Source organism: Ambystoma mexicanum, chromosome 2p (assembly GCF_040938575.1).
Source record: "Ambystoma mexicanum isolate Mex_15411 chromosome 2p, UKY_AmexF1_1, whole genome shotgun sequence".
Lineage (NCBI taxonomy): Eukaryota > Metazoa > Chordata > Amphibia > Caudata > Ambystomatidae > Ambystoma > Ambystoma mexicanum.
In genome coordinates this window covers 1,412,605,129-1,412,749,307 of record NC_090923.1, presented here as the reverse complement: position 1 = coordinate 1,412,749,307, position 144,179 = coordinate 1,412,605,129, and the positions used below count along the sequence as shown (strand labels likewise).

Below are 144,179 nucleotides of genomic sequence, written 5' to 3'. Positions count from 1 at the left end.
AGTCTTTGCTTTATGGATGAAATGATGCAGTGATATAATGCTAGATCTCGACATCAAGCTGGAGATCTTACAAACAAATCCAGAACACACAAAAAATATGCTATGGAGACGTGATTGGTGCTCAAAAAAGAAAACATTGAATAATGAAACATGTTCCACATGAGAAAAGAGCATTTAACGAAATTCAAAATTTCTGGAAACTATTTCCGGACCCACATCGAAGAAAATTGTATATACAATTTTGTTTAAATCTGTTTAAAACAAGGGAAAAAGAAATATATGGGCAGGTCTAAACAATGTGAGGGACCAATACAGACTTTGCAAAGCTACAGAGGAAACCTTAAAACATTTAACGTTGTTCTGCCCTTTACTCAGGCGAGAAAGAACAAAACATCTGAGAAGATTCATTGAAAAACTTTCAACATTAACCGCACTAGACTCGTGGCAATTAATGTTCAACGGGACCGACAGGGCATTGACGATTACATTAACTTTTTTTCTTGAAGAAATAGTGCTACAATTTCGTTCTGTAAATGAGGAATTGTAAAAGGTTGTTTTTTCCTTCTGGTTTTTTAACTCACACATACCAAATGTTGTGAGTTGTTCAAAGATGGACCAGGACATGTCCTCGCATTATTGTTAGTGGTTATGCTTAGTTTTCTTTGGTTATATTTTTTTCCTCATTTATAGGTTGCCAGCTCGGTCTTCTTAGAAGAGCTTTTGAATTAATGTTGACATCATTAGTATGGATGATCTGTTTTTTTAAAGGTTTGTAATAAATCATATATAAAATTTTAAAAAATAAAAAAGATGGACATCAGAAATGTCTTTATTGTCTTTACCAAGATCATAATCGAGATTCCTGCTCAATTTGTCAGCCTTTCTCGAATAAGACTCTGAAAGATAGGAGTAGGAAAATTTTGGATTAGCTCGATGAAGGTACTATGACCTTGGGCTCTGTTTTAGTGAGGAACTGTGCTTCACTGCATTCTAGCAAGCCAACAGGGAAGGTCCCCTCTGCTAAAAGGAAGAGATCCCACGAGGAGTGGTGCTGTGGGAAAAGGGTGAAGAAAGATGTTGCAATAAGTGCCTGACACACCTACTCCTACTACTGCTGCCTCCTCGTCGCACAAACCATCTACCTCATCAACGCATTTCTCGACAACAACCCCATCTGGGAAGTCCTCAATGAGGGGTGTGTGACTTCTAAACCTCAATGGTAACTCTGCCGACGATGGAAAAAACTTTTGTCCACAAAGCTCAAACCATCGACCACTCATTCAGCGACTTCCTCGTTGACAACTATGAGTGTGAAACTCTTCTCCAGGCCTCCTTCATCAAGGAACTTGTCCACAACCTCATTGCTGACTACCACATCAAAACCTTCGGCGACCATTCCGTCGATGAGGCCATTGCTTCACTGACTGCCTCATCTATGTGCCTCTCAGCATCACGTCTGCAATGGCTCCTGTTGTTGCTCAGGTCACCTAAAAGGCCTAAACAGCCCTAGTTCACACTGCAGTCTTATGTCCTGTCCACTTTGTCAGTACCTTCCAATGTTTGTCCTAAGGAGATCCTGGAACATACCATTGATACGCACTTTCACAGCCCGGAAGGGATGTTTTCTGAGGAGTTACCTGGATTGCCTCCAGCACAGGCCTTCCCTCTGCCAGTGCTTCCTATACCAGTACTACTTCTGACTGACCTGCTAGGCCCCTCACAACTACAATCTGAGGTGTATTAACTGTCCATGGACATTTTATGCACTCTACAAACTATAGTTCTAGAGCTGCAAACAAGGGTCCCCACCATTCCTCCTCCAGCGGACCCAATACCTGCTATGCCATCACAGCCTTTGCCTCCACATTGACATCAGCACCTACCTCCACCAGAAGGATGACAGCCTAAAGATGTCTCCTTGGACACTTATTCCCACAAGGATATACATCTGAATACAGCCTCTACTAGCTACTCCTGTATGGAGGAGTTTGATGATCTTGTGCCGACTGATGGAGATTCGGAGGAGCTTCCAGCAAGATAGTTGCATACGGATGAAATTGGAGCGTTGCATTCTATCATGACTAAAGTGGCAAAGATGTTCGACCTCCTCCCGACAGAGCAAAGGAAGGAGTGTTTCCTTTATGTGAGGGGTCAGAGATGAGAGGCAGACACAAGGTTATGGTTTTTTCAAAATCAGACATTTGTGTCCAAGCATTCTAAGCTGACCCTCACACTAAAACAAAACATCAAAGGATGCAAGGAAATGTCTTTGAGTTGATGTAAGCACAAAGCGTTCACAATCAATACAAGGATGGCAAAACAACTTCCAAGGAAAGATCCTTGGGTCCAGCAGGTGGTTCCCTTCCCCTGGACTTTTAGGTAGGATGCCAAAGGTGTCTCTTTATCCAGCTGTTATTTTTGTGTATTAATACTGGACTCACAAAGTTCTTGTTCAAATAAGGAATGCCATAACAGTCTTTCTTTAACTTGGTTAAAAGATTAATTCCAAGGCAGTCTCTCTTCACCTTGATCAAGCAATAATTTCCTCAACCACTTTTCTTTAACTTGTTGAAAAAATAAATTCCAAGTCAGTCTTTCTTTAGGTCTTTTGGTAAACTTTGCGATTGCCTGGTATACTCGCCTGCCAGGAATCCTTCTATGGGCTTTTCAGATCGCTTGGCATACGCCCCTGCCAAGAATCCTTAAATGGGCTTTTCAGATCACCTGGTATACTCCCCTGCCAGGTATCTTCCCACAGTGTCTGAATTTCTATACAAAATATACAACTTCAGATGTCTGGTACTTCTTTTTTTTCCAATAAGTTTTTATTAACCGTTTGTAACTTATACAACAAAAAGCAGTAAAAGGAAGAAAATAAACAAAAGAACCCCCTAGGTCCCTTTACCCCACCCCTCCCCTCCCCCACCGTCACCCCCTTCCCACCCAGATTCTACAGGTTCACTGAGCGACCAAGGTCAACAAATAGGAGAAGAAAAATGGCAAGCATACTTTAATTTGAGAGGTCCGATTCGTCCTGAGGGCGGACTATGCCCAATAGTTCCATCACCTTGGGGCACCAGGCCCGGCGGGCTCCCGCCTTTAAGAAGGACAACAGGGCGGCCCATTCCGAGTAAAACCGCATATGCACGCCTTGAATCACATAGGTGAGCCACTCCATTGCCACCAATGCCCACAATTTCGCCACCCACTCATGCTCTTGAGGAGGGTCCTTTGAATTCCACTTCCTGGCCAGGACCAATGCAGCCGACATCATCATTATCGCATATAGTTTGCGGTCCGCTTTGGTGGACAGGGTGGCAAGCATCCCATTGAGGCCCACTAAGTCCCGCACCCTACCTCCATCCTGCAAAGGACCCAACACCTGAGTTATCGCCTGCTGAACTAAAGTCCAAAAAGCATCAAGTTTCGGGCATTCCCACCAAATGCGGGCCCAGGATCCCACTTCGCCACACTCCCTCCAACAAAGCGCTGGAAGCGTGGAGTACATCTTGTTTAACTTGAGCGGGGTACGGTGCCATCTCAGTAAAAGCTTCAGCCAAATCTCCTGGATTTGAATAGACCTGGCGAGTTTCGGAATTTGGGACCACAGCCTAAGCCACTCCTGTTCCCCTATGACAGCCCCTAGATCAGTCTCCCACTTATTCATGCAGGACCTGGAGTGTAGTGCCTCTTCCCGTTTTATGAGTTTGTAGATGGACGAAACCACCGCCCTGTCCCCGAGTTGGTGTCCAGATACTTTTCAAATTGGGTAAGAGAGCGTGAACCCGTCTGTTTTACGGACGGGTGGGAGATCCAGTGCCTGAACTGGAGGTATGAAAATCTCTGCTTCTCCCCCACGCCAAAATCTTTCTTACATTGCTCGAAGCTTTTCACCTCCCCCTCCACGAGCAAGTCCCGCAGCATCCTACATCCCCCAGAAAACCATGGATCAAAGCTTGGCGCCGAAGTGGCCGCCGGAGTGAATTGCGGGTTACCATGCAGGGGAGAAAATGGGGAAGGTAAGGTAGTGATCTGGGCTCTACGGACTGCCTGGTGCCATGCATCCCCAGTCGCCGATGTTATTGCGCTACAGTACATTCTGTATGGCCTATCTCGCTTCGGCAACCACAGAACGCCTTCCAGATCTGTGCCCACCACCGCTCTGTCCATTGGTCTCCACACCTTGCCACTGTTGTTCCTGTGCCAGTCCCTAATTACCCTCAGATGCGCTGCTAAATAGTGCACTCGGAAATCCGGCTGCCCCACTCCCCCCCTCTCCGGCAAAGCTTCCATAATGGGAGCCGCCACCCTCGGGCGCTTTCCATTCCAAACGAACCGGTTAGTTATTTTTTGCAGAGCCCTGAAAAAGGATGCAGGAACATGTATCGGTAGGGCGACGAAGTGATACAAGAGCAGGGGCAGAATTGACATCTTTAATGCGTTGACTCTACCCAACCACGAGATCTCAAGGGGGCCCCAGTCAACCAAATTAGATTTCACCTTCTGAAGGAGCGGAGGATAGTTTGCTACGTACAATCGGTCCACATTCTTGGTCAGGTATACCCCCAAGTACTTCAGTGAGGATTCCACCCATCTGTATTTGTACAACTTCCTGAGGTCCAGAGTTTCAGAGGGCGTCAGGGTCAGGGGGAGAACCTCAGACTTGTGGGCGTTGAACTTTAGGCCTGATGTCTGGTACTTCTGTTTGGCAGGAGTTCCTTTGTGAGCGTCTCAGATCCCCTGCCAGGTATCTTCCTACAATGTCCAAACTTGATACAACTTGAAGTGCCTGGTACATCTGCTTGCCAGGACTTTCTTTGGGAGCTTCTCAGATCCCCTGTTATACTCCCCTGTCTGGTATCATTCCACAATGTCCAAACATTATATAGCTTCAAGTGCCTGGTACTTCAGCTTGCCAGTAATTCTTTTGGTTTACTGTTCTTTTATCTAAATTACAGTAGCCTTATTTCTTGAGGTGCTTAACATATTTGCCAATGGTAATGTATGCTTTAGACTTCCCACACATCAGCATCTTATGCACAAGTACTGGTTTGTGGTTTGCTGTTGCACTTTGTCTGGCCGGGATTCAAATATTCTGCTTGCCAGATATTTGAAACAGCATTGGACTTTATCTGAATTCAACCACTTTTGTACCTTGTCCATATTTGCAACCTCGTTACATTCAGTCATTTGTTTTCCTGAATGTCGCTACGCCTGGGGGTCCGCAACAACCATGGGCAGGCTCACTGGTCTTTCACTGCATAACGGGCCTTTGCACCAAAGCCTCTTGCCTGTATCGATGTCCCACATGGTGCAGACATTCCCCCAGCATGCTCTGCAGTTCCACGTTCACTCGCTAGCTTCCTCCTGCGGCCTGGACCGGAGAACACTGCTTCCCAGCAGGAACGCACATCCAAGAGCTCCGCTGTGGCTCCCAGTTCTTCTGCTGTCACACAGGTGTGCCTGCTACGACTCACTTCCTCTCTAACCATGCTGGTAAGTGAGCCTCCTGTTCTCGAGCCGCTGCCAGGCTTTGGACATCCTCTCTCAGGCTTCTTTCTCCTGCACGTTTCGGTCTCTAATTGCCTCTGCCATTTTTATATATCCTGCGGCTCAGCACAACAATTAGCCTGCACATTAGGCTTCAGGCCTCTCTTGATCATAGCCTCCTTCCTCCTCTTCCTCATCTGAGTACTTGTGGTTTTATGAGAATTGAATTCCATGGCTGTTCTTAGGTTTCTTGGATGTTGTTCAAAAGTCTTACACAAAGCCATATCAAAAACAGAAGGTCTTATACATGAATTGTGAGTGGCTGAGTCATAGGTAGGAGGTTGACTACAGGGAATCAGAGAAAAGGATTTATGACATTCATTATAAGAGGGCACTGTTAAGTGACAACAAGCCATTAAAGACTTGGGTATTATAGGGTCTTCATCCGAGAAGAAAGGGAAATACTGCGTCCCACCGAATGGAGTCGCCACCTCCCCCCGGTAGTGGTCTCCTGCCATGTGATCATTCTGCATATCGCAGACCCCCAGGTCCCTATCAGATAGCGGCTGCCATCCCCTGGTCACATGGGAGGAGGTCATCGGAGGGGCATCAGTGATAACTTTACCGGATTCATCTCATTTACCAATGGCGAGAACAATCTCGGAAGCAGTGGTGTCCATTCCAATTTCGGATGGCATCTGGTAGGACAGGCTTGTTGCCATGAAGAATGTTTTTAGGACTCCACCGAAGAAGGACCTATTCGATAAAAAGTACACTGAAAGATGCCGCTAAATGCATGCACACTTAAGCTAGCCTCGATCCGTTGTCTAGACAGCCGATAGAAAGAGATTGGCTAAAACATAATTGCCAGGTGCAGTCCTTCTAGACAAAAAAGGCAGGCAACTTGATACTTTATGCAAGAATATCATTTCCACAGCGGTAACTACAATCAAGGCCGCCAACCCGCTGTTACTCACCGGAATGGGGAGTGTGTAAAACAGACCGGACCTCTTGTGCTGGAGAGTTGCTTGAAGGAGCTCGGGTTGGAGCCTCCACCCGAGCCTCCTCTCTATGAGGGAATGAACTCTTTAAACTGATATGACCACTTTCTGAACTATACAGACAAGGGGACCGATCAATCAAAAGAGCGGGGAGAACACACCGCCACGGACCCAGCTGTAAAGAAAAGACAAGAGATGAATATTCTGTCGGATTCAACCCTGGCTTTCCCCAAGACTATTACCCTCAAATAGAGTACCTGAGTGAGTTCCCCTTAAGCCATAAAAAAAGAGCTGGAGCAGCCTATAAAGCAGAAGAGGCTTTAGATACTAGCTAAATGTGAAACTTATAAAAGCTAAATGTGAAACTGCCCAATATTGGTAATCAAGGAAATATACTTTACCACTGGTGGAAGTAAGAGTAATGTAAAGAATCCTGGGCAACAACGAAAGTATAAAATAAAAAAAAAGGAAGGTTAGTAGGGTAGCTATCCCCGGACAGAACGAGGGTCGCACTGGTTTCGGGATGGTGCACCACAGCAAAGCGTTCCAAAATGCACTTTAGAAATGAAGCAATGTTATCCAAAGATGAGGTAACAGTTCGATCAAGACAGGATTCCAAATAAAGAATTGTTCTTACCAGTGTTATTCCCCAGGAGAAAGAAGTACTTTAATGAAGGATTTCAAGAGTCTGTGGTCAAAAGTGATGTTGTTCAAACAGGAAGTAAATCACAATCCAGGAGTCCAGGAGCAGGCAAAAGGTCTGGTACACGGGCGGTCAGCAAACACAACAAAATAACAATCCAGGAGTCCAGGAGCAGGCAAAAGGTCTGGTACACGGGCGGTCAGCAAACACAACAAAATCACAATCCAGGAGTCCAGGAGCAAGCAAAAGGTCTGGTACACAGACGGTCAGCAAACAAAACCAAAGAAGAATCAAGAAGTAGGAGTCTGTGTGCAGGCAAGGTCGGTACACGGAAAAAACAGGAGACTTCCGGAATTAAGGTACAGAAGGAGCACTTCAGAAAGTGCCGGTTGTAACTATAAACAGAAGCAGCGTTCTGAAAACCGCTGTGGTTTAAATACAACAAGGAGGCGTGACATATTCGAAAATGAGGCTCCCGTATTAACGCCGGGAACTACAATCCTTGACAGGTTTTCTGGGAAATGTAGTTTGTTGCAGCTATTCTCCACGGCAGCTGCCAGCGTGAGAAGAAAGGTGCATGACAGCGCCGCAGCCCCTTATGAAGAGCAACCACTTTCTTGTCCCTGTTTCTGGCATTACATGGAGCTCCCCAACTGTCCTTATTAACACGGGAGACTGAAGAGGCACGGGGCAGATCCCGGGGAGTGTGATGCGTCGAAGGTCGAGGTGTAACAGCATCCACCCCCAAAGGCGGCGCAGACCCCCTCCGAGCATGGAAACGGCGTAAGAGTGGAGGAGAATGTATGTTGCACAATGGCTCCCAGGATCTGTCTTCGGGACCATACCCTTTCCAATCAACCAAATAAAAGGGGCGCCCCCTGCGGAGACGAATGTCCAGAATCTACGCCAATTCATACTCATCACCCCCGTCCACCTGAACCGGAGGGGGGCGATCGGGCAGCCGAACAGAGGGCGGACAAGGTTTCAAAAGACAGACATGAAACACCGGATGCTGTTTCCAAGAGGTAGGTAAAGAAAGGCGTACAGCCACCGGTTTTATAATCTCTGTGATGGAAAAAGGACCCACGAATTTAGGCAACAACAAGTATTTGCCAGGTATTCTTAAATTGCGGGTGGACAACCAAACTTTCATGGCCACTTTATAGTCAGGTGCTGGTTTTCTGTGACGATCAGCATTCTTTTTTTCTCTTGTTTGGGCTTGAAGCAGATGTGAACGAACCGTTCTACGGATCGTCACCAGTTCCCTCACACAGTCCTGAGCCGCTGGCTTGTCGATGGGAAGTGTCGGATCTAGAGGCCAAGACCGTGGATGACAACCATAAAGAGCAAAAAACGGTGAGACCCCTGAGGCAGTATGCATAGAATTATTATAAGCGAAGTCTGCAGAGGGAAGCATCATCAACCATGATTCTTGAAAGCGGAGGCAGAGACACCGAAGGAATTGCTCAAGAGTGGCATTAACCCTCTCGGTTTGCCCGTCAGTCTGAGGATGATAAGCAGAACTGAACCGGTCGTCAATACCCAAGGAAGCAGTCAAGGCCCTCCAGAAACGTGAGGTAAACTGAGAGCCACGGTCCGAAATCATGATAGCAGGCAACCCAAAGAATCGGAAAACGTTCTTAAGAAAAAGGGAAGCCAAGACAGGAGCAGAAGGCAGACCTGAACAAGGAATGAACAATGTCATCTTGGTGAAGTAGTCAATGACCACCCATATGGTATCAAAGCCTTTCACAGGAGGTAAATCCACAATAAAGTCCATAGAAACCATGTACCATGGTTTGTGGGGAACAGAAAGAGGCCGTAACAAACCCACAGGTTTAGAACGGGAGACTTTGCATTGAGAAAATACTGAACAGGATGCCAAATAGTCAATCACATCCCTTGACATAGTGGGTCACCAAGACCATCGGCGTAAAGCCTCCAGCGTCTTTTGTTGACCCGGATGAGCCGCAAATAGAGAGTCATGTGACCAAGCCGGAGCACGTAAGCGTGCCTGTCCTGGAGGCACAAACAAGCGTCCCTGAATGTAGGGCAGGCCTTGAACCACATCAAGATTAAGAGTGTCACATTCTTCTTTATGTGTGGAGACCCAATCTGAAATCAAGGTTCGCAGAGTAGGTTGAGGGGTGCAGGCACAGACAACGTTACAAGGTAACAAAAGAGGTTTGTCAGAGACATTGTTGCTAGAATGAAGGGCAATGCGTGACAAAGCATCTGCACAAGAATTCAATCGGGCCGGCCGATATGTGATTATGAAATAAAACTGGGAAAAAAAAGATGCCAACGAGCCTGTCGGGCAGTAAGGCATTTCATTCATTTAAATGCCAAAAGACTCTGATGATCTGAAAAGACTGTGACCTGATGTCGAGCCCCCAAAAGATGATGCCGCCATTCGGAGAAACCGTCTTTTATGGCTAGGAGTTCTCGTTCCGTGATTGGATAGTTGCGCTCATAAGGTGTCAATTTCCTTGAGAAGAACGCGACTGGATGGATCTCTCCTGAATCAGGACATTTCTGGGAAAGAACTGCCCCGATAGCCGACCCAGAAGCGTCGGCCTCAACCAAAAATGGGAGTAAAGGATAAGGATGCTGTAACACTGGAGCAGAAGTGAATGCTGCCTTAAGGGCATCAAAAGCTCGTTGTGCCTCCTAGTTCCATTGATAGGATTTCTTAGAACTGGTCAATGCCGTCAGCCGCGCAGAGATAGAGGAAAAAGAACGGATGAAGCGCCTATAGAAGTTCGAGAACCCCAAAAATGATTGCAAGGCTTTAATCGATGTAGGGACGGGCCAATCCAAAATAGCCTTAACCTTGGAGCGACTCATTCTTATACCCCGACTAGTCAGATCATAACCAAGAAATTCCACCCCAGTGGAGTTGAAAACACACTTTTCAGCCTTGACAAATAGGTCTGGTACAGGGGCGGTCAGCAAACACAACAAAATTACAATCCAGGAGTCCAGGAGCAGGCAAAAGGTCTGGTACAGGGGCGGTCAGCAAACACAACAAAATCACAATCCAGGAGTCCAGGAGCAGGCAAAAGGTCTGGTACACAGACGGTCAGCAAACAAAACCAAAGAAGAATCAAGAAGTAGGAGTCCGTGTGCAGGCAAGGTCGGTACACGGAAAAACAGGAGACTTCCGGAATTAAGGTACTTCAGAAAGTGCCGGTTGTAACTATAAACAGAAGCAGCATTCTGAAAACCGCTGTGGTTTAAATACAACAAGGAGGCGTGAAATATTCAAAAATGAGGCTCCCGTATTAACGCCGGGAACTACAATCGTTGACAGGTTTTCTGGGAAATGTAGTTTGTTGCAGTTATTCTCCACGGCAGCTGCCAGCGTGAGAAGAAAGGTGCATGACAGCGCCGCAGCCCCTTATGAAGAGCAACCACTTTCTTGTCCCTGTTTCTGGCATTACATGGAGCTCCCCAACTGTCCTTATTAACACGGGAGACTGAAGAGGCACGGGGCAGACCCCGGGGAGTGTGATGCGTCGAAGGTCGAGGTCTAACACCCGCTCACTATTCTGGCACAATATGACAGAACTGTGGTCCAAAATCAGTCCCATTCTGAATGTCTCCAAGGCCACAAAAAAATGGATGCTTTTGCACTGCTTAAGGAGGGCGAATCCACCTCTGACCGTGCCCTCTTGGTTGCTGTTGATAATGCTAGCACAGAATTCCACCAAATGGCTAACGGCGCAGGCCTGCAATGCCAAGATTGGCTGAAGGCCACCAATTCTAGACCTGATGTTGGGCAATGGCCATCAATATACCTTTTGACAGCAAAGATCTTTTGGGCAAAAAGGTTGAGGATACTCTGCAAGCCATTAAAACGGACACCGACTCCACACGGTCCTTAGGCACTCTGAAACTAAAAGGGTCACCGCTTCTCAAAATCCAACATACTACCACTTATCGTACCGCTCCCAGTGGTACAGATGGACTCGATTGCAACCTTAGAGTGGTGCCTACAGGTACCACAGTTCTACTCAACCTAAAGGTTAGTTCAACGAGCAGGCTTGACTCCTACCTAGCAATGCCCTTCCATTTAAGCACCCCAGTGGAAGGGTGCCTGACTTCATTCCAACATCGATGGAAACAAATAACATCAGACAAATCAGTGATTTTGATAGTAAACTAGTGGTACGCTGTCTACAACCCCCCCACCCCCACTAACAAACAGAACATCTTCTTGCACTCCAGTAATTAGGACTATTGCTCCTTTCTAAAAGATCTGTATAGCGATCCCTCATTCCCAGTGGAATCAGGGCGTTTACTCAAAGTATTTACGTGTGCAAAAAAAGTCAGGTGGGTAGAGACACATCCTTGACCTACAATACCTCAACAGATTCCACTGATATTAGTCCTTTCAAATAGTCATGCTACAGAAAATTCCCAGCCAGCTTGCAAAAGGGGACTTTCTATTATCCCTTCACACAGAAGATGGCAAGTTACCACCGTCATCGCCGATTCCTCTACTTCGTGGTTCGTGGTGACAGGCCACCACTTTTAATGAAAGGCCCTCACCTTTGACCACAAGTATGCCCCAAGGGTGTTTAAAAAATGTCTTGCCCCAGCCTCGCACACCTCAGGAAGCCAGGGATCCACGTCTATACCTATTTGATCGACTGGCTGACCAGATCAACATCCCTCGAACAAGGCCTACAACACACAAGGGCCACGGAAACTTGTCTAGCATTGTTAGGCTTCCTTCTTAACTACGAGAAGTCATCTTTGATGCCATCTCATCAAATGCTGTCCAGAGGAGCAAACTAAACACCACAACTTCACTATCTGCTATCCAGTCAGCTGAAGACTCAGCTCAATCCACTCAAAAGTGCAAGCGTTGGCTGGTAATGGTTTCCTCGATACAAGCACTCAAGTCCCTTTTAGGCATGCTGTCCTCATGCATCCCATTCATCAAAAATTGCACGCTCCACATATGCACCTTGCAAGAATTACTGGATGCTTCCTAGGATCGGGTCTCTGGACATGAGGATGACAAACACTCCCTCACCAATCCCTTTGTCATCGCACTGCGTTGGTGGAAGGACATTGCCAACCTTATCAGTGGAGCTTCTTTCGTAGTTCTAGACCCTCAAGTTACTGTTATAACAGACGCATTATGCAGGGTTGGGGAGCCAACATCTCCACACCAGAGGCCTCTGGTCAACAGAGGAAACTTTCTGAGCCCTCGTGTCTGTCCTGCCCCATTTGCAAGGAAAGATATTAACAACGTTCATGGACAACACAAAAACAATGTCCTACATTCAAAAGCAAGGGGGCACCAGACTCTCCTCCGAGGTGCAGTCGCTGTGGAAATGGGTTTTAGCCCAAGGAATGTTTTTGTCCCCTTTTCAGCTTCCAGCATGCACAACTCTGTGGCTGTTACCCTCAGCAGGGAACTCTGCTCCTACCACAAATGGGAGCTCCTCCAGGGCGAAGTGGAAGTCCTCTTCTGAGCATGGTTGAAGCCAGAGGTGGACCTGTTCACCACAAAGGACAACTTTAAATGCGACTCAGATCGCTAGCAGGTTCCCTCAACCAGTCACCCTGGGAGACACGTTCACGTTGTCGTGGAACAGTAAGTTCCTATATGCCTTCCTGATATTTCCACTCATAATAAGAGTCATCAACACAGCCAACCAATAGCCATGCAAGCTAATCCGAGTGGTGCCAGCATGGCTGAGTCGGTTCTGGTTCTTGGAGCTTCTAGCTCCATCATTTTCTCCACCCATCAAGCTTCCACCGTTGCACAACCTGTTTCCCAGGAACAAGGGCAAAGTTCTCCACCACGGCTCATACTCGCTCACCCTTGTGCCTGGCTGCTGTGTCCCGAGAATTTGATTGGATCGACTTGCCCTAGGGCTGCAGGGATGTCCTCTCCAAGGCAATGGATTCTTCTATCATCTCCTGCTACAACAAGAAATGGAAAAGGTTCTCAGTTTAGTGTTCCAGCCATGGAGTGAATGCCCTCAATTCCCAGCCGCAGCAGATCCTGCGATACTTGCACTCCTTGGCTAGAAGTAGCATTGTTCATTCTTCCATCAAAGTTCACTTGCCTGCCATTTCCTGATTTACCTGCATATTTGTAGCTCCTTTGCTGTGCTCACATAGGCTAATGAAGAATTCATGAAGAGACTTTTGTACTTTTCCTACTGTATGCAAGCATGCCCCCTCTTGAGAACTGAATGCTGCTGTGTTCAGATTGATAGGCGTCCCAATCGAGCAGATGCATAGGTCCAGTATCAAGTTTGTCTCATGATAAACAGCGTTTCTAGTGGCTACCACCTCAGCCAGGAAAGTAAGTGTGATTCAAGCAGTCTTTGCATCCAGATTACTTTATTTTTCACAAAGACAAAGTCCTCTTCCAGACCAATCCTACCCTTATGCCCAAGGTTCCATCCTCTTTTCACCTCAACAAGCCCTTGGTCCTGCTTGTATCCTTCAGCTATCTAAAGACACCCAATGAATGCTCTCTCCACCCCCATGATGTAATGCGGGCGCTCAAGTACTATGGTGATTGACCTTTTTCAAAAATAGTTGCTGCTATTTATTGCCTTTGGGCCTGTTGCTACTTGCAGGGACCTTTCTAAGGCTTCCATTTTCAGATGGTTCTCTGCTTGTATCTTCCTGTCATCAGCTTGCTAACAGGCTCCTTCTGTGTGACCCCGGGCACATTCTACAAGAGCAGTCTCCTCTACCGCCGCTCTTCTGACAGAAGTGATGCTATTAGAAATATGTAGGGTGACCACATGGATGGCTACACACACCTTCACTTAATTCTACTGCATTGAAAGGGATTCTGCAGAGGAGTCCAGGCTTTCACAAGCTGTTCTTTGAAACCTGTTTGCCTAAGGTGAGCCATCACCCTCCTCCCTGCTTGCATATAAATGCATGTCCATGCATTTTGTACTGCTTTATAATATATTCCTACAACATGTGAATCGATGAAAGATCCAATGCTAGAGAAGAAATATGTTACTTACCTGTAACTCCTGTTCTCCAGCATTTGTATTTTTCATACATTCAAATACGATTCTCCTACCTGCTCTGCATGTGGCTCATCATTGCACTTTTACAATGCTATACGAATATGAAGATGGCCTCCAGGGTTGGAGCTAAGAGAGGCACTGCCTATTGGCTAGAGGGTAAATGACCCAAAACAACAATAAGAGAGCATTAAAAGGGTATCCAGTTTCTGGGATTTCATTAATTTAATTTTTCTTTTTTTAATTGTGAATTGGTTTTTAAATAAAACCGGACACAATCACAAGTTATACAGATCAGCAATTAATTTACATCGGCCCTCATTACGACCCAGGCGCTAATGGTTTAACGGCGCCGTTAAACCATTAGCGCCTGATTACAAGGTCCCTTTGCGGGACCCGTACTTAACGGCTGGTATAGACCAGCCGTTAAAGTGGGTGCCGCAAAGGACCTTGGCGATAATTACGGCAACCGCTATTAGCGGTGCCGTAATTATCGCCTTCCCCATTCCCATTATGCCCTATGGGGCAAAATGGGAGTGGGGAAGGGCAAATGGTGAATGGGGAATTACCGCCCCCGCCAACCTTGTGATGGGGCGGTAATTCCGCCATCCACCATGACGGAGACCGGCTATTAGCACCATTGTCCAACGCCAGGGTCGTAATGAGGGCCATCATGTTAAATGGTGGACTCTTCAATACAAACAGATGTCTAAATTTCAAAATCTTAATACATAACATAGTGAACATTTCTAAAATATAAAATAGTTCATATAGTCCTTTTAAAAACCCAGAAAGTGTGATAAATTGCTAAAATAGTCCTTAGCAATGTTGCACGGGAATATATAAATGTATTTCGATAGCGTAGTCCTCCTCCAGGAATACAAGCACAGACAGTTGATCTCCAGTCACCCTCATACACATTTTTCTTAGTATAGGTAGGACTGTTGATCCATTCCTCCAAATTACAACCTGGAACCCTCAGTGTCTTCTCTATGGACTGTGGGTATGTTGTTAAGGAGGGGATCGATTTATCTTCTAAAGACTTCTTAGAATCAAAAAAGAAAGAGTTCTCTGGTGGATTGATTATTTTAGCACACAAAGTCAACTTCTTCCATAGTACAATTGTTTCCAGTGAGACTAATCATAGCTCGTACCTCAAGACACAATTAGGTAAGAATTTAGCTACACCTAAGGTTTTGCCATAAAGTGCCTTCAAAAGAGTTAAGAAATGGGCAGAGGTCAAGCAAGACTACTTCCAAGCCGTAACTTAGGGCCGGCACAATTTTCATAGGATAACATTTTAAAAGGAGCAACAAAGAGAAGTTACACAAGTTAAGATACATTCTTTCCGATTGGGTGGACAAAGGGCGCATCCTTGCCTGTATCAAATAAATAACAGTTCATCTGCAAAAGCAAGTCAATGCAGTCATTGTAACGATTTTTTTCGGGAAACAATTTACAGTGTACCATAATGTATCAATGTCTGCCATACATGCATTAGAAAGCATAGTTGCAATGATGCATACTTGTCTCACACCTATACATGTGCTAATGGCGCTGCATAGAGAACCTTCTCTGTTTAGTCTAATGTTTTAAGGTGTAATAAGGCTCAATAAGCCATCAGGAATAACCCAGTTGTATAATTTTGACCAGAGTCTCTCTCTGTTGACACAGTCAAATGCATTGGACATATCCATGCTAGCTATATAAAGAGCTTTTCCTTGGCTGTCTTGTACAGAAGCTTGTAAGTGTGCTAGGATAGCTCCATTTAGCGATATGCTGATCATCTTATGGATCCCTATTTGGAATTCAGTAAATACATTTGATTATTCAGTAAACATTTAATTTCTGTACCCTGAGTTCCAATTCTTTCAGTAAAAGGGATGCAAAAACCTTACTCCATGCATCCAGTGGGGCAGTTGGGTGGAAATTAGCTGGATTTTGTCTGTCGCCTTTTTTATCTATAGAATTATGTAAGACAAATGCCAAGAGACGTGCATCTTTCAGAAAGATCTCATCAAAAAGTTTGCCCAAGATTTCTGTCCATATATCAGGATTACATTTGATAGTTATTGGGGCCAGGTGACCTGTTCGCAGTGTCTTAAAAGCCTTCATTATGGCAATCACTTCTGTCAGTCAGTCAAGGAGAAGCCTCCATTCCATCTTTTTAATTAAGCAATAGAACCCGAGCAAAGCGAGGGCCTTACCGAAGGCCCCGGGGCATTACCAGAGTCGGTAATGCCCCCGCCGCGAGGGTTCCATTGCTATTAGTATCCCGGCCTGCAAAATTTGTGTGACCAGGGCACTAAAAGTAATTTTTTCTGTCCCGAAACGCTGCAGCGTTTTGGGACAGAAAAAAAACGACCAAGAAAATGGCCGCCGCCAACTCCGTTTTCCCTTTCCATGGCGGTCATCGGGAGCGGACGCGCTGGGAACACTTGTGTTCCCAGCGCGTCCGCTCCCGAAAAAGGATAAAAAAAAGGTAAGTGGGGCTGGGAGGGCGGGAGTGGGATGGGGGAGGAAGAAAAAAAAAAAAAAAGTACCTGCGTCCCCGGCGGGGAACAAGGGAAGCCCCCAGCCGTGTGGAGGCGCAGAGCGGGGATGGCCCCGCTCCGAGTCTCCACACGGCTGGAGGCTTCCCTCGTCCCCCGCCGGGGACGCAGGATCAAGAAGGTAAGTGGGGGGGCGGGTTGGATGGGGATTTAGAAAGAAAAAAAATGACTTACCCGAGTCCCCGGCGGGGGGCGAAGGCAGCCTCTCAGCCGCGGGGAGGCTCGGAGCAGGGATGGCCCCGCTTCGAGCCTCCAGACAGCTGGAGGCTTCCCTCGCCCCCCACCGGGGACGCAGGATCAAGAAGGTAAGTTGGGAGGGAAAAATAAAAAAAAATAAAAGACTTACCCGAGTCCCCGGCGGGGGCGAAGGCAGCCTCTCAGCCGCGTGGAGGCTCGGAGCGGGGATGGCCCCGCTTCAAGCCTCCTCATTGGCTGAGGGGCTGCCACGAGCAGTGCTGAGAAAAATGGTACATTAATCGTAGCTGTATATGCGCGTTTGTTGTCCGCGCAGACTTTTTATGGATTTGTTTTAGTGCGTGGTGACGCTTCCGCCAGCTTTCGCGTGACGTACGTGGTTCCAGATTTGCACATCTTACTCCGCACGCAGGAGAGCCCTGTTCAAGTCCATTAATATGGGTTTTTAGCGCGCGTATGGGTGTTGCGAGGATTTCACTGTGGTACTTCCCTTGTTACGCCCACATTTTTGCTTGTTGTTCCCCATTCCACGTGTTCCACCCGCTTATTACGTGACTGCGCAGTACCAAATGCCCCTTCGCTACGAGTCTCGCGCAAGCCGTTCGTAGTGTCGCAGTGATGTGTTGGATCCGCATGGATTCCTTATAAGTCCCCGGTAAGCCCCACGCATTGTGTTCCATGAATACACAAACTGGCACTTGCACGTGTTTTCGCGCACAAGTCCCCCTTTTTCGGCACTAATAATTCCATGAATCGGGTCCATAGTGTAATCTTGTGCAAAAGCCCCTTATCTCCAGGGGATTGCCATTCTTCCCTCTTTCAAAGCACAACGAGCCTACAAGCAGTCTGTAAATGACCTGTAGACACTACATTTAGCTGAGGGTGGACACATACATATATATATATTTATATATATGCACCCCCATGTTGTTTTCATGGGACCCGTGCCGCTCGAGGCCTACCAACCATTCAGCAGACATATACAAATGAAGTGAATACCCCTGAAAACAGGCATGTCCTAAAATGTATAAAACCCTGCCCTCTCGGATCCCCTGTGACAAGGCCGAATCGAAGCTCCCAGAGATTAATTTCAACCATTGCTAACAAGCAAGAAGTGTTTGCTTTTGCGGCAAAGATTTCAGAAGTATGGGGCTGCGGGGGAGGCTGTGAAGAGGGCAGTTTGAGCCAAAGCCTGCCTTGCTCTGCGATGGTCAGCGCCAGTCCAAAGCATGAAAAAAAAACATGTAATCTATCTTTAGCTGGCTATTTGTGGCCTCTGATGCAATACAGTGACTCAGGAAGCCAGATATTTCATAATCTATGATATAATGTGCATTTTGCTGCATCAGCAGCAGGATGCCTGGTGTTTGCTGAAAAGAAGGGATTGTATATTTAAAAAACAAATCAGTCAATTTCACAGTGGGGCCTGTGGATGTGCAGGGCGTGCGTTTCCTGTGAGCTGAGCTGCAATCCCAGACATATAGAACCCAGAAATAACATCTGTGGGGTTTGTCATTATGTCCTGCTATTTATAGCTTCTGATACAGTGACTCAGGAAGCCAGCTATTTTATAATCTATGTTGCCACTTGTGCATTTTTGCAGAGTAAGCAGCAGGGATCCTGGTGTTTGCTGATAATTGTATAGGCCTCGTGCTTCCTGGCAGCCCATCCATAGACCAAGACATCTGGACCCCTTAGTTAATATCTGTGGGGGTGCCAGTCTTTACCCCTTACAAGTGGTGGGGCTGTCTGTGACCCACGTGGATTCTGTACCCCGTGCAGGGAGCTGCATTTTTGAAAATTACAACCATGGAAGGCTTTGGCATTTGGACTCTCCTGCTGGGTGACTGAATGGAGTTGTTTCCAGGCCTGCAGGAAACCCGTTGAGTTAATTGGATCACTGGCGGGGCCTCAGCACTCAGGCACCATGCAGAGTAGTGGGGCACTGTTGCGCGGCTTAGAAAATGGCTGCTGCCTGAGAGGTTCCGGGAACGGATTCTATATCCTGACAAATATCCGACATACTGGTGTCCCAGCTCGACCCGCGGAGCTCATATTCGAAATTATGATCACTTTGGGGCTACATTAAGCCCAAATTTGGCAGCGTCGGCACACAGGGAGGAGCAGCGCGGTCCTCGGTGGCCACAGCCCTGTGGACACACTTGGAGTGAAGCGGGGGAGGGGTGCCCGTGTGAAGTGCTGCCAAGCTGGTCAAGCAGACCTGAACAACAGTGGCCCCCATGCTGCGCTGCAGCGATATATGAAGGCGAAGAAGTGTATACCCTGCCGAGACTGAGACGGAGGAATATCCTACGTATGCGACCCTGCTGTCTGCCCCCCTGGCTGATGTGATACTGAGCGAGTGGCTCCTGTCACCACGCTGGATCAGCGTCTGGAGGGGCTCCACCTGAACTCCTTCTCCAAGCCCTGTTGGGGATACTAGCCTGCGGCCTGATCCTCCCCTGCAGCGCGGAAGGGATGCGGTGCCTGATTCGGAGTAACGCACCCCGCCTGTGGAGACCTGAGACCCACGGAGGCAGCGGCGGAGTGGATTTCGGCCTCCGATCCCCCCCTCTGAGGGCTGAACTGGGGAGAGGGCTAAGTGGCTGGAGGAATCGAGGACAGGAACGGGCGGAATGAACATTGTCCTTCCCCTGTCTTCCCTGCCTGGAGATGCCACTGATTGTTGCGGCTGGGCCCGGTAGAGGGGGGGCCCGCTGCCGGCTCCCCCGGCCTTCCCGAGTAGTGAGACCAGCTGCGGCTGCCCACGAGACCTGCATTCGGTGGCTGCCCGGAACTCGAAAGTTGCTGCTATCGGCCACCCGCAGCGGGGTGAGAGTGGTGAGTGGCAGACCTGACATACGTATTAGAGCCCCCACTCCTCGTCTAGCAATTGCATTGGGACGGCTGTTCCGGGGTTGGATTGGGATATTGAGGCAACTTTAAGAAAGGCAGCGGCTGGAGCTTCAGTTTTTGCCACAGGGACACTGTGGTTTGCTGCTTGGATTCTTGTCGGTGGTGGCTGCCCGGGGGCGGGCACCACTCTGACATAGGGGCCAGCGGTGGAGAGGGAATACCTACGGGGTTAACAATGGACTCCGCCATTACATCCTAGAGTACAGACATCGGCCCCTTGGGCTCTGGGGGACACTGTTGCCTCCTGCCGCCACTTGGAACCTGGACATTCTACTCTGATCGGGCCCCACGCCCAGGTGAGATGGCCCATCTTGATTGCAGATAGAGCACCCATTGGAGGAGATTAACCCATGGTAAACTACTAAGCAATCCCAGGGTGTGGCCCCAGGGGCATATACTGTTCGAGATCTTGGTAAGCGCAGAGTCAAGAAGCTGCTTTGGCAACATCACAGGGAAGGACAATATGCAGGTACTGCGGACCCTGGAAAGTGAGGGTCCGAAGGGACATACGAGCACCTGAACTCACATGGACCCAAGCTCTTGGCAGGTGGCAGTTCCCGGAGCTCGTTGCACAAGTGCTGTGCGTTGGCTCCCTTCTCTCTGCTGAGACAACGTTGACCCTTCGTGGGAGGCAAACAGAAACTTTGCCGTGGAGTACCACACCAAAGGCGGCATTACTATGGTAAATACCAAGCGCAAGCCAGGATGGATAAATTGGCTCGCTCGGAACAGGCCCGCTCAACACCGACACCCTCTGAAAGCCAACCCCAGTCCCAATTAGATGGGCAGCCCTAAATCAAACATTGCTGGCCCTAAAGAGTAGCACCGACAACCTAGGGTCAAAGATTAACGCTTTAACATGTAAAGTGGACATATCGGCGGTACAAATAGATAAATTGTGTGGGCGTATGTCTGAGGCAGAGCAGCAGATTGGGGATAGCGGGGACAAGGTGGCCATTCTTCAGCGAGAAATGGCTGAAATGAAACAGACAGTGAAGAAGGTCCTGGCCAAGAATGAGGATCTGGAGGGACGCTCCAGACCAAATAACGTCCGGATACTTGGCGTCCCTGAATAGACTGCCATTGACAATATGGAGATGTTTGTCGAAACATTATTAATGAAAATATGGGGCAATCCGCCGCTTACAGCAATGTTTATGGTTGAGAGAGCACACCGGTCCCTGACCCCTCGACTGCCCCCGGGAGCTCCGGAACGCCCGATAATAGCTAGGATCTTTAATTACAGAGATCGAGACGTTATCCTTAGGGCTGCCAGGGAGAAAGGGGAGCTACGCTGGGGCCCCACCGTAATCCGACTATTCCCCCGATTTCAGCCCAGGAGTACAAGATCAACAAAAATCATTCCAGGCAGATAAAGCAACCCTGCGGAAAAAAGGAGTTAAATACGCAATGCTATTTCCTACCAAGCACTGAGTCCAGCATAATGGATCCACAGCCTTCTTCACCACCCCTGAAGCTGCAGAGAGGTTTGCAATGAACCTACCTGATCCTGGCGGATCACCCGGGCCCCCCTCACGCAGTCCTTGAAAATCCATGATGCCAGGATGACCCCCCAAAGTGTTTTCTTCTTGATTACCTAAATCTGGCTTCAGACCCTATGGAGCAGGGCCCAGTGGCGATGCTTTGGAGGCCGTAACCATGTGGAGCACGTTAGCCGCCGCTAGCGCCCCACTAACCGCAGCCACTGCGGATTGTTTAGGTTGACTATGGTTTTTGTTAAGGGAAGGGGGACGGGGAGGGAGCCGGTAAGTTCTTGTTTCTGGCGTGGGAGGGAATAGGGAGGGGGCAGGCCGATATGCTGGCCTAAATGTTATACTAGTTTGGGGAGTAAGACTCCAATTTTATCTAAGAAGTTCACTGTGATCAGTATGACTTTGCCGTATCAAAGTGATAAAGAGCCCAAGATGTATGTCCACTTTGCGGGGGGAAATGTGAGGTTTAATTTACGCCGGTTAGATGGCCCCGACCATAGTAAGAAGTAACTCTGGGACAAACGTGTCCGTGCTGTCCTGGAATATTAGAGGGATAACCAACCAAAAGAAGACGCGACTCACATCTAACTATTGTAGAAATCATGGGGTGAATATACTATGCCTACAAGAGACTCATTTAGACAAGGACACCGCCCTCCCCCCCCCCCCGGGCTGGCTGGATGGGGCACCCATAGATATGGCTCCTCCTAAACTTCCCATTCCCGAGGGGTTGCTACATACATTCATAGATCATTACAATACAGACTACACTAACAAATCCGAGGCGAGGAGGGGAGGTACTTAATACTGGTGGGTGAGATACCGGGAATCAGGCTCCTGATAATAAATGTTTATGTGCCAAATACAGATTTCCCAGGGTTCCTTTATCAATGCGCAAGTCACCTATATAGGTTCTCCGTGTATGAAACAATATGGGCTGGAGATTTCAACCTGGCCCTTACACTAGACTTGGATAGAGATTTGACAACACAATTGACCCTTCCACAAGCAACTAAAGCATGGTCTAGCATCTCACAGACACATGACCTGCACGATATATGGCGTACCCTACATCCTAGTGGTAAGAAGTATACGTTTTTCTCAGGGGTGCATGGGAGCTCGTCTAGGATAGATTATGTGATGTCCTCAACTTCTATTCTCAGAGCGGTAACAGAGGAGATTATTTTACCCCGGACTCTGTCTGACCACTCACCAGTACTGGTCAGATTCAGATCCACAACTTGTCCATCCAACCAATTTCGCTGGCGCTTCAGGGCTGCCGCCCTGGAGACGTAGCATTCCGGACAGAGATAGAAAAGGACATAGATACGTTTTTTCAAACCAATGAAGGGTCAGTCCCAGACCCGGGCACGATCTGGGAGGCCTTTAAAGTATATATATGCGGATGCTGTATATCTAAGGAAGGGGGGGGTGTTTAGGACCATCAGGAGATCCATGAGAAAGCTTGAGGACGTTATAAGAGAGGGGGAAAAGCAGCAGAGCACTCAGGACACACCCAAGCTCTGCCGGGAGCTGAGAGCCGTTAGGGAGAAACTTTGTGAACTAGCAAATGAGGAGTATAGATATTTAGGGGACCCAATACTAGCGGCCAAGTACGGAGAGGGCGATAGACCAAGTAAGACACTGGCCTGGGCTATTAGAAGGCAGCGCACCCCCACCAGCATAGCTGAGATTGAAGGTCGAAATGGGACTCGCATTCGAGACCTTAGAGGGATAAATGAAGAACTCCGGGAATTCTATGATCGCTGTATACATCGCGGCCCACACCCGGACATGATGCATTGCTGCGATATCTAGATGAAATAGCCCTGGGATGGCTGGACCCGGAACAGGGGAGCGCCCTTAATGATCCTATTACAGAAGAGGAGATCTGCAAGGCCATAAAATCACTCCCCAACGGGAAGGCTCCCGGCCTGGACGGAATCACCGCTGAATTTTACAAGGCATATGCGGATCTGGTCACCCCTCATCTCCTCGCTATGTATTTATTTATTTATTACATTTGTATAGCTCGCAGGCAGCCCAGGGGCATTGTGGCGCTGTTACTTGTAAGGAGACTTAGTTACAATGAGTACAGGTTGTGCCTTGGGTTACAGTGAGGCAGGATCCTGTGTTAAGCGGTATCAAACAACATAATAAATCATACATGGTAGTCATGAACTTGAGCTTGAACAGATGGGGTTGGTTAGGTGAAAAGCGTGGTTTTCATGGCTTGCAGGTTCAGCTCGCAGAGAGGTGGGAAGGGTGTTACAATGTATGGCAGCAAGGTAGGGGAAGCTGGCGCCACCTGCTCTAGCTCTTTTTTCCCTAGGTACGGAGAGCATATTGGCATATGGTGTCCTGGTGGGTCTTGTGGAGGAGACCGGGTTGATTCTCTGGGATAGGTATGCTGGGGCAGAGAGGTGGACGCATTTGTGGGTGATGCTTAGCGCTTTGACTATAATCCTTTCCTTTATGGGGAGCCAGTGGGACGCTTTTATGGCCGCAGTGATGTGCTCTCTCTTGGCAATGCCTTGTGCAGCCTGCAGGGCGCTATTCTGGATTACTTGCAGCTTCTCAAGGTTTTTGTTGGAGGTCCCTAGGAAAAGAACATTACAGTAGTCTAGTCGGGAACCAGTTATGGCTCTGGCTATGTTGGTGCATGTGTCTTTTGACAGAAAAGGCCTGATTGAGTTGAGAAGTTTTGCATGGTAAGCAGCAGAGGAGGCAATAGCGTTTACTTGTCTAGTCATAGATAAGTTGGAGTCTAGATAGACGCCTAGCGTTTTTACCGTGTCCAGTACTGGGATTCTGATAGAGTCAATGGTAAAGTGGCTAAACTGGGCGTCGAGTTTCTTGAGGGTGTCAGGGGATCCTACGAGTAGGAGCTCAGTTTTGTCGGAGTTAAGGCAAAGGCCATTGATAGCCATCCACATTTGGATTGTGTTGTATATGTTGTTGAGAGTCGCGCAGCCAGTGTCATAGTCACCTGTTAGTGTGAGAAGGATCCGAGTGTCGTCGGCGTAGTTGGTGTAAGAGATGCCCATGGCGTCAAGGATAAGGAAGAGGGGGCGGGTGAAGATGTTATAAAGGGTTGGCGAGAGGCAAGACCCTTGGGGCACACCACATAGCATGATGGCGGGTGACGCAGTGGCTAGGTCAGAGAAGACCTGCATGGTCCTGCCTTGGAGGAAGGAGATGATCCATGTGGTGGCTTCCTGGGAGAAGTTGCCTGTGGAGGTGAGGTGATGGCAGAGGATGTTGTGATCTACAAGATCAAACGCTGCAGAGAGATCGAGGAGAAGGAACAGGACAGGTTTGCATTGATCCCGTGCGTCATCCATTTGGTTTTTGAGGATGAGTAGGGCGGTCTCTATCCCGTGCCTAGGGCGAAAGCCGGATTGTCTCAGTCCTAGGAGGTTGGCGCCCTGGCCAATGGCACCCTCCCAGAGTCTACTAGGTCTGCATTAATTACCATCCTGCTGAAGCCCGGAAAGGACCCCTTGCGACTCTCATCCTATAGGCTGCTTTCACTTATCAATACTGATAACAAGATATTGGCCAAGATACTCACGGAGCGCATACTCCCTCATATGTCGGCCCAAGTCCTCCCAGACCAGGCTGGGTTCGTTCCTGGGCGCTCCACTCAGAATAACCTAAGGCGCCTGTTCACCCTTATGCATAATGTTAACCCGAACATACCAATGGTAGTAGCAGCCTTGGACGCCAAAAAGGCGTTCGACTCTGTCGAGTGGCCCTTCCTTTTTGAAGTACTCCAGCTCTCCGGCCTAGGGCTGACATACATCAGATGGGTCAAACTATTATATTCAGCTCCAAGGGCGGCAATATACACAAACAGCTCCATCTCCACACATATATACCCCACGCAAGGCACAAGAAAGGGATGCCCCTTTTCCCCTGTCCTGTTTGCTCTCGTAATGGAACCCCTAGCGTGCCATATTCGAGAGTTACACGCGCAGAAAGGGATCTTTGCACACACGCACCTCTCTATTATATCCTTATACGCTGACGATATTCTCCTTTACGCTAAACACCCCCACCAAAACCTACCCCCTTTAATGCAAGAAGTGACCAGGTTCGGGGACCTATCAGGGCTCAGGATAATTTGGGAGAAATCTGAGGTCCTCCCACTAACTCCTGCAGTACAAAGAGTTGATGTGGGAAATGAATTCCGCTGGTGCCCGGAGGGCATACGCTACCTGGGTATTATGGTGTCTACTGACCGGGATAAGGTATATAAAGACAATTATGACACAATGTTAGAAAGCCTAGAACTGAAAGTAGGGACGTGGATAAGGCTCCCTTTCTCCCAGGCCGCCCGGATGGCACTTGCAAAAAGGATATTACTTCCTAAACTCCTGTACATATATAATAATGTCCCCCTACTGGGTACTGGACCCGCATTAGGAAATTGATGACGAGACTGGTATGGGCGGGCAAACAACCCAGGATCGCATATGACACTCTTGCACGGCCATATGAAATGGGTGGCCTGGAGTATCCCGACATGTATCTCTATTACCTAGCTGCCCAAGCGCAATACATATCTGGATGGAACTTTCCCAACCCAGAGTCCTTGCACGCCCTGCTAGCTAAGGCCATTAATTACCCAAATACTCTAATGGGTATGTTTTTGGGTGAGAGAGACACTGTCCCGAAGGGCGAGATCCAACCAGTGGAGATAACGTGTAGAGCCTGGGAAAGAATAAACCAAGCACTGCAAACCACCTCCTACTTTGTACCAGAACTGCCAGTGTTTAATGTGGTAGGACTCCCACTCACACACGAGAGGTCCTTCAGAGAGCTGTTTCGAACGCTCGGAATACAAACCCTGGGGGATCTGGTATAGGAGGGTCGGCTTGTGCAATGGGATGAACTAAGTGCCAGGGGTGAGACTGATGCAGTTACACTACTTCATTATTACAGATTGCAGAGTATACTAAGGGCCAAATGGCCTGACTTTCCACCAGCCCCGCCCCTCCAACCGGCTCAGTGCTGTATAGTTCGTCCCACATCCACTGGAAAGCTGGTCTCCACCATCTATAAACTTGTGAGGAGCTGGCGAGTGGTACGGAAGCAAACGTACAGGACTGCATGGGAGGCATCTCTGGGGAAAACACTAAGTGAAGACCAATGGAAGGCCATCTGCCTTCAAACCCGATATATCTCCCTGAACTGCCGACAGAGGGTGCTTCGCTATAAATATATCCATCAGGTCTACTACACTCCGCTCACTCTCAGCAGGTTCTTCCCTGGCAGGCCATCTACATGTAAAAGATGTGGTACAAACCAAGCAGACTATTATCATGTGAGCTGGAGCTGCCCCAATATTAGAACCTTCTGGGGAAATATAGAGGAGGCCATGTCTGAGATGTTGCCGCCGGCGCGAACATACGCACCAGAACTGTGGCTTTTAACACTGATTGAAGGGAGTACCCGCACTGAAAAAATGTTACTGGGCATGGCCTCCATGATAGCAAGATACCTAGTGGCCAGAGCATGGGGGAAGGCAAATCCCCCCACTTTTACTAAGTGGTTGGACTGCATGGTCCTATGCGAGCGAAGGGAAGCTATGTTTGCCTCAACACTCCCAAGTACAAGCCGACCGTTTGATTATTGGCCTCCATTCAGACAGTATCAAATTGACAGGGCACAAGTAGTGCAATCCCCTGAATCGTCTCCTAAGTAGCTACAGTGGAAGAGGGCTATGTGAACAACTGCCCGCTATGTGGATGTTACGAAAGTTTGAAGTGGTTGCATATTTGTGAACTGGACAGTGAAAGCTAACTATGATTGTAAAGTTGTGAGTCAATTGTTGGGGAGGTGGGTGGGGGGGACGTGTTGGGAATTGTATACCCGGTTGGCTACTTGTTTACTATAAAAATAATAAAGTTAAAAAAAAAGACACCATGCAGAGTACTGCCCCCCTTATTGCAAATCATCGCTGTGATTATGAACCGGATTGACAGCTGCAAACCTTGCTAGCAAAAATTCAAAAGATGAGCTAACATCATGAATAGCAAAGTGCTGGGGGGTTGTTACAAGATTCTCCATATCTATTGGGGTTTCACACAACTTCTTTTTACGGCATGTCTTAAGCATTACAGGTACAGCCGGAGGTAAATAGATTTGTCAGGCTTGCATGACTATGCGTTTAGGGGCTTATAGTTTACCATTCAGGATGCAAAAATGAAAACCACCAGGATGTTCTTCTAGCTTAACACATTGCTATAAGGTTTTACATGTTATGACAATCAGCCTCATTACGAGTTAGGTGGTAAGTAGTAAAACTGGCGGTAACTGGCACAGTAGAGAGGCATTCCTCTTCTGGCACTGATGGACGAAGGAGGCAGAAGTGCTGGTTGCTGAGCAAACTGAGTCTGGTGCTTGCAAGCTAACTGTCTGCTGTGCTAAGGCTAAAATTGAGACTGTCTCTCTCCTTGGTTGACAATCCTTAGAAAAACTGCAGTCTCGAGAATCATTATCTGGGTTGACCCTGTGCGAGGCATTAACCGATATCAGTAACCCAGTGATCGGGAATATTCTTGAAAGCTATGTGACTGCACAGGGTGAGTTACCAGAATCATTGTAGTCTAAGCCTAAAGGACTGAGTTACCGCCAATTTTACCACTATGCCAAATTACGAGTTTTGGTTTTAAGTGGAGGATTTACCTCCAGCAAAATCCTGGAGGTAAATCTTCCCACTGAACGCACCAAAAAATTGGCAGAATTGGCAGAATTACTGCAGCGGTAATTCCGCCATGGTAATTCCACCGAAAAAGACCCATTGGGTCCAATGGACCCAAAATAAATGGGGAATTACACCATCACCACCACTTGTAATCAGGTGGAAATTCCACCTGAACATGTGGCAGTAACGGTAATTCCTCAGGGCTATTTATTGGAGGATTTACCTCAGAATTTCTGCCTAGCTCGTAATGAGGCCCATTGTTTTGTGTTTTGTCAGTAAACTCTAAAAGACAGTCGGCCTCATTACAAGTTTGGCGGTAGCCTTGCCAGTAAAACGGGCAGACTGCCGCCAAACTTGCGAATTTTTCCGGCGCCCCGGAATGGGCCATTACCAGGGTATTACAACCCCAGCAGACCCGGTGTTGGCCCATTCCTGGGCGCCAGAAAATATTCTTCCCCATTCCCATTGAGCTCCATAGGGCTCAATGGGAATGGGGAAGCCGGATGCACCGGCACCATTCGTGAATGGTGCCGGTGCATCCGACATGCTCTTCTCGCGGGTGCTGGTCGATACCGGCAAGCTTACCGGTACCGTAGTTCCTAGACCGGCACATTTTTAACTAGGCCCAGTATTATTGTGGGCCTTGAAATCCAAAACTTAGATATTAAAGCTTGGAAAGTATAAGGTCAAATATGCGGACGTGTTAAAATTCCGGCAGCACAGTGTACCCAAAGTGTATGATCCTGGTCAATTATTTAACCCCACTCTCATTTAAGTGTAAAACAAAATTGGCTTCTTATTTCAAATAGTGTGAACATATTTGGAAAATGCATGCCTTCCAAGCCTATAACTTTGCACTCCGATTGGTGTGAAAGCACCATGAAGCAAAACACAGAAAACAGATTCAAAGTTTAAACAAACTTGTTTTATTTAACTTAAATGTTAGGATGGATGAAGGCCTAGCTTGTCCGAAGCTAAGGTGGGATTTCCCTACCAAAATACACTAAGGAAAGTCCAAGTCAAAGAGTTCAACTTAAAAGTATGTCTCTGTCCAAACCTATACTTGCCCTCACAACTAAAGCTAAAAAATGTGTTGGGATGACAGCAATAGAGGAAACAGTGTTCCAAATAAAGTTCTGATCTTCTTCCAGCTCCTGGCTTACTTTCAGCTCCCCCCTAAAGCAGTTGCACAAAGTCTCAGGGTTCCCTTCTCCAAGTTCAAGACAGTTTCACATAGTCTTAGGGTTCCCTTCCTCAAGTTCAAAATAAAAGGTTCAAAGTTCAGAAAAACAGTTCTCAGAGGATTGGAATCCTCTCCAACCCTCTTACCGTAGGTCATTTTCCCTGGTTCACCAACCCACATCTGTTACAACACAAGTCTTTCATTGACTTACTCCTTTTGTTATTGGCACTCTTGATGTCTCCTTTTATTTGCTTTTCATGCAGGGCACTCGGTCTAGGCAATGTTGTCGGACCACACGGTCCACCCATTACAAGTCACGCAATCAATACCTCTTTCTTGGCTCTTGTTCTTTAATACTGCTTCTATGCAGGGGTTCCCTCTGTCTAGACGCAGTTGACAGGCCACACGGTTCACCCATTACAGGTCACGCAACCAATACCCCTTCTGCATCTGCTTTTAGCAACAATTGTGCACTGCTTTCCCTTGACAGTGAAAAGTATTTCTTGTATCAGAATTATTTTATTCGAACACCTTATCATAACTGGCTTGGTCACCATTCACTTGGTTACACTTTTGATACTTCTCTGGCTCCTGCCAATACATGTTTCCTCCTAACCTGTGTTCCTTAACCACTTGGTTTATGCCAATACTTATTTCTCTTCTCACACCCTTTTTGGGATTTTGCTTACTTTGCCAACACTTGTATTTCATTAAATTCACTCTGTGGTATTTGCCACTTGCCCAACGTTGCTTCCAATTGCACAATGTTTATTCCACTCAAAAGATGTTCATTAATTGCTTTATATCTGTACAGAATTCAGAAATGCTTATTCAATCATACTTCCATGTTGCTTTCATTCTGCACGGTATTCAATAATGCTTTCAATTTGTTCGTTATTCAAAACTTCTCTGTTTCACTGTTGAACCCACTTTCAATTCAGTAGAACATTATAAGCACTTGCTTTGAAATTCCAAAGTGCTTATGACCGTTTCCAAAACGTTCGGCTTTCAAGAAAGGTTTGTTGCAGGTTTTCAGAGCACCCCGCTAGGAGTGTTTTTTCTCATCTGGACTCACCGACTTCAGGCGGCAGCTCCTGTCAGCTTAGTTCCTTCCTTCGCTGTGCCTTTCCCACTTCCACAGTCTCCACTCCTCTCTCGCAGAGGTCAGGGAGAGTGCGGCTCGCTCTCCCTCAGGTCCGCGATGACCAGAGTTCCTCAGCAACTCACAGCTCCTGCTTGCGCCCAACATGGAGGGTGCATAGGACTTCCCGACCTTCTCTGGGCGTGCGGCCCCAGAGTCTCTGGTCCTTGCCTGACACAACTTCTCACACTTGCATCTCCCACTCTTTTCTCTCCGGTTTACCAGCTTACAGCCCCAGCCAGCTCCACACTCCAGTCTGCTGTAGGTCCCATTCCATGGTGAACAGCCCACATTTTAATATTTGTTCGGCTTACTAAGTGACCACAGGTGGTGGTCATTTAGTCCAATTGCCTGACCATAGTTAAAGGGACATGCCTGATGTTTACAATACTCTGCTGGCCTCTTCTTCGTCTCAGTACTAGAGCAGTGAAATGGCTTGCTAGTGTTCACCACTCTTAGTTACCTCTTTTTCGTCCCAGTACGATAGTGAATCCAATGATGGAAAATGTGGGGAGATGTGTTACAATAGCCCATAAAGGCCGGGCTAGGGTTGGGCTGGTCTTCATAAGGGAAACAAGATACCATGCTTCACTATTAACCCTCCTCCTTTTTGCATTCTTTCTGTGGTTGCTAGGTTGATCATTTTGTCTGCTATTACCCTGGCTAGAAGGAAAGGGGTAACGACAACCTACAAGCACACCTGGGATTATGGGTTCATCACAGAATGAGAAGGGGGAGTACCGTGTCTCCCCCCCTAAGGTCATCCTCTCCACAATCCCCAAGGGCCCTCTGTCCAGGTGATCCTCCCTCGCTTCTCAACCCCCAGGGGCAGGATATAAAAGTGATGGCCTTTCCCTGGCCACCTGAGAAGAGGACCCATGGGTAGTATATGTGAGTAGCCCTCAGGTTTCTCACATAGGGAGACATATATCTACATTTTTAGAGCAAACTGTAATCCATGCAGGGTCCAAAACCTCCCAAAATCAAGGAGTAAGATCCTGCATCGCAAACACACACACATTCACACAAGCATACAAGCACACAAACACACACACATATGTTTGCACGCGCACACACACATACAATGTTTCAACACATGCACAACAAACTCTTATTCCCTCCATGCTTCTTCTAACTCTTGTGGTGTTAATTACTGTAAAATATTTTATGTGTGCAAATATTTAACGTGGCAGCTGCTTTTGGGTGGTGAGATTTAGTGAAGAAACTCTGAAAGATAAATGTGACCTATGGTAGGCTTATCACCACTAAAAACGCTGTGTGAATCAGGCCCAAGAAATACATTATCACAGGGCCAAGTGCTGGGGTGTTACACTGAACTTAAGATTCTGACGCTTACTTTGCAATATGTTGTGTATTGCTGCAGATGGACAATTGTGTTTGTACACTATGCCAAGCACCACTTTGATATTCAATCGGTATTCTCTCAAGTTCTAATTACCAAAGTTTTCTACTGGATCTGGTTGTATTTTGATGCCTTCTAAAGTTCTGTGTATAACATTGTGGTTGCTTCTTGTAATGTTTTATCTAGAGTCTAATGTGGTCTATTGGGCTCATTCCATATTTTCAAGCATGCATTACAATTTACATTATTTGTTCTGTGTGAGCAAAGTGGTTAAAAGCGTATGCCGGTTTCGGCCTATTTATTTGCGTGCAAGGGAAGCTCAGAGTGTAAGGACTCATCTTTTACATGTGGAAGAGGGTGCTTGGTGCTAATGCACAGAGTGCTTTATCTGTTAACTGTGAGCTAGAAGTGAGATACCGTGTGATAGCGATTTAAATTCCAGTTTTAAATTCCACCGTGTCTCTCACAATACTGACACGACCCCGTGCTCATTGGCAAGCACAGCTACATTAGCACACTGACCAAGAGAACTCTATTTTGTTTTAAATGTAATCTCTTTATTGAACAGTTTAGGCAAAGCACAAAACACAGACACAGAATTGCAGTACGACCAGAATCGCTAATGCAGAGCATCATATGACTTATCAATATCTGCAAAGTATATCAACTTGTGGCAATATATTAGCCAACAAAAAAAACACACAAGAAACCCCTGTCACATCCCCCCGTGCATAGATCAACAAATGCATCAATGTAATAGCAAGCTGGGTGGTAGCAAGGCTATTATCGCTCCCCAGCTGTCCGCTCCATCAACCATGTACTCCACCCACCAATGTATTCAATGTTCCAATGCCCAGTTCACAGGCCACTGCCAAACCACATACGCATGTACCCAGGAGCCACAGCACCTGCATGCTTACAGAAATAATTCCAATAAGTCCATAAACGTATTGATGCTGGGCTAAGACATCTGGCCTCATTACACGGTAGGCGGTAAGGGATTACTGGCACTGGTAAGGGCATTGGTGCCGGTAATCCCTTACCGCCCTACTACGAGGTCCCTTAGCAGGTCCCTTCCTTAACGCCTGGTTTTACCAGGCGTTATGGAAGGGACCTGTTAAGGGACTTCAGAGCTAATAGCGGGCCCGTTATTAGCTCCATCCCCATTCCCATTGAGCCCTATGGGGGCTCAAATGGGAATGGGGAATGGTTCCCGGAATGGGGACTTACCGGGTCCTCCAAGGTCGGAATGACCCGATAAGTCCCTATTCCGGGAACACGGACCCCGAATGCGGTAAGGGGGTAGCCACGGCGCTAATAGCGCCATGGTTGCTGCCTACCATGTAATGAGGCCCATCATCTTTCTGATACAGAACAGGTCCGCATCGTAGGTCTTAGCTACTACGGCAAACCATTTCCGTGTCTCCAGTGCTTTCCTACGACATGCACCCCATCAAGCTTGCCTTGTGTACAGAAAATAATATCACATGTACGAATTGTCCCACCATTCGGTCCTCGTGTCATTCCTCACTATTAAGACACAGAAGCCCTGCAAGTGGGGTCACAGGGACAGTGCAACCTTGTACTTTAGACACAGCGACACAGTAAAAGTCCCCAGAAAGGTTGTATACCTGGGAAGGTCCAAATGATGTGGCCGGCAGAGCCAACAGCCTGCATTGTCTCCAGCAGAGAGAGACTGGGCTTAGCACATACCATATCATTTGGAGGGTGTGTAGTAAGCCCTATTAATGATCTTGTACTGCATCTCCCTGTGATTCAGACTACAGGACACACATTATATGTCATCAAAAGTATTGTATATGTCTTTAGCACAGAGCTGTTACCCAGGACCTCAGCCCAAATCGCTGCCCGTGTCACAGGCCTTGCAAGACTGGTCGGCGCACAAAAGTCATAAAATGTTTGGAATTTGGGAAAGCTGTCTACATCGCACCCAAATTTTGCCTTGCATTGCGATGGATTCCTAACCCTAGCATCCACACTGATGTGGCGGTATATAATGGATTGTATAGAGATACGTTAACCGGTCCCGGGAGATGAGCCCCAGGATCCCACCAAGAGAACTCTGTTTGACCCTGGACAGATTGACCGGCGATAGAGGTGGCTCTCTAGAAAATTAGAATAGCCATATATGTTGAGACTTTCTTTCACACATGCCATAGTGGCGGATATCAAAGGGGCTTTATTATTTATTATTATCGCTCACTTTCATTTTATAATAATAAGGAATGCGGAAGGGAACTGGAGCTTTGTGAGGGTTTTCAGTACAAAACATTCCGGCATGCTGAAACACATCAGTGTTTTTAAACAAAATCACAGTATAACGGCCACCTTTTAATTTATCACCTTAAATTTGATTCTGTCATCCTAATGTAGACGTCTCTCAAAACGCTCATTAATCATAGTCTGATTCTGATTGTATTTGACACCTGGGATTGATATGTATGAAAGATGCAGGGTTTTGTGAACTCCCAATTTTGGAAGGCAATGCACAGGGGGATTTGAGTATTCGTCAAAGATCACACATTTTGATTACGCTGTGTAGCCGGGATTCTTTCACACAAACTGATTAAAATGTCAAATTAAAAAGAAATTCATTAAATGTGTTTAGCACAGGCCCATGGAAAATCTGTTACTGTTCGAAAAATAAAACTCCTTTAAAAATGTATATGAATATCACAATGCGGTTATTGGCACTGTGTAAAAGATGTCATATTCTGATTCTATATTTTCTTTGTATTTTTTAGACCTACCATGTACTCTAACAGTGAGATTACGCAACCGGCAGATACTCTGGAGGTGGAATGTGCCACCCGTCAGAGTTCTCTGCATCTGAATCAACACACTCGTCTGTTTTGGGGGGGGCGAAAAGTGCCAACTGTTTTGGGGTGCTAACAAGACCCAAGGACGGTGGGCGTCTGACGCAGCTTTAGAATGGCTTTTGGGGCGCTTCAACAAGGGCGAACATATGGGGCACCCCGACGATGGAGTGGTTCCTCGACAACCAGTACCATTGGAATGGGTGTGGCTTTTGGATGCCACAACTATCTGCGAGCATGATGAACCGCAATGGAGCCCATTGTTTTGTCATCACAAAGGGTCACCGCTGCTACAAGGTGCCAATCCTGAAGTTGACCCCCCCTAGCCGGCGCTACAGGATGTGATGGTGGACTCTACCATTTTTTTTATTGTGGAACATTGTTTTGCGAAATCCTCGGCTGGGGCTGCCATTTGCAGATGATTCATTACAGCAATTAAAGGTATGTCATTTGTGATAAACAATGAATGGGGGGTGGGGGGGTTATGCAGCCTTTCAAAGCATATTGTTGAAGCAAATATACAAAGCTGTCACATGTTTTTATTTGCTGCTTCTAGGTAAGATAAAGAGGACCATGCATTTTAATTGTAGGGTCCCAACTAGCGCTTAATTGCTGAATAAAGAAGCACTTGCACAGCTGCGTTTGCTTTAGTAGCCCCAGAAGGATGAAAGGCTGAGTCTGCGGTGAGTTAAACCCACTGTGTAGTTCTCCAATAGATATCAGTATATGGTGCGTTAACCCAGAAGTATTTGGCATTATGGATCCCAGGCTACAACATGTATTAGCATGTGTGTTGGCAGGGCCTTCCAGCTGCAGCAAAAGTAATTTTGTCAGAAAACTTCTAGAATAGGCCTACACCCAATGAGCCACATCCCCAATAATATTGTTTGGTTGTATACAACCTTGCAACAACAGTTTAAGCACCTTTGTTTTGTAGAAAGTATGCCGGACAGTCTCAATGATGATCGTTTACTACTGCCGAGCATGGTGTATATTATAATCGTGGATGATTTGATGAGGGGGGGCCAGAGCGCCAAACTAGAAAAAGTCTTTACTCTATATTCCTATTACCGCAATCAAAGCATTTGTAATATCAAGAAGAACCTGTTCCACAAGGATAAGAGTAAACAGGTCTATAATGCTAAACGCTAGCTATAGAGTGTTATTTACAACCCCCACGATGAACAACAATTAGCAGTGATAGTTTGACAGATATATCTGTCTAAAACGTGTTTCTTCATGAAGGCTTTAGAAGACGCGACCCGTAAATCCTATGGATACCTGTTTGTGGATTTAAAAACAACAGCTCTAGAGTAATATATATTGCAAACCAACATATTCCCACCAGCCTACCCACCGTTTACACTCCTAAACAAACATCTAAAAACACCCTTAACCGCAATACAGCATCAGTAGCGGGGCATGCTTTCACCATGCCGACACGCATATGGAGGGAGATTGTGCTGCTCAAAAAGCTTGTATACACCACCCCTAAACAACACATGGGGCCTCATTACGACCCTGGCGGAACGGGTTAAACGGCGCCGTAAAAGGCTGCAGCGCCGTTCAACCCGTTCCGCCACATTACGAAAAAACCAGGCGTACATACCGGGTCCCGCGAGGGGAAGAGGGAGCAAACAATGGGCCATCTCATAATGGCCCGTTGTTTACTCCCTCTCCCATTCCCATTCAGCCCTATAGGGGCTGAAATGGGAATGGGGATGAACCGTGTCCGTGTCCTCGAGTGAGGAATTACCGGGCCATCCGAACTCGGAATGGTCAGGTAAGTCCTCATTCCGAGGACACGGACACGGATGCGGTTTTGCCGGCAGCCATGCCGCCAATAGCGGCATGGCTACCGGCATACCTCGTAATGAGGCCCATGGCCATTCTAGCCATGGCCTCTGACGAACTGTTGGCCGCTATTTCGGAGATTGCCCAGAACACTTCAAAGAGACAAGCCACTCTAACGCACCATCACGTAAGTGTGTTGAAAAAGAAAAAGGGTCAAGAAATTAGTCAATAAGCGAATATCGCTATGGCCTAAAACAAAAAGTGGTCTTCCAGGCCGGTAGATTCATAGGATCTCTCATAGGCATAGCCCTACCACTAATCACCAGATTGCTCGAGGTTAGTGATGGAGCACACTCTAAAAATGTATTTGGTGGACACGTGCCAATTAGAAAGTCTGGTGGCCCCCACACCACCTGCGGATTGGGGTATACGGAAGGTTGCTACCACAAGTATCGACTTGGAAATTAAGGATATTTTAAACAGAACTGATTTAGCCGTACATGATAAACAGCCTCATATGTGGAAATTCTGCATAAATACTTAAATCGCGGCAAGCACAGCGATGCAGAAAGGAAACGAACCTTATACATGTTGCCGAGGAATCTACTGCTGTGAAGGCTCTGGCCGCGGTCGACCTGGATGTGGCGGATGTGGTGAATTCACTTAGCCAATGCTAGAAACCTAATGCGGGACCATTGCTACATAAAATGGGACTTGAATAAGATGAGGCGGGTGGACCGATAGGGGGAGTTTATCTACAGAAGCAGGGTTGTAAGGGGCTCAAACCTGCACAACCTCATATGTGGAGTCCACAACCCACTTCTAAAATAAATGCCCCCAGCGAGTTGGAATGAGTTTATGCAAGCTAATTTAAATATCCCGACATACGTTGTGGGTAACGTCGTTCAACGCTGCCTTCTGGACTGACTAAAAACTGGTGCCACGGCTACCCCGAAATAACACAGCCCTCTAGATACAGCTGGAGCAATCACTCCTATAAACAGATCCCATTCGCCCAGCACCGCTGCAGAGCGCAATGTACTGTGATTTGAGGAATCTTTACCCACTCCCTCACAACTCTATGATGCCCCCGGAACCGGAGATACGTCCCTTCTCATTGGTTATCTGAGAGCTGGGTGGCTGATGTGAGGGGTCAGAAATGAGAGACGGACACAAAGTTGCAGTTTTCTCAACATTTGCCATCTTTATTGAAATTAGATGGGGGTGGGATAAATGCTTGTCTGTCCCTATCCTAACGAGAATGTTCCTACCCACCACAAAGAACCACACTTACTAAGTCAAATTCCAAGGGTATTAATAACCTTAGTTATCAGAATGGCTGGTTTTGTTTCCTCTTCAGGTTGCTCAAGGCCTAATCGGCTGAGAACTTCAGTGCTAGGGACAGCCCTTTCCTCTCTCAACTTCCCGTGCCTGGGTCCCACCTTCCAGCCCCAGACTTCCCTACCAATTGGTAACACCCATCTGTTCTTCTAACTATCATTTTAGGTATTTTCCCTAAGACGCTGGCTATCTGTCTCCCTAGGGAACGCCTATTTCCCCACTCTTATCATTGGTTAATCTCTCCAGGAATAGAGAATTGTGCCTTCTTCTACCCAGCGTCATGCTCACACCTTTGACAGCGGCTCGCGCCTGACCCTTTACTATTCTGAACCTTCTAATTGTTCTCCTCCCACCACGTCACTGTCCCTCCAATCTAGCACTCCACTTATCAACCTCCACTCTTTCTTAAATCTTACTTCTTCTTCCCACTCCAGTTCTTACTGCCACTTATATCTCCAACTACTCCTCTACCGCTGTTCCTTTTTCTCCCTCCTTCCTCTCACTCACTCACTCTATTTCTCCACCTCTTTCTCTAATACTAACTGCTATTTTACTATATACCAATCTCCACTCCTATTCTCCCACTCACTGTTGTTCCTCCTGCTACTAATACGACTACTATTCCCACTCTGCTACTATCACTACCTCTCTCTACTAGCTTCCCAGTTACTTATGGCTATGATGCCCTGCACACCTCTCTTATTACCTCCCACCTCTCTATCACTAATGTCCTACACTGGCTACTCCCACCACCTACCAACTCTACTTACAAGCACTACTACCTCAGCTATTACTACTACCCCTACTCCACTAATCCTACTCTACTCCTGCTGCTTACACTCCTCTCTCACTCTCACACAAACACTCTACAGACCTCCTCCTTAACAATAGCCTCCACACTCCACTTGCTCTCGCATCCTCTGGTCTATTGGACATCCTCCTCCGCCGGCCCTCACCCAACTGCAGTCCACACCAAACAACTCCCAAGCTCCCTCTTCTATATCCCTCCCCCTCTCTGGATTTGCCACTTAACATACTAATGCCTTTCTTTGCTTTCAAGGGGTGTAACAGAGGAGGGCTTTAGGAGATACATAAGGGTGTTAAGCCCCGCCCCCTTTTTCCACCCAATTTTGCTGTATTAGGGAGTTTCTCTTGGTGAGCTGGCTCTTCTTCTTTTCTGGTTTGTGATTTTTCTTGCAAGGTCCTGCCATGGTACCGTACTGCAGGTAAGGAGATGGTGGAAGGAGGCCTGTCTACATATTCTCTGGCACCCAGGGTTGTTGAGGTTGGGCTCCCTCCCAACCCTGACAGAGCTGGATCAACAGTCCTGTGACACTAGCAAACTAAAACTTAAAGAAAAGTAACCTTCCGTCCAAGTGTGTCTGACCCTCACACTAACATATACAAGCAAAGTGGAAAAGGTAAATGTATCTGTTTTCAGTTCAACCAAAATGTGCAAAAGTTAAAACGTGTAATTCCCAAAAAGCAATCCTTAGGACCAGGGTTTAATTACCTTCCCCTGAATCAATTCAGGAAAACATTTGAGAGAGATGTGTATCAACAGTGTTCAATTCAGTCCAATGGAAAATGTCTTTTCATCCTACACGTCTTTCAAATTGGCAAAATAAATGTCTCTTTCCCAAAACACTTTGTCCAAAACTAAAGCAACTGTTTCTTCCACAAAGTATTCTTCCCAAGATGAAAAAAGTATCATTTAGACAGATGTACAACCATCCTTTCCATGGAATACTTTTGTCAGGACAGCACAGCAAATCTCTCCTTCACAATAGTTTGTCAGGATGATAAAGGAAATATTTTCCTTCCACAACACTCTTTATCACAACTAAGGGCCTCATTCACAGAAGCATTTTATAATAGCGCAATCCCATTGAAAAATGTTCCGTGAATCAGGCCCTAAGTTTCCTTCTTTAAAACAACTATTCCTTTCCTGGTTTACTCGCCTGCCAGGATTAAGTTCTCCTTCATATAAATTGTTATTTTCCTGGCTTACCCGACTCCAGGATTAACTTCTACTTCATACATCTATCAATGTTTTCTCTGCTTGTGGCAATGTTTGTTCCAAGTTTCTCCATCATTATCTCACATAAGGAGAATTGTATGATATCTGCCTGTTTTTTGCTTATGGCGATGTGGGAGCCAAGCCTCCCCAAACTGATATCTCACGGGCAGAGAAGTGTGCCCTCTTTGCCCCATTATCTCTTCTTTATAGTCTCTTGGCTGGTGTCAAGATGGGTTACAGGTTTGCCCAAACTGATACTTCAAGTAAGAATTGTGCCCTTTTTGCCCTTTCATCTCTTCTTTATAGTCTCTTTGCTGGTGGCAATGCGGGTAACAGGTACCACCAAACTGCTATCCCACATGAGGAGAATTGCACCTTCTTTGCCCTTCTTTCCTACTTGGTCAGAATTCAAAACTGTCTTTTGATTGTGAGTGTTCTTTCCAGAGTGCTGCGGGTTACCTCTCTCTTCAGGCCAACTCACTGGCTTCCATCAGTGTCTCAGTGTAGTCCCTCAGTGCTGCAGTGCAGTATCGATGTGGACAGGACCTCGGCAAACTGTCAGACCCTTGTCGGTCTGACAACACCATTGACAGCGCTCCTGCAGCTGCTGTAGTCTGTGCTGCACTTCCACGGAGCTCACCAGGCTCTGGCGTGTCACCTGATACTCGGGCACCTCTCCCGTTCAGCTGGGCTTCTTTTCCTACTTCTGCCATCCTGCACGATTCCGCTTCCCGCTACGCATACTCTGCAGCACCACGCGACTTTGCCTCCAGCGTCGGTTTGAGCTGTCACTTCTACTTCCGCATCCCCTGCTTCTCCTGGCACTTCTGCTGCCTCTCCTGCTGCTTTCTTTGCTGCTTCCCTTGCTGCTTTCCTCACCTGTGCGAGATTTCCACATTTAAATGTCCCGCCTGGGAAATTGACATTGGAACACGATACTGCACGGTCTTCTTGGCAGCACGATTGATCAAGAGTTAATCTCTTTGCTCCTCTTCCTCATCCCAACACCATAGGCTTTATGGGTCTTGAAGTCCATAATGGTTTGTTTCAACTGTTTGTTGAAATAAAGGTTATCTGAAACAGGAAATGTTATGTGGATGGTATGTGCAGTGATATTGGGGTTAGGACTTTTACCCAAGACGGAACCGTTAAAATCAGGAGACATCATATGTGACCCATAGATTCCTTAGGTGGAAGACTTATTCTGTTTAGGTGGTTTCTCATACACTGGGAGGAATTACACAGTAACGGCATGCCATCAAGTATTTGGGGATTATAAGATCTTCATCCTCACAAAAACAGGAACCCTGTGTCTCTCCTAAGGGATTCACCGCCTCTCCCTAATAGCCATCTCCTCCCATGTGATCTTCCCTCATAATGCCACCCCTAGGGTCAGGATCGGGTAGCTGCTGCCTTCCCCCGGCCAAATGGGAGGAGACTCTAGGCTGGGGATCAGAGATGACTCCATAGGATTTATCACACTGTATAGTGCGAGTTATCCGCTGTGCGAGTTATCCACTATCAGTGTATATGTTTTCTTTGTGCATTTAATTGCTTTTACACTTATAACTGGTTTCCTTCCTGTATTGAACTGCTTGTTTACCTATAACCTTTTTCCTTTATGTATTGAATATTTTTTTTCAAATAAATATATGTTTTCAATTCATAAAACAGACTGGTTCTTTATTAAGTTGACCTATTTGATATGTACAATAACACACAAGGCTTGTTGATTTTTAAAGTTATTTTATTGATACATGTACCACTAGATAGATAACTCACATTTACATTTTTGACACACTGTAAACATTTTGCGAGATCTCTGCGAGATCTATATACCTTAGGGACCATCTTGTGAACAAATCTGGTCACCATTTCATGGTTTTGCTTACGATTGTTCAAATACATTTCCAAAACAGCTGATACAGATATCCATTCTGACATTTGACTGATAATGAATATACAGTGTTAATGGCTTTAGAGTCTTGGCCCGGCGCAGTCGTGTAATGTAAATACTTTGCGTGGCTGACTTCTTTCCTCTGCAACTGACCCTCTCAGGTCCAACTTGGGTCCTTCCTCTCCGCTATCTTTTTCTCTACCTGTGGGGCACTCCTGGCCCACCGCATCACCACTCTCTGCCCCAACGTTCAGTGTTATGCGGATGAGACACAGCTCATTTTCAGGCTATCCTCGGCCTCCTCCTCTACTTCCCTCCCCTCTGACTGTCTGTCTACTATCCAGGAGTGGTGTGCCACCAATTACCTCTGCCTTAATGCCAGTAAGACTGAGATTCTCCTCATTGGCACACCCACTCCCTCCTTTTCTGTAGCTCTCTGGCCGGCCTCTCTTGCCCCCTTCCTGCTCCCACCTGTGTAGCTAAAAACCTTGGGGTCATCTTCGACTCTACACTCTCCTTCTTTCCTCACATCTCTGACGTCTCTAAGAAGTCGCACTACCAACTGCACCTCCTCAGAGGTATTCTTCCTTTCCTCTCCTTCCCCCAGAAGCTCACTGTCTCCAGAGCTCTGGTTCTCTCTAGGCTGGACTACTGCAACAGCCTCTTTCTAAATCTACCTGCTTCTACTCTCCACCCTCTGCAACTTATCCAGAACAGGACTGCGAGACTTGTCCTTGGCCTCAAGCCCAGGGATCGTATCTCTCCAGGACTGAAATCCCTACACTGGCTCCCTGTGGCTGCGAGGATTAAGTTCAAACCCCTCTGCATTGTCCACAAGGCCTTCTGGGGCCTGGGGCCTCAATACCTTCAACTCTCCCTTCCTAAATATCTTCCTTCTCGAGCTCTTCGCTCATCTGCCTCAAACCCCCTCAGGGTCAGTTGCTTCTCCAAGCAACGAGTTGGTGGTAGATCTCTTTCTTCGGCTGGGGCCTCCCTCTGGAACAGCCTCCCTGCCTCCCTGAAACTTAAGGAGAATCATCTTCAGTTCCGGAAGCACCTCAAAACCTTTCTCTTTGCTTCTGCTTTTTCTCCTCCTCTCCCTTGCTGATTTCCTGGCTGACACTGACTTTGCACTGGTTGCTTGGCCGCCCTCTGATCTCGGGCCCAGGTCCCTTCCCCCGCCAGTTGCACTCCTACACTGCCCTCCTGACAACCCCGCACTTGGAGACTGTTTCTGTATCCCTACAGCCCCACTACCAGCACTTGACACCTGTTGTCTGCATTTACCCTTGCACTTGCCACCTGCTGGCCGTACTTTACCTATTGTTATTTTTTCTTATCCCTTGTACTGCATTGTCCTCTTCCCCTTCCCACCCTGCACTTCTCCCCCCTCCCCTTTCCATGCACTTGCGCGATCTGAATGACAACTGGCCTAGTAGGATTGCTGTCTGTCTTCACTCTGTTCCCCTCCCTTGCCTAGTCGCGCCTTGAAACACCTGTGTGTAGGCGCGTTATAAATGCCATATCATATCATATCAATACTTTTCACATAAACCGTTAATACTATGGCATATATGGGGTGTTGCAGGAAGTGTTCCAAGCTGTCAAACACTGCTAGTGTGTCCCCCTCCAACCACAAAGCTATTCAGCGTGTTCCACCAAGTGCCTGTGGATCAGTGTTCACCACCAGGCTAACCGGGTGATTCCAGGGTAGGCGCTTGGGGCATGTATCGCTAAGGCATACAGACCTTGAAATGTTTTTTGAGCATGTGTTTGCTTACGCAGAAATCCTTTTATCTGTAGAGTATGCATTAAATATCAAAGAGTATGTTTCTCAACGTGCTGATCTCGAGAACGCTATCATTCAAACTTCAGCACAGCGCAAAGGTTCCTGCTACTCAAGACTTTTAAATAACCTGCCAATGTGTTGCCTTTGTCTTAGATTGGCCAGTAGGGCATAGCCAAGGGCATACTCGCTGTGTGTGATTGAAACCGGCGCATCAGGCATGTGGTTCCCTGTGATAGCCACCAGGCCCATGTATTCCCTGATTATGTTCAGAACTCCAAAGATAGGCGCGTATGCTTTGGCAGGGATCAGGACACCGTCCGTATGCAGCGCTACACAGTTCATGTAACAGTCTTAGAAGTCGAAGGGATTACGATCATATACACCACTGATCAATACTGTTTCAACAATTCCCATGATGATTATTTTTGGGAGCTGCCCCAGGAACAGGTTGTCTTGACTGGTGCCCCGGCTGCAGTAGGAATGCTGAAGACTTTAAGAGCGACTTTCTCCACCGGACACTTTACGTTAGATATTTGCAAAGCCTCTGTGTGCGCAAGTTTAATGTTCGGAGAACACTCACATGTTTAAAGAATAAACTCGCCGATATGATGACATGCTTGTATTGTACGGCGTCCCCACTCTTGAGGCAGAAAGCATCCGTGTTTCTGGATAGTTTCACTTTAAGGTTGATGCTGTTGATTAATAGTTTATCCTGGAGGAAAAGGTCTGCATTCAGACGGCCCAGTAAATCAAATACTCTACTAGTCCCAGCATGACAGGCTCTCTTCGTGAACCCTGTGGTTGAGTGGTGGTATCAAAATGCCCCAATGCCCTGCTTTGTCATGGTAAAAGAGGCCTGTTGAGAGCTGCCTATCCAGGGTATTGTGGCCATGATTTAATAGGCTCTCTATATAGGCCCTGTAGGCATCTCACAGGCAGGGGAAAGTCTTATCTGCACACATGGACCTGCCGATACACTTCGGAATTAAAATGTGTTTGTTGGGGCAATCCTCGCTGCCCATGCAGGCAACTTCCTGGTGCCTGGGCCCACACGCCTCCCACCTCCCTCCTCGTATGCATCCCACCTCCCTTCTGATTGGGACTCTGCCCCCATTGTTTTTTTCACGGCTGTAGGCCGCTGCACTACCGCACCAGAAGCCACCTCAGACAGCGCAGAGGCAGGGGTAAGTCTTTCTTGCATACAGAGACTCGCCAATCCATTCTGGATTTTAAATGTGCTAATAGCGCACATCCGAGCTTGTTGGGGTGATCCTCGCTGCCCCTACATGCAGCTTCCTGGAGCCTGGGCCCGCCCGCTTCCCACCCCGCCCACCATCCGTTTGATTAGACCTCTGTCCTCATTGCATATTTTGCAGCTCTAGGCCGCTGCACCACTGTGCCAGAAGCCACCTGACGCGGTGCAGAGGCAAGGGTAAGTCTTTCTTGCACACAGAGACTCGCCGATCCATTTTGGATTTTGGATTTTAAATGTGTTAATAGTGCTTGGGAAGCCTGCCATCGTCAACCAGCAGTGACTGATAAGGTAAGTATGGTCTAGTTGGAAAGTACAGCAATTATTGTATTCTAGTAAAGCGCTACCACTCTTATTACCTTACATAGCACAGCACACCCATGTTTTAGCCAGTTAGCAAGTCATTTTCCAATCACTGCTGTGTCTCAAATTTGGGTGTTCTCAATGTGTTGCTCTGCCTCAAGTTTAGGTGTCTTCTAATCACTGCTGTGTCTCAAAGTTAGGCTTTTTCTACTTATTGGTGTCTCTCAAATGTAGGTGTTCCCTCACACCACTTAGGTTTCTCAATTTTAGGTGTTTCTCCATTGACTGATGTGTCTCAAATTTAGGCATTTTCTATTTATTGCTATATCTCAAATGTAGGCATTCTCTCCTACTGCTCAGGTCTCAAATTTGGGTGGCTCTCCATTTTCTGCGGTGTCTCGGATTGGGCGTTTTCTAGTAATGGCTGTCACTAATTTGGTGTTTTCTCCTGCTGCTCAGCTATATCAAATTTGGGTGGCTCTCCATTTGCTGCTGTGTCTCAAGTTTAGGCATTTTCTAGTGTTGCTGTAGCTCAGGTTTGGGCCTTTTCTGTTTATTGCTGTGTCATGGGTTTGGCCATTTTCTCCCCCTGCTCAGGCATCTCAAATTTGGGTGGCTCTCCATTTGCTGCTTTGTCTCAAATTTAGGCGTTTTCTAGTTATTGCTGTGTCTTACATTTGGGCGTTTTCTCCCACTGCTCAGATATCTCAAGTTTGGTTGGCTCTCCATTTGCTTCTGTGTCCAACGTTAGACATTTTCTAGTTATTACTGTGTCTTACATTTCTCTCCCACTGCTTAGCCATCTCAAATGCAGGTGTTTCTCCACGGGTGTAGCCCATCTGTGTTAGTGTGCCATGTCTTGCTCTTGGCCTATTTGTGTTAGTGGGATTTATCTTGCACTGAGCCCGGCTGTGTGAGTGAGCAGTATATCTCTTTTTGTGTAGGGGGGCCAATCTTTCACTTGGCCCATTATGTCAGTGAGCCAAATTTTGCATTTGGCCAGTCTGTGTTAGAGAGCAATATCTTGCATGGATAGACCGCAGGGCACAGGGACACATCATCCCTAAGGAACCCATGGGGGTGATAAGTGATGCACACCAGAATTAACAACAGGGTAAGGATGGGACAGTAAGTCAGAACAGCGGGGGTAGAAAAGGGTAATGTCACCAACTAACCCTACAAAAAACCTCCCTTCTCCATACACCTTCTCAAACTCTGAACTAAACACAACCATACCACTACAGGCTATAGCACAACAAACCGCACACACCTCACAGCACCACAACAACAAAAGACACCACACATACCCTCGCCTAACAGCACATGGCAGCTACCAACTGAAAAACACACCTACGCTCAGTGAACAGTGTCAAACGAACTTAAGCTGCCAACAGCACATCACAGCTTTCTTGCTCTTTTCTCTCACTCAATCCCACTAACTTACCCACCTCCACCTGCTTGAACATGGTGGCTATGGGATATGCGATTGTGGCCACATGTGCAGTAGCCACGATGTCGGTCCCATCTGCCTTTGTTATTTCGCAGGTCAAATGCAGCAGCGTATCGTTCAAATTCAGATACAAGTCTGTCGAGTCTGATACAAAGAATTCTATGGGGTGAAGCAGTGATAGAGCCGCCAGCGGCGAGACATCCATGAAAAAAGTGTTATCCATGCTAGTATGTGTCGGGGGTATGGTGAAGAGATCGAGATACGATTTCACACACTCCCGAGAGGCTCTGTGTAAGAAAGCCATTGTTCTTTAAAAGATATCAGCGCCCTTTTGTATCGTATAGGGATAGCGTGCTTCTTCTTACTCGGTTCTCTGTATCAGGCCCTCAATCTGCTTTTCTTGGTGGGTTTAGGGGGGCCGCGCAAACGGGAGGCTGACCTCTTCATCATAACACTCCTATGTGTTCTATAAATGAAGCCTGGCCTGTCCTGGCCCTCCTTTTTCTGTTTGGCGTGACGCAAGACACTCGGAAACTGCCATTTTTACACTCCCCATGACGTCTTTTGCAATATTGGTGTCCACTGTTTTCATGTGCGGTTTAGCTAATTCAAAGCTGCTGCGTAGGAAAGGCACTGCACATCTGAACAAACTTCTAAAGATACCTCTGAGCCCCACTCCACACATGATCGCTGTAGCCGGCCTGGTTCAGGTAATATTCCATTTAGGCCCTGGGGTCTCCATAGTTCTTCACCAGAGCCATTATAACGTAGTTTGATTAGTCTTTCAGTCAGAGAGGTCTGAAGTGCAGCCGCAGCCAGATTTCCCCATATTTAAATGATACAAACTGGCCTTGATCATCTCTTATCTGTATGTTGACGGTGGCAAAATGGTTTACACACAGAGGGATGTAGTCGGGTTTGTTGTATTGAATGTTCACAATATCGTTGTTGTTTCCTCTCATCTCCATGGTTCCAAGTATCAGGCGTAGCTTTCCCGCACTCTTTCATACACCATGAACTTGCTGTAAAGCAGTAAGCTGTAAATAAAAACTTTAATAACGGCTTGGGTATTGTCGCTTGGTTCGTCTTCACTTCTAATGTGTTAAACAGTTCCCAGTATGTTAAGCAGTCTCCCTTTGATGAAAACCTGACCGACCCATCAGGGCCCTGCAAAAAAACATTCAGCTGGTACGGGTCTAGCTGTAACGTCATATAACAATATTCTGGTATGATTGATGCGGTGTGTTGATGACTCTGACAAGTTCCCGTGTATTTGGGTAATACCCCTCTGTGAACCAGCCTGGTGAGAGAATCAGCAGGTTTGTTCATTTTATGATAAACGTGGCTTCTCCTTTGCCTAAGGTATCCCAAGAATGGACATACTGAACTTCAGTGAGCGCCACAGTCCACTGACCCTCCAAATTTACGGGTTCGGCCAACTTCACAGTGAAGTTGGATATTTTGTTCCCGGCGAATATCTCAGTTGAAGCGTTGCTGGGGAGTATAATGTAAAAAGGTGAAGACTCCATGCCACTCCTGTTATACACCCATGGGCTCTAAAGATCCAGTGTCCACTGTGATGAATCCTATGGAGTCATCACTGATCCCCAGCCTAAGATCTCCTCCCAAGTGCCGCTACCTGATCCTAACCCTGGGGGTGGTATTATGAGGGAGGATCTCTTGGGAGGTGACAGCTGTCGTGAGATGTGGTGACCCCATCGGGAGAGATGCAGTGGTCTTCCCTTCCATGTGAGGAAGATCCTATAATTCCTAAATTCCAGATAGCATGTTGTCATTATGAATTCTTGCAGTGGTAAAACCCTTAAACCCCCTCTTGCCAAACAACCTAGACAGGATACCATTCATACTTCATATATACATAACACATGTATAACATCTCATGTTTCTGATGGTTTTGCTTTAACCAAAATTCCAAAGCAATGCCAACTTTAAAGAGCAAAATAATCACATGGACTCCAACTCCCATAAAACCTCAAGTACTGGGATGAGGAAGAGGAAGAAGGAGTTAATGTGGATCAAAAGAAACATGAAGCAAAAAGTGCAGACTATTTGTTGTAATGGGAACCAGCTGTGTGGTACATTTAAAAATGGTGTGTCTTTTCAAATCAACAGTGATAGTGAAAGGAAAGATGTAAGCGAGAGATGCAGAGCGTGCGAAGAAGGGCGCAACACTGGGGAGAGAAGACCGTGCTAAAGGAGGCAGGCGCTTCCTACCGGGAAGGTGACAAAACCGGGAGCAGCAGGGCAAGCACCGCAGGAAGACCTCTGGGGAGCCGGCAGCAGTGGAAAGGCCGTTGGATTTGCGGATTCAGTGAAGAGCAGCAGTTCAACTGTCAGGTGAAGGAGAAGCTGACGGGAGTACCGCGAGGGAGTCTGCAGAGCGAGAAATGCTTTCCTGAAGCAAGGACTTTGCTGCAGCTGCACGCTATGGGTCAGACATGCCAGCAAACACTGGTGAGTCTACCCAGACGCATTGGGAGCACCGGGGCATACCGACAGGCGTACAAACGATTGAATACTTGTTTTGATTATCAACCAAGTAATATAGAACGACAGAGCGTAGTTAAATCTCCATATATGAGATGTCAATATGGGGAAAACTGGAGTAAAATATGTGATAAGCAATTAAACACTAATGAAGAACTTGAAAGGAAAAAACTGTAAAAATCCTCATACATGAAATGTCAATATGGGAAAGAATGGAACAAGTATTGCCACAAGCCGAAGAATATTAGTAATAAAGTTAGCAAACAAAGCTTGAACAAGTCTCCATTTAAAAAATTTCAATATGGGGGAAGTTGGCACAAGTGATATGTGGAGTCAATAAAGTATAAACAATGAAGGAGTACAACTGTGTTATACTTCAAGAGAAAGATAACCGAAAGAGAAAGCTGTAAGAAGACCTGGGGAAAGAAGTGCATCAGACAGTGAGTCATTGCTGGAGAGACACCTGGCAGGGAAGTATACCAGGGAATATGGAAACCCAGAGGGGGATTCCTGGCAGGAAAGTACACCAGGTAATCCATCTAGAGTATGTAAAAGGAAAAGACATTGTGAAAGGGTTCCTGGCAGGAAAGTATACAAGGAAACCCTCTTTTGGAGGTTTCTGTGTAGAAAAGACACCTTTTCATTCCTTTCAAACACCATTACTTAGAAGAGACTCATTTGCCATCCTTTCAAACCTCATTGCTTGTACAAGACACTGTTCATCATCCTTGGGAGGTTGCTGTGTGGAAGAGACATTTTTACTCATTTTAAAGGAACATTGTTTGAACATAACACCTTAAAATATTCTACCTGAAACATTTCAGGGGAAGGGAATCATCCCCTGCATACAGGGGTTGTTTTGTTGGATTTACAGATTTGTTTTTTTCACACTTTTTGCTGAATCTAAATCAGAGACATTTACCTTGCACCTTTTGTTGTTTATTTTTGGTGTGAGGGTTAGATACGTTTTGGACACATGGACCGTTTGCCTAGTATTGACAACGAGACATAGACTGACCTTTAGTTTAGTTTCCTAGGCAGGGAAAACCTCTCTTTAGGATAGGGACAGAAAGGTATGTATCCAAACCTTTTATTTTAATAAAATGACTAATGTTAAAAACATTGCAACTTTGTATGCACCTGTCATTTCTGACCCCTCACACCACCCAACTGCTGAATTTGTCAGGCCACCCCAGCCATTTGACTAGATACTGCTTCCTAGCTCCACGACCTTTACTCTTTATGATTTTTTCTATTCTATTAACTCGTTGTTGATCTTTACTGACTTTCTGGATCTACTTCCTGTAAAATACACCTTGAACAGCCTCCCCCGAATAATCAATTAGTCTGTATATACAAAGATTCTCTAGCTGAGTCACTCCATTTATGATAAAGACCTTTTTGCTGTAGTTCTGCTCATACCGCTTTGTAAAGACGACTTTGTGTTTCGAGATCCGCACATGATCCCACGTTTTAAGGGGTGTTCGTGTCTCCTTTTTTAAATTCTTTCGCCGTATGTTTTTTTCCAGACCTCCAAGGAATTCTGGGGTGTTAAAGCTGCGGGCATGGTTTTAATAGATCTATGATGCGTGTTGTTATACACATTTATAAATGCAGGCAACACTTACATATATCGACGGGTGTTTTTAGCTGTGAGGAAACGCAAGAATCATGTTTTAAAGGCACATATAAAACATTCTACAATAGAGACTTTAACTTCAGAGTGTGCTACAAATTGATGTACCGCCTGTTGTTTTAGAAGACTCTATAGCGGTTTATTTAAAAACTCCTTACCAGCGTCCGTCTGTAGTTTGTACTTACCCACTGTTAAATATGCATTTAAAAGCAAACGCTATGCCGGGGCCCATCTTGTTTTTTAAAGCCTCAACAAAGGTGTATTTTGATAGGACATCGATAATGGCTAGAATATAGCAAAAACCGTCTTTGTCCCCCTTGAACTGGCTCACGTCCATCATATCTGCCTGCCATTGTTGATCAATGTCAGATACCACAATCAGTCACCATTTTAAATGTTTTCAGGCCGGGTTGTAAAGCGCATAGGGCCCCTGCTCCATAAGCCATGCCTCGACAGCGCCCCATGACACATTCTTACAATCGGTTTGCAGTTTACGATACAAGCTTTCAACCCCTTCATACCAAGTAACACCCCCCCCCCCTGCATCCTACTATACTTTCAACAGCTTCATGCGTGGACATGTTTGCCCCATAACCACTGAACATAAAGTCACAGCTATGTTTAATCAACAGCAGATTTTTATTCACATTTAAAATAGCAATTCTGATTCACATTTGTATTCACATTACACATAGGGTTTTCAGAAGCTTTACGCCGATCAGTCGGGCTACAAATTCCATAGTACACACCATTACTTCATAGACACACTGAATTTCACCACGTTGATATGCAAACATGTCGACATTCCAGTAGGCGTTCATTTTTTATTTCCTGCAAGTAAGCGTAAATAAATTGTGAAAACATCTACATTCACAGTCTTCCCGCGTAGTTTGGGTATACTTTATCCCCTCCCACTCATAAACCACTTTTTCAATGCTGCTTCTAGCACACAGCAGCCACCGCTTTACTGCTTTATTTTTGAAAGGGGGTTATTTGCCAATTCTATAGCCCACAATGTTTTAGACACGCATTGCACAGTCCCTTTCCCAAACCTTAGCTGTGTTAGTGGCTGCATCAACCGCATCATTTCTACAAGGCATTTAGGGGTCAACACGTAACATATTTTATGAAGCGAATTACCCATGTAAGATATTTCCAAACATTTGTGAGCATCCTGTTGGGGATCCTCAATGTTATGCCTGTAGCACCATCTGTAAAATGTTTGTTTTAAACATGCTCCTGCCACTATGGCTGTAAAACCCTGCATAGCGATGTTAGCGCAGGGGTGAGCCGCTGTGTCTTTATCATCTTTAATGCTATCAGTCTCCATTAGTGAGATACATTCTTTACATAGGCTGTTATCGTGATCACCTGTGTTATTAATTGGGTTTGAACAGCAAACACCATAAATAATGACATTAGGGTCATTACAAGTTTGCCGATCTGGTGAGAAAGTGCCTGTAATAACGGATGGAGGATTTACCTCCAGCTAAGAGCTGGAGATAAATCCGCCCCCTACTAGCAAAACACTGCCGGTATTACCAGCACAGTAATACCGTTTCTGATAAAACCAGCAAAATCCCCCCATGGAGTCCTATCAGACACCATGGAATGGGGATTTACCGTTTAAAATGGCACTTGTAATCTACCTGCAATACTGGCAGACAAGTGCTTGTAACAGTATTACCGTTTACTGGTATCCCAGCGTTAATACCGCCCGGATACCGGCAAATTCACAATGACCCCAACTGTCTTTAGCGCTATTGGTCTCCATTATTGTAATACAGTTCTTACATACGCGATTAGCAGGAACCCCCGGGTTTTCAAGTTGGTTTGAAAAGCAAACAGCATAGAAAAGAAAATGATATTCTCAATGTATACTGTGCTTGCAATACTGGCAGTTTTCTGCCGCTACGGGGCAGATTTATCTCCAGCGTTTTTGCTTTTGAATAAAGCATGCCTGTTTTTTGTCAATCACCTGTACCATTCACCTGTTCTGGACTTTATGTTATATTATATTGCTTACAAATGTACCATCTTGCCCCAAAACTGCTTTTGTTGTTAAAAGGTTCAGTGAAATTGTAATATTTGATTCCCTGCTGTGATTCAGGGTCAATCCTGGGAGCAGTGGTTGTGGTCAAATATACGGTTTCTCAAACCTAAACCAACCTGTTTTTCTGCTTGTTGTCTACCCCTGTTAGGAAGAGGTGGAAGAGCACCATTCCAACAAAAATAAAAGGTTGTTGTGCGTGAAGAAGAAAGCATTTGAGAAATCATCAACATTGAAGCACCCAAAGGGATCAGGCAAGATTTAGCTTCTACAGTTGGATCTCTAAAGGATTTGAAGGTTGCTGTTCTATTTTTGGGCAAATGGTTGTTTACCAATAATATAGATAGCTCTTTCCTTTTTCCCCTGGTGTTCCCATTACCTTGTGTGATTCTGTACCCCATTGCAAATGTGTGCACTTGGTGTGTGTTATATACAGATACAAGCACTAAACTACATTTCCATTCAGTAATAATGTAAAATAGATCAAACATAATTTCATCTGCTAATAAATAAAAAGAGTTTTTGTCAAAAAGCACAGTATAAACCCAGTCCAATTCTAGTGAAGCTGACCAGGTCTTGTGAGACTCTTCTGATGGACGTTAAGCTTGGAAAGCATGAAGCTTGACCTGACACACACTGTATCTTGTCTAACTGAGGTTTCTTAGGACATAAGGATGGGATGGAACAAGGATGGTCCGGGTGTATGAAATAGAAGCCAGCCTACCCAATGGTAGTCTCATACCATCATGGGCGATATATGTACAACATTGGGGATTCCACACGTTTCACTTTTTGGACCACTCTAAGCATGCAACAGTTTGAGCATTGTTCAATGGTAGGGAGGTGTTCCTTTCCAGAGTGACCAGTTCTGTTTGCTTCCAATCCAGAGCCAAGTGACTTAGCCCATGCAGTAAACGTACCCTGTAAGAAACGATGCAAAGATTCAGAGAAATATATATACATGAAAAGAGATACATAGCTCTATCGATGCAAAGATACATATTAAACATGTATAATGATACAATCATATTGTGAGGAACCAGGAATGAGACAAGGACACAGAGGACTCATAGTGGTTGCTATAAACCTTTATTTAAATAATAAAATGGTTGGAAAATGCCCAACTATGCCTATTCTAGGAGGTATTTCCCTACCTCAAACTAAACTCAGGGTCTGGTCTGTGTCAAGATGTCCAAAGCAAAAATTTCCTGTATCCGCAATCCGATCCTAGCCCTCGCATTCCAGAAACTAACTTTAAGGGAGAGAAGGATTTGTCTTTGACCTTGAGAGTGCACACATGTTCAGGTACAACAAAAAGGTATAACTTCAACAAAGTGGATAGTGTTCACAGTTCCCCTGGTTTCTTCAAAGCAAAACAAAACTTCAAAGAAACAACTTCTTAGTAGCATAAAAGAATAATTTCTTCCTCTTGTTGTCACAATTAACTCCAGGAGAAATTTCTTCTTTCTGCTGGTTTTTTATGACATTCAGGTTTACTCAAATCCTAAAGGCATGGATCTTCTTTGGGATTCTATTTTTACCATATAAAGTTCTTTTCACACACTTTACTTTGCCTTGTATACTCTCCTGCCAGGACATTCTTAGGTAGTTGACTTTTACACACTTGTCTTTGCCTGGTATACCCGCCTGCCAGGCTTCTCTTAGGTAGTTAACTTTTACACACTTGACTTTGCCTGGTATACTCTCCTGCCAGGACTTTCAAACAGCACACTATGCACAAAAGCCTAGAAGTATTTATCGTCTCTTAATTTCTTCCTTCTCATAATCTTCTCTTTTGTTAAATTTACTTTACTTTATTTCCCAGTTCTTCAAATACTGGGACTGTGAAGATCATTGAGGAGGCACAAAGGTGTTATCTCATTCCCTACTCTCCGTAAGTAAAATCACCTTCTTTGCTTTCTTATAACAGTTCCCCGGTTCCCAAACTTCCACTGTGGGATCACCGGTATAGTGTCTCATGTTCCGCTTTATCTGCTCTCGTTCGGGTCTGTTTCTGGCTTCCACAGTGGTTGGGCAGCTTTCCCCAGCAGCGGTACGGTGCTCCTGCAGCACCCTGGTGCTCCACGCCAGTGCAAAGCCTGTTTGACAGCATCTCGTCTTGTCTGTGTCATTCTCAGGTTTCGTCGGCTTCACATCCCCTTAACAGCACTCTCCAGCAGCAGCACAGTGTTTCTTTGGCGCTCCAGCTCTACGCACCGGTGTGAAGCCCCTGCATCAGCTTCTCATCTCGCCCCACGACTCCGGAGCTCTCTGGGAGATGTCCCCGGTCCGGACACTGTCTTCTCCCTGCTTGTGCCTTCTTGCCCAAGCTGCACGCCATACACCGACCTCCCAGTCGGCGTTCGGAGGAAACTCTCTCCAAACCTTCTCTCCAGCTGATGTGTCCCACCTGCTCCTATCAACCTCTCTCTTGTTGGCTTCACCTGTCTGCATTTTAATTGTCCTGGCAATGCATGTTTCTTTTTAACAACTAGAGCGCAGCGTTTGCTTCCGTGTTCTAGTGATCTTCATAACTCCACTCCTCTTCCTTGTCCAAGTATTTTCAAAGGGTTCATGTACATGGGTTTGAAAATCAGTTCTTGTCATTCTACTGGTTACATGCTTTTAGGAAAGATGCCATCAGCAAGTCTTGTGGGTTGTTGGAGGGGATTATCACAATAGGCCATTAAGGTAGGAGGGATGGATGGAACATCCCTAAAAGGAAAAGGGGGGTGCTGTGTCCCATGTGATCTTCCCTCATACAGCCACCATTGTACAACGGATTTGGCTGACATTTTGCAGACAACTGTTTATGCCCCCCTCCACCACCCCTAGAATGGAAAGGTTGGTAAAGATCCATTAAAAAAAGGTTATTAAGAAAACAAAAAAAGGACTTTCTGCTTACTCCCCATTCATTTTCCCATGGACAAAAAAGGTTAGTTTCTGCTCTAGTGCACAGTAGAAACCGCTGGACTGATTTGGACCAGGTTTCAAACAACTTGGGGACGACAAAGCATTGACTCGCGATCCTTTTGTGGTTTGGGGTTATTCTGTACAGAAGTTTTTTAAATATTTGATGGAGAAAGGGGTGCCTCCTTCTCCCCCAAAAATAGTGATGTCCCCCAGATGCATTGTGGTAAAGAGGGTTTTCAGAAATGAAAAAGCTGCCAACTTTTTTTGCTCCAGATGTGGGGGATAGCCGCGGCTATTACTGCAATTATCAGAAGAAGAAAAGCAGAAAAATGGCAGGCTAGAGGTGGGGGCAGAGGGGAGAGAGCACCATGTGAAATTTGGGAGTAGGAGGTGGGCTGGGGACCGAGTTTGCAGTATAAACATTTTACCGTAGCTGCGTTTATCCAGTCCGATAAACGTGCCTAGCAGAGAAAACGAGATTGGGCAATAACGTGTGTCACACGGAACAACAAGTATTTGAGGGGGTATGGCAGTGGGCTAGGGAGGCAAACGGGACTTTGTGGCAGTGGGGGCCCTTGCCATGAGAAGAGGGACACTTGACAAGCGAGCGGGGCTCATGGGGAACACACGTTTTTTTCTGCTGTTTTTCCCGATAATCGCAACTATCTGAAACTACTGATAATAGTATATTGGTAGTTTGGTCACAGGTTTGGGGAAAAAGTTAACAAAAAAAGGATTAGTGTAAAATAAAAAACATTTAAAAGGGCCCACTGGCCTTGGCCGAAGGCTATGGCTAGTGGCCAATGAGTGATTTAAAAACTACAGTGGGCACAGCCGAGGGCTCTAGTGTTTTAGAATATACAGTGGGCATGGCAGAAGGCCATAGCTAGTTGCACGGTACTGATTTAAAGTAAATCCAGTGGCGACAAAAAAATACACTGGCCACGGCGGCTGGCCAGTGGCGCCAAAATAAATACAATGGGCATGACCAAAGGGTGTTGTAGTGGCACCGTAAAATATACAGTGGGCATGGCCAAAGGCGTGCCGGCACCAAAAAAAATATGGTATGACAAAACCCTTGAAATACAAGGAAAAACTTTACTTAAAGTGCAGTTAAGGTGACTAAACATTTTTTTTAAAACACTTTTTATTGATTTTATTACAACCAACACAAACCAAGCTTACAGTGCTCTTGACAATATTAATACACATCATTTTATCTTGTCCACTGTGTTCCACCCCTTACCACCCTCCCCTCAAGCCTACTTTCCTTCCTGTTCCGTTTCTTCACCATGTGATAGGGTTTCTACATCGATAACTCCCGGTGAGTCCTGGTCACTAGCCCCGTCATGTGTGGGCCCAAATAATTCTGCAATTAGTTGTTTCCAGGCCATAAAGGTTCCTGCTTCTTCCCCGCCCCCCCCCCCCCCCAACATTACTCGCCTCTTGCCATACTGCTGTTTCCGCCTCTGTCCATTTTTGTAGATCCTTCCACCACGTTTCTATTCTTGGTCTATGACATACTTTCCATCCCATTGCAATTTTCCTCTTTGCTAGTACATACACCAGATCTTTCAGTTTACTCACATGCTTTAGCTTATGTGATCTAGGGAACCCTCCCAATAGGCAAGCACATACTGTATCTATCTCTATTTTGATCCCTTTATCTTCCATCCTATGTGCTGCTTCTCCCCAAAAACATTCTATTTCTGGGCATGACCAAAACATGTGTACCATTCCAGCATTTCCTTCAATACATTTGGGGCATGATTGTCGCCCTGCGTTTTTAAATTTAGCTATCCTTTTTGGCGTCATATACACCCTGTGGGTGATGTATAATTGTATCTGCTGTACCCTGGCATTTCCCGACACTTTTTTGTGATATATCTGAGCGCGCTCCCACATCCCGTCACTCATTGGGGCCCCCACTTCTTCTTCCCAATCTTATCTAAGTTGTACCACTTCCTTTCCCGCCTTGGTCATCATCAGCTCATATATTCTTGATATTTCGTGACGCCCCTCTGCTATGTCGTACATTGTGTCTATGGCGGTATCCGGTTCACTCGATAGTATTTCTTCAGGCCATGTCTCTTTGATCCGCTGCACCACCCTATCATATGTAATATACTGTCCTGCATGTACCCCTGTTTCTTCCACCAGCCCCTCAAAATCCCTTATATTCCCTTCTTGCCATATATCCCCCAAAGTCGCTATCCCCACAGTCTCCCAATGCTTCCTAATCATTAATCTTAGTTGTTTTTCTTTTCCCGCCAGAGCTACCAATGGCACCTACGGGGAGCATGGATAAGGGACATCCACCATCTTACACGCTCTCCGCCATATTTCCCACCCAAGTACCATCATTCTCGGGCGCCCTTCCATGTCCGCTTAAGGCAACCACATCATCTCTAAGGAAGAATGGGGCACAATCCTGTTGGAACAACCTGGCTTCTGAGGTCGGCTCCTCAGAAAGCCATTTAGCTACGTACTGGAGTTGGCTTGCTATATAATAGATCTCATAATTTGGTAGTTTAATGCCTCCTTTCTCGTGTGAGTTTTGCAGCTTCCAAAGGGCCATCCTGTTCCTTGTCCCTTGTCAAAGGAATTCCCTACACATACTGCTCACCTTAGCAAAGAATCGCTTAGATATCAAATATGGGATATTCCCAAAGTAATGCAACAGTCTTGGCAGGACCACCATTTTAAGCATTGCCCCTCTACCCATCATCGCCAAGGGAAGTTTCACCCAAAATCTCATGTTATTTTCTATATTCTGTACGGCTTTCTCAGAATTGTGTTGGTGCTCTGCTTCTACCGTATGGTATATGTCTATTCCAAGATATCAAAACGTGCTGACCTCTCATGGTATCTGGAGGATCGGTAATTGCTCTAGCGGGATCCCTTTATACCTCCCCAATGGAAACACACAGGACTTTTTGGGGTTCACTGCTATGCCCGAGAGCCCTGCAAATCGGCCCAGCACTTCCAGGACATACTGTAGGTTTTCTTCCGGGTAGCGCAGATACAACATGTCATCAGCATACAAGGAAATTAAATGCGGTTCTCCTTTAATGACGATGCCTATTGTGTCATATTGCTGCCTCAGATATATCGCCAAAGGCTCGAAGGCCAGGATATACAACATGGGGGACCATGGGCATCCCTGTTTGGTGCCTCTACTAAGCTGCCACCTCTCTAATATAACTGCTCCTGTCTTCACTCTAGCCAGCGGTTCGCTATATAGCAATTTGGCCCATCTTAGGTACCCCGGCCCTATTCCATAATTTGTCAAGGTAGCAATCAACCATGGCCAGACAGAGTCGAAAGCCTTTATTGTGTCCAGCGACACAATTGACATTTCATTTGTCTCTTCGTTTGTGTATTCAATGACTCGATGGAGTCGCCTGAGATTGTTGGATATGTTCCTGTTGGGGACATAACCAGTTTGATCGGGATGTAGTAATTTAGTAATGACTCTCTTCATTCTGTTTGCCAGGACCGCCGTCAGTATTTTGCTGTCCTGGTTCAACATCAACAAGGGTCTGTAGGAGCCGGACCCACCACCAGGCTTATTGGGTTTGGGGAGCGGTATGATTATCGCTTCTCTCAAGGACTCTGGTAGCTTCCCAACTTCGTATGCTTCGTTGAGCATTTCCAAGAGTGGTGGGAGTACCTCATTTTTATACATCTTATAAAATTCGCTGGGGAGTCCATCAGTCCCTGGGGTCTTACTAGTGGGTAACTGCCTCACCACTTTTTCCAGTTCCTCTAGAGTAATTGGTGCGTCTAGCTCTTCTCGTTCTTCAACACTAATCTGCGGCAATCCTATATCCTCTAAAATTTCACTTATTTCCTTATTATCACTTTCCTCCACATCCCCATACAGGGTATGGTAATAGTTTACAAATTCTTGATTCACTTCCTCCTGGTGTCTGCTATACTTCCATTTTCTTTCACTATTGTCCTGATTACTGGTCTGGGAGTCTCACTTTTGTATAACCATGCCAGAACTCTCCCTGGTTTATCTCCCCCCGCATGCTGTCTCTCTATGTATTTTTTATAGTTTAGATTGCACAGCCTTTCCCAATATCCCGCGCATTTCTGTATTGCTTCATTATCATCTTTGGTGCTACCTCTCCCTTTCAATGCCTCTTCCAGCTCCCTTTCCGTTTCTTGTAGGTCTGCTACGATCCCTCCTTGTAGCCCTTTGGACTTGGCTATTGCTATCCCCCTCACCACTTAAAGGCTTCCCAGAGAACAACCACTGACTCCACACTACCTGTATTGGTCTCGAAATAGCTTATTATTTCCTCTCTCATGTCCTCCCTGAAAATGTTGTCCTTCAGCGCTTCCGTTCGGAGACGCCACATCGGTATTTTCGCCCTCGGGGTCGATACTGCCATGTCAATATCAGCGGCGAATGGTCCGATAGGACCCAAGCCTTATATTCTATCTGTACTATTTCTGTCGTTAACTCATGCGTGACAAACACATAGTCCAATCTAGTGTGTAGATTCTGGGGAGATGAATAATGCGAATATTGTCGATCTTGCGGATAGTGTATTCTCCATGCGTCCTCCAACCCGAAGTCTGTTATCAAAGACTGCAGTATCCTGGCTGCTGGGGTCGATCTATCTATTTTGGAGTCTGATCTATCTATCTTTGGGTCTATTACACAATTAAAATCTCCTCCCCAGATCACCGCCTCTCCCAGGCTCGCGCTGAATTTACTATATATGGTTCTGAAGTATGCCATTGTATCCTGATTCGGGGCATCAGTGTTTATAACACATATCTCCTTGTTTTCCACCAACCCCTTTAATATTACCATCCTCCCATCTGCTTCCACTATAGAGTACATGCGGTGCCACCCAGGTAATTACCCCTCTATCATACGTCGAGTATGTTGCACCCACAACAATCCTTCTCCACTTCTTCCGGACCACCTCCAATTTTTCTTTCGTCAGGTGAGTCTCCTGCAACAAGGCTATGTCTATTTTCTGCCTGCGCAAATACATCATGACCTTATTTCTTTTTAAATAGCTATTGAGCCCTCTCACATTCCAGGTGACTACTTTAAGATCTCCCATAGCATATCCGGGTCTCTCCCCTCCCTCCCCAAGTACCCACCAGTTCCATCAGGTCTCAGTTGGTCCCTTTTTTGTGTAGGCTTGTTCCCCAATACAAACTTCTCCTAACTACTAACACTACCCCAACTCCCGCCCTCTCCCACCCCCCTCCCTTCCCCGCCCCATCACACTCCCCAACCTTTCCCCAACTTCCCTCTTTCACTCTCCCTCCCTTGCCCCAACTTACCCTGCTTCCCCAACTGTTGCCCAGCTCCATCCCTGGATCTCTAGCACCCCCACATCTAGCCCTTTCTGGCAGTTGCCTTACTTGCGGCTCAGCAGGGAGATATCGCCCTAGTGGCGGTCCTCCTAATCTGACTCTTGGGGGTAAGTTGTCTCCGTCCCTTTGCTCCCTATTCAAAGATCAAGCTCATTGCACCTTCCACTCTCCTTCTTTCGTTACACATTCTATATTCCAGTCCAACATGTTCAAATGTCTCATAATGCAGCAACCCACCACCCCACACCTTATTCTCAATATGCATGGCTGTTAGATCCCTTATCGTTACTTCCGGGACCCTGCTCCTCATTCTGCTCCGGACAGCCATGTGCATCCAGTCACGTCGCTGCATCTTCTGGTCTATCAAAAAAGTGCGCTTTGTCTTTGTAAAGAATCTTGAGTTTAGCGGGGTACAACAGCATATATTTAAATCCAGCCGTGCGCAGTCTCCTCTTGATTGCTACATAGCTATAGCGTTGTCTCTGGACTAGCATAGTGTAATCAGGATATGCAGTGATGGTCGCAGATGCTCTCTTTATCGTCCCCCCTTTCCTGAAGAACTCCAAGATCTTTTCCCTGTCTCTATAATTCAGGATCTTCGCTATAATTGCTCTCGGAGGGGTTCCAGGTTGTGGTTTTCTCATCAAGGCCAAGTGTGCACGTTCGACCGCAAATCCTTGGGAGAGCTTATTTACACCTATCTCCTGCAGGATCATGTTTTCCACATAGTTTGTGGGGTCTTGGCCTTCTTCCCCTTCTGGTAGGCCAACCACGCGCATATTGTTGCGTCTTGCTCTTCCTTCCGCCTCCTCTGCTCGATTCTCCAGGTTGGCTACCTGCTGCTTCAGTATGTGGACTGCCTTGGAGTTGTGCATTGAGTGTTGACCAGCAAATCGCGCTCACTCCATAAGCTACATTGAAATAGACAATGTCAATCAAGTCCTCAAAGATGATCCTTAAATAAATATATAGATGTAGTTTATTGAGTCCTCCAATCAGCCGACACGTGTTTCGACAGATGTGTCGTTATCAAGGCTGGTAATATACAATGACAAATAATGATTTACACATTAAAATCATAAATGAAATTCCATATATATGATAATTATATCACAAAATTCATTCGTAAAGTCAATATTAACATCGTATCATTGAAAAAATTGTTTTGTTTTAACATACCCATTACATGGTCATCGATATAGAATGTTGCAGGTAGGTTCATAGAGGGGAAAACATGAGGGCATAAAGTTAATAAAGCTAATTATAAGTGTGGTAATTCGAACATGCACAGCATAGTTGTGGACAGCACTTGAAAATGACATCAATGTGAATTCTCCCAAAGCGGACTACCCATAGAGTGAGTTTCCCCACTGAAACACCATAAGTGTAATCTATGATAAGTAAGATTCATTGTTGTAATCTCATGCCCCTAGAATTGTGACTTGTGAAAAAAGAGCGAAAGAACAAAGTTGCCCACCTATTGTATTTGTCCTCTCAAATTTTGTTGATTCGGCAAAAAGGCGAAATTCGTTGCATCAATGCAGATTTCTGTAGTGTTCCTGCCATTCAATTGTATAGTATAAGTTTAGATCGTACGTATTAGCATAAATGAATTTAGCAAGTAACTTGGTGGTAGAAAACGAATGTTCACCTGGTCAAGGGCTAAATCCCTGAAGTGTTCGGTGCGCGGGCAGCAAAACTTGTGCCTCCGTCTATTGCGTTCATATATAGTTGGTGAAATGAGAATCACTCTGCGCATAAAAGGCTCTAATTGGGCATGCGCGCATAGCGGGGCCACTACTCAATTCGCGCATGCTTAGTTCACATAACAGTGCAACGCTATTGCGCATGCGTAGATAACCAGATTCAAACTAATTATTTGTTTGGTCCTTATATTGAGTGATGCTTAGCAGCAAATCGTGTTGGATGCAAGATGTGGTTGTTAATAGAGTATTGTATATGATTACAGGACTATTCGAGGTCTGTTAGTATTATATTTGCCATTAATTCGAAATGAAGTAGAATTACCCCAAGTATGCTTCCAGAACTAAGCATCGCATTTCATGTTAAATGAACACTGATCGTTTTTAAATTCATCTAATCATATGCAAAAACTCCACTCTACTGAGTAAATGTCATCGTATGGTCATATTAATCCATCTCAAATTGATACATTCATAAAATCTGTTACGCAGAAGGGAGCATTCACAAAAAGACATGCATCTCATGGTCGGTATTGAGACCGATATATTTACACCGATAGAGGCATATGCATTTGGCCTCCAATTGTCCAAGTCTTAAAGTGATAGCTCCTCCTCTTTTGCTCGGTTTCACCTTCATGAGTCCAACAAAACGTATGTCACTCTTATTAGCTGTTTGGTGTTCAGTCTGCCAATGAAGAGCTAAAGGCAATCTGGGGTCCTGGCTGGCCAAACTAGCCAAATGTTCCCGTATGCGGAAACGCAGCTGTCTAATTGTGGAACCTATATAAGCCTTATCACAAACACATTTTAAAGCATAAACTACATGGGTGCTTTTGCAGTTAATGAAATCTTTGATCTGTATATTGTTACCATTAACTACCGTATTGTAAATAGCATTGCAATCTGCATATTTGCATATAGAGCAGGTTCCACATTTGTGGAAACCTGTGGGGGCAGGTAACCAAGTGGAGGTCACATTAGTGTTGGTGTTTTTAAACTGTAGAAATGAAGGGCTTAATTTATCCCGTAGTGTTGTGGATTTGGTAAAGACAAATATAGGTTTGTCAGCCAGGAAAGGTCTTATGTCTTTATCCAGGAGTAATAGATTCCAATGTCTGTGTAACAGCTTATACAAAATTCTGGAGTCCCTTGAGTATTTGGTGATAAAATCAACTGTTCTATGTGGGTTGGCTTCATGTTTAGCAAGCTGTAATGTGGTGGATCTAGCAAGTGAACAGTATTTGTTGAGACTTCTCTTAACATTATCTTGAGTGTAACATCTTTGATGGAATCGAGTTGAAAGAAGTTCACATTCCTGTTTGAAGTCTTCATCTCTATTACAGTTCCTATGTGCCCTATAAAATTCCCCATTTGGAATGTTCTGAATTGTTGATAACCGATGACAACTCGTAGAGTGAAGAGTAGAGTTGACCTCAGATGGTTTGCGAAAAGTCTTAGTGTTAATTATCCCATCTTCTATAAAGATTGTTAAGTCCAGGAAGTCAATAGTGTGAATACTGTGTTGTGCCGTGAATTTGATACCATACGTTTTGGTATTAATGTATGAATAGAATTTGGGCAGTTCTTTAACAGGACCAGACCAGTCAACTCTACTCTTCACTCTACGAGTTGTCATCGGTTATCAACAATTCAGAACATTCCAAATGGGGAATTTTATAGGGCACGTAGGAACTGTAATAGAGATGAATACTTCAAACAGGAATGTGAACTTCTTTCAACTCGATTCCATCAAAGAGGTTACACTCAAGATAATGTTAAGAGAAGTCTCAACAAATACTGTTCACTTGCTAGATCCACCACATTACAGCTTGCTAAACATGAAGCCAACCCACATAGAACAGTTGATGTTATCACCAAATACTCAAGGGACTCCAGAATTTTGTACAAGCTGTTACACAGACATTGGAATCTATTACTCCTGGATAAAGACATAAGACCTTTCCTGGCTGACAAACCTAAATTTGTCTTTACCAAATCCACAACACTACGGGATAAATTAAGCCCTTCATTTCTACAGTTTAAAAACACCAACACTAATGTGACCTCCACTTGGTTACCTGCCCCCACAGGTTTCCACAAATGTGGAACCTGCTCTGTATGCAAATATGCAGATTGCAATGCTATTTACAATACGGTACTTAATGGTAACAATATACAGATCAAAGATTTCATTAACTGCAAAAGCACCCATGTAGTTTATGCTTTAAAATGTGTTTGTGATAAGGCTTATATAGTTTCCACAATTAGACAGCTGCGTTTCCGCATACGGGAACATTTGGCTAGTTTGGCCAGATTGCCTTTAGCTCTTCATTGGCAGACTGAACACCAAACAGCTAACAAGAGTGACATACATTTTGTTGGACTCATGAAGGTGAAACCGAGCAAAAGAGGAGGAGATATCACTTTAAGACTTAGACAATTGAAGGCCAAATGCATATGCCTCTATCGGTGTACATATATCGGTCTCAATACCGACCATGAGATGCATGTCTTTTTGTGAATGCTCCCTTCTGCGTAACAGATTTTATGAATGTATCAATTTGAGATGGATTAATATGACCATACGATGACATTTACTCAGTAGAGTGGAGTTTTTGCATATGATTAGATGAATTTAAAAACGATCAGTGTTCATTTAACATGAAATGCGATGCTTAGTTCTGGACAGCATACTTGGGGTAATTCTACTTCATTTCGAATTAATGGCAAATATAATACTAACAGACCTCGAATAGTCCTGTAATCATATACAATACTCTATTAACAACCACATCTTGCATCCAACAGGATTTGCTGCTAAGCATCACTCAATATAAGGACCAAACGAATAATTAGTTTGAATCTGGTTATCTACGCATGCGCAATAGCGTTGCACTGTTATGTGAACTAAGCATGCGCAAATTGAGTAGTGGCCCGCTATGCGCGCATGCCCAATTAGAGCCTTTTATGCACAGGGTGATTCTCATTTCACCAAGTATATATGAACGCAATAGACGGAGGCACAAGTTTTGCTGCCCGCGCACCGAACACTTCAGGGATTTAGCCCTTGACCAGGTGAGCGTTCGTTTTATACCACCAAGTTACTTGCTGAATTCATTTATGCTAATACGTACGATCTAAACTTATACTATACAATTGAATGGCAGGAACACTACAGAAATCTGCATTGATGCAACGAATTTCGCCTTTTTGCCGAATCAACAAAATTTGAGAGGACAAATACAATAGGTGGGCAACTTTGTTCTTTCGCTCTTTTTTCACAAGTCACAATTCTAGGGGCATGAGATTACAACAATGAATCTTACTTATCATAGACTACACTTATGGTGTTTCAGTGGGGAAACTCACTCTACGGGTAGTCCGCTTTGGGAGAATTCACATTGATGTCATTTTCAAGTGCTGTCCACAACTATGCTGTGCATGTTCGAATTACCACACTTATAATTAGCTTTATTAACTTTATGCCCTCATGTTTTCCCCTCTATGAACCTACCTGCAACATTCTATATCGATGACCATGTAATGGGTATGTTAAAACAAAACAATTTTTTCAATGATACGATGTTAATATTGACTTTACAAAAGAATTTTGTGATATAATTATCATATATATGGAATTTCATTTATGATTTTAATGTGTAAATCATTATTTGTCATTGTATATTACCAGCCTTGATAACGACACATCTGTCGAAACACGTGTCGGCTGATTGGAGGACTCAATAAACTACATCTTTATATTTATTTAAGGATCATCTTTGAGGACTTGATTGACATTGTCTATTTCAATGTAGCTTATGGAGTGAGCGCGATTTGCTGGTCAACACTCAATACACATTATATTTACTGCGTATCAGTAGGCGTCCGCAGCCCTTTTTGACCTTAGCGACGCAGCATAACTTTCCATTTTAATTCAGACGTGCGGAGCGCACATATTGGGCTCTAGCCTACAACCATTACTAATTAGTGCCTTGGAGTTGTCCTTGCTAGTATCTGTGTTGATTTTCACGGCACTCTCCAGGCCACTGGTCCTTTCCGCCAGTGTTCTTACATCTTGCCTTAGTAAGTTGACCTCCACTCCAACCGCATCTATTTTCATTTCTAGTGCAGTCCTTAATTCTGCCATCGCCGTCCCACACGAGGCTTTCAGTTCCGTTATGGCTGCCAAATTCATGTGATTGTCGCTTGACGTAGCCTCTCCAGTGGATGCAATGGTCCCACTTTGCGTTTGGGTGGCGGGCGACTGCTGCGATTTAGCAAAAATATCCATTGTGGGCTGTTTGCCTTTAGCCTTGCCCCCTCTCACCGACATTTCTGTCCGGTTATTTCCTTTGGGTCTGGTGCACAGGCCGCGTTCCCGTCTGTATTCCTCTGCAGGTTTTCACCCGTCTTTGGGTCTTGCACAGTGTGTCCCACCACTGTTTCCGCATTGTCCTCCAGGAGTCACCTCCTCACTATGCCAGGAGCTCACTTGCCTGTACCTATCTCTATCATCACATGAGTAGCCCAAAGTCCCAGTGTTGTTGCTACCAGCTTGCAGGTCACTTCCCAGCTCTTGTCATCACACTGTATTTTAATGTTGGCGTCCCCGCCTTCTGTCACAGTGGTTGGGTCAAGCTACAGAGGATTCATTTAGGATAGTTTTACTTCTGTATTTCGCTTTCAGGCTCCATGGCATTGGTGTGTTGTGGCTCGTGGGATTGCCTTCACTTTGCCTCAGCCAACTCACAATTCTGTATCCGCTCCTCTTGCGCAATGCACTTTCCCTGTAACACGGTCACCAGTCCATTCTATTATATGTATGCTCCAGGCGTGTTGCACCACTGTCCCGCTGCTTTTAAGCTGCTTTCTTTGCTTCAGCGACTATGCAGCTGGCTTCAGCCTTTCCTCCGAGTCCCTGGTACCTGTGTCTAGGGGGGCTCCGGGATGCGTGGCGCAGCTCATGCCCTCGCTTGTGCCAAGAGTGGGCTCGCTGACATCCACGGGGTGCTCCCTCTCAGTCGCCTTGATGCAGGCACTCCGGCGCTTCACTCACGTGTGTTCACATTAAATGCTCGTCTGCAGCTCGTGCTATTGGGCGCTGCAAAGGGCATTTCGGCCATGCAGGGCCAGACGGTCCAATTCAACATACAATTTTGGGATATGCACCTCCGTAAACAGCAGGGTTTCCCAGTGCCGTGACCAGCCCACTAGCATGCTCCTGTGTCTCTTCCTTAGTTCAGCTGATCATCCGCATGTCCGCATCCCACCCACCGCACTTATTCGTTCTGCCGTGGTGTGTTATTACTTTGTTTCAGCGTCGCAGTGTCCTTGTCGGCTGCATTAGTCAGCTTTCCGAGCGCTCAGCATTTGCATGGCAGGGAGCCACGGACCTTATAGCGCTGTGCGCGCACTCGCCTTTATTGAAATTGGGTCCACCGGCACCTGCGAGATCTTCCACTTTGTTCTCGGCAGTCTGGGCGCTCCTACGCTTTGTTCTCCTCATGTATGCGCTGGCTGTCCTTCACTCTCGGATAGCCACTTCTCACCACCGCTGCAGAGCTCATTACCGTTGACGCGATGCAGGCTCCTGGAGATTCCTTTGTTCTTTCTCCGCCGCCATTTTGCAGTCAGCCTTTCCTTCCCCGTCGGAGGTAACAATGTTGCATAACTTCTTTCCCTGACATCCGATCTTCGCGAAAGACGATACATTCAGCGCTGCTCCCTTTCCTATTGATTCTTGTCCACTTTCTTTTTAAAATTGACAGCTTGAGAGTGTGCGAATTCACGGATCAATTATCGGATACGGGAGCTCTCAAAAAGAGCAGCCTATTCCATGGCTGCCAAGCCACGCCCCCAAGGTGACTAAAAATAGCAACAAAACCATTGAAATTCACGCATTGGGAAACTCAGGACCTTCTTAACTCAGCAGGTTCTCGTTGCATAGCTCAAGAGCACATATATATTGAAAGCATTATAGAGGAGATCAACTGGTACGTGCAGAGTTAAGCCGGTACTGAGTTTCTCAATGTACTCAATTTCAACGGTTTTGTTGCATTATGTTTAGTCACCTTAACTGCACTTTAAAGTTTTCCCCTTGTTGATATATAGATATGTAGATGCATAGATATAGAGATACCAAAGATCCATATATGTAAGATATACAAATACATAGAAAAATACATTCTTTTAGAAGGCTGCTATAGGTGCCACAGGTGTGTATGTTCGTTTTGCAAAATAACAAGGAGCTGAAAAGTAAAGGAGTGTATAGCAAATATGACTGCAGGTGCTCGCATAAATGAATCATAGAAAATGTAATTGAATATTCTCCAGCATTTTATATTTCAAAGATTCCCATGCTGTTTGAATATTCCCCGTCATCAGGCAGGCAATCCTTGGTAGCATTAAGCAGATTCAAAGAAATACAAGAAACTGCATTCACTTTAGTGTTCTCTTAGTGTTCATTTGGGTCATTTACTCTCTAGCCAACAGGTTGTGCCTCCCTCAGCTCCACACTTGGAGGCCAACTTCAGATCCTTTAATGCATGTTAACAGTTGAAGTCTCTCTAAAAGTTCTCACTTTAGTTAACGTTTTCTCCAAGAGTCTTCATCACTCAGCTTTATTTTGTTTGAAAGCTTATAAGAAGTACTTCTCTATGATGGGGTTTGGACGTTCCTGCACTCAATTGTTGCTCCCATACAAGGGGGCATAAGTTAACACGTGTATCTCCAGGGATAAACCAGTGAAGTGTCACCCGCTCCATGACTGATGTCAAGGCCAAAAGAGTCTTTTCAAAATGTTTTCCACCTGTAAACTGAAGAACATCTATGTGAAGATGGACATCAGAAATGTCTTTATTGTCTTTACCAAGCTCATAATCGAGATTCCTGCTCTATTTGCCAGCCTTTCTCCAATAAGACTCTGAAACATAGGAGTAGGAGAATTGTGGCTTAGATCGATGACGGTACTATGACCTTGGAGTCTGCTTTAGTGAGGAGCTGTGCTTCACTGCATTCTAGCAGGCCCACAGAGAAGGTTCCCTCTTCTAAAAGGAAGAGATGCCAGTAGGAACGTTGCTGTGGGAAAAAGGTGAAGAAAGATGTTTCCATAAGTGCCTGACACACCTACTCCTACTACTGCTGCCTCCTCGTCGCCCAAACCATCTACCTCGTCAACACAATTTTCTGCAACAACCCCATCTGGGAAGTAGTCAATGAGGGGTGCGTCATTTCTAAACCTCAATGGTAACTCTGCCGACGATGGAAACCACTTTTGTCCACAAAGCTCAAACCATCAACGACTCGTTCGGTGACTTCCTCGTTGACAACTATGAGCGTGAAACCCTTCTCCAGGACTCCTCAATCAAGGACCTTGTCCACAAACTCATTGCTAACTACCACATCAAAATCTTCGGCGACCATCCCATCGATGAGGCCATTGATTCACTCACTGTCTCATCTATGTGCCTCTCAGAATCACGTCTGCACATGGCTCCTGTGTTGCTCAGGTCACCTAAAAGGCCTAAACAGCACTAGTTCACACTGCAGTCTTATGTCCTGTCCTCTTTGTCTGTACCTTCCAATGTTTCTCCTAAGGAGATCCTGGAACAAACCATTGATACTCACTTTGACGGCCCGGAAGGGGTGTCTTCTGAGGATGAGGAGGAGTTACCTGGATTGCATCCAGCACAAGCCTTCCCTCTGCCAGTGCTTCCAATTCCAGCCCTACTTCTAATTGCCCTGCCAGGCCCATCACAACCACAATCTGAGGTGTATTAAATATCCATGGACATTTTATGCACTCTACAAACTATAGTTCCAGAGCTTCAAACAAGGGTCCCCACCATTCCTCCTCCAGCAGACCCAATACCTGCTATGTTATCCCAGCCTTTGCCTCCACACTGACATCAGCACCCGCCTCTGCCAGATGGATGACAGCCTAAAGATGTCTCCTTGGACACTTATTCCCACAAGGATATACATCTGAATACAGCCTCTACTAGCTACTCCTGTATGGAGGAGTTTGATGATCTTGTGCCGACTGATCGAGATCTGGAGGTGCTTCCAGCAAGAGTGCTGCATACGGATGAGATTGGAGCTTTCCATTCTATCATGACTAAAGTGGCAAAGATGTTCGACCTCCTCCTGACTGAGCAAAGGAAGGAGTGTTTCCTTTATGTGAGGGGTCAGAGATGAGAGGCGGACACAAGGTTATGGTTTTTTTCAAAATCAGACATTTTATAAAATAGAAATGGGTTGGGAAAATGCCTCCCTAGCCCTATTGTACAGGGGAACTTCCCTACCTCCAAAACTAAAACTAAGGATCTGTCTGTGTCAGGATGTCAGCAACTAAAAAGTTGTTCCTTGTGTCCAAATATTCTAAGCTGACCCTCACACTAAAACAAAACATCAAAGGATGCAAGGAAATGTCTTTGAGTTGATATAAGCACAAATTGTTCACAATCAAATACAAGGATGGCAAAACAACTTCCAAGGAAAGATCCTTGGGTCCAGCGGGTGGTTCCCTTCCCCTGGACTTATAGGTGGGATGCCAAAAGTCTCTCTTTATCCAACAGTTATTTTTATGTCTTAATACTGGACTCACTGAGTTCTTGTTCAAATAAGGAATGCCAGAACAGTCTTTCTTTAACTTGGTCAAATAATAAATGCCAAGGCAGTCTCTCTTCACCGTGATCAAGCAATAATTTCCTCAACCACTTTTCTTTAACTTGTTGAAAAAAATGAATTCCAAGTCAGTCTTTCTTTAGGTATTTTGGTAACCTTTGCGGATTGCTTGGTGTACTCCCCTGCCAGGAATCCTTCTATGGGCTTTTCCGATCGCCTGGAATACTCCCCTGCCAGGTAGCTTCCCACAGTGTCTGAATTTCTATACAAAATATACAACTTCAGATGTCTGGTACTTCTGTTTGGCAGGACTTCCTTCGTGAGTTTCTCAGATCCCCTGCCCGGTATCTCCCCACAATGAAAAATTAGTCATGGGCGCCTCTCTATGAGAACGAATACGGCAAAAATTGCCTGTTCTATAGGATGGTACCCACTCTAGAGTCCCCAGCCACATTTTAGCTCACTGTACCTTTCACAGATGGGAAATACCCATTTGCATATCAGTCCAGCACCGAAATGCTATGGCAATTCCCTTCTGAACAAGAGTACCAACAGCAACCCCATACACGTGTTTCAGCCTTGTTGGGCATCATCAGTGAGGTGGACCTGTGCCTCTCTGAGCACAATGAGCAAGGGGTCCACGTCTAGATGGCCCTAGGACACTTAGGGTGACAAATCCTAAGGCCCTTGAAAAAAATAAAAAATGAGTCATGGGTGCCCCTCTATGAGAACGAACACAGCAAAAATGGCCTGTCTATGGTACCCACTCTAGACTACCTAGCCACATTTGAGCTCACTGTACCTTTCACAGATGGGAAATACCCATTTGCATATCAGTCTTTATCCCGCCCACATGGGCAGTCCAGCACCAAAATGCTATGGCAGTTCCTTTCTGAACAAGAGTACCAACAGCAACCCCATACACGTGTTTCAGCCTTGTTGGGCATCATCAGTGAGGTGGAGCTGTGCCTCTCTGAGCACAGTGAGCAAGGGGTCATCGTCTGGATGACCCTAGGACACATAGGGTGACTAATCTCAAGGCCCTTGAAAAAAATCAAAAATTAGCCATGGGTGCCCCTCTATGAGAACGAACACGGCAAAAATGGCATATCTATGGGATGGTACCCACTCTAGATTCCGTAGCCACATTTTAGCTCACTGTACTTTTCACAGATGGGAAATACCCATTTGCATATCAGACCAGCACCGAAATGCTATGGCAATTCCCTTCTGAACAAGAGTACCAACAGCAACCCCATACAAGTGTTTCAGCCTTGTTGGGCATCATTAGTGAGGTGGAGCTGTGCCTCTCTGAGCACAGTGAGCAAGGGATCAACGTCTGGATGAGCCTAGGACACTTAGGGTGACTAATCTTAAGGCACTTGAAAAAGAATCAAAAATTTGTCATGGGCGCCCCTCTATGAGAAGGAACATGGCAAAAATGGCCTGTTATATGGGATGGTACCCACTCTAGAGTCTGCAGCCACAATGTCCAAACTTTATACAACTTCAAGTGCCTGGTACATCTGTTTGCAAGGACTTCCTTTGTGAGCTTCTCAGAAGCCCCGTTATACTCCCATGTCAGGTATCTTTCCACAATGTCCAAACGTTAATTAGTTTCAAGTGCCTGGTACTTCTGCTTGCCAGGACTTCTTTCGGTTTACAGTTCTTTTATCTACATCACAGTAGCCTTATTTCCTGACGTGCTTAACATATTTTCCCATGGTAATGCATGCTTTAGATTTCCCACACATGCATCTTATGCACAAGTCCTGGTTTGTGGTTTGCTGTTGCACTTTGTCTGGCCGGGATTCAAATATTCTGCTTGCCAGATATTTGAAACAGGATTGGACTTTATCTGCATTCAACCACTTTTGTACATTGTCCATATTTGCAACATCGTTACATTCAGTCATTTGTTTTCCCGAATGTCGGTACACCCAGGGGTCCCCAACAACCCCCTAGGCAGGCTCACCACACTCTTAACGGGCCTTTGCACCAAAGCATCTTCGCTATATCATGTGTCCCACATGGTGCAGACGTTCCCCCAGCGTGTCCTGCAGTTCCGCGTTCACTCGATGGCTTCCTCCTGTGGCCTGGACTGGAGAACACTGTTTCCCGGCAGGACCGCACATCCAAGAGCTCTGCTGTGGCTCCCAGTTCTTCTGCTGTCCCTCAGGTGTGCCTGCTACGTCTCTCTTCCTCTCTAACCATGCTGGTAAGTGAGCCTCCTGTTCTCGAGCCACCGCTAGGCTTTGGACGTCCTCTCTCAGGCTTCTTTCTCCTGCACGGTTCTGTCTCTCATTGCCTCTGCGATTTTTATATATCCTGCGGCTCAGCACAACAAGTAGCCTGCACATTAGGCTTCAGGCTTCTCTTGATCATAGCCTCCTTCCTCCTCTTCTTCATCTCAGTACTTGTGTTTTATGGGAATTGAATTCCATAGCTGTTCTTAGGGTGCTTGGATGTTGTGGAAAAGTCTTACAAAAAGCCATATCAAAACCAGAAGATGTTATACATGAATTGTGAGTGGCTGAGTCATAGATAGGGGTCCGACTACAGGGATTCAGAGAAATGTTTTTCTGACATTCATTATAAGAGGGCACTGTTAAGTGACTAAAAGCCATTAAAGATTTGGGTATTATAGGGTTTTCATCGAGGAGAAAGGGAAATACTGCGTCCCACCCAATGGAGTCGCCACCTCCCCCCGGTAGTGGTCTCCTCCCACGTGATCCTCCTGCATATCGCTGCCCCCCAGGGTCCGTATCAGGTAGCGGCTGCCATCCCCTGGCCACATGGGAGCAGGTCATCGGAGGGGGATCAGTGATGACTTTAACAGATTCATCACATTTACCAATGGCGAGAACAATCCCGGAAGCAGTGGTGCCCATTCGAATTTCAGATGGCATCTGGTAGGACATGCTTGTTGCCATGAAAAATCTTTTTAGGACTCCACCGAAGAAGGATCTATTTGATTAAAAAGTACAGGGCACCCGAAAGATGCCCTTAAATGCATGCACACTCAAGCTAGCCTCGATTCCGTGGTCTATACAGCTGATAGAAAGAGATTGGCTAAAACATCATTGCCAGGTGCAGTCCCTCTAGACAAAGAAGGCAGGCAACTTGATACTTTCTGCAAGAGAATAATTTCCACAGCTGCAACTACAATGAAGGCCGCCAACCCGCTCACTATTCTGGCACGATATGACAGAACTGTGGTTCAAAATCAGTCCCATTCTGTAATGACAACAAAAAAAGGGATGCTTTTGCACTACTTTAGGAGGGCGAATCCGCCTCTAACCGTGCCCTTGTGGTTGCTGTTGATAATGCTGGCACAGAATTCTACCAAATGGCTAACGGCGCAGCCCTGCAACGCCAAGATTGGCTGAAGGCCACACATTTTAGACCTGATTTATGGGCAAAGGCTGTCAATATACCTTTTGGCATCAAAGATCTTTTGGGCAAAAAGGTTGAGGATACTCTGCAAGCCATTAAAACGGACACTGACTCCACCCAGTCATTAGGCACTCTGCAACTAAAAGGGTTCTTTTAGTGCTTACGATCGAAGCAACACCGCTTCTCAAAATCCAACATACTACCACTCATCGTACCGCTCCCAGTGATACAGATGGACTTGATTGTAACCTTAGAGAGGTGCCTACAGACACCACAGTTCTACTCAACCTAAAGGTCAGTTCAATAAGAAGGCTTGACTCCTACCTAGAAATGCCCTTCCATTTAAGCACCCCAGTGGAAGGGTGCCTGACTTCATTCCAACATCGATGGAAACAAATAACATCAGACAAATCGGTGCTTTTGATAGTAAACTAGTGGTATGCTGCCTACAACCCCCCCACTGGCAAATCGAACATCTTCTTGCACTCCAGTAATTAGGACTATTGCTCCTTTTCAAAGGATCTATATCACAATCCCTCATTACCAGCGGAATCAGGGCGTTTACTCAAAGAATTAACGTGCGCAAAAAAAGTCAGGTGGGTAGAAACTCACCCTTGACCTACAATACCTCAACAGATTCCACTGATATTAGTCCTTTCAAAGAGTCATGCTACAAAAAATGTTCAGCCAATTTGCAAAAGGGGACTTTCTATTATCCCTAGACACACAGCATGGCAAGTTACCACCGTCATCGCAGATTCCTATGCTTCGTGGTGACAGGCCACCACTTTTAATGAAAGGCACTCGGCTTTGACCACAAGTCTGCCCCAAGGGTGTTTAAAAAATGTCTTGCCCCAGCCCTCGCACACCTCACAAAGTCAGGGATCTACGTCTATTCTTATTTGGACGACTGACTGATCAGATCACCATCCCTCGAACAAGGCCTACAACACACAAGGGCCATGGAAGCTTGTTTGGCATTGTTAGGCTTCCTTATCAACTACGAGAAGTCATCGATGATGCCATCTCATCAAATTCTGTTCAGAGGAGCAAACTAAACACCACAACTTCACTAACTGCTATCCCGTCAGCTGACAGGGTCAGAATCAATCCACTCAAAAGTGCAAGCATTGCTATCCAGTCAGCTGACAGGGTCAGCTCAATCCACTCAAAAGTGTAAGCGTTGCTTGGTAATGGTTTCCTCAATACAAGCACTCAAGTCCCTTTTAGGCATGCTGTCCTCACGTATTCCATTCATCAAAAATTGCAGGCTGCACATATGCCCCCTGCAAAAATTACTGGACGCTAGCTAGGATCAGGTCTCTGGACATGAGGATGACAAACACTCCCTCACCAATCCCTTTGTCATCGCACTGCGTTGGTAGAAAGACATTGCCAACCTTACCAGCAGAGCTTCTTTCATAGTTCTAGACCCTTGAGTTACTGTTATAACAGACACATCATGCAGAGGCTTTGGTCAACAGAGGAAAAGTTCTGAGCCCTCGTGGCTGTCCTGCCCCATTTGCAAGGAAAGGTATTAACAATGTTCATGGACAACACAAAAACAATGTCCTACATTCGAAAGCAGGGGGGCACCAGACTCTCCTCCGAGGCACAGTCGCTGTGGAAATGGGCTCTAGCCCAAGGAATGTTTTTGTCCCCTTTTCAGCTTCCAGCATACAGCACTCTGTAGCTGTTTCCCTCAGCAGGGAATTCCGCTCCTACCACAAATGGGAGCTCCTCCAGGGCAAAGTGGAAGTCCTCGTCTGAGCATGGTTGAAGCCAGAGGTGGACCTGTTCACCACAAAGGACAACTCTACATGCGACTCAATTGCCAGCAGGTTTCCTCAACCAGTCAGCCTGGGAGACACGTTCATGTTGTCGTGGAAAAGTAAGTTCCTATATGCCTTCCTGACATTTCCATTTATAGTAAGAGTCATCCACACAGCCAACCAATAGCCATGCAGGCTAATCCGAGTCGTGTCAGCATGGCTGATTCAGTTCTGGTTCTTGGAGCTTCTAGCTCCATCATTTGCTCCGCCCATCAAGCTTCCACCGCTGCACAATCTGCTTCCCAGGAACAAGGGCAAAGTTTTCCACCACTGCCTGTCCTCGCTCACCCTCGTGCCTGGCTGCTGTGTCCTGAGAATTTGATTGGATCGACTGGCCCTAGGGCTGCAGGGATGTCCTCTCCAAGGCAATGGATTCTTCTATCATCTCCTGTTACAACAAGAAATGGAAAAGGTTCTCTGTTTAGTGTTCCAGCCATGGAGTGAATGCCCTTAACTTCCAGCCGCAGCAGATCCTGCGACACTTGCACTCCTTTGCTAGAAGTAGCATTGTTCATTCTTCCATCAAAGTTCACTTGGCTGCTATTTACTGATTTCCCTGCATATTTGTAGAATTCATGAAGATACTTTTTGGACTTTTCCTCCTGTATGCAAGCATGTCCCCTCTGGAAAACTGAATGCTGCTCTGTTCAGATTGATAGGGGCCCCAATCGAGCAGATGCATAAGTCCAGTATCAAGTTTGTATCATAATAAACAGTGTTTCTAGTGGCTATCACCTCAGCCAGGAAAGTAAGTCTGATTCAAGCACTCTTTGCATCCGGATGACCTCATTTTTCACAAAGACAAAGTCCTCCTCCAGACCAATCCTACCCTTATGCCCAAGGTTCCATCCCCTTTTAACCTCAACAAGCCCTTGGTCCTACTTGTATCCTTCCGCTCTCTAAAGACACCTACTGAATACTATCTCCACCCCCTTGATGTCATGCAGGCGCTCAAGTACTATGGTGATTGTCCTTTTTCAAAAATAGTTGCTGCTATTTGTTACCTTTGGGCCTGTTGGTACTTGCAGGGACCTTTCTAAGGCTTCCATTTTCAGATGGCTCTCTGCCTGTATCTTCCTGCCATCAGCTTGCTAACAGGCTGCTTCTGTGTGACCCCCGGGCACATTCTACAAGAGCAGTCTCCTCTACCGCTGCTCTTCTGAAGGAAGTGATGCTATTAGAAATATGTAGGGTGGCCACATGGAGGTCTGCACACACCTTCACTAAATTCTACTGCATTGAAAGGGATTCTGCAGAGGAGTCCAGGTTTTCACAAGCTGTTCTTTGAAACCTGTTTTCCTAAGGTGAGCCATCATCCTCCTCCCTGCTTGCATATAAATGCATGGCCATGCATTTTGTACTGCTTTATAATATAATCATACAACATGTGAATCGATGAAAGATCCAATGCTAGAGAAGAAATACGCTACTTACCTGTAACTCCTGGTCTCCAGCATTGGTATCTTTCATACATTGAAATGCGATTCTCCGACCTGCCCTTCATGTGGCTCACCACTGCACTTTTACGATGCTATACGAATCTGAAGATGGCCTCCAGGGTTGGAGCTAAGAGAGGCACTGCCTACTGGCTAGAGGGTAAATGACCCAAAACAACAATAAGAGAGCACTAAAGTGTATACAGTTTCTGGGATTTCATTAATTAAATTTTTCTTTTTCTTTATTGTGAATTGGTTTTTAAATAAAACCTTACACAAACACAACTTATACAGATCAGTCATTAATTTACATCATGTTAAATGGTGTACTCTTCAATACAAACACATGTCTACATTTCAAAATCTTAATACATAACATAGTGAATAGAACATTTCTAAAATATAAAATAGTCCATATAGTCCTTTTAAAAACCTAAAAAGTGTGATAAATCACATTAAATAGTCCTTAGCAATGTTGCACGGGAATACATAATTGTATTTTGATAACTTAGTCCCCCTCCTAAATAATTTAGAGTACTCCTGATATAAAGAATACAAGCTCAGACAGTTGATCTCCAGTCACTCTCATACACATTTTTCTTAGTATAGGTAGGACTGTTGATCCATTCCTCCAAATTACAACCTGTAACCCTCGGTGTCTTCTCTACAGACTTGTGTATGTTGTTAAGGAGGGGATCGATTTATCTTCTAAAGACTTCTTAGAATCAAAAAAGAAAGAATTCTCAGGTGGATTGATTATTTTAGCACACAGTCAACTTCTTCCATAGTACAATTAGGTAAGGATTTAGCTACACCTAAGGTTTTGCCATAAAGTGCCTTCTAAAGAGTTAAGAAATGGGCAGAGGTCAAGCAAGACTACTTCCAAGCCGTAATTTAGGGCCATCACTATTTTTTAGTATAACATTTTAAAAGGAGCAACAAAGAGGACTTGCACAAGTTAAGATACATTCTTTCCAATTGGGCGGACAAAGGGCGCATCCTTGCCTTCAGAGTCTCCTTTAACTCTATTGAGAATCCATAGGAAATGGTAAAGCACAGATATTTTAGAGAAGTGATTCTTTCTAGTTTACAGTCACATAACGACCAAGACACTGTTTTTGGGAGTCTTTTTTTCATGAAGATCATTATCTTAGACTTATTACAATTAACCAAGAGATTATTTATTGAATATTAACTAAAGGCCATCAGCTTTCTTTGCAGACCAATGAGAGTTATATCAAATAAATAACAGTTCGTCTGCCAAAGCAAGTCAATGCAGAGTCATTGGAGGTCATTACGACCCAGGCGGTAAGTATCTGATATTACCGCCATGGCGTAATGAATGTTTACGCCGTGGATCGATGGCGGAAAGAGCGTCACATTCCGACCCATTGCGCACGAGCATTACGCCATGGCGTTAATGTAAATTACGCCATGGCGGAAACGGCCCCTACCGGCATCGTACGCCGCGCAAGGTGCACTACCGCCACCCATTTTAGCGGCGACCGTAGTGAACGGACACCGTAGTTAGCAGTGACCGTAATTAGCGGTCACCGTAAATAAGCAGAACCGGAAGTTGCGTCATCGCGGCGGAACGGGAAACAGCACGGTGGCCATCTTGAAAAACACAATCCATTGCCAACCTCCCCAATCATACCAGATCCAACCCTGAGACCTGTCCCAACCCATCACCCACCCAATTACCTACATAAAAATGCCCAAAGTTATGAAGAAGGCATGCGATCGGCAGCGCCAGGACCGATTTTCTCGGGAGGAACTGACCATGCTCGCTGAGACTCTTCAGGACAATGCTGCCGTAGTATTTTCTACGCAAATGACCAGGCCGGCAATAGCCAAAAAGAAGGCCATATGGTCCCTGGTGTCAGAGCGTGTCAGTGCGGTGGGGACCGTACCCCGCAACCCACAGCAGTGCAGGAAGCGGTGGGATGACCTGAGGCTCCGCGTCAGAAGCATCATCTCCGCTAATCGCAACCTGGGCCTGGCTACTGGGGGAGGATCTGACTCCCCAATCAAACTCCAACCATGGGAGGAAATATGTGCCAGCACAATAGGCATGGAAGGCATCGAAGGTGTAGGAGGGATGGAAAGAGGAGCGCCGACATCAGGCGATGAAGGTAGGTGCCTCAAATCAAGACATGCTATAGTCACTGAAGTCCATTCATGTGTAGCACAATGTTGCCCTAGAGTGTAAATGCAACACATCAGCTGGACACTGCCCACAGCCACATGCGACCTCCACCCTGTATACATGTAGCATGCACACCGTAACTGCAGGCACCCACATACCTCCATCCTTATTCCACACAAAAAGGAGACAACCTGCATGCCCCTGCCTCAAATGTGCCTCATCTAGTGACAAATATCATGTCAATCATTGCCATTTCAATGTGCGCAGACCCATCAATAACGCTCTCCCTCCTTTGCTCCACCACAGGCTCAGAATCCAACCCCGAGGATGAGGACACCCCTGCCACAAAAAAAGCCAAGAGGGCCAAGATCACTGTGCACAGACCCTCCACCTCAGCTGCAGTGAGCCAGACCCCGCAGCAGGCAAAATCCTCTGCCAGCACACAGGACGGGCCACCGACAGGCACCCCAGCAGGCAGCAGGCAGCAGCAGCAGCACCACACGTCCCCACATTGTCCACCACCGAAGGCACCGCTTCTGCAGGCAGCAGCACCAGAGGGGAAACAGCTGCCATTGCAGCATGCTCTGACTCCGATACAGAGGAGCCCGATGTTGGACGCCCCACTGACCTGCCTCATTCCCCCTGTTTGTCCCATACCAGCCCCCATGAGGATCCCACACAGGGGCACCCAGAGGAAGAGGACTGGCCATCCACCCCATGCCCCGCTGAAAGTCCACCGGAGGGGAGCAGCCCCTCCGTGACACCACCTGGAATGGGCATGGCCCAGCAGAAGCAACAGTCCCTTGAGGATGTCATTGCACGTCAGCAACAGCTGTCCACGCTCCTCAATGAGCATGCTGCGGAATGTGGGGGGGCTAGGGCAGCCATAGAACAATCTACAGAGACCCTAAGGTCCGAAATTGAGCGGAGCACGGAGACCCTGAGGGCTGCAATGCAGTCCACCTCAAGGGACATTTGTGGGGAACTTGCCGCCGTGCGCCATGTGCTCTCGGAGCTGTCCCACACATCCTCCGCTGCCAGTTCTGCCCAAAGCAGCCCCGTCCGACGATCAGGACGGAACCTGCGCTCCACAGGCAGGGGTGCCCCGGGGGCCGGGAGAGGGGGCTTGCAATAGCGTGTGCCCACTGTTACAGGCATCTTTAGCCACTCACAGGGTGTGTGATGGGTTGTTCAGGGGGGAGGGGGTGTGTTGGGGTGTTCAGGGGGGAGGGGGGAGGGGGTGTGTGGGGTGTTCACGGGGGAGGGGGTGTGTTGGGGTGTTCAGGGGGGGAGGGGGTGTGTCACAAGAATTTACAATTGAAATACACATTTTCCTTTTTCCCAAATCAAATGTGTGGACATTTTCATTGCGTATGTGTGCTTTATTGGTGTACAGTCCACAGTGTGCATGACCCAGAGACACACAGTGCCCCAAGTGCCGTCTCCATGTGATACACACTAGCCGTGTGTGCTAGAAGCATTGGTTGATGATATTTTGACGCATTTCACGCCCCTCCTGTGCATCGCCTCCTCCATGAGGTGCGGTCCCATCTGCACCCTCCTCATCCTCATCGTCAGGTGGTTGCAGTTCTGCGTCAGGGGGCAGGGGCACATTTCGTCTGACGCACATATTGTGTAGCATGACACATGCCATGACCATCTTTGCCACCTTCTCATGGCGGTACAGGAGTGCCCCGCCAGACCTGCTGAGGCAGCGAAACCGTGCCTTCAAGAGGCCGAATGCCTGCTCAATGACCACACGGGTACGTGTATGTGCACGGTTGAAGTCCTCCTCGTGCTGGTTCTGTGGGTTCCGGACTGGTGTAAGGAACCACCTCTTCAGGGGATAGCCTGCATCACCTGTATGTGGGCGAGAATGTATGTGTCAGTCATGACGTCTAATTCAGAACATGATGTGCCACTATGGCTTGCATCCAACTGTTACTTTGGACCACTTCTAAATGCACTAATTGATTCACACTATGCGACTGGTATATGCTCATGGCTCTCATGGCCTGTTTTGCATGCCATCAACCAATGTATGCAGAGAGGTCGAGTGCCTTGTGAGTGCCCATCCACTGTGTTCGTTCATGCCGTTTGTTTTGGTGGCCTGGCACGTGTCCTGTGATGTCAATGCTCACATCATTGCAACATTGCTGTCGGCCTCATCATGACCCCAGTGAGCAATACTGATGTTGATAGGGACATTTTGGGGGCCCTGCTGTCTGTGTAATGGTGTGTTGATGTTTCTGTCCGTCATGTGCCTCCTTCGTGCGCAGTTATGGGGGACAGGCCTTTCGGTTGATGGTGTTTGGTGACGTGCATGTAGGTGCATTTCGTTGTAGTCAATGTGGTCTGAATTGGTACAATGTACTTGCAGATGGTTGTGTCATGGTTGGGACACGACCTCATTCACATGGTAGGGCTGCATACATCATGTATTGGGTTTACTGGTGTTGGGTGAAGTTTGGGTTGCTTTAGGGTATGATCTGGCTCCGTTGTCTCTGCTACTCACAGCCAGGTGGAGTATGCATCATTCCCCCCTTTCAGCCCGGTGGAGTATGCATCATCCCCCCCCTTTCAGCCAGGTGCAGTATGCATCATTCCCCCCCCTTTCAGCCAGGTGGAGTATGCATCATTCCCCCCCCCCTTTCAGCCCGGTGGAGTATGCATCATCCCCCCCCCCCTTTCAGCCAGGTGGAGTATGCATCATTCCCCCCCCCTTTCAGCCCGGTGGAGTATGCATCATTCCTCTCCCCCCCTTTCAGCCAGGTGGAGTATGCATCACCCCCCCCCCTTTCAGCCAGGTGGAGTATGCATCATCCCCCCCCCCTTTCAGCCAGGTGGAGTATGCATCATCCCCCCCCTTTCAGCCAGGTGGAGTATGCATCATTCCCCCCCCTTTCAGCCCAGTGGAGTATGCATCATCCCCCCTCCTTTCAGCCAGGTGGAGTATGCATTGGTACGCCGTTCACCTACCCACTTCACATTTCCATGGTCATGACAGACTCACCGAGTAGCCAGGATCTTGGGCCTGCATGTCGCTCCATGTAGCGTGGTATTGTGGAGTTCCTCAGGACCATTGATTCATGGGTTGCTCCGGGGAATCGGGCACAACAATGTGTGATGATCCTGTTGGAGTCACAGACCATTTGCACGTTGATTGAGTGGAATTGTTTCCGGTTGCGGTACGGTACCTCCATGGCATGTGGAACCACCAATTCCACATGGGTGCAGTCGATGGCACCAATGCAACCAGGTATGCCGGCTAGTGCATGGAAACCCACTTTGGTGTTTGCAATCTCCTGGGCAGTCCGTGGTAATGAGATGTGGTCGTCTGTGTGCTTGAGGAGGGCATCGAGCACTTGGATAAGTGTATCTGAGAATAATGGTTGTGAAATGCCATGCAAGTGCCCCACTGTGTGCTGGTAGGTGCCTGTGGCCAGGAAGTGGAGTACAGACACTACCTTCAGTAGGGGTGGGATGGCGGTTGGTGTTTCTATCATACTGACGATGTCATTGTGTGTCATGTCTACGATGGCGGTGATGGTGTCCCGGTCCAAACGGTACAGGGTGTGGATCTGCTCAGCAGTGAGGTTGAATGGACTGGCTCTGATGCGTGGGATTGGGGGCTGCCTGCGTGGTGGCACTGGCTGTACTTGTGGGGCTTGCTGGCCCTGCCTTGCCCTCCTTCTCCTCCTGCATCTCCTCTGTGCTGCCTGTTGTTGTTGTTGTTGTAGCACTTGTATTGCTATCAGGTCCTCCAGCCCCAACATTGCTAGTCCTATTGGTATCATTGTGGAGTGTGACTGGGTGTGGGAAGGGGTGGGGTGTGCTCTTTTTGTACTTCCTGAGTCTGTATTGCCTCCACCTGTGCTGTTTCTGTGCACCTGTGGCAGCTGGATTCACTTTACATGGCCATTTACGGTTGGTTCGCGATGGCGTAATTAGCACCATGGCGGTAAGGTACTTAACAGGCTGGGTGATGGCGTTAGGTGCATGTCCGCTTGGGTCGGCATTCGCGTACCTTTCCGCTATGCCGGTAATTACGGTGTGGGAGGTCGCGTGCGCGCGTCCTTGGAGCAGTTAGCGGCAGCGTTAACTACGATGCCGCTAATGGCATCGTAGTTAACGGTCACGGGTCATAATCGGACCTAGCGGAAAACGATGGCGGTAATCATTTACCGCCATCGTTTTTCACTTAGCGCCAGGGTCGTAATGAGGGCCATTGTAATGATTTATTTCGGGAAACAATTTACAGAGTACCATAATGTATCAATGTCTGCCATATATACATTAGAAAGCATAGTTGCAATGATGCAACCTTGTCTCACACCTATATATGTGCTAATGGCGTTGCATAGAGAACCTTCTCTATTTAGTCTAATGTTTTAAGGTGTAATAAGGCTCAATAAGCAATCAGAAATACCCCAGTTGTATAATTTTGACCAGTCTCTCTCTCTGTTGACACAGTCAACTGCGTTGAACATATCCATACTAGCTATACAAATAGATTTTTCTTTGCTATCTTGTACATAAGCTTGTACGTGTGCTAGGATAGCTCCATTTAGCGATGTGCCGATCATCTTATGGATCCCTATTTGGAATTCAGTAAATGCATTTAATTATTCAGTAAATACATTTAATTTCTGTACCCTGAGTTCCAATTCTTTCAGTAAAAGGGATGCAAAAACCTTACTCCATCCAGTGGGGCAGTTGGGTGGAAATTAGCTGGATTTTGTCTGTCGCCTTTTTATCTATAGAATTATGTAAGACAAATGCCAAGAGACGTGCATCTTTCAGAAAGATCTCATCAAAAAGTTTGCCCAAGATTTCTGTCCATATATCAGGATTACATTTGATAGATCTTTTTCTTTAACTTCAAGTAGGTGACACCATCATGAAAGTGATCCCTCCCCAACTGCCCAATGGGGCTTCTTCTCCTGTTTTTGCTTCAGCTATCTTTTGATTGTATATGTGATTTTGGTGTTTAATAGTTGTGCGAACTCCATTTCCCATTATTTTAGCCAACGTTGTATATAGTGTCATTAAATACATGAGACCTAAATATTTATCCACAATTGTAAATATGTTATCCACAATTATGAAGGTTATTGACAGTATACAACTCAGCCAAAATGTTTGTAAATGTCTTCATGAGTATATAATTCATTTTTCTGCTGATCCCCCTCCTAGAGGGTGTAACAAAAACCAAAGCAGGTTGATGAGACAGCATTGGAAATTAGTATTCAATCCTAAAAGATATTGTAGCATGCTCACCTAGCCCATTAAAATTGATGTTTAGGGGGAGCATCTTACAAGTAAGTTTGCTGAAATAAAGACATAGTGAATCCTTGAAGAAACATTACCTCTTTCCCACAAAATAGTCTTAACGGGAGGAGAGGTATTCTCTGGTAGTAATAGCCCTAAACCCCATGATTTTATAAGGTGCACAGAGGATTCACCCATGGACGTGCTAGGGTTCCAATAATGAGTAGTTTTTTTTTTTACCTGTTACATTACTCTGCTTATAGCTGTCAGCTCAAGATGAGGTCTAATCACGATATTGTTTTCATGGCCATTCTTTAGCCATGTACTAAGGACCTCATTTAGGTAATTAAATAGAGAGTAGATATATTAGTGTCTGGGGGGGTTACAACAGATATTTACCAATAACATTTTAAGGGTAGATTTCTTATCCCCAGAATGTAGGCAGTCGGCCAAAAGAGCATCTCTCGATTTATATATAAAAACAAGAGACATATTTAGTCACACATCTATGGCTGTCATCAAACCTCCAGTTGGGCGATCTCTAGTGCTTTTCTTTGCCTCCTGACTAAAGGTTATATACCCATCCAAACACACAGATTCAGTTAACATAGTCTCTTGAAGCAAAACATTTCAATATTTGGAGAGACTGATCTTTGGTTAATAGAGTTGAAGATGTTCTTATAGCCACAGCTATTCCATGGTAAAATATTTTAAAAATAGAGATTTATAATTCCACTGGTCTTAGAATTGTTAGCAAGGACAGAGGGTAGCCACATCCAGTCTTCCTGGTCACCCAGATGCAAGGGATTTTTCCGAGCATTCATCACTGTTTTAGTATCATAAGTACCAAAGTCTCTTTTAATTTGTAGAGAGAACATTATTGAGTTCAATGGCATAGTGTTACCCTATGACAGGCCGTGAAAGACACGTGGAGAAGGCTAGATCCCACAACTGAAGACTGCATTGTGTTTCAAGGACACCGGCGACCCTCCTGGTTGAACGGCAAAGTTGGCGAGGTGAGGCCAAGCCTGTGGCACTAACCTTGACTCATGAAATAGAAATTGCAAAACCCAGGAAAAGATGTACATAGCCGATGAGTTGGCAAGCGACCTGAGAGATCGGTGTGTGTTAACGTTTGAAACAGAAACAGTATATCGCAAGTGAAGGCTGTACATGTGTGGATGAGACACGAAGAAAGGCAGACCTGTGAGTTAACTTTGATGTAAAGGCCAGTTGTGGAATCAGCAATACTAAGTAACGGAGTGGTCCAGTGAAGGGAAGTAGCCCACTCGAAAATCTCTGTGAAAGGTACATTGTTTGAAGCAAGAAAACAAATGAACAGCACAAGTTAAATAAAGAAGATGAATTAGTAGAGAAAGGAAGAGTGAAAGTTAAACTGTGAACTTTGAGTCAAAGTGGTCCTGTGCTGGTCTGCAGAGAACGCCACGCACATTTGAAAATCTTCAACATCCGAAAGTGGTTCGAGCCCGACAGAGGGAGACCCAGAGTATAGTAAGCTTGGGGAAAGGAGCCTCCCTGCAGGTTTGTGTTGAACTTTATCGAGCGAGGTCTCAGCCCGACAGAGGGGGACCTACGAAAATTGTGTAATGAAAGATCTGAGCTCGACAGAGCGGGATCTTAGTGAACATTTTGGTTGAAAATTAATTTTGGAAGTCAAAGGAAGAGACTTAATAGTCGAAGACCAGGCGGGCCTTGATCCACAGTTTTGAACTGTGCATTGTGTTGGAAGCCGAGCCAGGGTGTGTCATCCCGCCTACAGAGACCAACCTTACTTTGTGAGATTTAACGTGGGGAGGAGAGCTGGTTCAACCACATTATCATTTGAAAACTGATTTTTCCTTTTGCATACATTTCTCCTTTTAACACTTTTTTGTACAAGAGATAGGGCAGGCATTCGTTTTTTGTTAGGATAGGCCATTTTGATTTGACGGACTCCACTAGGACTGCGTTATTTATTATTTGATGGTAGAGACTACTCCCATCTTAATTATAGGGCAAAGTATGAGTTTTTCAAGCCCTAACAATTTCAATAAAGGTTTTACAAATTGTACCCATTGTGTCAGTGTAATACTTCTGATACCATGCCTTCCCTACATTTCCAATGACTAGACCGCAGCATTGGCTTCCGTGCTCTAGGAATCTTCACAACTCCATTCCACTTTCTCGTCCCAGTATTTCCAAAGTATTCATATACAGGGGATTGATAGTCAGATCTTGTCATTCTATTTGTTACTGAGTTTTGAAGGAAGTTGTCATCAAGTTTTGCATGTTGTTAAAGGGGGTTATCACAATATGCCATTAACGCATGAGGAATGCAAGGGGCATCCCTAAAAGGGAAAGGGGGATACCATGTATCATCTGATGATGCCTGACCCTCCCCTTTAGGATTGCCTCCCTCATGTGATCTTCCCTTGCAAATCCACCCCCAGGGTCAGGATCAGGTAGCGGCTGCCATCCCCTGGCCACATGAGGAGAGGTTACCTCTAGGGGGAGAAGTGATGACATCATCAGATTCATCACATGCCATATCAAGCCTGACTCTCCCACTTCCTCTGGGACACATAGCTCATTTCCACCAGCTCTGGTGGAGAAATGCTATGACAAGAGTAAGACAAGTAGCCCTGCTTTCCCCAGGCCTAGCATTTTATCACATACCTCAACAATATGCTAGGAGTTGGTTTTATCAGTTCTCCAGGGCTGATGGACTTTGCTCAGGTGAGTACTGGTTTGTGTTCTGATGTCCACCAGGGATCCAGATTATTTCATTTCCCCTGGCTCTCTCATTGGTGGGTTTAGAGCCAGCTCCTCCCCCGGTGTCCTGGTGTCTCCCCATGGCTGCTTCTAACACATGACTATGGGGCATCAACAACAGTGTGATAGATAAATGGGGTGTATGCTACATGTTTTCTTTGGCTTGTATTATTTTGCTCTTCTAAAAGGGGAGTGTCAAGCACTGTGACAGCTTGCAGAATTCGGACTGAGGCCAGGGTAGACACTGTATCAATGCTGTCATTTAGTTTTAGATGTCCCATGGCAACAGCGTGATCTCTTAAAGGATCATTGTCCCTAGGCCTCATGCAACCATCCTCTGCCAAAAGAGGAGAGCTAAGTGGGGTGAAATGACGATCCTTCTCATGGCACCCCAAGCCCATCTGCTAGATTTTTTGTTTTTGCTTTTTTGAAACATGTTTTCATTAGCATTTGTTAGACAAAACCAATAGTCAATAGAATTCAAAAAGCTAGTGCATGCATGGAAACGTGAAGAGGGCATTATTCGTCTTTTTGTTCGGGATCGGAGGAGTCAAACATTTTTTGCACTAAGACCTTACTAAGGACCCCTCCGACTCCCCTCCCTCCGGGATGATCTTTCCATGCTCTGTCTCTGTGATGTAGTAAATGGTTTTTCCCCCCCAACAACTAACCCCACTTACCCCCAAACTGAGTTGCTTCCGTGTGGCGCTGATAGGCAAGTTGACCTTGTTACGGTGTGGTTACGCTGAATGCTGGTGCTCATAATGGTGGCATGTGTTTCCTCCTTATGCCCGTGCCTTCCCTTGTTACTGGCATATCCATTGTACCCCTGCTTCCTCTAGATGTATGGTTCAGTTAGTTCTCTAAATTTCTGAGCTCTTGTGGGGTTGTGAGATTGATGTTGCAGGTTTTGGCTACTAAAAATGCTTTTCTTGCCGACAGGGTCGGGGGAGTTTTTGCTTTCCAATGCATGATAAGGAGTTTACGTGCTGTAAACAGAATTATGTTTATAAGTTTGCATGTAAGCCCCTCTTCGTGCTGATCGTTGGCCTCCGCTCCAAGGAGCATCACTTCAGGAGTAAATGCCACTGTAGCCCCTGCAATATCATTTAGTTGCTCATGGACTTCCATTCAGTATGGAGATATCTTAGGGCAGTGCCACAGTATGTGACCAAACGTGCCTGGGGCTCCGCATTCTCGCCAGCATTCGTCTGTGCGAGCAATTCCCATCCGGTGTAGTGTGGTAGGAGTGTGATACCGTCTCTGTAGTATTTTGTATTGGACCTCCCTGTTCTTCTATGTTTATCAAGACTAGTGGTATGTCCTTGAAGTATATACCCTGAGATCTGCTTCATCAATATGGATGCCTAGGTCTTCTGACCAGATGCGTGTGAGCGTGTGGATACGAACCCGATTCTGCGGGGCTGACATCTGGTAGAATGTGCGGAGGCGTGGGAAAGTTCAGATATGTTGCCCCATCTCAGTCTCGCAGGGGGCTGAAGCTAAGGACGGTTGGGGTTTGGCCATATGTTGAAGTATAGTGGCACATATTTAATGATATGTTAACCAGTCACCTACATTCAGGCGGAGTACTATTCGCGTGTCGTGGAACATCTGCAGTGTCCCCCACCGCATATGTGCATGATTCTTGCATGGGCCCAGAGGTGGTCTTGATTACGGAGTATTTTGTGTTTCGAGCCGAGGTGCAATGTTACCCTGATGCTGGCCCAAGGCGGTAAGTGCTGCATTTGGACCCCTTGCGCGGCTCTGAACTTGTGCCACTGGGATAACGTTGGCCCGAGTATGGGATGTTTCTTTATATTGCTCGTGAGCTTATCTGGGGAAATGGCCATGATTTCAATTGGGTTGTGAGGCTGCATTAAAGCGATTTCCATTGCCCTCCAACTGGAGCTGTTGGCTGCATTTACCCATCGTTTTATCCAACAAAGCTGTGCAGCTTGGTGATATGCCTTAAGCGAGGGTGCTGTCAGGCCACCATTATCCTTGGAGGCCTGCAGGACTGATAAGCAGATTCTGGCTTTCTTCCCCTTCCATATGAACTTGGGGATTGCTTTATCCAGGTCTTGCAAGGATGCTGTTGTAGAGCTGGTGGGGATCATCATGGCAACATACGTGAGCTTGGGGAACAAGTTCATCTTCAAGGCGTTAATGCGCCCAATGAGTGACAGATTAAAATTGTCCCATCTTTTGAGGTCTTGGCATACACCCGCTATCTTTTGGGGGTAATTTAGGTCTCCGATGTTTTCTAAGGAGGCGCTGATATTAATGCCAGATACTTTATGTGGTGTGTTTGCAGGTGGAATGGCGCTACTCCACCTGGTTCCCACGGGATGTCAGGTCGCAGTGGCATGACCTTGGACTTGGTCCAATTTATAATATACCCTGCCATAGGCCCTGCCTCGAACAAGAGTGCTCTGATGTGCGGAAGCACAGTGGGGCCATTGCTGACATAAAGGAGCATGTCATCAGCGGATAGGGACACACAATGTCCCCCCCTGCCTGATGCCTGACCATCCCTTGTCCTCCCGTAGCTGTATCGCTATTGGTTCGATGGATAGGGCGTATAACAGTGGCGATAGCGGGCACCCTTCCCACGTACCTGATTGGAGTTCAAACGCTGGGGAAGTGATGCCGTTGGTGACTACGGCCGCAGTGGGACCCGTGTAAACCAGTTTGATTAGCCCAACTAGGTAAGGAGGGAAGCCATAACTTGGGAGGACTTTAAATATAAAATCCCACCGGACCTTGTCAAATGCCTTTTCGGCGTTGATTGCTAGTATGAGATTATGTGGTTCTCTGTCCCCTGCGACCATGTGTAGAAGCCTTCGGATGTTATCACTAGAATGCCTATTCCGGATGAAACCGGTTTGGTCTTTGTGTATAATGCTCGGTTGGCAGTTTTCAATGCTTCTGGCAAAACATGTAGCTCGGATTTTAGCGTCAGCATTTATTAGTGAGATGGTCCTATAAGAGCCGCATGGCTCCGGGTCCCTTCCCGCCTTGTGGAATACTATCATATTTGCCCCGAGCATAGACTGGGGTAGTCTCCCGCTTGCTGCTGCTTCTCTAAATACTTCTTCTAATCGTGGTGCTAGCCCTTCCTCAAGCGCTTTATATAAGTCGATAGGGAGCCCATCAGGGCCAGCCGCTTTCCCCGCAGATAGTGCGACTATAGCGTTTGAGATTTCTGCGGCGGTAATTTGAGCCTCTAGAGCAGCCTTGTGATCCGGGGGGATTTATTTTGGGGATCTGTATGGAGTTGAGAAATTGGTCGATCTCTTGGGTTGTGGAGATGTCTGATGCGGTATACAGTTCTTTATAGAATTCTGCAAACCGCGCGTTAATATTATCGTCTCCCACCAGGATCTCCCCCTGTTTATTTTTGATGGAGACTATCATTTGCGCCCTCTGCCTTTGCTTCAGGGCCAGGGCCATAAGCCTAAGGGGTTTGTCGAGATCCATAAAGTACGTTTGGGACCTGCTGGTGGATGATTTTTGGGCTATGTCCGCTGTCAATTGGACGATTTTAGCGCGTAGCCTAAACAATTTTGGCAGAAGCAGTTTGTTCCTAGCCTTCTTATGGGCTTTCTCTACCTCGGACAGTTCGGACGTCAGGCGCACAGTTTCTTCCCCCCATAATTTGCATTGTCCCCTCATAAAGGCCTTGCTTGAGTCCCAAAACCTATGGGTTGTGTATTGTTGGTTTAAGTTCTCCTCCCATAAGTGCTCTGAGTCCTCCACTAGTTGCGCCACCAAGTCGGGATATTGGAGCATCCGCAGATTTAACCTCCAAGAGGGGGTTTGCGTGCTACATCTGGGAGGCCAATACGTAAGAGAACCGGGGCATGATCCGAGAGGGTGGACGGGAGTATGTCACAGTCATCCACAAGGTATCTAAAGTTAGCGGTAATAAACCAGTAATCCAGCCGGGAGTAGCTGTCATGGGGGTGTGAGTAAAATGTGAAATCCTGTTCTTGTCCGTGCATTATGCGCCAGATGTCAATGAGTCGCAGGTCTTGCATTAAAGAATAAAGTGCTGCCCGCTTCTTTAGTGTGTTGGGACCGCCTGGTGCATTGCCTAGTCGGTTCAGCGTCGGGTTAAGGGTCATGTTAAGGTCCCCTCCTATAAGCACAATGTTGCTCAGATATTGTGTGCAGGCCGCAAACATGTTGGAGAAGAAGGTTGGGGAGTCAGATGTGGGGGCATACACGTTAAGGAGTGTGATTGGATGATGTTGTATCAAGCCTTGTGCAAGAATGAATCTACCCTCTTTGTCTGCAAGGGTGTGTTTCGTCTGGAAAGGGACCCTTTTATTGATGAGGATGGATACTCCTCGCTTCCCATGCTGCGGGGAGTGGAATGCGGTCCCCACCCAGCCCCTCTGAAGTTTTTTTGTTTCTCTGATTTCGAGGTGGGTTTCCTGGAGGAAAATGATGTCGCCTTGGGTATCACGCATGCTTTTAAGCATTTTTTTGCGTTTGATGGGATGGCCAAGGCCTTGGCTATTGAGTGTTACCAAGTTAATCATGAGGGCCATTTCGACTGTACGTGTGCGTGTGTAGACCTGCCAGCATTCACTTGTTGCGGCCGCCCTAGGATTGAACTAATTGTGCTAAGCTTTTGGAACGGACCCCTATGCCTTCCCTGACTAGACTCCAACATGAGCCTGTATTAACACTAACTTGAACTGTTTGTCTTGAACGTTGGGGGGGGGGGTAACCCCTCACCCTTCCCCAACTGTAGGCAATTGTGCCAGGGCAATCGGAGCAGGGGGGCTGGTGTCACCTGGTTCCCCCATTCCGTGTTGCCACACCCGCCTTTGGGTGATGTGTGTCCGCCCAATGCTCCTTTCCCAGATGCTGTAGTCACCTGCAATCGGGGACGTCATCATAAGATAGAAAGTTGAGTCGGCTGGTTGCGTCAGAAATGAAGAGAGTATAGGGCTGAGCGCGCCATCTGCAAGGATCCAGGTGTAAGCGGGACAGCAAAACCCCGGCCATGCTAGGGCACAGGTGAGTAGTACTGTTCATATACACATTTGTTGGCTCAATCTATTGTCTATGCCGATTCTGCCTTTGTGTTTGATACTTTGAGTGCCTGGGCTCCCGGCCTCTTGGGCAACGGCCATTTCTTTGCCATGTCACACTGAGTCTGGGTTTGTCTTGGCCGGGATGGGAGCGGCGCTCCGGGTGTTGTGTATCAGAGGTGGGTCGTACAGAATCCAAGGTGATTATATCGCGCTGTTGAAAAAAGCGCCATGCTGCTTCTGGGTCTTCGAAGCTATGCCATTGCTTTTCGCATTGGACACACCATGTTGCTGGGAATTTCAGATAGTGGCGCATGTCCTGGTCTTTCAGTGCTTCGAATATCGGGTTGAACTCCCTTTGTTTCTTTGATACTTCAACTGAGAAGTCGTTGAAGATGCGGATATCGCTAGCGCCTACTGTGACTGGGTTTACCGCCCTGTATGCCTTGAGTAGCTGCATTTTGTGTTGAAAGTTGAGGAGGGGCATGGTTATGTAACGCTCACCTTGCATCCACAGGGGCACCTCTCGACTGGTCTGGGACGCTTCTGGGTACACTGCACCTTCCCCGGGGTTCGTCCTGCCAGGAATCAGTTCTAGAAGAAAGGAGGTGGATTTTAGCGACTTCTCCTTCCCTCGAGAGACCCACCTCCCTGCGTTCCCCTTGCAGTTTCCCCTTGGGACTTCTCTCACCTTGATTTTCGGAATGTTGCGCTCTCCGTCCTGCCGTGCTGGGCAGGGGTGCATCGTTTTGGGCTTGGTCCGCCGAGTTACTTCCCTGGCGATAGCCCAAAGTCCAGACTGGCTGCGACTCCACCTTTCAGGTAAGTCTTTTTAGAGATTTTAGAATAATGTCTGTATTGATGAATGCTCCAATAACCTTCTTCTCTTGTCTTGCAGGGGCTGATGGAGCGAGCAGAGGCTGACGGCAGAGTTCGAGAAGGTAAGGATGCGCTAGATGCGGCGCTGAAAGCGTCCTTGCAAGTGGACTGACCTGTGCTGCTGTTCTTTACAGGTCGCGGTTGATTCCTGGAAGCGGCGATAGATTGGGACCAAATGCGGAGGATGATGTTCCAAATGGCGGAGGCCTTCCAGGAGAGCTGAGTAAGTAGCTTCTGATTGTTGCCTCTATTTTCCTAGGGATGTAGCAGGCGGACGATAGAGAAGTCCCTGAAGGCTCCGACTGGATGGAGGAGCTGGAGCTGAACAGGTAAGGATGGCTGTGTTCTTCAAAGTCTCTCACCCGTGTAGACCAGGATGCAGAGCAGGACCCGGTGAACGTCATGCTGCAAGAGCAGAATAACGCGAAGCACGTGCCTCGGGTCGGGCGTGGTTTAAATACCCAGCAGGTATCCCAGGTGCCTTTGGGGTGGACCCCGCCCTGATGCTAGACTGCATGCTGCAGTTCCCCGATGATCCTTGTCGGGGCAGCCATGTTCACCCATTGTCCATTGGAACTCCAACTCGCCAAGTGAGCCTGATGCCAACGGTGCCAGGATTGCGTCCAAGGCACTCGCAACGGGCTGAAATGGGCCTTTCTGGCCTTGTTAAAGTACTGTGGCGGGGGCCATGGTGCCCGAGTCCCATGGCCTGTGGTTGAGGTCGTGACAGCACTCCCCCCTAAGGCCCCTCTCACGGTGACCCTCCTGTCCGGTCCTGGCTTGTCAGGGTGTTCCCGATGGAAACATTGAAGCAGGCGTGGAGCATGGATGTACTCACTGGGCTCCCATGTTCTGTCCTGTGGACCGTACCCCTTCCAGTCCACCAAATAGTAAAGTTTCATCGTCACATATTTAGAGTCCACGATGTCCTTTACTTCGTACTCGGGTTCTCCATTAATAATTAAGGGCCCTGGTGAAGTAGTAAACCGAGTTCCCGGCTTCACCGGCTTTAGAAGAGACAAGTGAAACACAAGGTGTATCCTCATGTGGGCTGGTAATGTCAACCTTACTGCAGCTGCGTTAATGATGGATTCCACAGGGTACGGTCCCAGAAACCGTGAGCGAAATGTCTGCTTACCCTTTATTGGTATGTGATTCGAGGTTAGCCACACCAGATCCCCTACTTGGTAGTCCGGGGCTTTGGTGCTATGCTGGTCCGCGTATTTTTTCTGGCGCGCCTTGGCTAGTTGTAGATGTTCTTGAGCTCTCGTGAAAGCCTGTGCGATGGTCGTGTTGAGGGTTGTGACGGCTGGCATTTCTAGAGTCGTGGGGATGTCCAGCTCGGACGTGCGCGGATGTCTTCCATAAACCGTAAAGAATGGCGTTTGTCCAGTGCTGCTGTGCAATGAGTTATTGTAGGCGTACTCGGCGATCCATAAGAGATCCATCCAATCCCCTTCCGCCTGTTGGAGCATGCAGCGTAAGTACTGCTCGAGGGTCTGGTTCGTTCTCTGTTTGACCATCTGTTTGGGGATGGTGGCTAGTGCACAGTCGGATGTCTCATTAGGCTAGAGAGCAGCATTTGCTCCAGAAGTTGGACACAAACTGAGTCCCTCGATCTGATATTAGGGCCGAAGGGAATCCGTGCAGGCGCACTACGTGCTCGAGGAAGATCCGGGCGAGGCCGGAGGCGTTAGGCAGGCCCTTGAATGGAAAGAAGTGAGCCATTTTGGAGAGTAAGTCCACGACTACTAGGATGGTGTCGTAACCTTGACAAGAAGGGAGATCAATAATAAAGTCTAGGGATAGCGTGTGCCATGGGGCTGGCGGAATGTCCAAAGGTTGAAGGAGCCCCGCGGGTCTTTGTTTGGAGGACTTGTTCTGGGCACAGATGCCGCAAGAAGTGATGAACTCGATTACATCTTTGCACCACGTTGGCCACCAGTAACTCCTCTTCACTTTAGCCAAGGTTTTTGCAATTCCCGGGTGTCCTTCTATGAGAGAGTCATGATACTCTGAAATGACTTGTTCTTGCAGTTCCTTCAATGGCACGAACAGCCGGTTCCTGTAGTAAGGCAATTGGTCCTTACCACAGTAGTGTTCACCCCTGGAACCCTATTCTTGTAGTTGCTCTTGAGTTAGCACTTGCCAGACTTCGTATAGGAGCTCGTCCTGGGTCATGGTGGTGGTGATGCCTAGGATTCTGTCCCCTGGGATAATAGCCACAGGATCTGGAGGTACATGTGCCATTTCTTCGGTGCCCAAAGCGAGAGAGGGCATCCGCTTTGCCATTTTTAGCTCCGGGTCGATACGTGATTACATAATCGTACTCCGGAACAAAAAGAGCCCAACGTAGCTGCTGAGACGATTGAGCCTTCGCATCCTTCAGAGGTTTCGGTGATCCGTTATCACAGTGATGGTATGTTTGGCTCCCAATAGGTAGTGTCGCCAAGCCTTGAATGCAGCCTTAATGGCCAGCAGCTCTTTGTCCGTGATGGCATAGTTGAGCTCTGGCGGCGAGAACTTCCTTGACCAAAAGGCCACTGGATGTAGTTGACCTGTGTGCGGGTCCTTCTGTGATAAAACTGCACCCATTGCCATACTAGACGCATCTGTTTCCACAATATAGGGAAGGTCTGGATATGGGTGCCGCAAGATCGGGGCGGTGGTAAACTTTACCTTGAGTTCCTGGAAGGCCTTCTCCGCCTCTTCTGTCTAGCGGAAGGTCTTGTTGCACTTCCGTAATAATGAAGTAATCAGATGTACAATTTGAGAGAACCCGGGAATAAAGCAGCGGTAAAAGTTCGCAAAACCTACCATACTCTGAACACCCTTGATCGAACTTGGCGCTGGCCAGTTGAGGACAGCGTCAACCTTGTGAGCATCCATGCGTATCCCGTTAGGTGAAAGGACGAAACCCAGAAACTCCACTTCCGTAAATGGAACGAGCATGCCCAAGGTATCACGAAAAGAGAACACATCTCTGAGGCCAGAAAACTAGCCCACTGGCTACCAATAAGGGAAAGAATCATCTTCAAAGCTCTGACACTGACCCACAAGTGCATCCACCTCACCGCCCCGGTCTACCTCTCACAAAGAATACACCCCGTCTTCTCCACAAGGCCAACCAGGTCACCATATGCCAACATGCTCTGTGTGCCACTAGTAAAAATAACCAGAGCTGGAGGATCCAGCTTCCCTTATCGCGCACCATCACACTGGAATGCCCTACCTCCCACAATCCGAGGTGAGCCCTCCCTCATTGCTTTCCGGAAAGCTATGAAAACCATCCTCTTCACATAAGGTCTCTTGCATCACCATGTTTGCCAATAAACTGTCTGTAATGTAATAACCAAAGATGCATGAGCTGTAATGACTAATCTGTTTGTAGCAATCATAATGTGCCAATGACTGCTTCCAATCCTGTACCCCCTGTAACTAAGTTCCTGCAAGTAACAGCGCCACAATGCCCCTGGGCTGTCTGCGCGCTATATAAATATAAATAAATTAAATTTCTCCAGCTTGGCGTAGAGATGATGTTGGCGAAGCTTGGTCAGGACTGCCCGTACATGCCCTGCGTGTTCTTGCTCAGATGTTGAGTACACCAGGATGTCATTGATGTACACTAGGGCGCAGACATCAATGAGTTCTTCTCTAAGCACATCGTTCATGAATTATTGGAACGTGGCTGGGGCATTACACAGAGCGAACGGCATTACTTGTTATTCGTATAGGCCGCTCTTGGTGCGGAATACCGTTTTCCACTCGTCTCCTTCTTTAATGCGCACTAGATGATAGGCCCCTCTAAGATCCAATTTGGTATGAATCTGGGCTTCTTTAACCTCGTCTAGTAATTCCGTGAGCAGCGGCAGAGGATAACGGTTTTTGACCGTAATTTGGTTTAGAGCACGGTAGTCGATGCACATCCTCAAGTCTCCTTCTTTTTCGGTACGAAGAATAACAGAGCCGCAGCCGACGACTTGGACGGGTGGATGAAACCGTTGGCTAGGTATTGCTTCAGATATGTCTTCAGGTGTTGGTTTTCAGGTTCTATGAGCGCATAGATACGCCCACACGGAATCCGGGCTCCAGGCAGCAGATCGATCTGGCAATTGTAGGGTCTGCGGGGTGGCAAAGTATTTGCTTGCTCTTTTTGAGAAACGTCTTGAAAGTCTTGATAGTGCACTGGCAGCATAGTGACCCCTCCCAGGATGCTCACTGCACCCTCACGCAGAGGAGGACTGGATTGCTTCCCCTTCCGACCTTTTGGGTAGCAAGTGTGCGTGCAGCCGTGGGCGAAAACCAATTCACGAGCACGCCAGTTAATTCGTGGGTTATGTGCGACTAGCCATGGCATTCCCAGGATTAGCCGAAACTGCGGTGCCTTGATCAGGTCGAAGGTGATGATCTCGCCATGTCCATCCTCACACAAGAGGGTGAGTTCTGTGGTGCATTCGGACACAGGACCCGAGGCGATCTTGGTGCCGTCAACAGTAGTGACCGTCTCGGTGGTTGGCTTAGGGCAGAGAGGTAACCCCATCTTTGCTGCGACGTCCTGATCTATATAGTTCCCCACTGCTCCACTAAGCTTCCGTTGAATGCATGACAGATGGCTGCTGGTGGGTGATTAAGATCACAGGTAGAGCAAAATGGGAGGTCTGTAGTTGAATCTCCTTGCTCGACAATTGGACCCCTACAATTGCCGAGCTTGTCAGTTTTCCGACTCCTCACTGGGGTTCTCTTTGTCTGTAGCCCCAACGGTCCTGGGCGGCTTGACGGGATACTCTTTAAGGAAGTGGCCGGCCTTTCCACAATACAAGCACAACTGCAACTCTCTCCTTTTCTCCTGTTCGGCTTTGGTTAAAGGAGGTCTGACTCCTCCTATTTGCATGGGTTCAATGGCACCTTCGGACCCTCGAGGAGCTTGGTCATTGGGTCACACAAATACAGGGCGGGCATCCAGCTTACCACGATCCCTTTTTTGATCTTGCAGTCGCTGATCAAGTTGTACCACCAAGCTAATGAACTCGGCACTATTCCGAGGTGGGTCCAACACTTGAGACAAAACGCCCTTCAGCTCCCCTCGCAGACCCCAGTAGAACAGGGTGGTCCGTTTGTCCTCATGCCAATCCGCCTCTACCACCAGTCTATTGAAAGTGGCGATGTATGGCAGCAAGTCCTGGTTCCCTTGACGAAGGGACAAAAGTTCATTATCTAAAGCCTGTCCATGGTGGCGTCGGGTGAAGAGCTTTTCCAGCTCCTGTAGAAACCCTCCAAAGTCCTGTAAAAGGGGGTCATCCCGACTGATGAGTGGCACCGACCAATCTGCAGCACTTCCACTCAGGCAGGACAGGACGAAGACCACCCGCGACTGGTCGGTGGAAAATGCCCCAGGTCTACACAGAAAATGGAGGCGACACTGGTTCATGAAAGTCGCATATCGTCGGGGATCTCCCAAGAATCGCTCCAGAAGGGCTAATGGTACTGTTCCAGGTAGGTTGATCTGGACCAGATTGCTCACTGGAGTTGACGTTGAAGGTGTGATCCCTGGCAATGGGGCTTGCCTGGGTTGTGATTGAAGAAGGTGCCTACTAAGGTCGTCCGTTCTTTCTTTGGACACAATTAGTTCTCTCCGCAAGGCGTTGGCTTCCTGCCGCGATGAGTGTACCTCTGCGCGCAGCTGCCCCAACAATTGGGCCAACTGATCAGTTTCTGAGGTTTCCATACCGGGCGTCCGGGTGGATTATTAAGTACGGCTTTGCGTTCTGTAACGCTCATCTTCCATCCAAAGGGGCGCTTCTCAACAGGTCTTGGACGCTTCTGGGTACACTGCACCTTCCCCGGGGTTCGTCCTGCCAGGAATCAGTTCTAGAAGACAGGAGGTGGATTTTAGTGACTTCTCCTTCCCTCGAGAGACCCACCTCCCTGCGTTCCCCTTGCAGTTTCCCCTTGGGACTTCTCTCACCTTGATTTTCAGAATGTTGCGCTCTCCGTCCTGCCGTGCTGGGCAGGGGTGCGTCGTTGTGGGCTTGGTCCGCCGAGTTACTTCACTGGCGGTGTTCTTCAAAGTCTCTCGCCCGTGTAGGCCAGGATGCAGAGCAGGACCCGGTGAACGTCACGCTGCAAGAGCAGAACAACGCGAAGCACGTGCCTCGGGACGAGAGTGGTTTAAATACCCGGCAGGCATCCCAGGTGCCTTTGGGGCAGCCCCCGTCCTGATGCTAGACTGCTTGCTGCAGTTCCCCGATGATCCTTGTGGGGGCAGCCATGTTCACCCGTTGTCCATTGGAATTCCTACTCGCCAAGTGAGCCTGATGCCCACGGCGCCAGGATTGCGTCCAAGGCACTTGCAACAGGCTGAAATGGGCCTTTCTGGCCTTGTTAAAGTACTGTGGCGGGGGCCATGGTGCCCAAGTCCCATGGTCTGTGATTGAGGTTGTGACAGGTTATGGTCCTCGGGCGTTGTCCTGGGAGTGGTTTCGGGATTGGGGCCCTGTGTACTTGCTCTATGGTGAGCTCCCGGGAGTTATCTATTTTGAGGACGTTGCGTAGATAATCTTGTATGAATGCTTCAAGGCTCTCCCCCTCTGCATTTTCGGGAAGTCCCACCACCCGTAGATTGTTCCGGTGAGACCTATTTTCCTGGTCAGCAATCTTCTCCCCAAGTCGTTGAACCTCCCTAATAACACCGTCCAACTCATTTTCGGTAGTCGTCTGATTGTCATCCACTGCGCTTATCCGCTGTTCATTGTCGGTTATACGCTCTGCCTGGGCTGCCAGACGGCTTTGTACCTCCTGGATTTCCCTCTTAATATCCAATACTACATCGTTCGTTTCCTGCGTCCTCTGCCGGATAATCCGCATCTCCGCCAGGATGGTTTGAAGCTGCGTTTGCACATCCATCTCTGCCTTACTCCGGTTTGATCTCTTCGTCTGGCTAGGTGTGGCGGGAGCCAGGTGCTCCTCTGGAGTTGGGGCTTGGGCTCCTTTTTGCATGCCCTTCTGACCCCTTGTGCCGGGGCCTCCTCCTGATGTGTGATGGGTTGGAAGGTCTGACTGCTCCCCGGATATATTATCAGCGGAAGTACCGCCCTTTCTGGGCTGCCCGGTGTGTGGTTTTGCACCAGGGGCCGCTTGGCGTGGGGTGGGGGTTTCTAGGCCCCCACAGCGCTTATGGGTCCTCAAAAGCGGTAGGTGGGTTCCACTTGGAAAGTTCCCCTGCTCTCAGCGAAGGTGATAGTCCTGGGGGCCCCAACTTAGTGGAGTGGCAGCCATGAATGCATGCTCAGGGATACAGAGTGTTCAGATTGTCCAGATCGTCAACCCCAGGAGGTTGGTCATCCCCAGTTGGTTGAGGGGGTGTCTGAAGTGTCCTGGGCCAGGGGGATCCCGTGTAGTAAGCTGGCCCCCTGGTTCTTGATTTGCGGGTCCCGGTCTGGGTGCACGCTGCTTGAGGCGCCTGTTGTGGGGCAGAGCGCCTGGGTGGGGCCCACCCCCTCCTGCTTGCCATGTGGGAAGGGGGACCCCCCTTGTATGGAATGAGTAGGGGCCCCTGCCAGGTGCCGCCCCTGGGGGAGACCCAGCGCTCGTGAGATTTGGCAGTTGACACTACTGGCCATTAGCTGGGCTACCTCGTGCTGGCAGACTGTGGGGGAGGGGTCGCTGGGCAGGAGTATGGCCTGACTATGGCTCAACAGGCATCTCGAAACACACCCCCCCACCACCTCCTTACTTGGTGGTCAGTCCTCTGGCTCCGCCGCTATGCTCCTTCCTGCACTTCTCGGGGCAGTATGGGCGCTGACTGTGTTGGGCCTCCGGGGGCGCTGCCCCGGTCCACTCTGCCCCAAGCACGGCCGCCCGCCCCAGACAGCATGGAGTGGAGTCAGCCGCCGGCCAGCCGGGGGGGGAGGGGCCGGGGGCTCGCAGCGGCAGGCGGGGATGGCTCACTGCCGCTCCGCCAGGTGCTGGGCAGCTTCGGGGAATCGTCTGCTGCGTCGGGATGTCCCCCTCCATTGCTAAAATGCCTTCCTAGGCGGATGGGGGGTCGAGGCCCGCAGCAGTGTGCAAGCAGGTGTTTCTGCCGAGGAAGGGCCTGCTGGTGGGCCCACGGGGGTCCCGCTGTCCGCTCTGTCCACTAGGTGCACCGCTGTGCCCTCCAGGCCCAGCAGCCGAGCTTCCCGCGGCGGCTGAGATAGAGATTTTTGGCGGGCTTGAAGTCCGGGATGCAGCTCCGGTGCGGGCTCCTCTTCACGGCTTGGGTTTTGTTGCAAGCCGGCGCTTACGGCAAGGTTCTGCTGGATCCAGTTGTATTCACCTTATATTCCCTTCATTTCTGCGTTTTTTTATGCCTTAAATTCGGCACATGCAGCGTCTTTGTCCCCGAATGAAGTGGACCTCTTCTAGAACACGGCCATCTTGCGCTGCGCCTCCTGGCGGATCCTAGATTTTTTATTTTTAAAACAGAGATCTAGCTCTAGAGCAGTAGAACACAGTAAAGGGCCTGGGTAGTCAGCATTTGGGGTGGCATCTTTTAACGGTAGCAAGGTACTTTGAGTTGTGGTCTGTGCCTCAATCTGTGCATCCATTGAGATTGAGAGTGTCTCGGGAGGATAGCTTAGGGGCAATGTGCTTGCCTTGGAAGCAAGACGACACAGAGCAGCACAGGTTCGATCCCCGGGTCCGCGCTTAGAAAGCTCTGAGTAATAAGCGCGTTATAAATAACCTATCAAATTATATCATATCACATCATTAGTCCTTGGTCAGGTGTTGATGAAAAAGCCATGTCTCGAGAGATCTGCAAAATTGGAGAAATGAGGGGGCATTCCTAGTGGATACCAGGATCAAGTTCCAAAGGGTGGGTGCATGAAAAGAGAAAGACTTGTTTGTGGTCCTTTTTTTATGGAGTTGTCATTCGAGCTGGTTGGTTGATTTGCTGCGCTAGGAGCGTGTACCACCAGATAGACTGAGCTAAGCTGCTAGGTAAACTGGTGTGCTACTCGCGACTGCTTTGTAGATGATACATGCAATCTTGAATAGTATCCTGATCTGGAGAGGAAGCCAGTGTAGTACCAGTAGGATAGGGATGATTCTGTCAAATTTCCATGCATCTGTATTAAGGCGTGCTACGGCATGTTGGATCTCTTTTAGGGAAGATAAGTGAGTGACTGGCGCTGCGTGAGGGCTGCACAAGGGGATTGCACTATGGTCCGGAAGTCCTATTGCAGGTTGAACTATTTTATTTTGCGAGGGTGAAGATCTGGAGACAGGGCGTTTGGGCTTTCGCGGATATGTATTTCTGAAATAAAATGCTGCTGTCGATGGGGAATGCTAAGGATTTTGCTGAATCAGAGTGTTGTGGATCAAATCCTTCTAGGTGCTTATCACTGAGCCATTGTTGGACAAGTTATTGTGTAGTTGGGAGACGGAGGAGTTGGAATTGGCACCAACCCCTATGGTTACCCCACCCTGCTAGATATCCACTGATACAAGCAAGGGACATGGTCACACTCTGCAAAAGGGGTGAAATTAAATTCCTGCTCATTAGTCATCATTAATCACAACATGTACTTACTGCCTATAGGTGCACCATGTTTTAACTGCAAAGTAAAATACTTGAAACCTCTCTAAGATGGTGACGGACAAGACAAGAAAGACCACTTCCAGATTAAAGGATTGCGTGATGTGACAAAATGAGGGAATTCGTCCCTTCTCCCTAAGTGTGAGTCCCCCCAGTAAGGCTTGGCAGGTGAGCCCTCTCCGCAAAACACACTCCCTAGGGGTTGAGGCAACTGGGACCTCACCGGGAGAGACTCCCCCTTAGAGGACAAGGACTCCCATTTCTGTGAGGAACTTCCTAAACCAATCCAATTGATGGCATACATGGGACTATATAATTTGTCAAATACTTCCAAGTACAATGAACTAACTGAAAAGAATGTTCAAATGTGCTGATATCAGGAAGAAAGAGTAATGGTATCTTTAAATGAAAATTACCAATCCACCGTGACAAGTAAGTTAAAAGAAGAGCACTCGGCAGATGAGATTGAAAGAGAAAAACGCAGACTGAAGCAGGGGAGGTCCCCTGGTAGTGTAACACCAGCAGGAGGCGGAGCCACAGAAGGATGCTGAGCCCGTTAAATCCAAAGGTGTAAGAATCCAGCAGAGCAGATGCTGGAAGTAAGGTGTACGGAAGAAGCAGAAGAAAGAGGCGACCAGAGTCGCTGTTTGAGTGGTGGTTTGAATCCTCGTGGAGGACAGACCGCCCACACAACTACACTGACATGACCTGGGGGAAGCCACAGAAAGCGGCTTGGCTCCCCACCAAGATACTAAGAAGCCAGGAGAAGGAGCGAGAATCATACAGCGAGGGCATGGACGAGTGCAAGCACAACACAAGACAGAGCACCAAAAAAGGTTCCAGGCCCACAGGACTCCCATGGACATTCCCCAGCAGTATAGAAAGTAACAGAGAACCAGGGAGGAACCGGAAACCACACGGGACTCATTGTCCGTTCCTAAAAACCTGTGAAACAAAGTTAAGGAATTTGAACTGCGTTAAGGAAAGGAAGAGAATAATAAACCACCCTGAGAAGACCCAATGGGTTCCCAGTCGAATTCTGGAGGTGTGTCTTGGACAAAGTAGGTGACCCCATGCTACAGATGCTGCGGGAATGCAGAGAGAAGGGCAACCTCACTGAGTATGGCCAACATAGTGGTCATTCATAAAGAAGGGAAGCCTCTGAATGAATGTCCCTCATATCGAACAATTTTGTTATTAAATGTGAAGGCCAAAATCCTAGCAAAGGTCCTGGCTAACAGGCTGCTCCCACTGACAAGCAGGCTAATACACCCAGACCAATGTGGCCTCGTGCCGGGAAGGGCCACCCGGATGAACCTGCAGAGGATTCACAACGCTCTGGTGCTCTCTGAGTGATTGGTCGGACCCCATGTGGTCATGGCTTTGGACTCAGAGAAAGCCTTTCACTCGGTCCGGTGGGCTTTCCTGTGGGCGGTATTGGCTTAAATGAGACAAGGGCCACACTATATGAGCTGGGTGCGGTGGGTCAACAGCCATAGGTCCCGCAAGTTTCTGTTACAGAGCGGTACCCGACCGGGGTGCTCCTTGTCACCCCTATTGTTCTTCACGGCGATCGAGCCATTGGCGCAGACCCTTAGAGCCGACCAATCAGGCCAGGGGGTGAAGAGGACAAAATCCCTTTATATGCGAACAACCTTCTGGTGTACCTGGGGGACCCGGAGGGATCAAGACAGAGAGCCATTGCATTATTGCAAGAGTTCCAATGGTACTGCGGACTAAAGATTAATTGGAGAAGTCGGTGGTCATGCCTGATAAGGAGGATATGGAGGCTATACTAAGGGACTGCCCTCTAGGGGTGGAAGTAGTGATCTTCAAGTACGTGGGGATACAGGTGCAGCAGGATATGGGGACATTCTTGACCCAGTAGTCAGTATGCTACCGGAGGACGCCAAGCATTGGACCACTCTACCAACTGGGGAGGGTCAACTTGCTGAAGATGCTGGCACTCCCCCCGGCTATTGTACGTATTGCAGAATACCCTGGTGCGGTTTTCAAAGAGACAGTTCGACGTGATTAATACCCTGATCAGGGGGAGTGATATGGGGAAATAAGAATGCCTGCATAGCATTGCACACACTGACCAGATAAGTATGGGGATCTGGGGTGGAATTGCCGGACATTAGAAAGTACTATTAGGCGGCCCACTTAATCGTGGCGATTGAATGGCTGTTTGTGTAGGGGGGAACCACCCACACACAAGACTAGAATTAGATGCCATGAACAGTGCAGACCCACTGCAAATACTGTATGGGAGATCCGGGTGCAGGCAACAGCCCCCGGCAGGGCAGAGCCTGATGCACACATGGGAGGAAAGCACAAAGGTGATGGGATGGAAGAGAAAAACTAGAAGATTTCAGCCTCTATGGGATAACGCAGGTCTGGAGGAGATTAGGAAACTGGGGGACTAGCCAAGGTGGATCAGGGTAGGAATTATAAAAGTGGGGGATGTGATGGAGCTCAATACTCTAATGTCCTTCCAGGGACAAATATGGGCATGGGGAAGCATATACATATACACGCCAAGCGCATGCAATGACAGTGCAGTTAGGCGGTGACCACGACCTCGCAGACCATAGCCCCTAACCTGTTCAGTGAGGCGTTGCAAAAGAAGGGAATGACAACACTATACTAAGTGTGAAGGCATCATGAAGCAAGACATAGACAACAGATTCAAAGTTCAAACAGAAAACTGGTATTAACTTAAATCTCATGCTGGTGTAAGGCCTAACTTACCCTATGTTAAGGTGGGATTTCCCTACCTAAAGAAACTAAGGATTGTCTGAGTCAATAAGGCCAACTTAAAAGTCTGTCTGGGTCCAAAACCTATACTTGCCCTCACAACTAAGCTAAACAATGTGTAGGGATGACAGATGACAACAAAAAATAACGTTCAGAGCTTCTTCCAGCTCTTGGCTTACTTTGCAGCTCCCTTTAACCAAGTTCAAAGCAGTTCCAGAAATATCTCAGTGTTCCCTTCCCCAAGAAGACAATACAGTTCCAAAAGGGCCTCAGGCTTCCCTTTCCCAAGTTCAATGCAATCTCCAAAAGATCTGGGGGTTTTCTTCCCCAAGAAGATAACACTTTCCTGAAAAGGCCTCAGGGTTCCCTTTCCCACAGTGACAACACAGTTCCAGAAGTCTCAGGATTCCCTTCCCCAGGTTCAAAGCAGTCTCCAAAAGATCTCTGGGTTCTCTTCCCCAAGAGGAAAAAACCCAGTTCCATAAGGACCTCGGGGTTCCATTCCCCAAGGCGACAAAACAATTCTGTAAAGACCTCAGGGTTCCTTTTCCCCAAGGCGACAACAAAGTTCACAATGTCTTAGGTTTCCCTTCCCCAAGACGCCAGCTTGTCCAGCTTGCCAACTCAGACTCAATTCCAGTGTTTTAATACTCAAAGCCAAAGTTCGAGGTCGACTTAAACTTTTAGACTCTTCAAAAGTTGATACAAAATGCTATCTTCTGAATTCACCTCAGCAATCTAATTCACAAGTGAAGATCCGTTATTTTGTACTTTTCCTTGGCTTTTTCAGACAGGGTATCCCTGGTCTAGCTGCAGTTGTCGGATCACATGGTCCATCCATTACAGGTCAGGCAACCGATAACCCTAGGCTTTCTTGCCCATACAGGTTTCTCACCTCACCTGTGCTCTGGTTCACATTCACTTTGGTGTATCCAGTCTCTTGGCTTTGCCACGTGTGTTTTTCTCTTTGCCAGTCTCTTGGCTTTGACACAGTGTGTTCTTCCACACAATTCACTCTGTGGCGCTTACTCTCTTTCACCACCTTACTTTCACAATCTTCAGCAATGTTCATTGCCTGCTTTTCACTTTAGTCAGTACAATTCATTCTTTGTCTTTCAGTGTTCATTACATGTGTTTCACGCATGCTTGCATTCCATTCGTAGGCGCGTCAAAGCTTTCCTTTAGTTCGGTATTCAATAAAAACTTTGGGTTTACTTTTTTAATTGCACATATACTTCCGTTCATCCGGCAGTCACATTTGCCCTGTAGTAACCCCGGGAGCGCCCTCGGTACAAATTTTCACTCTGATTCCCTCACCGGTCCTTGGCTGCTCCTCCGGGCGTATCACTCTTTGTTCTCAGCTCTGTGCACACTTCGCTGTAGTTTTGCGAGCATCACTCGCCTTTCGGAAATCTCGCTGTGGGTTGCCGGTAGCTGCGCTCATCACTTGCGGATCCTACCAGTGGCCTCAGCACTGGGGACTCTTCCGTGGCCCACAGCTCCGGCTGTGGGTACCCGACCAAGGAGGCTCTGACAGCTTTGACCCTCTCACTACCTGCTTGGGCCCCAGCATCACAGTCTCTCCTTGACAAGTGCCAGAGTCCTGGCCTCCAGGCAGGATCCTCCTCGTCAGCCTCCTTCTTAGAAGGATTTCTCCCCTCTCAGGCCCGTACCTCCTGGCTTCTCTACTGCTGGTCTCCCCTTCCTTGCTGGTGGCTCCACCTTTAATCACCTGTGACCTGTTAACAGGTTGCAAGTAAAAGCCCTCCAGTCCAATTGCCTGACTCCAAATGCTTATGTTCTTGGGACATGCCTGACCCTTGCAAAGGTTTTCAGGCCTCGTCCTCGTCTCAGTAGCAGAGTGGTGTAACTGAATATTACTGTGTACAACTCCTAGTCGCCTCTTCCTCGTCTCAGTACTAGAGTGGAGTGACTGGGGAGAAACGTGCAAACCTTGGTAGTCTGATTTCTATTTTGGCATGAGGCTTCTCTGAAATAATATGGGGGGTTAATATGTGTTTACCTTTCCTGAATAAGGAAACATCTTCCTATTTAACCTCTTCCTAGTGTCTATACATGGGCGACATTTTCTAGGGTCATCTTGAAAGGAAGTAAAGGGGAAAGAATGACAATATCCCATAAATGCTGCTAGGACTGAAGGTTCATCATGAAATGGAAATGGGGTATACTATGTCTCACCCCAGGACATCCCCTTTCCATTCCCCAAGTCTCCTCTACCCAGGTGATCCTCCCTCACATATCCACCCCCATGGTCGGGATCCAAAAGCGATGGCTCTTGCCTGGCCACCTCAGGAGAGGATTGTGGGCAGAAGAAATTGAGGATGCCCCCGGGATCCTCACACAAGCCATTAACATTTCTCAGCATCCCCACTGATACAGTTAAAAGAGAAGTGGGAGAGAGATCTGGGCACCCTAGATAGAGAGAGAGGAATGGGTGGAGGCAATGGTGGCGGCTAGGGAGGTTAATGTATCCTGGTTAATGAGGCTGATCCAATGTAACATTTTGCATAGGGTATACTACGTGAGGGATCAGCTTCATAGGATGGGCAAAGCTGAGACCGACGCATGCCTTAAGTGTGGGGGAGCTGTGGGAACCATTTATCATCTGTTGTGAGACTGCAGGCTGATCTCAGACCTTTGGAACAAAGTCCTTGGTAAGATGACCAGGGAGCTAGGAAGAGCAGTCACCCAAGGACCCCAAAATGCTCTTTTTACACCCTAGCAGCGAATACGGGGGGACAAGGTAGGACAGCAAACTGGTTGGAATTGTGGCAATGTTGGTCAAAAGAGATCTGGCAGTCACGTGGGGGTCCAGAGATGTGCCAGCAATAACTGGGAGGTGGGGATGGAACACTGTTGCAGCATGGAAAAGATAACATACCGAAATAGAGGAATGCAGGGGAAATACTTTAAAATATGGGGGAAATAGGAAGGAAGTGCGGGATAGAAGGCGGAATAGGGACCTCGGGATCGGGCCATCATGGATCATCGGAGGGTAAATGTGATGTGGGGTGGGGCAGGGCGTGGAGCGGTTTTGAGGACAAGGTGGGGGGAATCCACATTGTGCACGTTTTCAATGTTTGTTGTTATTGTTTTCACATGGAAATGCTAATAAACAGAGTTTATGAAAAAAAACATGAGGTAGACCAAGAGAATTGAAATACCAGGAGAAATTCATCTCAACAGGACTGAGAAAAGGTAGTAAACCAACTGTTTAGAAACTTGAACTGTTCTAATAAGAGAAAGATCATTTTACATTTGTTTTTATCTATTGCGTATTTATAATGCTCTTACACACAATTTGTAATAAATAATAAAACATACCTGAGAGGGAGATTGATTGAATTGGAGTACCAGGAGAAACTCCTATCAGTAGAAGCAAAAAATAATTAAGAAACTAGCCGTTTTAAAGAAAGGAAATGAATAATAAACACTCCTGAAAATGAGCTAAATAAGAAAAGGAAACTTTTACCTGGGAAAGAGGAAAGTAATGTGAGGAACAAGTAATGAGACGCGGACACAGAGGAGTCATGGTGATTGGCATAAACCTTTTTAAAATAAACAATAAAGGGGTTGGAAAATGCCTCACCATCCCTAATCTAGGGGGTATTTCCCCAACCCAAGCAAAACAAAATGCCTGTCAAGTGTCAAGATGTCCAAAGCAAAACTGCCCTGATCTGAAATCCTATCCTTGCCCTCACGTTCTAAAACAAACTCTAAGCTGTTAAGAGTATTATCCTTGGCTTAGAAAGTGTATTCTGCGCCAATACCATCCATGATGTGATGCACCAGGCACATTTTAAATTTAATCCGGCTGCCGATCGACAGCTAGTGCAATTGGCGAAACATATCCACAGAATGGGAAAACGTCGAGGCTCCAAGAGCCAATTAGGCTGCGGCATTCTTTAAAATCTGCAGCCGCTGAAACAAGACCACAGGCTGACCTAATAATACAATTGAAAAGCGCTAGCTAGATTACATTCAGTGTTAAATTGAGGCAATCTACACGAGCCCAATAGGGCTGCATTTCTGCAAGTTTTTTATAACCCGAAGGATAACTCCCTCCTCTTGTGTTGCAATTCACTCCAGGGGAAATGACTCACTTCCCCAGGCCTTTTTCCACATTTAATACCATTCAAATCCCAAGGGCATAGGTCTTCCTTAGGATTCTCTTTCCAAGGTAACACAACTTGGGTGCGAGTCACAGGCTTGCAACACACCTGATACACTCTCCTGCAAGATTATCTTGTAAAGTTTCTTTGAACAATTTGGGTGTGCGCCCCAGACTTGCAAACTACCTGGTATACTCTCCTGCCAGGCTCTCTTGTGCAATTCCTCATGGGTGCAAATCCAAGATCCACAATTCGCCTCTTTATGTTGCAATCTCCCTTTCTCATTAAGTACAAGGGGGGCATCGGTCTTCCCCAAGTTACCTTATGCAAAAACACTGTGACAATGAAGATTACACTGATTCCAATGAAGATTACTCTCTTCCCCACTCTTGGCAACCAATTCACTCTTTCAGGGTCTCCTTGCCTATGTTTTGACGTCCCCTTCTCCCCTATGGGTTCACTGACAACATATGCATTCTCTCACTCCAATCGTACATGTGTGGGTACTCGCCTTGGTCTGAAGCACTCAAGCGGCTTTCCCCAGTCAGCGGCACATAGTGGTCTCACTCCTTTTATCGGAACGAAGCCTGTCCTGGCTTCCAGTTATGACCCTAACTTCCTTCTTCCTCGTCTGGTGATTCCACGGCCAACCTGTACCATTTCACTACGCCGCCGGTCTGAAGCTCGCCTCGGCACCTCTGAATAGCCGGCAGTGCTCTGCAGAAACAGCACTCCGTCTCGTCTGCTTCCTGGTCTACCCGACCAGCCATGACTGCTTGGGTCAGCTCCCTCTCTTGCCGCCTGCACTTGCCTGCCTTCGGGGTTCGCTCCCGGATTGGGACACCATCTGCTCTGCACTGCAAGCTGCGTCTCACGTCGGTCTCCAAGCCGAAGCTTGGAAAAGGAAGCTCTCCCCTTTTTCTCGCAGCATGTGATTTAAACTCCCAGCTCCAGGCTAGAAAATGTCTTGTACCAATTACATTCTTCACAACATTAGACTGCACATTATGGTTAACACTCTTTCTCATGGCCGTCCTCTTCCTCATTTCAGTGCCTGTTGTTTTACTATGTGTAAAATGTTCCTAAATTCTGTTAGCAGCTTTTGCAGGATGTTGAAGTGGTGGTCACAATATGCCATCAAGGCAAGGGGAATCAAGGGGATATCACTAAAAGGAAAGGAGATATACCATGTCACATCTGATGATGCCTGTCCATCCCTCCGAGGGTTGCCTCCCCTCATGTGATCCTTCCTCACAAAGTCACCCCCCAGGGTCAGGATCAGGTAGCGCCTGCCGTCCCTTGGTCACATGAGGATAAGCTCCCTCCGTGAAACGAGTGATGACAACATATTCCTCACAGTACCGTTCAGAGTCTCATGAGCAAGCTACATAACCTTATAAAGGAAGTCACAAAAGACTACTTGATAAATACATATTGACATGAAACTTGAAGTTTAAGAAGCCAAGTATGTGAAACACCCATCAGGAGAAGGGAGTCATTCTCCTGACCTTAGTTGTAAATAAGTGGTGCAGTCAGTTAGTTTTGCTTTTGAACAGTGGATATATTCTTTATTTGTGGACGTTCAAAGACGATTGACGCACACATTTAATTACTCAAATAGCTAGGGCTCACCCCATAGCAATAGGGATAGTTGGGCCTTCATACTATTATTTAATAACTATATCTAACACATTCAATTACCCGAATAGCTAGGGCTCACACCATAGCAATAGGGATAATTGGGCCTTCATACTATTATTTAATAACTATATCTAACAAATGTCATCAGCGAGTCTACATTCTTCTTCTGATCCCACACAGTGAATTAAAAGTAAAGGACTGATCATTTCTGCCAAGCAAACTCATGTTGCAGGTGGTTTTTTCGTGTTGCTGAGTTTTGCCAACAGAATTCACTCCTGTGTTGGTTTCCATTTTGGGGCATGTTTTCCTGCTTGCTCCTCTCACTGTTTTTTGTCCTTTCGCAGTCCCTGCTCCCCTTCCTCTCTACAATAACTCTGCTGGTGCTGCTTCCCAAATCCTCTGCTTGAGGTGTTCCAGACCATTGAAGTATTCCCTGTGTTACCTCTCTTCGGTGCTCATCAAGAGAAGGGCTCAAGTAAGGAGAAGGCAGGTCTAATTCTTGTGGGTATATCAGTTTACCAAAATACCAGGCAAGACGTTCCCACTCCTTTAAAGCTTCCCTTCCTCTCATTACCTTGGAAACGCTCAAAGACCCCTTCCATATTTTGCCTGATGATCTGCTACAATGACCCTTCATCCTTCAGACCCTTGGGGTCCCCTAGCTTTCACCACAGGAGGCTTCTATTAGCCACCCTGTTGGGGAGTCGTGGACTGTGGGGACTGAGCATCAGGATCCATCATAGTTGAGTACAGTTGAACACAACACAGCATATGCTGATATCAGAGTGTCATTTTAGGTCTTTGAAATTAGTTGAGTTTGGTAGACCACCCACAAAGCAGCAATGTCACAAGTGGATCAGGGCAGTATACACCACAAGGACACACTTCAGAAAGGGTCACAAATATAGGTATCCATCAAGAACCAACACCAACATAGAAGAGGATGTGGTGCACGAGTCCTTTGGTGACTAAAGTAGTCACAGCATCAATCTGGTTTGTATCCACCGCTCTTCATCTGTGAAACAGAGCATCTTCCCTCCTGTGCCCATGTACATTAGTCTTGTGCAAGGCACCATGAATTCACACAAGGACACAGATCATCAACTTACACAGGCTGATTGGAGAGTATCTGTGACCACCTACAGTGCTACATTGTCCAGGGACAACCATTCCATTACCTTGTTGACAATGATCAGAACGGTTAGGGCCTTGCATAACAGGGCTGGAAAAACACTTGGACCCAGAATGGTATGAGCAGCAGTAACAGATCCCATTTATTCTGCCAAGCAACTAACAGTGAGCTACATGCCTGTCCAACAGGAGGCATTAGAATGTATTCTGAGAAAGGAAACTACTTCCCAAACTCAAGCCGCCACCACATATTCCTTTAAGCCTGCCTACCTGCCTCCAAGGCCACTGTAGCTACTGCCACCATCTCATAGCCATTGTCTCCACAGCCTTCACCACCATTTACAGGGTCATCAGGCTCAACATTGACACCTATAGCTGGTCTATGGAAGTGCAAGAGAGTGCCCTGGTGAGCTGAAAAATAGCCCACAGTGAAAGGTGCACTGCCACTCTACACCCAAACACCTGGTGCTGCTGCTGCCAGTGCAATCTCTTATCTGATGAGGTTCTAGGACTCCTCGAAACAGGCAAGGCTGTCATGGTTGGGATTCAGGACAAGGTCCAACAAATCACTGCAGCAGGTAAAGGTTAATAATGTGAGCCTCTCCACCATCAGTAGCAGACATACACTGGGACATATAATGACAAGGGATATGCTCATGTGGATCTCCCACACCCAGGAACTCTCATCCCACCCGTAAGCAGCACCAGTATCAGCACCCTCAACAGGGCTCAGATCTGGAGGGGGTCAGCACTGTATTTCAACACTCAGCAAGCCCAAACCATTTTGGTGTCGTGGGTGCATGACATGGAGAGGCGGCAGAAGGAACTTGCAGCCCATCATGTGGCTATACTCCAGAATTCAGCAGATCCACCAGAAGATGAGTCTCACATTTGGAAGGTCCTCAGCCATTTATGCTTCCTGTAGGGAGATACTTTCGCAGCAATAATACTACAGGTCCAGCGGACAAGGGAGGCACTCACACCATGACACAGCCTTTGGCTTACTCTTTGTCCACCTTGAGTATTTAGAGCGGAAAGAGGCAATATATCAAATGAGGGGTCATAAGGAGACTTCTGCTTCCATGATAAACACCACCCCAGACACCTCTTCCTCACAGAGCCCACGCTACTACTCTGCCAAAACCCATGGGGAAAAGACTAAGTGGTGGTGCATAGGGTGTGTTTTTGCAGGATTTTGGGTAGGGAGCAGATAAGAGGGTCCATTACAGCTAGTGTTATATTGTAGGGTTTTGGGCTAGGCAGGGGAAACCATGGACCTTTAGTTCTGGGGTGGGTATTATGGGGTGTTGTGCTGGGGAGGGGCTGTGGGATATGACATTAGGGCTAGAAGTGGCCATTATGGAGTGTTATGCTAGGAAGGGGTGGGATATTGCATTAGTGGCTAGGGGTGTGTATGTAATTTAATGTAATGTAAAACGGCTTTGTGTAGCATCCTTCTGACCTTTTGGTGGCCACGCTGTGCAGGCCCTATAAGAAAAGAGTGGGTGGAGGTTGTTAATAGGATAGAGGGGGAGACAGATGTGAAACCTGTACTGTTAGGACCAGGCCAAAAGTACTTTAACCTTCAGGGCCTCTCTGTTTCTATGGGTTCAGGTGTGACATTTGGGTATCTGTTTATCCAAAGGGGAGATCCTAACACCAATGCTCCTCTAATATTGATTTGGTACAGATAGGCATGTGGTTACCATCTGGGAAAGGAGGGGGTTTATGTGCGTGGTGTAAGATAGTAGGAGATCCAGAGGTAAGTTGACAAGTAGAGAACAGAGTAGACACATGAGGGGTACATGTAGATGGGAGCATAAATGCATTGGGTACAACATAAAAGCGAGATAGTCAAAAAGCAGCAGAATATACACAATCAGTGACATGTTTAAGGCAGTTTTGGTCTGGTTTTATTTAGGTTGCGAGGTCCATGACCATAATCAATCTTTTCTACAGCAGCTCTTTTCTGATGAGCTTTGTGTGGTTTCATGGTAGATTTATATAATATATTGGATCAATTTAATTTAGGCTGTGTGGAGCGTGGCTCGCATGAGGCCATTTTCCAATAGTCCTACGGGTTATTATAATTATTATTACCCCGTTATAATTATAAAAACCCTGTTAGTGGTTTGTCTGTAAAATCCAGAGGGGAGAGTTCCTCAGTTCGAGGTTACGGTGACTAGGAATCTGTTGGTTAAGGCTTTGAACTTGTCTCATCACACACTGGACGGCACTCCCTGACTCTGGGGGTAACTGGGGAAAACAGTATGTACACAGACAAAGTGTTCCCACCAGGAATAATTTGAAGCTGTCTGCTAATTATTGCTATCGAGAAAGATTGTGGTATACCTCTCTGAAGTTATACCTATGCAACCAGAATATTTAACAAATCATATGCAACACATATATTGTTAAATCAAAAAGCTCAGTTGTTGTACAATGAAACATTTCTTTTATAAATACATGTTGTCTCATGTCTAAATCAAAAACAACACAATAATGATGCCAACAGGAAAATTCACAGACTTGTACAGAAAGGAATACAAAAATGTATCCCAAAACAGACAATGAAAAGCACAGCAAAGAGAAGGAGCGAGCCGGAAATGTAATAATGAAAAGTAAAACCAACCAGAGTATATAATAATTATATATAAAGTCGTGTAGCCTCTAGGAGTTCCCTTTGTAAATAACAGAGACCAATTATGGCTATTCTTAAAGGGGTCCCTACTGAATGGGTCTACATATGACTACACACTAAAATTAGAGTATTAAAGACACAAAAGTGGTCCACAATTCGTTAGGCCAATCATACGTTTCTTCAGCATGTACACTTAATATCTCAGCCTACTTCAGGACAAAAATAGAACAACCCTACAATGAAATGAAACAAAACAAAGATAACACACTATGGGCCTCATTACAAGCATGCCGGTTCGGAAAGAGCGTTGTCAGTAGCACCATACCAGCACTGTTTTCTGGACTGGCACACCACAAGTCGCGATGGCGGAAACACTATTACCACAAACCCACAGCCATGGTGCTACCGCATCCGGCAGCACTGTGAACGTAAACAGCGGAATGTGCTGCCGGACGTGCCTGAAGCACCGGCACAGCGGTAATATGGGCACATTCAGAGTACTGACTACACAGAAACACCACGATAAAAATGGCGTTTGCACAGTGAAGACTACACCTGTAATACTGGCACCAAGCACTGGCACTGGCACCAGGTGTTAAACAGTGCCAGGTGTGCAGCAACAGGCACCAGGTGCACAACATCGGCTCAGCTGCACACCATTGACCACTGGGAATGTAGAAAAGGACCACACCCACAGCCAACCCCCTTCGAAACACAACCATGCTGGCAGTTGCAGTAGCAGTAATTGGGCTGGGGGCCCTGCAAGGAGGGATAGAAGAGGAAGCAGCAGAGAGGCAGAGGAGGCGGCGGAGGTGCAGGAGGCAAATGAGGAACCAGAGGGACATGCAGAACATCAATGGCCAGCAGGCAGCACCGTACAGGCAGCCATCAATACCCTGTATCAGGGCCACGGCCTGGAACCTGACCTCAAGCCAAATACACACCCTATACCGGCTTGACAGGGAGACCATAACCTCAATTGTCACCCTGATACATGACGACATAGCCAGCCTGAGAAACATATGGACTGCAAATCGCCTTTGCTGAAGGTAGTGTTGGTACTGAATTTCCTGGCAACCGGCACCTACCAACATACCGTGGGTGAGCTGCACGGGCTGTTTCAACCCTGTTTCTCAAGGGTCCTGTTCCAGGTCCTGGATGCACTCCTACGCCATGTGCCAGATCACATTGTCCTACCCCGAACCCCTGCCCAGGTGAATGCCACCAAAGTCGCCTCTTCCATGCCCTGGTAGACATGCCCAACATCATTGGTGCGTTGGATTGCACCCATGTGGAGCTGGTGGCCAGACATGCCATTGCAGTAGTGTACCGAAACCGGAAACTATACTACTCCCTAAATGTGCAGATGGTCTGTGATGCTGAACACCTGATCACCCATTGTTGTGCTCGGTTTCCGGGATCCACCCATGACTCACTGGTACTGAGGAACTCCACGCTGCCAGGGTACATGGCACGGTACACCGGAGAGCACACCTGGCTGTTGGGTGAGTAGACTGAACAATGCATGAGCTCTGTGTAGTGGGGGGTACATGCAAAGGCACCAGAGCATGTGCTTAATGCGACCTAATACACACAAATTACATCCTTGAGTTGAATGGCATGGAACGCATGTATCAAATGGGAAGACGAATCACACACAATCGCAATCATTGGAAAGTCAGAGAGGCATCTCAAAAGTACCACATGCACCAGAATGTATCACACCATCTGCACAAATCCCTGAAATAAGACTGGGCACATCCCCCACTGCCCGCATCACAGATAAATCAATTGAATGCAATCCTACTCACCACCAGCCAATCCTACTCACCACCAGCAGTGAACCCCACAGCATGTAGCCAGTACACATGCCTGTCACAGGAGCACATACCCATATACATGTGACATGAATGCAAACCAGAATGTGGCACACAAGAATGAATTGTACTGATGACCAATCTACGCCATGTAAACTGACACAGTATGGGCTCACATAATGGGCATAGGAGAGTCAGAAGGCATAGACCAACATGGCAAGGCTTGTGAGAATCTGTGACGGAAAAGTGACTCCAAACCACCCAGTCAACAACCCTGCATAGGGACAAAGACAATTGTTGGTATGCCAATTAACATCCCCCATTCCCTACACAGCTGTACAGCAAGCCCCAATTGCACATTACAGTGCATACACAGTGTATGCACTGTAATGTGCAATTGGGCCCACCTCAAAAAGTTACCAATATTGACAATGATTGACAATCACACCCATGCTGCCTCATGAGTGATCAACGAGAAACATATCACTACACGCATGTACCCATACCCCAAATAGACGCACATCACAATGGGCATCATTACGAGCACAGCGGTTACCCTGCCAGTGCACCCTGCGGGTTGCCGCCGGGAAAATGTAAGTCCTTCTTACCATGGAGTCCCATACTATGTAATGGTAATGTGGACACAGGAGGATTGGTACCGTTGGTAATGTTGCTGGTGCTCCTGTTAGCACACTGCCTACCGTGGCTGCAGCGTCCAGCAGGGTCAGACCTCTTGGGTGCTGTGGCTTCGGTAGCCGGATTTGTAGCACCATACCAGATACAAGGCTCATGGTAGGCAGCCACGTACCCTTGTATCCATACCAACGTAGGTACACGTAGCAGCATTCAAGACCATTTGCATGTATGACTGCAGACAGTGGGCACGCAGATCAGTCTCAGATCAAATGACTGTCCAACCATTTGAATTGGGATATGACATTACATATGACATTGCATCAGTCACTGTGGTCTACTGGGCCATTTGCTACGTCTTGTGCCTTGGTATTTGTGAAATGAGTCAATGCACACTTCAGACATGCCAGTGGCACCACAATGATTACATCCCCCTTCTGTCCTTCCCATGCAGGTGATGCCGGATATCCCCTCACGCCATGGCTGATGACACCTGTCACACGACCACAGGAAGAGGCCTACAACCAGGCACATATACGGACACGGGGTACCACTGAGATGACATTTGGGTTGCTTAAGGCAAGGTTTTGCTGCCTCAGCAGATCGGGTGGTGCCCTTATGTACAGCCCCATTAAGGTGGGCAAGATTGTCCTGGGCTGTGCAATGTTGCACAACATGTGTATAAGACGCAACATTCCACTGCCCCCGGATATGGACCCTGCTGTGGAGGATGATGGTGATGACAAAGATGACGAGATGCCATTGCGACCTCGTCAGGAGGGCATGGATGGCTGCAATGCACTGATCCATCACTATTTTTTTTAACACTTCTCACAGCCACATGGTGTCGGATTGGTGACACAAACTGCAGAGCACAGGAAATTCAACACATTATACTCACAATAAGAAGGAATGTCCAGTCATGATTTGTATGCAACACCAAGTGTATTGAAACTCAAGTAATATAACAGCAGGTGGCCCAAAAACACCTCTACAACTATACCTCCCTGTCCCCCTCCCCAAATATCTCTCCCCCTGCCCATCTAGTCACCGCAGTCCAAGAGATCCCTGGCCACGTGACATCCATGCCATCTGGATCAGCTATCCCTACTTGCGCCCACTCCTGGCAACATGGCCAGAACTGGGTATCGTGCCTGACAGGCACATGGATCGCCTCCCTGGGGAGCCCAGTTGTGAGCTTGCGGGCGTGGTGCTGGTGGAGGCCGATGGTGTCTGCCTGCTGCCCCATCTTTTCATGCACTCCTGGAGGGCCAGTGCCATTGTCTCCGCAACTGTGGACATCATGCAGTTCCCCTCACTGACTCTCCTGGCCAACAAAACTATAGCAACAGTTTACCGCCCAAGTGCACGAGCAGTGCAACGTCCTGTGGCCTGTCTGCTCTCCCTCCTGGGGCGGGCCTCCTCTAGGTGCTGCTGCACCAGGGCAGTGAGGGTGTCCTGCCGTTCCTCCTTGCATCTCAGACGCACATCCATTCTCCTGACGCATGGGTAGGGTGAGCACTGGGGGCTGGTCATGCCAATGGGGCTGAATGCATCCCACACATCCAGGTGTGGTCTGTATCGTCCCCCATGTCGACACTGGCATCTCCTGCTGCACCCCCATCACTGGAGTCAGTGACATGGTAGATGAGCTGCTGCAGTAAAGGTTGTGACCATCCCCTTGCAATTGCCCTTGTGGGAAATCCTTGCACAGTGACCACTGCCTGTTGGAGTGTGGCAGCTGGGGTGTTCTCCAAGGGAGGTGCCAGTTGGAGTGTGGCAGCTGGGGTGTCCTCCACAGGGGCTGCCTGTTGGAGTGTGGCAGCTAGGGTGTCCTCCACGGGAGCTGCCTGTTGGAGTGTGGCAGCTAGGGTGTCCTCCACGGGAGCTGCCTGTTGAAGTGTGGCAGCTGGGCTGCCCTCCATGGGAGCTGCCTGTTGAAGTGTGGCAGCTGGGGAGTCCTCAACGGGCGATGCCTGTTGGTGTGTGGCAGCTGGGTGTCCTCTGTGGGAGCTGTCTGTATCAGCTGTGGCAGTCACGGTGGCAGTGGACGTGTCCCGAGATGTCGATGGACGTTGTCTCATTCACCTTGCACGTCTGGTGCCCCTCGATGTGTCTGGTTGTCCACCGTCAGTGTCAGATGATGTTCCTTTGGGTTAATGAAAGGCATGATGTCACGGACCAACGTGGCTACCAATTGGACAGTTACATGCAACATGGTGATCGTGCAGCATGCCACGGTGGGGACGTGCAGTGCTGCTGGGTATGCAGAACTCATGCATGAGTTGTGTGGCCACATCTGCAGGTACTGTGAAGATGGCACATGCAACATAGCTGTACTAGGACTTCTGCCGTGTACACCCGCATTTGGCTGGGAGCAGTGGCAGGCTGGTCTGACTGTGTGTAGGTTGTTGCAGTGTGATGAGTGGGGTGTTGAGGGGGTGTTTGGGAGGGGCGTGCTTGGAGTTTATGGGTGACCCAGTTGCAGGCCCAGTATGTGATAGGGGGGTTTGTGGTAGGGCTAGCAGGGCCATGTAAGGGACATGCCCTCCACACAGCAGTCTTGTGCTTTGGCAGCAGTGGCAGCACGGCAGGCACACATGCAGTACTCAGTGCCATGGTGCCCAGTGTCTGCGTCGGGGATTATGGGTTTTTTAACTTGGCAGTAGTCTATGAGGTGGGTGCAGATTTTTGTCGGTGGCCAAGGTGTATTGGCAAAGCCATACCCATGGTGACCATGCAGGTGTGGGTATACATTGTACATGTCGTGCATTTTATTACAACACAGCACATTTATATGGCGACACATATACAAAAACGACTTTTTTAAATGCACTATCCAGTACTTTGCCCACATATTTTAGGACTGGAGTTAGAATATATTATTACACTAGTTATAGAATATTGAGAGGGAGGGAGGGGTGTTTGGTGCATTTTCGTACATTGTTTCGGCATGGACGTTTTGACATGTTGATGTCTCGCTATGAGTTATTCGTTGTGAATACATGGACAAGAAGGTGTGTATGGGGGTGCCTGCAGGGTGTGTGTGTGTGATGCAGTGTGCAGGTGACAGTGCGCATCATTGAATCGTTGGCCGTATTCGGCTGGTGCATCAGGCGGGGTGTGGCTGTCCACCTGACTCTGGATCTGCCACCTGACTTCCGGGTGCAACAGGGTCATTGGTAGTCCCGGCGACGGAGGTGTTAAGGTGGCAGATTTGGGGAGTCCCCATTTCCAGGTAGTCCTATGGGACTCCATGGGAATGCTGAGTTTGAAACACCAGCACCTTTGCTAGCGGTGCCAGTGCTTCCATGCCAGCTCAGCATGCCAGGGCCACTGCACCCGCCAGGGACATGCCTGTTGGGTGCTGTGGCCTTGGCAGCTAGTGTGATGGGTCCTCATGATGAGTGTGCCAGTCCAGCCGGTGACCTTACAGGCACCCTTGTTTCGGGACTGCCACACTCAGGATGTGGGCTATTGTGTGATGCCTTGTCATGTGGTCGGTTATGGGGTATGCATGGGAGGCAGGGCATGTGGCTTGCTTTGCAACATTTTGAATCGGTGGAGGGGCAGTGCTAGTGCTGGCTCGGATCTGGGTGATGTGGCCAGTGCTATGGCCATTTCAGTGCAGTGGTGGTACAGGAGCGTGGGGGGCAGGTGTGTGGTTTACATTGGGCGCTTTGTGTACTCACCGGCCTTGACAGGTGTCCCAACTCCCTCTATCCCCTCCATATGCAGCACACCGCTGCACTTCTCCTCCCAAGGCAGCAGATTGAGGGGGAGGAAGGTCAGCCGTCTGTGCATGTGCAGTGTCTACGGTGTACTGCCATGATGTTCTGTACCCTCAAGCTGAGGTCGTCCCACCGTTTATGGCAGTCCTTCACACTACATGGGGTCGTACCCACGGCAGGCTCCCATATGGCCTTTCTACTCAGCTGTGTGCTGTGGTGCTGGTCTGTCGAGAAGAGCTCCCCGGCATGTTCAATTATGCAGTCCGAAAGCATGTTCAGCTATGCCTCTCCGAAGTGTGGCTAGCGCTGGCGGGTTTGTGGGATGTGTGATGTCATCTTCCTCACAAGGTTCCAGCACAAGGTAGGGTTGGATGGTTTCCAATACAAGCAGATTAGAGTGGATTGTGATTTTCAAAATGGCCACCGGCCTCTTTGCAGTTCCGGTGTTTCTGGTTCCGTTTCTGTGGTGCAGCTACATTGGGCATGCATGCCGCAGCAGAAGATGCACCACCCACCTTGGTGGCTGTTCAGCCGTCTCCGCCGGTGTTACTGTGATGGCAGTCCCACCGGTTCCACCAATCCGGAATGCACGCGACCGTCAAGGCGTAATGCAACCTTGTTTCAGGTGGTGCGCATTGCCGGAACCAGTGGGACCACCATCACGGGAACACCGGAATGATTCCCCATTGTTTGTAATGAGGCCTAATGTCATATCCAAAGCAAATAAAGTAAGGATTGCAAAGGCAAACCACCACTGTATAGTGAACAGAGCTCACCAGAATTTTAAATCATTGCCTATCAAAGAGTGAGCAGGACTTGACCCTGCGTGTAATGTGAGGCATGCTATTAAAAAGGATGAAGTCGAGTAAGGTGCCGCCCTGTTGGTAAAGTCAAATAACTAATGGTAGCAGAAAATGGACAAGTTACTCTAACTCCTAGCAAGGCTAGGGGAGTGTTACTGCCTGGTGTGTCTCCTACATTTAGGTAAACACGCTGTAATGTCCAATGAAGCAAGTGACACTGTAACAGAGAACACAGTGGAACACTGTTATATCACTACAGGACCAACCTATGGCATGATATTATAATGCATAAGAATCTCAGGCCAAGCCCAGAGGGTATGAAGAAGAGGGCAGAAAGCCCTTAGACGTACCATTGGGATCTGTGGTCAGTATGTGTGCCCTTGCTATATGGCCTGGCACTTTCAGGAAATAAACGCAAAGTACCGTTAAGGATCTGAAAAAACGTTTTAAAGTTTGAATAAATCCAAATGCTGTAAGCGCATTGGGCTTGGCTAGCGTTTACCTGAGACAGGAACCGTAAATCCTGCAAAGATGAAGGCTGTGTTGACAACGCGAGTAGCTACAGTGTGCGGGGTAATCTCACACCGTCGCGCCCTGCTGATCAGACTCCTAGAAAGTCATGGGAACATTACAGAGGACACGTCACTACATTTAACTAGAATGTACTAGTGTCAAAGAAACAGGCTAGAGCGGACGCCATATTAAGGTGGACAATTGAACGGAAGAATGCCCATCCCGATTCACTCGTTGTGACTAATTCTACATTAATATGGTATACACACACACCAAGACCACTTGTGTAAAAATGTATGTTAAAGATATTTAGATATTACAAATATCAGAAAGAATGGGAGCTAGCTGAGTTTGCAAACAGTGCAATTCCGACAAGGGAAATGGCCTTAAATAGGGCAGAGATCACATTGAGAAGCGAATGATCGAAATTCCTTAGTTCTTGAGTGTATTAGCTGGTCTCTTAGATTTCTAGAGCGTTTGACGGCAAACATAGGAGCTGGTTCTTTACGCATGCATGACTGTACTAAAGACCAGTAATTCATAATAGTTTTTTAAAGTTCAAATATGTTGGTGTTGTGAGTTAAAATACACACCAGTTTGTCTTGGTTTTTTTCCTTGGCCTGAGGGCCAAGAAGAGTCGCCCGTGGGGTAACCTGTGCCCTTTTCATCAAATGTGTGATGAGATTCTTCGGGTAACCCAGTGCTTTCAGAAGCTCACTTAAATTGTTAGCATTCTAAAGTGCAATACCGATTTTCCATACTAAGGTTATGGAAAGTCAAGATTCTATTAAAGGCAGCAGGCGAATGATTATGCTCTCCTTTCTTTACTTTAAAACTCGAGCAGCATTATAAAATCAACAATATAGTAAAACATTTCAACACAAATAAAGAACTACATTTCCCAAGAAATGTCCTTTTTTGTAGTCCATTTTTTATGACAACTTGAAACGTGATAGCTCTAGCCAATCCTCTCTCTCTACTAGTCCATAACCTTCTTAGCCTTCCCTTGTCCTTCCTCTTTCTTTGTCTGTCTCAACTGTTAACTAACATGCCCCAACCGTCAGATGCTGAAATGTAACGTTGTCTCTTGCTTGTCCCAGGATCCTGCTGCCTTAGTTTCCGTTCAGACACTCTCTTACAAGATATGAGGCAAAGCAGTGTAATGCGCTTTGCTGATAATGCCTTCCTTGAAGGCTGGTCATTATCCGGCCAGTTATTAAATAAACTCATTACCATGTTAACATCCCATGTTTGCGAGTATCTGGGCCTATGTGGTTGCAAAAGCCCTACCCCTCTGAGAAGTGTACATACTAATGGATGTTCGCCCACTGGTGCATTCTCTATCTTGTGTTGCCTGGCTGATATAGCTAATTTACATGTATTCACTGTTCTGTAAGCTTTTTTGCCTGAGCCGCCAAAGCTGCTAGAAAATTCACTATCTGAATTATATTTGCCTTAGTGGGATGTATGTGCCGTTACACACACCAGCTGTTCCACCATGCCCAAGCCGACCTGTAGGCTTTCCTGATACCTAGTGCCCAAGCCTCTTCAATGAATCTCTCAGCATCTTCCGAATGTCCTGGCTTCTACCAGTTTCTCCGAAAATCGCTAACGCAATTATTCTCAGGTTGCCTTCCTGAATCAGCGGATGAATCTCTCCCGCTGGATTCTGAATCAACTCTCTGAATTGTGAGAGTAACAGTGGTTCATCTATAGATAATTCCAGAAGGTCTGGGAACCGCACTAGACTCTTCCAGTCTGGCGTCACCAGCATTAATGTTGCCTGGTGTTTCCTGACCTGCGCTACCATCCTCGCAATCGCTGAGAACGGAGGAAAAGCATACTGTCTCTCCGGACCCCACTTCTGTAGAAATGCGGCTGACGCTTCTGCTGCAGGGTCTGGTCTACAGCTGAAGAAACGGGTCAGCTGCGTATTCAGCATGGATGCAAAACCGGTCTGTCTTCCATGGGCCCTTCATCTTCATTACGGTCTAAAATACTGTTCTGTCTAGTTACCAAACGTTGGCATCCCTCAAATGTCTCAATTTCTACTCCGCCACTTTGTTTTTCAGGACTGGGATATATTCGTCTGTCACGCTGATCCTGTTCTGTAGGCACATGTGCCAGAAATCTTTTTCTAGTTTTGCTAGCATCTTGGACTTCGTCCTGCCTAACCTGTTTATGTAGCGTATGGTGGAGATGTCCATTTTTAATAACACGCAACAGTTCGTTCTGTCCTGGGTTCAGCACCTCACCTCGAAGGACCACGTCATCAGTTCTAGGCAATTGATGTGGCGCTCTAGCTCCTTCCCTTACCATACGCCTCGACTTGTCATCTCTCTGCAACGGGCTACCCAGCCGCAACGGCTGGCATCCAATTCTATGATGAGGTCTGGAGATGAGCCAAATGTCACTCTCCCATTTCCAGACCTCCATGTGACTGAACTACCAGTGTAGTTCCGTCCTCGCCTCTGTGGAGATCTCTACTTTCTGTTGGTACGAAAATCCTCTCTGTCGCTGCTGAATCTTTAAGCCCTATAGTGCCCTGTAGCTTAGGGGCCCCCGGAAGATCGGCTGAATGGAAGATGCGAGTCTTCCTATCAAACTGGCTATTTCTCTTAATGATAATTCTTCTCTTGCTAGTATATTCATGATCTCTTTCTTGATCCGATTCACTCTTGTTATTGGTTAGCTGAGTGTGGCTGCTCTCGTGTCTATCACGAAGCCGAGGAACTTTAGTCATGAGTCGGTTTCAATTCAGATTTTTCCCAATTTATTATCAAAAATCCCAAGCTCTGTAACAGTAGTATTATTACCAGTCTTCCTTTGTCTTGACCGATCAGACAGAAGTCGTCGAGGTATACTATCAATCTGATGCCCTGTTCTCTCATGTGACTGACCACTGTCCTTATCAACGCTGACACTAGCCTGAATGGGAGACAAGTGAATTCCCACCTTTGACCTCCCCACTAGAATTGAAGGAATCTCCGATGTTCCCTTGCAATAGGGATCATTAGGTAGGCATATTTGAGGTCTGTCCTCACCAGACAATCCTCTGATTGTAATGTGTCTCTCAAAAGGTGGAGTCCCTCCATCTTGAAATGCCTGTATGTGATAAATACGTTTAAACCCTGAGGTTTATCACTGGTCTTCGTTTCCTTTTGCCTTTCACAAAAAGCATATTGCTTATGAACCAAATTGAGGGCTCGGCTGCTTGTGTAATGGCCCTTTTCCTTGCTAGGTCTAAAATCTCTTTGTCTAATAAAGCTTCATCTTCTTTGTTCAATCTTAGAGATCTCGGGTAAACTGTTTGTACTGCTTCCTGATAAAATTCTAAATGGAATACCTGTACCGTCTGTTCTACCCATGCATCTCCTGATGACTCTCTCCACTTTTCTAAGAATAGTGCTGTCCTCCCCCCTATCTGTGGGGTCTCTGGTCTCACTGAGCAATTTTGCACTTCTGCGTTTAATCTCACCTGTTTTTGTCTGTTGGCCGCTGTTGCTGCCTCTCCAGCCTCTGCCTCTACCCCTTCCTCTCGATTGAAAGAAGGGTTTGGGTTTGCGCTCCTCTTGGTCTCTCCAGTTTCCCCTGTTATTGTAAGTAGACCTGTATGTTGAGCAGCGGCTGGCAGATCAGCCCCTTCCTCTGCCAGCCCTGTCAAAAACATTCTGCCCAAACACTCTTTTCAGTGACGCTTGGGCTTTGTCTATAGCTGCGTATGCATTGGCAAATTTCGCCATCTCCTTAATGAAGGCACCCCCAAAGAGCTTTCCTTTGCTGCCTGATGTTGACTCTGTGATGGCCAGCTAGCTCATCTTGGGGTCTATTTTGACTAAAATAGATCTACGCCTTTCTGTTAGGGTGTTGTTGGCATACTCTAGCTGACATATTGCCCTCTGTGCTCATCCAGCTAGGATCTTGCGGTCTACTTTCTGCTCCGGCTGTTTCACCTCTTCAGCCATCTGCCAGATCTTTGCTAGAGGGCCTGGAATATCTCATACTTTATCCTGGCATGATCGCCAGGATCTATCAATGCCCTTCTTAATGTCTCTGCAGTGCCTTCTTATGAAGGATAAAACAATTTTGTCGATCTATGGTGTTTCTGCCATGCTGTCTGGCACCTGTGGTCTGGGGAATTCTGCTCAGAGTTTACTTCTGGCTTCTTTTGATAGAGGTTTTTGAATTCTCCTCTTAATATAGTTGGCAATCTTGGCTGGGGCTCCCACTCTGCCGACCTAGTATGCATAAGAGTGTCCGGGTCGAATACCTCACCCATCTCTTCCTCCTCCCTTTGCCTTTTCCTGCCAGCTTTATGTTTTCAAGGAGGGCTCAGGTTGAGGATTCTCGCTCCTCAGCTTTCTTTGGACGTTCCGTCCCACTCTTCCTCATCTAGTTCCTCGAAATATTGTTGTCATGAAGCTCCAGTTTAGATGGGAGATTGTATATTATGCTGCTACTCTGAGGTGCTCTTTGCACGGAAATGACAGTGTGGTGCCGGAATAAGAATCCTGTCACGCTGCCCTGTCCTCTGTGCAAGAGCACCCCTTCTAGTGGAAGATCTCGGCGCCGGACCTTCTCCTGGCCCATCATGTCTACTGCCTCAGATATTACACAGAAACGTTCTGTTGTAATCCTCTGTTTATAATCGCCTGTGCGTGCACAAGTTCTACACTGATATAACAGTTATAAACAAACAATGCATCAGTCAATATCATTCACATCTTAGTTATTTGTAATAAGGAAATAAATGTGTACTTAACTGCTGCCCGAGCAGCAAAGAAAGAGGGAGGACAAGGGAAGGAAGAGAAGGTTATGGATTAGCAGAGAGAGGGGACTGGCTAGAGCTATCACATGTTTCAAGTTGACATATAAAAAATGGACTACAAAAAAGGAAATGTAGTTCTTTATTTGTGTCGAAATTTTGTAATATATTGTTGATGCTCGAGTTTTAAAGTAAAGAAAGAAGCGCATAATCCGAGCCTCCGGTCTTGACATAGAATTGCGATGTAGTCGCATGAACTGGCCAAAGGGAAGTCTCTCCTTCATGTTTTTATGATGAAAGCTCTCAAAGTGGAGGATAGTCTTTCTATCACTAGTATATTCAGGATTGGGTTCCATATATATTGTCCTGGTGAATTTTACAGCCAGCTCCTATTACTTTTAATATTTTGAATATCTTTTCTTTTCACACAAGCGGTCTTGGTGTGCGTATACCATATTAATTTAGAATTAGTCGCAGTGAGCGCATTGGGCTGAGCATTTTTCCATCTATTGTCCACCTTAATATGGCACGCTCTAGCCTCTGTTTCTTTGACACTAGTACATTCTAGTTTCAAGGAGTCACATGTTCACTGTAATGTTCCCTTGACTCACTAGGAGTCTGATCAGCAGGGTTCGGCAATGAGAGATTACTCAGCACACTGAAGCTGCTTCCGATTTCGCCACAGCCTTCATCTCTGCAGGATTTAAAGCTTCTAACTCAGGTAGATGCTAGCCAAGTATTTGCACTTATTCAAACCTTTTAAAGTTTTTCCAGATCCTTAACAGTACTTTGCATTTGTTTACTGACAGCGGCAGGCCATATAGCAAGAGCACACATACTTTCATTGCAGTACTCAATGGTACCTCTAAGGCAGGGAGCTACAAACTGTGGGGCTGGGCATGAGGCACTTCCAAAAGGGGGTACAGGGACTGCTTTTAATAGAAAATATGAGCAGATACAGCATTTGGGGGGGCAGCAAAAAAACATTTTCTCACTGGGAGGCGCAGCAACAACATTTTTACTCAAGGGGGCACAGCATGAAAAGGTTTTAATACCACTGCTCTGAGGTCTTTCTGCCCTCTTCTTCGTATGCTCAGGTGAGTTCGGCCCAAGATACTTAAGCATTATAATATCAGACCATAGGTTGGTCCTGTAGCAATATAACAGTGTTCCACTGTGTTCTCGGTTACAGTGTCACTTGATTCATTGTACATTACAGTGTGTTTACCTCCATGTAGGAGACACACCATGAAGCAACTCTCCCCTCTCCTTGCTAGGAGTTAGGGTGAGTTAGTGTCAATTTTCTACTACCATTAGTTAGATGACTTTACCAATACGGTGGCACTTCACCGACTTGGCCCTTTTAATAGCATGGCTTACATTGCAAGCAGGCTCAAGTCCTGTTCACTGCTTTGGTAGGCAATGTTTTTTGAACTTCTGGTGAGTGGTTCTTTGACCTATTGGTGGTGGTTTGTCTTTGCAACCCCTACTTTATTTGCTTTAGATATGACATACTGTGTTATCTTTGTTTTGTTTCATTGCAGGGTCACTCTATTTTGGTCCTGAAGAAGGCGGAGCTATGAAGTTTACATGTCGAAACATATGATTGGTCTAACAACCTGTGGACCACTTCCTTGGCTTTAATATACTAATTTTAGTGTATAATCATACATAGACCCTGTCAGTAGGGGCCCATTTAAGAATAGGCCAAGTTGGTCTCTGTCAATTTACAGAGGGATCTCCTAGGGGCTGCCCTTATTCCTTTATGTATGATTATTATATACTCTGGTTGTTTTTACTTTTCATTATTACATGTGTTTCTGGTAACACACTTGATCCTTTTCACTGTCTGTTTTGGTATAAAGATTGTATTCCTTTCTTTTCATGTTGGCATCATTATTGTCTTATTTGTTATTTATACATGAATCAACATATGTATACAAGAAATATTTCATTGTACATTAACTGTGCTTTTTGATTTAGTTAACAACAAATGTGTTGCATATGATTGGTTCAATATTCGGGTTGCATAGGTATAACTTCAGAGAGGTATACCACAATCTTTCTTGATAGCAATTCTCTTAATTAGCAGACAGCTTCAAATTATTCCTGATGGGAACACTTTGTGTACTTTTTGTGCTTGTCTCAAGCTGGTGTTAGTTAAATAATCAGTTTTACAGCTATTTTATGTAGGTCAGTTTGTCCTTATATGTGAAAAGATTTTTCGGAACAGAGTTTCAGACTATGATTGGAAGAAAGACAAGGAAGACCCCTTGTAACGTTTTGGTCCAAGTTTGCTACAATTTCTTTTGTCTGCTTCCATATTTTACCTTCAAGGGTGTCCAGAAATATTCTGTTGTTAAAATTCATCAGTTTGGAACCATATAAGACAATAGCAGTTACTTTCAATGTATATAATTCAGTTAAAGGGGCCAGAGAGTAAGCACATATTTTACTTCTCTCCGCTTTCATCAACGAGATGCACAAGCAGACCTTTTCTTCTATCCTAAATTTATACATCTCTAACTGCATTTTTACTGCGATTACAAACCCCAGATAGCACAACACATCTATTCTCGTAATTGGATCATCTCTCAACTTCCATACATAAGATTAGATTTTTTTTTTGAGCTACAAATCATAGCAGATGATTTTGCCAGATTAATAATCAGGTGGTTGTTACTAAAGGAAGACTCAACGACATTTAAAAGGCATTGCGAACCAGCAGGGTTGTAGTCCGTAATAGGAGATTGCTGCAATTACTAGGGCATCATTGCTGGATTGAAGCACTCTAAATGGTTGGTGGTCGGTGTTGGGCTAGGAAGGGAGTAGGATATTCCAGTAGGACTACAGGTGTCTATAATGGGGTGTTGGACTAAGGAAGTGGGTAGGATGTTCCATTTTGTCTAGAGCTGTGTATTATGGGCTAGACCCTTTATGAGTATTTTGCATTATTGGCCGGGCTACCAAGCGGAAGTCCGCTCACGGGACAACAAAGTGAGACAGACCTGCTCCCGGGAGGTGCAGCAGCAGAAAAACTGTGCACGCTGGGCGTGTTCGGTGGAAACGCAGAGACACTATTGTAGCACCAAGCTCCCAGACTGAGACCAGACCATGGGAGCTGGTTGCCGGAGGAACTGCAATGGCGTGAAGCCCTTAACCCATAACCGAGCGGGACGGAGAGAATCTGACACCGAACACCTGCAGAATGGGCACGGGACAAGGTCAGCTGCTGCATCCAATGCAAAGCTGTTTGACGAAGCTGGAATAGGGAAGCCAAGTCAGCGGAATGTAACACCTACCTAGAGGTGCATTGTGTAACGAGCCAAGGTACGGCGTCACAAACCGGGAGAAGGGCAGAAAGGCTAGTTAAGAACAAGAAGGGCCCAGAGAGGGCTGAAAACAGACTAACCCCAAGAAGGGGTGTGAAACGCAAGACCCCAGGTTGGGGTATGTGAGAAACCTGAGGGTATTCTGCCAAGTGGATCCTGGGAATCCCTTATTCAGGTGGCCAGGGAAGAACAGGCTCTCTCAAATCCCAACCATAGAAGTAGAGGAACGGGGAGGATCACCTGGGTAAGAGAACCCAGCGATATGCTCAGGGAAATTCCCCAGGTGAGACGCAGTATTATACAGAAGAAGAAGGTGAGGAGGACGGAGTCCCTGAGGCTTTTGTAGGCTGTACCTCATCTGCCTCCCATCCTCACATCACATCTCTCTTGCCCAAATCCAACAGTTCCTGTTTTCCTATATCCTGCCCGAATACTCCCAGTCATTTTCCTCCCCGTCCCTCTGATTATTATATCCCACACTCCCAATCTGATCAGACAAAACACTACCGTTCCCACAGACCCCGCTTTTCATTTCAGGATAATAATCCTGGTCCTTCTTGTTTCTTTCACAAACCCTACCAAACTCACCCTTCTAAATTTATCAATCCCCCCTTTTCTGACACAAACACTTTCGCACACTGCAAAAGACAGCAGACAAACACCAAAGCTGTTCACCTGACATGTCCCAGTGCAAGGGTCAGGCAAAGTCAAGCAATTGACCAGAATCACAAATACACCTGACAGCATTTCCCTTGCCCACAGGGATAAACGGTGGAGCACAAGAGCACAATACAAGCAAGGCAGACCGCACAAGGAGACAGCTAACTCAGCATGGCAGTTCAAGAGGAGAAAGACGGCGCAAAACAAGAGGGTGACGAGAAGAGAAGTGACCTTGCCCTTTCCGAGCCAGGCCCGTGAAACCTCCACAGAAGGAATCATAACACCACAGAAAATAGCCAGCGTGTTTTGCAGCAGATGTCAACGGTACACAGGGTCCTCCTCCGCTGATAACCAAGTCAGAGAGAGACGCTTGCCTCCATGGTACTGGCCTTGAATCCAGAGGCAGCAGAAGCCAAGCGGTTCATCACAGCTGGTGAGTCGAGGGGAGAGCTGATAAGAAACCGAACTGTGTTGAACAAAAGTAGCAAACGGCTAATTGAAGAAAGTACAAAGAACTGTTAATACGAGAGGGCGAAACCAGCTACAGATGAGTCAGGCACCACGTGGGTGTTCACTTGAGAAACTCTGGGCGAATACTCTATTGTTGCAACTACTGTTACCAGAAGGCATTGGGAACGGCGCAAGAAGAGGGTCAAAGTGGACATACAGGGTCTATCAAAATCCTCCGTACAGTCGAAAGTCTTTGACCGGCAAATGAAGGTAAAGCTAAGGGAAGTGAATCCCGCACTGTGTGAATTGCAAAAGTTGTCAAGGGTGAACCCGACGGAGGGATGCCAATGAATAGGGGGCAGAGTCTGAAGTCCCAATGTATAGTGTGTTGACAAGAGTGAACCCGGCAGAGGGATGTCCACAGTGAACTGTTTAAAAAGACATTACGATTCCTGGATTTCACAGATGAGATTGTGTTGTGAAGCCATAGTGAACCCAACAGGTGGAGGCTAACATTCGAGAGGGGTCGAAGCCCGGAAGAGGGGGACCCATGGGTGAAGCATCATCACTCTAAATACAATCAGAAAAGACCTTCTGTTGGCAATTTTGAATATATCAGGCCCTCAGAAGCGAGAGATTTAAACACTGAAGGTCCTGATAGCGTAAGGAACTTTTGAGTGGATCTAAACCCGGAAGAGGGGGATCCAGGGGTGAAAAGAAATCACTCAACATGCAAACATAAAGGAACTTTTGTTTATTATTTTTGGTATACATCAGGCCCTCAGAGACAAGAGACTTTTTGTAGAAATAAGACAACCACTGAAGTTCCTGATACCTGAGAGCGGAACTTTAGTCTTGTTCTGGGAAAACTCGAGTGTGTGCTGTGCTCCACAGTGCCGCCTTTTCTGTGCTCAAAACGTGGGGAAGGGAGACCCCAACTACTGCATCCTGACTTATCACCTGACTTATCATTTGTGAACACTTCTTTCTTTCCTGTGAATTTTATCCCACACTCTTTGTTTGTATTTAGCATAAGGATTGGCAATAGGTTTTTTCTTGGTATAGGCCCTTTTCTTTGACAAGACGCCACTAGGGGTGCCCTATTATTATTATTTGAAGGTCGTAGCTTGCTCCCATCTTAGATTTAGGTTTAGATTAGGTGTTTTTCCAACCCGCACACACAGTTTAATAAACACCCTTGAACTGTGATCACTTGTGTCTGTCTTTACTGTTGCCACCAAGAGTTCCTTACAGGTAGGAACCAAAGGGGTTCAGAATGGGAAAAACGCTGCCCCAGATTTTTAGGGAGAAAGAGAGAACTTTGTGAAACACTTGACTTGAGCACTGTAACGGGCACGGAGTCCTAGAGACACTTACTAATGACTTTGCCTTGTTATGGAAAAGTACACACAGACTATTCCGATGAAGCCACAGGACAGAAATAAACAGCAGTATGAAACACAGTGCAACAACCTTGAACTCCTCCAGGCGTCGGCTTTTATTCAATAGAGCACACCTGCCTTACAAGAGGGAGGCATAGACATGACAAGTTCTCTTACAGAAACAATGTGTCAAGAAGAAGGGCACTGTCTCAGCATATGACTCTAAGGCAAAGGCTGCGTTCTCACGTTCTGCACAATACAATCAAGAAGACATATACTAATACAGTAATTCATGCAAGGTAAGCTGCCTCTAGAATTCTCACACAGTTCGGGTAAGCAAGCTTCCTTACCATATGATAAATTCCCTATGCCAAAGCCGCTTGTCCTAGGATAGTGACAGTCTACACGCTTACTAATGACAAAAGGTAAATACGTCAGAGGTGAGAGTTTTGGAGGCGAGCACTGCTACAAACTAGGCAAAGAAGCTGTCAGTGTTAAGATATGCACAATAGAGCCTAGGGTCACATCACAATAGCGATATGGCACTTGTTAAAGATTTTATTTTATTTACTACCAGAATGCACATTTACAGTCTGGGTGCATATGAGCTGTCAATTATGTGACATAACATTTAAAAACCTTTAAGATACTTTCTATAATATAATTACTAAGAACTGATATAGCATGAATTAATGTACACATGCATGAGTTACTCAGATGCATTGAATAGAGGATTGAATAGAGGGAAGGGTGAATAAGAAGCGTGGAGAGGGGAAAAAAAAGGTAAGTAACAAAATAAAGCAAAAGCAATAGAGTTACCAGTATAACTGTAAGTAGTGTCGACAATATATTAGTTAGGTAAGTAATTAACACAAAGATGCCATCTTTTGTCGTGTTTGAAATAGAGAGAGGATGAGTTGGCAATACATTTCTCCAGTCTATGAACATCTCATATATTATTGCGCCAGTTTTTAATGGAGATTTTGGTAAAATCTTTCCATAAGATGTAATTAAACGTATTGCAAGAAGTATAAACAGGTCAAAAATAAAAGAAGACAATTTAATCTTGTCCTCATTGAAAGCCAGTCTACCAAGTCGAATATTAGTTACATTTAAGGAAATAAAGACTTTAAAGATCTGTCGAAGGAAAGTCCAAATATGGTTCTACAAAGAGTTTACCAAGTGGCAATCAAAAAACATATGTCTAAAGAACCCCACAGTCTGAATGACAGGACCAGCATAAATCATTATCTGCCAATTTAGATAAAACAAGCTTCCTGGGAGTAGTAAATGCTCTATGTGTGAAAAGGTAAGGGTATGGGTTAGATTTGCAGATGTGGATATAACTTAATCTTGGACCAGATCATGGACAACAGTTCATCCTCAAAATGTATTCCACAGTCTTCTTCCCATTGCAATTCAGATTACCACAAATTATTGGGGGTTCTTTCTGACATTATAACTTTATGCATTGATGGTGTCAGGTGATTCTAAGATGCGCATTCTCACAGGGTTTTAAAGTAATTGCTGGGAATCGTTTCTACTGCTAGCATCTAAACACGCATTAATTAGATTAAGATATTGACTGAGAGGAAATGTTGGCAATGAGAATTTGATTTTAAATTCTTCTGCAGAAAGGATATCGTCTCCAACAATTATTTGATCAATACATTTAACAACTTGATTAATCCAGACTTTTCAGAATATAGGTCTGTCATTTATAGTTATATATTTATTGACCATATAAAGGGAGAGAAAACATTATCCGGCTTATTGTTACGCTCACCTGGCTCCCACAGGGGCGTCGGTCGGACCCGGACGGCTGCGCTCTCCACCAACGTGATGCGTAGTGCAGAGATGACTGACTGGAATGGCCCTCCTAATCTTGTCTGCTTGACCCGTAGAAGTATTCTCCTGCAAGTAGAGAGATGGATTTAGCCACCCGTGGATTCAAGTGATGGCACCCCCCTCAGTCCTCCCCACTAATCACCTCCGAAGTGCCCGCTCAGCAATCTCACCTTATATTCTTGAAAGATGAGCTCTCCATCCTGCATGGATTGCAGGGGCGCGTTGATCCCAGTTACTTCACTGGTTTGAAGGCGTGGGAGAGTTCCATAGAGTTTTCTCTCTCTCTTTGCAGGTGCGGCATATGAAGATGTGGAGAGTTATAGAATAATGCCTCCGGTGGTAAATCAGGTAAGTCTATGGTGATAAGAGTTATATTTGTTGGTTTTCTCGGCTCGCCTTGTTGTTTGCTTTTGTCCCCCAGGTGCCGGAGTTCGGCGAAGAACTGATGGAGGCAGCGCCGAGTCGAAAGATGCTGCGAGGACTGGTGAGTATGGCGCGGCGCTGCAGTTGGAGATGCGATGCGTACAGAAATGATGTTCTTTCCAGGTCCGGAGGCGAGATGTATCCGGAATCAGGTAAGGAATTCGAAAATAGTTTGTTTTCTAACCTTGTCCTTTTCTTCCCTCTTTGTTTTAGGAGCTCCAGATTCGAGGCGGGCGTGGCAGAAGACTGGATACTGACTGCAGGCACGGTGAGCGTTACGCTGCTGGATGCAGAATAACGCGAAGCGTGTGCTGCTGTTCGGGCCTGGTTTAAATAGCCTCCAAAGTAGTTCCAGGTAAGAAGTTCCCCGGAACCACGCCCGAGTAAAAAATAGTCCCTGTAATAAAATAGTCTCATCCAGGCCTCACGTTGACTTGGACTCACTTGCAGCATGGTCTGCATCAGGTAAGTAAAGTTTATGAGCCTGGCGCCTATAGCGCCAGGACTGATTTCTATGATGAGCCTGGCGCCTAAGGCGCCAGGACTGAACCCAAACAGCCCCCAGCCGGGGTTGTTGGGGTTTTAATAAGTACCTGGATGCCTGCTCCCGGAGCTGATGGGCTTGGACCTGATGCCCGGGGGTAGGCATCATGACACTTATTGAATTGATGAAACAGAAAGTCCTTCAAATAAGAGCTAGTAAGATGCATTGTTTTAGAAAAGCCCATCTTGGATACATTGAAAAGATGGATTATATCTTTAACATCAAATGGTAAAACAAGAAACTTTTCAACAGTTAACTAAGTAGGTGAGTTTGTCATAATTAACAGGGAACCCGTTTTTGGATTGTTTGAAAACAAAGGCTCTATGATCATTTAAAAAATTCGGAAAATTAACACCACATTAGCATATGAATACTTTAGTTTGCTTAAAGCAATTCTTTTTGTTTTCCTTAGGACCCCATAACAAATCTATGTGTCTTGTCAATAGACTAAAAGAAAAAGGATGGTAAAGGAATGTGAAGCATTTGTAAGTAGTATAAAGTCACAGGTGTGAACATCATTTTATTGGCCTCTAATCTTCCCCACCAGGACAAGTATCAGGGGGACCATATGGTTACAAATTCATTTAATTTTGATTGTAGTTTTTGCAGGTTAATTCTAATCATTTGAGGAAGTCAAGAGGCAATTGAGATACCTAGATACTTAATGGAGACAGGATTCCAACTGAGACCAAAGTGGGCAAGATCTTCTTTAACACAGTAGGCAATAAGCAGAAGCATTTCTGACTTATCTTTGTTCAGCCTTTTCCCCCAAAAACTGGGAGAAAATGTCAATCAAGTCTAGTAGATAAGAAGTGCTGTGGTCAGATTGTCATAAGCAGCTAACTTAAACTCAAATCCCCCACATCTAATACCAACAATGTCTCTATTAGTTTGTATTATTTCTAATAGTTGTTAAAGGGCTAATATAAATAAAATAGGTGAAAGGGGACATCCTTGTCTAGTTCCTCTATGGAGAGAGAACCTGGGAAAAACTTGATTATTGATAAAGATTTAAGTTTTTGGATCTGAGTATAAAAGCTTAACTGATTTAATATAACCATCTGCAATGCCATGCCATTTTAAAGCTTGAAACAAAAAATACCATTCCATGCGTTCAAAAGCTTTTTCCGCATCTATCGCAATTGCTAAATAGGAACTTTTAAGGTGATTCTTCCTATTTATACAATGCAAGAAGTTCATAAACAGTCTGGAGTTCGCGGATATAATGCTGGCTTTAACAAATGTTACTTGAACAGGGTTAATTCATTTATACATAAATTATTCTATTCTATTGGCCAAAATATTTGCAAAAATCTTACAGTCAGAGTTAATTAGTGAAATTGGCCTATAGTTCTTAGGTAATTCACTATCTGTATTGTGTTTGGGAAAGAGGATCAGAAGGGCTTCCGTAAAGGAGCCTGATGACTTATCTATTTTAGAGAAAAATGTGTAAAGAGATTCTAGCTTAGGTGAAAGGGTAGAAGAAAAATGTGCAAAAAATCCATAGAAAAACCATCCAGCCAAGCGGCTTTGCCCTTCTTAAGATCATTTATGGTCTTAGTGATTTCATTAATATGAATGGGACCATCCAAGCTACTTAAATCAATATTAACAGGATGGTTGCATTTCAAGCGGTCAAAGAAATCATTGAAGTGAATATTAGATTGAGTGTGATCCGAGGAGTATACATTTTCATAGAATTTGGTGAAAACATCCAGGATAGATGCATCAGATGCATTTTGCCTAAGGGGTTTTTGACAGCAGATATCCTAGATCTTTCTTTTTTGATTTTGAGATACAAGGCTAAAGTTTTACCAGCTTTATTGGATGATTGATATATTTGGGATTTTAATTTCAGCACCACACCACAAGCTTGTTCAGTGAATTTTTTGTTAATAGAGAAACAAAGAGTTAGAATTTGTTTAAGCAAAGCATCATTCATTTTGTCATTGTATCTTTTCACTAGAGCTCGTAATTCATTAAATAGGGCATCTAAATCTTTTTTGTACTCTTCCTTTCTTTTAGCTACAAATGAGATAATATTTGTGATATTAGTGAGCATTCAATAGTGGAGTCAATTATTACGCAAACTAAGGATTTGGCGACACAAATGTAATCAATGCGTGATAGCGAGTTATGTGGGAAGGAGTAAAAGGTGAAGTCAAGATCGGTAGGATGTGAGAACCCTATGTGTCAACAACTTCAGTTTCCACTAAACATTTTGTAAATTCAGTATGTGATTTGTTGCATTTGAATTGACAGGTGTCATGAACCATCGGACACGTCCCTTCTGGGCCTCCTGGTCCCTGACACGTCGGGGTTTACACTCTATTGTACTATCAACATGGCCGCAAGCACAGAACGCTGCCTACCAGCCTTCACGTCCAATGCAGCATGTTCTATAAAGTAGCCACACCCCCACGGCCCTGCGCGTCTCAACGCTGCTGTTAGCTGTGACTAGACGTGTGCTCTGTAGTTTGCCCTTGTGGAATTCTGTTGTTTCCTGGTTGCCGGACCCCCCACTTCCCTACTATCCTCCCTCCTTCTTATCCAGCTCTTCCCGGATTCCGTGCACCCGCCTCCGAGTACTCCTTTCCCCTTATCCTGGACTTCCTGGAGTTTCCAATTTGATCCCGGACATCGAAGCTGAACGAACACTGGAAGCCGAAGACGGCCGAGCGGGCTTGTACAAGACCCGAACCATACGAAAGAAAACTCCTCCTAAAGATTCCATCAAGCAACAAAAACAGGTGAGAAAAGGGGAAACCTGTGTCAGATTGAGACGCCACCTGACCAAAGTCGATACAGACATGGAGGCGGCCATTCAGGATCTTATGCATGGCATGCAAGAACTAACGATCGAAGTACAAAACTTAAAGGCAGAGAATGCCGCGTTAAAACAATTGGTCCTATCCCGCGACTCCGCCACGAAGGAGACCGTGCTATTGGGCGGCATTGTAGACAAATACGATGGGTCTGCAAAAACCCTTCGTGGATTCCTTGATTCTTGTTTGTTCCACTTTACTTTTAAACCTTATTATTTCTCTATCCCCAGGGCTAAGGTGGGCTTTATTATTTTGCACCTTTCCGGGAATGCGTTAGCCTGGGCCACACCATTAGTTAACGCCGGAGATGCCCTTCTGGATGATTATGACAGATTCATTCAAGCTCTTAAGACCATGTTTGACCGCCCAGAACAGGTCTTTAGTGCTCAGGAACGTTTACTCGATTTCCAGCAGGGCTCCCAGGACATGCTCACTTATGTGACATGATTCAAGCAATTGGCTAAAGAAGCGGACTGGTTCTCTGAAGCTTGCTTCACTCTCTTTCGAAGAGGGCTAAACGAAGACATCAAGGATGAATTAGCCAGGGTGGCACGTCCAAGTTCTTACCAGGCCCTTATGGATCTTGTTCTACAGATTGATTTTTCACATCCAGGAAAGGAAGGCAGAGAAAAAGAAGACCAAGTTACCCCTCCAGAAGAACCCCCTAGAGACCTCCCCGAAATACGAAGGTGGTTCTGTTCCTACTAACGAACCCAAACCCATGCAACTAGGGGCCTTCCGTGGACCCATATCCCCCCAAGAAAGGTTGCGAAGGATCCATACTGGCTTATGCATGTACTGTGCCTTGGACAAGCATTTAGTCAGAGAGTGTCCGATAGCCCCTCCGCGGCGTTCGGGAAACGCCAGCTCCTGATCCTAGTTGGAGCGCAGTTTCGGGAGAGAGATGTTGGCTCCACATCTATACCATCCTTGAACTCTCCTGGACAAAACAATCTGGTAATTTTACAGGCCTTTCTATCGCCATCCAAGAAGGAAACCTACCCCATTCTGGCATTAGTGGACTGTGGGGCCATGGGAATATTCATAGATCAAGAATGGGTCCTTAAACATCATATTTCTTATGAATCCTGGAATATCATGCAACCTGTAGAAGCAATTGATGGGAGACCTCTTTCTTCAGGACCTATAGCCCTTCAGACCAAGGAAATTGAGCTTGCAATAAACCACCATCGAGAGATGATAAAGTTTGACATCATAAAGTCTGCCCATTACCCAATGGTTTTGGGAATGCCCTGGCTACAAAGACACAATCCATACATCAATTGGACAGCAGGTTCCTTGTTCCTGGGTTCCGAGTATTGCATGTCTCATTGTCTACTCCTGGATCCCGCTCCGACACCATCGGAAGGATGTTCAACAAACCAGCACGGTCCACTCACGGTCTCCAACATCATCCAGGTTCCTAAAGCCTACCAGGAATACACCGATGTGTTCTCTTCTGCTATTGTTCAAGCCTTACCACCTCATAGGCCAAAAGACTGTGCTATTGAAACCGAACCTTCAGCTGTGATTCCCTTTGGAAGGATGTTCATTTTATCCGAACCCGAGAAAAAGTCCCTCTGTGAATACCTAGATACTAACCTAGAAAATTGCACCATACGACCATCCAAATCTCCAGCCGGAGCTTCACTATTTTTTGTTCCAAAGAAAGACACCAATGAGCTCAGACCTTGTCTTGATTATCGAGGTCTAAATCAGTGCACCCTTAAGGATCGCTATCCGTTGCCCTTGATCTCAGACATCCTGGAAGCTGTAAGAGGAGCAGTAATATTCACCAAATTGGATCTCAGAGGTGCCTACCATCTGATCCATATTAGAGAAGGAGACGAATGGAAGACAGCCTTTAGAACACCCTTTGGTCATTATGAATACTTGGTCATGCCCTTTGGACTCGCTAATGCTCCGGCGGTCTTCCAACGCTTCATGGATCGGGTGTTTTCGGATATGCTATTCCTTTTCATCATCGTGTATCTGGACGATATCTTGATATTCTCTAAGGACCCTCTCAAGCATGAAGGACATGTTAAGGCAGTGTTACAACGGCTACGTGAACACAAGCTCCTAGTAAAACCCGAGAAGTGCCTTTTTCATGTCTCTACTGTTCACTATCTAGGATTTGTCCTTAGCCCAGACGGTATTGGAATGGATCAATCCAAGGTTAAGGCCATACTATGCTGGCCAAGACCGACCACCATGAAACAGATCCAGTCTTTCCTGGGCTTATCTCATTTCTATCGGAAGTTCATACCATCCTTCTCCGAGATTGTCCAACCGATTATTGCCTTGTTGAAGAAAGACACTCCCTTTCATTGGACAACAGCTCAGGAGAAGGCCTTCCAACGCTTGAAAACAGAGTTTACACAAGCCCCCATCCTGGCTCAACCTGATATCAACCGGCCTTTCCTAGTGGAAACAGACGCCTCTAACTGCACCATTGGAGCAGTTCTGAAACAGGAACTCGATGACAGTCTGGAACATCCTATTGCTTATCTTTCACTGACATTAACTCCCAGTGAAACCCATTACTCGGTTTTAGAAAAGGAACTGCTAGCCATCCGTCAAGCCTTCACCGAGTGGCGTCATTTACTTCTAGGAGCAAAACATCCTGTCCAGGTTCGCACGGACCATCGAAATCTCCAAGTATTACATGCCCTGGAATGTAGGAACAGCCGTCAGGCCCGTTGGGCCTTCTTCTTTGCCCAATACCAGTTCCAGATTCATCATGTTCCTGGAACCCAGAAAATTATTGCTGACGCCCTATCTCGGCGTCCTGACTATGAACCCCCTGAAGACCGGACATTTCCTAAGATGTTTCCCATACAATATTTGTAGCTCAGGCAACCAGCCTCCTGGAAGAAGTTTGCATGCAAACTCAGTCCTCTGAGCTCTGGAAAGACATTTCAAGGAAGAACCAATGGAATTTGAGGACTAAGGATGGATATTTGTTCAAGGATAACGACTTAGTCATCCCCACACAAAAACTACAACAAAGGATAATAAACCTCTGCCACGATACCCTTCACTCCGGACATTGTGGCATTATCAATACCCTCCGACTAATACAAAGGCAATTTTGGTGGCCTAGAATGAAAACTGATGTACAACTGTACGTTCAAGCATGTTCTGTCTGTAGTCAAAACAAACATGACAACAAAAGATCAGCGGGTCTCCTACTGCAGCCTACACTACCAACAAGGCCTTGGGAATTCATCGCTACAGACTTCATTGTGGAATTACCACCTTCCAGGGGATACACGACTATCATGGTCACCATTGACTTGTTCACTCATATGGCTCATTTTACACCCCTGTATAAACTGCCATCCTCGTCAGAACCTGCTGGAATTTTCCTGGAACACATTTTCCGACTGCATGGGCTCCCTTCCAAGATCATATCAGACAGAGGGCCTCAATACATTTCTCAGTTCTGGAAACACCTTTGCCGGATACTAGGAATTCAACGTGCCCTCTCCTCAGGCTATCATCCCCAAACCAACGGAGCTACTGAACGTGTAAACCAAACCTTGGAACAATATCTCTGTTGCTTCACTACCAAGGTCCAGGACGATTGGTCCCTTTTAATACCAGTAGCTGAATTTGCCTATAATAATTCGGATCACTAAGCTGTTAAGACCAGCCCTTTTTTCTGTAGCCAAGGATTCCACCCTTCGGTTCTACCTTCTGTCCTCCCACATCCTACACCAGTTCCCACAGTCGACTCCTGGATTGAAACACTCATCAATGTACAAAGAGAAGCCAAAGAACAGTTAGAAAGAGCTCGGATTCAGACCAAGCATTATGCGGATTCAAAGAGAAGACCAGGGCCCTCCTACGCATTAGGAGATAAAGTATGGCTATCCTCGAAACTACTGCCCCGGCATCTACGACCAAATAAACTGTCTCCCTGGTATTATGGGCCTTTTCCTATAAAAGAAATCATCAACCCAGTGGCCTTTTGGCTCAAATTACCAGACTCCTGGAAGAAAATCCACAGTTTTTCATACATCTTTAATAAAACCATACATCCAGACCTCTCAAACTAACCTCAGACCTAATCCTGTACTCGTCAATGACCAACTGGAATATGAGGTCTCCAGAATATGTGATTCCAGATATAAACGTGGTCAACTCCAGTACCTGGTGGAATGGAAAGGATATCCCCCCAGTGAACGCACTTGGGAACCAGTCTCAAACTTAAATACCCCCAGGTTATTCAGAAGGTTCCATCTCATACACCTGGGCAAACCCGGTGGGACGGGTTTTCGGAGGAGGCATGCTGTCATGAACCATCGGACACGCCCCTAGTGGGCCTCCTGGTCCCTGACACGTCAGGGTTTACACTCTATTGTACTACTAACATGGCCGCAAGCACAGAACGCTGCCTACCAGCCTTCACGTCCAATGCAGCACGTTCTATAAAGTAGCCACACCCCGCTGCCCCGTGCATCTCAACGCTGTTGTTAGCTGTGACTAGACGTGTGCTCCGTAGTTTGCCCTTTGTGGAATTCTGTTGTTTCCTGGTTCCCGGAACCCCCCACTTCCCTACTATCCTCCCTCCTTCTTATCCAGCTCTTCCTGGATTCCATGCACC

The 144,179-nt window shown here is 46.6% G+C and overlaps 1 long non-coding RNA gene across 1 annotated transcript; it reads right to left on the bottom strand.

The window, feature by feature from the left end:
- Nucleotides 1-51,155: 51,155 nt before the first annotated feature.
- Nucleotides 51,156-123,442, bottom strand: LOC138567563 (uncharacterized). The gene is made up of 2 exons (XR_011302250.1): nt 123,328-123,442; nt 51,156-53,506 (listed from the first exon to the last, which is right to left on the bottom strand). It is a non-coding gene; the product is annotated as an uncharacterized lncRNA (long non-coding RNA).
- Between the last annotated feature and the right edge of the window lie 20,737 nt (nt 123,443-144,179).